Source organism: Microtus pennsylvanicus, chromosome 21 (assembly GCF_037038515.1).
Source record: "Microtus pennsylvanicus isolate mMicPen1 chromosome 21, mMicPen1.hap1, whole genome shotgun sequence".
Lineage (NCBI taxonomy): Eukaryota > Metazoa > Chordata > Mammalia > Rodentia > Cricetidae > Microtus > Microtus pennsylvanicus.
This window is the reverse complement of record NC_134599.1, coordinates 904495-1016329: the sequence shown is the minus strand read 5'-3', so window position 1 is coordinate 1016329 and position 111835 is coordinate 904495. Positions and strand designations below refer to the sequence as shown.

Here is a 111835-nt window from a genome sequence, read left to right as displayed (position 1 = left end):
ATAGAGGTGCATTTTTCTTGCCAGCTGCCTGGAGTCTTGGAACAAATATTAACTTCACCCAAACAGATGCGGGTGTTCATTTTATGGAAAAGATTAACTCGCCTTAGCACATAATCACAGAATTTGAAACTTTTACTTAAACCATTTTCCTCCTCAAATGAAAATAGTAATTTCTTTCTTTCTTTCTTCCTGGCTTTAAAAAAAAATTCTGAATTCTTTTTCTTTGGTTTTTCAAGACAGGGTTTCTCTGTCTAACAGCCCTGACTGTCCTGGAACTTGCTCTGTAGACCAGGCTGGCATTGAACTCACAGAGATCCATCCACCTCTGCCTCCTGAGTATTGGGATTAAAAGCCTGCACACCACTGCCTAGTGAATTTCTGAATTCTAAGCATCAAAAATTTTTATGTGAACAAATGACTTCTTTTTCTGCTAATCAATTTCTCTCCTAAATGTGACCAAAGAAATGTGTGTTAGGTGCCATCTGGCATGAGAACTTGTAGCCGTTTCCACACCTGTGGTGGTAACATAACGTGTGTTACTTGGAAGGGCAGTCTCTTTTAGAGGCAGAGTCTCCTGGAGCCAGGGGGGCAGAGAGTGCCTATATGTGGAAGGATGACCATCTGCTTCATCTCCCAAGTGCTGAAAGAACCAGCTTCAAGACACATAGCTTTATCAACTGGATGAAGATCTGCCAGCTCCGCAGTTCTAACTTTCTGCACTGTGTCTGTATTCTCAAACTTTTGTTTCAGCCTCTGAATCCCCTGTTTATGTCTCACCATGTCCATGGCAAGGCGTTCTCCTGCTGGCCACTGCTGTGGCTTCTGTGAGGCGACCACCAAGGTGCAAGCTTTCTCTAAGTCCAAGGTTCTGGCCAAGTCCCCATGACGCTTCCTAACAGGTCCAAGTCTCAAACCAAGCTCTGTGTGTTTAATTTATTCAGTGACACTTGCCATATCTACCTTAGTCTTGGATAGAACAAAGTTTCTTAACTTTAATTTTCTTTTGTGTTTCATATGCTTGGCAGATATTCCTATCAGAAAATGGTAAGTCTCTATAACCTCACCAGGAAAATCTCAGAAGCCAAAACTACCAAGAATTCCTGGAAGGCTTTGGAAATGACGGCACAGATGTCCTTAAAGGCTACATCATAACGGCAGCACATGCTTCTGCTGCCTCTGCCAGGGAAGATTGGTGGGCCTCTCCTGACAGCTTGTGAGCATCCCGGAGAGGCTGTGCCATCCTAGGGTCACTCAGTGGCCGTCATGTGTTTTGATTTTCCCCATGGATAGAGATAGCTTTTACTTTTTGTGCTTGCTCTGGAGTCTTAACACCTGGGCAGTATATAAGGATCTAGTGGATAAATATGCTACAGGTCAACAATGATTTAAAAACTCTGCCTTGGTAGAATTTTGTTGTTGTTTTCTAGACAGGGTGTCACTAGGCCACTATGGCTGGTCTGGAGCTTACTAGGCTGGCCTCAAACTCCCCTGACTCTGTCTCTCAAGTGCTGGAATTCAGCATCACCACCCCACCATCCAATACCCTTCCAGCCAAAAATACTCCTTCTTCTTCTTCTTCTTCTTCTTCTTCTTCTTCTTCTTCTTCTTCTTCTTCTTCTTCTTCTTCTTCTTCTTCTTCTTCTTCTTCTTCTTCTTCTTCTTCTTCTTCTTCTACCTCCCCCTCCTCCTCCTTTTCCTTCCACCTCCTCCTTCGTCCTTTTCCTCCTCCTCCTTTTTTTTGTGTGTGTGTGGGGGGGGGGTTCGAGACAGGGTTTTTCTGCAGCTTTGGAGCCTGTCCTGGAACTCACTCTGTAGACCAGGCTGGTCTGAACTCCCAGAGACGGCCTGACTCTGCCTCACGAGTACTGGGATTAAAGGAGTACGCCAGACATATAGGCGATCCCAAACCAGAGCCATCTGTGGTGACATGGCAATCCCAGTGCTCAGTAGGCTGAGACTAGCCTGTACTACATAGCAGATTGGAGGCCAAACAAAATTCTGTCTCCAAAAAAAAAACTTAAACCTTTAAATGATATTCTGCTTTAGTATGCAGTCATTCTAGCATTCCCTCTCATATTTAGCCCACATACTAGGTGGAAAGTCTCCGCGTCAGATCACTGCTAAAGCCTCTAAATGAATACCTGACGCGCGAGAGAAGGAAGGTCACTCAGAAGTCTGATAAGGAATCCAAGGGCAGGCAGACTGCCAAGTCAGACCCAGGGGAGATTGTGTGGTTGGCCACCTCCGTGTTCCAAGGACCACCTTTTTTGACTGAGCACAAACTGTTGGAGACCAAAATAAACCATATTCTGAGGCTCTTGTTTTAGATGCTTGACTTGGCTCTCTGCCCACTCTCTACGGCACACACGGAAGCTCAGACCCTGGGAAAGATCACCCAAACGCCGCCGTCCTCCAACTCCTTCCAGATCCCCTCAAGCCCTCCGGATTCCCAAAGAACCCACTCCACCCCCAGGGTGGCCTTGATCTCCCTAGCAGCCTCAGAGCCCATCATTTCTGCCCCAGAGACTTTATAGTAAACTTGCAAACCCTGAACACTCGTGGAAACCAGCCGTGTGCGCCTCACAGATTTTGTGAGTGTGGCAGAGATAACAGACCCAGGGCTCCAAAACCCATCCTATTTTCTAGTCCCCAAAAGGTAGCTTATAGGTTTCTATATTTATATTTTCAATAAATGTAAAAAATATTCTGTTTATACATTTAAACTAATTTTAATGTTGTGGATTCCAAACATCCTCCTGCCCAGCAACTTCTCCCTAGGCCGAGCCCACTGCTGGCTCCTGCAAGCCACGCCACGTCGGGCCGCGCTGGCCGTTGTGCTGCCCCTTGGCGGCCAGCACCGAGAATGCCTCGGAGGCCAGCGCCATACCTGGCTGCTGGCGGCCGCTCTAGGAAAGAGAGGGGGGCCTCTCGGTGGTGGTGGCGCGGGCCGTTTCCGCGCGCCCAGTCCGCGAGCCACGCCCAGGGGTGTCTGGTCCTCCGAAAGGCCAGCCGCAGCGTCGCCGACCAGTGCAGTGCTGTTTTCCTGCAACAATTCCTCAATGCCGGTGTCCTCGTTGCCCTGCACCCTCGAACCTGCTCGACACAGTTCTCTGGATCTTGTGCCGCCCCTTCGTTCCTTTTGCAGATCCCCGTGCAAACACAATTGTGGGTACACCAGGCAAGGTCTCCGGAATTTGCAACGCACAATAGATACGAGGTTTACCCCAACCGATGGCTCAAGCCAGTTGCGGCGGCGAAGAAAGCCAATAGCGAGGGAAAAGTAATTAATCAGTCCTTTAAGGTTTAATTTCAGCTTATTTCTATGTATCTCTGAGCGTGGATGCGTACACATGAGTGCAGTACCCACAAAGGCCAGAGGCACCCGATCCTCTGTGGTTGTGAGCTGCGTGATATGGGTGCTGGGACCTGAGCTCCAGTTCTCTGCAGGAGCAGCAAGCGCTTACAAGTCATCTCTCCAGTCATTCTGGCTTTTGTTTTTAACATTTTATTTTATTTTATGTGTATGAGTGTTTTACCTGCATGTATACATGTGCACCTCAGAGGTCAGAAGAAGGTGTTGGGTCCCTTGGCACTGGAGTTATGAAACGTCATATAAGTGCTGAAAACTGACCCCTGGTCCTCCAGACCTTCTTAGAGGAAGACCTTGCTACGTGGCCCTGGATGTCCTAGAACTTACTATGTAGATGACCTCCCCAGAGCTGGGTCACCACACCCACTGAGTCTCACATTTTGGAGGCCAGAAGATCAAGTTCAATCTGTGACAGATTGGTTCTTCCTGGATGTGTTAGTCTGAGTTCTTACTGTTGAAGACACGGTGCCTGTAGCCCAGAAGTCCCTCTTTTGGTGAGCTATCAGGAACTAATTGGACTTAAGACAACGTGTAACTTCATACTAAGTCCTGTCTGCATGTTAAAGAACACACCCTCCATTGACGTAATAGTTGGCAATTCCCATGTCTATGTGTGGGAAGAACCTTTGAGACAGATGTGGTGGGAGAGAGAGAGAGGTGTCAGACTTCTCTGCAAAACTCTCCTTGTGAGCCTGCCTGCTGCCATCCCTTTTCCTCTATAACCTCCTAGACACCAAGAGTTGAATCGACTATGGAGTTTATCTCCTACTTCTCCTATTCTAGGAAAATAATAAAAGTCTCAATGCTCCAACAATTCCTAACAGAAAAGGAACCCACTTTAGGTACAAAAACTAGAACCTGAAGCTGTGGGAAAATAATCTGCTTCCTGCCTGTCTCTTACCTTCTGATGGTTGCTCAGCAAACCTTGGCTTATCAACCCACCAGCTTCAGGCAGAAGCACTGCAGTACCTACCCGTGGGAGGTCCCTACAGACTTTATAGCCAGCAGGGAAAATATCCCCATTGTTGGGTCCTAACTACTCCATCACGGGAAGGGGTGAGAAGGTGCGGTGTCAACAGCAGATGTCAGGAGTCGGTGAAAGGAATGTGGCAGACTTGTTTATTTAGCAATGGGGAAAACCTTATATACCTTCCCAGCACCCAGGCATTCCGATCTGTTGGCATCCCATGGTTGCCCTCATTGGCTAGGCACAATCAGGACCTCTGGCAGCACCAGGCAGACCCCAGGCTGGCTCCTCTTGGGCTGGTAGGCTGTGATTTCCTACACCCAGTGACCACTGCTGGGCCCAGACCACTTGGTCTGACATCAGTTCATTCATTTCTGCCACATTTAAGCACAATTTGGGGGAAGTTGTCATTAACGACTCAGCCCGGTGAGTACAACAGAACTTAAGGTACGTTTACTCTGAAGCACTTTACAAAGAACACGTGACCCATCTGCAAGATGGGTTCTTGTTGACTTAGAATCAACAGTCAAGGGTCTAGGGAGAATGCCTGAGTTAAACATAATGCCTGTGGGAGTCAGGGTTTGGCCCGGCCCTGTGGCCCTAAGGTAACACAGAAGTCACGTTAAAGTTCAAATGACATTTCTCACAAGGATGAGGTTTAGGACCAAGAAGTAATGTTACAGGTTCTAGGGGGAAAGGGTTTGGAATAAATAAAACATCATTTCTGGAAGATACAGGTGGACCTTGGCTCATCAGAGAGCAAAGGATCAGCAGGTTGCAAGCTACATCCACTCCCAGCATTCCAGGAGGAAGGGTCTAAGCATCTCTTTCCTTTGAAGGATGCCTGTGAGAGTTGAACTTTCCTGGCTTCTCCTGTGCTTATCTGCGTGTGCACGTGTTTTAGCACCACCACCACCTGTAGCAGCCTGAGGAGTAAGATAGAGCCGAGATGATTGGCACACGTCAGAAAAGAATTTCGGGGCTGGTCTCAAAGGTGAACTCCTGTAAGTCGAGCCCTTGGGAGATGGAGGCCTTAGAACCAGGTTCAAAGTCACCCTCAGCTACATAGGTAGTAGCTTGTGTTTCATTAGACCCTGTCTCAAAACAAAACAAAATCTCAGGACAAGTCATGGTGAAAAAAATTTGGAGTTCTTGAAGAGTTTAATACAATTTGACCACAGATATTAAGAGAAAGCCAGGCAGTGGCGGTGCCCGCCTTTAATTCCAGCGTTTGGGAGGCACAGGCAGGCAGATCTCTGTAAGTTTGAGGTCAGCCTGGTCTACAGAATGAATTCCAGGACAACTAGGGCTGCACATAGAAACCCTGTCTCAAAGAACAAAACAAAACAAACAAAGGAGTAAGAGAGAGATAAACTGGGTATGGGCCAGGGCTGTAATCCCAGCACTTGAGAGATCAGAAATTCAAACTCATCCTTAGTTACACAGCTAATGTGAAATCAACCTGGACAACATGAGACCCTATATCCAAAAAAGAAGAGAAGGAGGAGGAGGAGAGGAGGAGGACGAGAAGGAGGAGGACGAGGAGGAGGAAGAGAGGAGGAGGAGGAGAACGAGGAGGAGGAGGAGGAAGAGAGGAGGAGGAGGAAGAGAGGAGGAGGAGGAGGAGGAGGAAGAGAGGAGGAGGAAGAAGAGAGGAGGAGGAGGAAGAGAGGAGGAGGAAGAGAGGAGGAGGAAGAGAGGAGGAGGAAGAGAGGAGGAGCTGGACAGACAGCTCAGTTGTTAAGAGCACCTTTTGCTCTTCAGGGGAATCAGACTTGATTCCTAACACTCAGAAAGTGGGGGGGGGGGTACATCAGATTCCCCCAGCACTGGAGTTCCTAACTACACACAGGAGCCTCTGTCCTCACTCCAGTCCTCTGCAAGAGCTCTTAAGTCATTATCTCTCCTGCCCCAAGGAATTATAAACGATACCTAGAACACAAGGAAGTCAGGAGATACCTAGAACACAAGGAAGTCAGGATATGTTTTGACTATAAACATACTTCATAATTTTTTGTTTTATTGTTTCTTTGTTTATTTATTTATTTATTGAGACAGAGTTTCTTTGTGTAGTTCTGGCTGTTCTGGAACTCACTCTGTAGACCAGGCTGGCCTTAAACTCACAGAGATCCGCCTGCCTCTGCTTCCCAACTGTTGGGATCAAAGGTGTGTGCCACCACCTGGCACACTGGGAGATTGTTAGAGCAAAAATGCTAGTGAACCGGCTCAGATTGCAGCCCTTAGCCTCCTCTCTGATGGCCCCATGTGTCGCAGCCTCCTCCCTGCTGACCCATCATCACGTCACAGCCTCCTCCCTGCTCTCCCTGCTGATCCATCACGTCACAGCCTCCTCCCTGCTGATCCATCACGTCACAGCCTCCTCCCTGCTGGCCTACCATCACGGCACAGCCTCCTCCCTGCTGACCCATCACGGCACAGCCTCCTCCCTGCTGACCCATCACGGCACAGCCTCCTCTACTGTCCTGTGGTGCTGTCCCAGCCTCTATCAATATTCTCCACCTCCCCAGCCACAGACATATTAGTCAACTTATCTTTGGGATCACATCCCCTACTCCCACCCCTGCCACTTTTTGGAAATGTCACTGTCTAGGGGAGTTCTTGGAACTGCTCAATTGAGGGTGACATCTTGCCTTGTCTTGTTCCGAGCTCTCAGCACTTACCACAGTTCTACCGAGGCGGCGCTGAATGACTACAGTTTGCTCACCTGGACTAGCAACCTCTCCTCAAGGGTGGGAACCAAGAAGGCTGCATCAAGTTTATTGAACTCAAGTTTATTGAAGCATTGCTGAGGTGCTTTCAGGGTGACATGGGAAGCCTGTTTCAACAGGACCAGTCGGAGAATGAATACCTACGTGAAGCCCCCTGGAGACGTCCATCAAGGAGCTCTCAGGCAGTGGCCTGCTCTCAGGACGCAGTGGGATATTATTTTAATTGGGCAAAGACGTGTAACATTGTTAATGCTGCAGAATATTACTTTAACTGTATAAAGGTATGCTGCTTTTGATTATGCTGCATTTGTTTAATTATGAAAGGATTGTTGCGTTTGTTTCACCTTGCGTGAAATGTTTCACCTTACGCCCCGAAATGACAGCTAACGTCTTTTCTTTTGCGGTTTATTGTTGAACCAGTAAAGTCAGTGAACCCAAGACAGAGAGAGAGAGAGAGAGAGGGAGAGAGGGAGAGAGAGAGCGCTAGCCAAAATGGAGCTAACCTAAGGCCAAGCATTCAGAACTAACGATAAACCTCTGTGTCGTGATTTGGAATCTGGTTGGTGGTTTAAGAGAAAAAGCCTGGTACATTTTGCTGTTCAAACATGGGCCCCATATTCCATGTAGGACCTGAGAAAGCTGAGGAAGAAGGGTATGACTCCTTTAAGAAACCCTGCTTTACAGCGGAGCATTTACACTGCATTGTTGATGCTAAATAGAAGCAAAAAGGTAAACAGGGAGCCTGTATTCCAGAGCTGGGGGTTTGAATGTGGGGGTTTCTCAATCAAACACTTCCAGACCAGGCTTGAGGCTCTCACAGACCTGAGAAGGGGGCTGAGCCAGCCACCAAAGCCATGGCGGAGGAGGAACCAGCTGCAGCTTAGCTTAGCAGTTTTTTTGCTCATGGAGACAAAGACTAGAGCTAGGCAGTAAAGCAGGTGAAGATAAAAAAAAAAAAAAGAAAGAAAAAAAAGAAAAAAAAAACACCTCTAAGTAGGTTCCAGTGTGTATAAAAATGTGCATAGGCTTAAGAAAGAAAAGAGAAAGGATATAGACAGTCATAGGAAAAATAGCTTAAGAATGATAAACATTTTAAATAGAGAAGTAATGTAATATGTAAAAAATAAGCCACATGTAGATGAGAAATACACGGGGGGGGGGCTGCTGTGTTACATTTCAGGGCTCTGAATGTTGGCGAGTGGAAGGCAGCTGCCAAGAGGTGGGATTACAACAGGGACTGCTGAATTAAACCAGCCTAGATGCTTTTTAAGAATGTCTTAGCTTGGGGCTGGAGAGATGGCTCAGTGGTTAAGAGTGCTGACTGTTCTTCGAGAGGACTGGGTTCAATTCCCAGCACCCACATGGCAGCTCACAACTGTCTAAAGATCCAGTTGCAGGGCATCTGACACCTTCACACCAATGCACATAAAATAAAGTTAAATAAACCATAAAAAAAATTAAAAAAAAAGAATGTCTTAGCTTTAAGATAGAACTTTAAAGTGTATTGCTCTAGGGAAGAGGTTATGCTTTTGCTTCCACAGGAAATGAAAGGCTGTGGATTCATTCAAGGTGGACAGTGATCAGGTTTGATGGGGGAAACCTGAACATCCTGGCTATGGACATAAAGAAATAAACCTCAAAAAATGACAAGACAAGTGACATATATTTTTACCAAAGATAAAAAAAAAACATGAAACAAAAAAAAAATCATCTTTGATTGGTTTGTATACAATGGACAGTCTACGCTTGCGTTAATGCAGACATGTTACCTTTGCAAGTTTGTGTTCTCAGAGCAAGGGGACCAGACACCAATGAAAGCAGGTGGCCCAGGTATCCAGCCTCTCAGAATGCCTCTTTTGCAGTTTCCTCGAAGTTCTGCATCCAGAACAGTCTCAAGGCTTCCACAGACTATTCTACCCAGAACTGCACGTAAGCCCTGTGCTTTCCCATTGCACAGAGATGGGACAACAAATATTACAATTAATTTTCCCAGGAGTTAGCCAGGCAGTAGTTTCCTGAATCAAAGTCAGGGCAACAGGCCTTACCGGCATAACTGTCCCTGATGGCACTCATGTTCCCTCTAGGAAAAGAAGGTTGTATAGCTTCTGAACGTCTGCAGCCACCATTGATGTCTGTCCTGAGGATGGACTCTCAGCTGGAAGGGTGGAGCAGGGATAAGCAGAAGCAAGCCACACTCCAGGGAGGTCTGAGGTTCAGACTCTGAAAACACCAAATCTCCTGAGGCCCGCTTTGGATGTCGCCACCATCCCTGAGGTGCTGGGCAATTTGGAACTTCTTTCAGACAGAGCTCAAAGGAATTTTCCAGTGGCTCTGGGAGTTTATGAGTATTCCTTCATTTTCCTTCCTTTTTTCTCTTTTCTGTTTATCGTGTGTGTGTGTGCACACACGCACACACACGCGCGTGCACACCAGAACACGTGTGGGGGTCAGAGGATGATACAGCGGAGCCCACCAGTAACCCCGCTTCCACTTTCTTTTCTATGTGTATTTGGGTATTCTGCCTGAATGTGTGTCCGTGTCAGATCCCTGGGGACTGGATTACAGACAGTGGTGAGCCACCATGTGGGTGCTAGGAATTAAACCTGGGTTCTCTTACTGCGGAGGCATCTGGCAGGCACTGGCATCTTTTGTTTTCAATTGTGAGACGGGCTCTCATGTAATCCAGGCTGACTTTAAATTCCCTGTGTAGCTAAGGATGACTGTAAACTCCTGATCCTTCTGCGGCAGCCTTTCGAGCGCTGGGACCACAGGCAGACACCACCATGCACGCCAGCAATCCGGCAGCTTTGATGATTTCAATGCAGGCATGCTGTGGATCGCTTGGCAGGCCACTTTATAATCAAGAGCTACTTATAGACACTCAGTGCTTTAGAGTGGCTGTGTGCTTGATTTCACTCCAGGGCACTCTAGCACCTGCAACGGCAGGACGGAAGCCGGCTATATTGTCAGAGGAGGACTGGGGTCAATGGTGGTCACAGGCTCGGCAGCCTCACGAGCATCTCAAGCAGAGCCTATCGTATCCAGCACCAAATGGCTGTTAACATGAAAGTTCGGAGAGATAGGACTTTGGTTTTTTTGTCTGTTTGCTTGAGACAGGATCCAACGCTGTAGCTGGCCTCAAGCTTGAGACAGGATCCGACGCTGTAGCTGGCCTCAAGCTTGTGGTGATCTCCTGCCCCAGTCTCCCAAATGCTGGGATTAAGTCATTACTCCCAGCTTCATTTGCATTTATTTCCAAAATTATTTTGCCTTAGCAGTCGGTGAAACTTGAAGCATGGGCATTTATGTCTTAGCCTGTGCAACCGTCTGTACACAAATACAAACATCAGAATAAACTAAACCCTGGGCGGCTAAGGGAGCACTTCCTGTTTAAGGGGGGGACAAGAATGGAGACTGTGGGAGAGCGGAAGACGTCTTAAGCTTCTCTGAGCAGCATTTTGCGACTTTAAATTCGGAGTTGCATGGAAGCATTGTTCTTACAAGGGCTAATTAGCTCAAGTGTTCCCCAAAAACTCAGTAGCCAGATATAGTGGTATAGCCTGTAATCCTGGCACTCGGAAGACGTAAAGGCCGGTTCAAGGCGAGCCTAGGCTACACAGTGTGTTCCAGGAAGCCAGGGCTACACAGATCCTGTTTGGAAAAAGCAAACACCAAACAACAAACTTGGGTGGGTAAATGAACCAACCGGAGGAGAATTTTTACTGCTTCTGATGTTCCTTTTGAGTGTAAGCTTTGTGAATCCTGAGTTCATGTTTTAAAAGTACAATTGAGCATGGGGGCACACACCTTTAATCCCAGCACGCGGGAGGCAGAAGCAGGTGGATCTCTGTGAGTTTGAGGCCAGATCTACATAGTAAGGAGTTCAGGACAGTCAGAGCTACATACTGAGACCGGTCTAAAAATAATTTTTTTTTTAATTTTCAAAAGAAAGTACAATTTAAAGTTGGATATGAGCTGGAGATATGCTCAGTGCCTAAGAGCACCGGCTGCTCTTGCAGGGGACCCAGGTTCTGTTCCCAGCACTCGCCACCAGCTCTGGGGATCCGATGTCCTCTCCTGATCCCCTCAGGCACGACACACGTATACACATGCAGGCAAAACACCTGTGCACTTAGAATGCATGTGTGTTTAAAAGGAACGCTGGGAAGCATTCACTGCCTCCTCCCCTTTTGTTTTCCTTTGGCTTTCTGTTCCTCTTTTCTTTTTCTTTTTTTCCCCCCACTATTTTGAGAAAGAATCTAAGTTCCCCAGGCAACTCGCTCAAGGCCCTGCAGAGCGAACTTGCATTCGCCTCACTTGGTCTCCCAGGTGGAACCACTGATGCCAAGCGTTGCTTTTACATTTTACCAGGCTGTGTGCTGCAGGGCTCGGGAGACTGGCATTAGTGTAGCATAACCAGTGGCAGAACCAACTGGGCATGGCTAGACATCTTCAGGAATACGGTGAGGTGACTCTGAGAAGAACATGGACATATGCAGGAGGTGACCAGAGGGACTCACGTCCATATGTGATGGGAGAGCCTGGGAGGCCAGAGTCCCATCACTACCTCACCATTACAGTGCACAGAATGCCAGCTCAGAATTTACAGACATGGGGGAAGCCCTGGGGGAAGCCCCTAAATCTAGATCATTCGGTTTCTGCTGAACCCAAAATATAGATTAAGTTATTTTATTTTGTATTATTTTATTTGAGACAGAGTCTGACCGTATAGCCCTGTCTGGCCTCAAACTCACTGACAACCACCTGTCTCTGCTTGTGAGTGCTGGTGTTGAAAGACTCTATTTTTTTATTTTTTATTTTTTTTTTTGGTTTTTCGAGACAGGGTTTCTCTGTGGCTTTGGAGCCTGTCCTGGAACTAGCTCTGTAGACCAGGCTGGTCTCGAACTCACAGAGATCCGCCTGCCTCTACCTCCCAAGTGCTGGGATTAAAGGCGTGCGCCACCACCGCCCGGCTGTTGAAAGACTCTAAATGCATTTGTAAGCCCCTCAACTCTAAGACATTTTTCTAAAACCTTACACTCACTCTGTCTTGGAAAAGGGGCAGCCGCCTACACACATGCTGGACTGCTCATCCCCCTGTGTCCTTGCAAACAATCTTCAAACATAACTCCACTTTGGGAATTGAGACAAAGACAACCCACAGTTGTTGACTCAGTTCCTGATGTATTGATTTAGTCACTAGAATAAGGTCAGGAAGACCACAGAGATGCTCTCCCTTATCACCTGACCACACAACTATTCTCCTGTCCTGGAATAGACCAATCACTGCTAGTAACCCTTTGAATAAGCCAATCCAATAAGTTGGAAAACAACCTACAGGTCCCCCCCCCCTTGTGTCTGTGGCCTTTTGCTTTAAAAGATGGGCTGTAACAGCTATCGGAGGTCCTTCATAACCCGAACCTGAAGGGCCCTGTCATGACAGAATAAAAATCCTCTTGCTTTTGCATCAATTGCGCCTGTGTGAGTGGTGTCTGGAGCAACTCCTCCCTGATGATTGGACTTCTAGTCGAACAGTGTGTGCCATCATACCTGGCTTCAGGTTGTTTTAATTATAAAAGGGTAAAGTTAACTATCATCTATCCCTCAGCTTGTGCCGGAAGACTTTGGCCTGAGCAGCAGGTCCCAGAGCTGAGGAAGCAGCGGCGATGAACTGGGCTTTAGAGTTTGTGGGTGTGAGACTATATTCCGGCCTCTAGAGAGGGACCAATATTTTGCAACAAGAATAATTCATATTAATTTTCCACAGCCTGAGAAAATGGTCTCAAGAGCATTTGATTCCATTTGTTCCGGTGGCAGCTTCACTAAGCTAGCTTCTGCTGGCTAATTTGGTTTCCCAGGTAACCTGAAGGGTATTCTGGCTTGTTATGCATCACTCCTTCAGAGTGTCATTAAGGAGGTTTTGAGAACACAGTCAAATCAGGTTCCTGTACAAGTTGAGAGGTCTGGGCTGCAAACCCCAGGTCCAAACTCCGTTCCTGAATGACTGCGTGGAAGATCAGGATTTCTGGGTCTTTTCCAAGCTAATTACTAGCACTCAGTGAGGGCTAAGGGCAGAGTGAATGCTAGAGCCGGCAGGACTGTGGTGAGGGAGCGAGGGCACTGCCAGAAACTCGGTGTTAATCCTGAGACTCACTTGTGAGCCACATTAGTGACAGCCGTCTTATACCCTAAGATTCTCACATGGAGGAGTCAATCCTGGAGATAGAGTTTGAAATATAGAGAGGTGTATGTTCAAATTAATTAAAGTGTTGTTTATAATATTTGAAAGTAATTAATTACTTGATACCTCTCTGTGTGTATATATGGGGGATATGTGCATCTGAGTACAGGTTCCACGGAGAGTGGAAACCAGAGGCTTTGGACCCTGGAGATGGAGTTACCGGTGGCCATGAGCCACATGATGTGGGTTCCAGTAGTTGAATTCAGTTCCTCTGCAAGATCAAGATGTGCTCTTAGCCTCTGAGCCATCTCTCTATCCCTAGACTATCACAGTCCCCAAACTGGGTGGTTTGAACAATGGAAATGTATTTCCTTTCATTTCAGAAAGATGCAGTCAGATCCTTCAGGGGATAATTGTGACGGAGGAGGTAAAGACAGAATACGCACATCTTTTATGCTGGTCTAAGAATTAATTTCTTGAGTCAGTCTACCAGATAAGAAAGGGCTCCATGCCTCCAGGAACAAAAGGGGAAAAAGTCACAGGGGGCACCTGGATTTGAACCAGGACCTCTTAAACTGCAGTCGACTGCTGTGCCCCTAAGCTATATGCCCCCAAATGTGGTAGCTTCTTGTAAAACTAGCTTCATGATCTATGACCTCTCCAGCTGTGCTCTGGTTGTGTTGTCTGCTGGGGACTACCCAAGCTGTTCTCCTGCCCACAAGGGTTAGATCTGCTCCCTTCCCTGGTGGTTCCCACATACTCACACCCAAGCACCCCCTCCCAAGAGCGTCCTCTCCTTCCCCACTGTCACACCACTGGATACAATGCTCTCTGGTCAGACTTTTTACTTCTTTTGCATCTCCCCGCCCCACCCCCCACACACTTTTTCTGGTTTCCTTTCACAGGGGCTAAGGCCTAGGCCATAGAGGAGGCTGTTGGGGGCTTAGCCAATGCCAGGAAAGGCATCTGGCCAACTAAGTTGCAGGCTCATATTTAGGGGAAAGTGGAGTGTGCAAGAGTAGGGGCAGATGTTAGCAGAACTGGAGGGCCGAGGATGGACATGGAGACACCTGCCTTAGTAAATGGTACACTAGTAAGCTGGGTGTGTGACACACACCTCTAACCCCAGCACTTGGGAGGTAGAAACAGGAGGACCAGGAGTTCAAGGTCATCCTTGGTGTCTTGGCTGGTTGCTTTTGTCAATTTGACACAAAGTAGAGTATCTGGAAAGAATCTCAACTGAGAAAACCTCCGTAAGATTGGCCTGTAGGCAAATGTGTGGGACATTTTCTTGACTGGTGGTTGATATGGGAGGGTGGGCCACTGTGGGGTGTTGTCCCAAGGCAGATGGTCCTGCAGTGTATTAGAAACCAAACCGAACAAGCCAGTAGGAAGCATTTCGTCATGGTTTCTCTTTCAGTTCCTGCTTCAGGTTCCTGCCTCGGCTTCCCTCAGTGGGCTACCATCCAGGATACATAAGCCATTGTATATTGGCTTATACATTGTGCAAATGTACCACATTTTCCTTATCCATTCTTCAGTCGAGGGGCATTTAGGTTGTTTTCAGGTCCTGGCTATGACAAACAATGCTGCTGTGAACATAGTTGAGCACATGTCCTTGTGGTACGACTGAGCATCCTTTGGGTATATACCCAACAGTGGTATTGCTGGTTTCAAGACCCTTTTAAAGAGAATATTTTGTATGAGTATGGGTGTTTTGTCTGCATGTATACCCATGCACCACTAATGTTCCTGGTGTCTATAGAAGCCAGAGAGAGTCTCAGAGCCCCTGGACCTGGGGATTGGAGTCATAGGTAAGGCACGAGAAGCCACGTGGGTGCTGGGAATCAAACCCAGGCCCATTTGGAAGTTTTAACCACTGAGCCATTTCTCCAGCCCATTGAAACTCTCTTAGCCATTTCTGAGCAACAAGGTTCAGAAGAAATGGCCCTCAGTCTATGACTGCCTAAAACTTATTATTATTTCAGTTTCACTGCTCCATGGGTGCCGACTTCAAAGCACTGGGCTAACATGATTCAGATAATTTTATTTCTATAGAAATTTGACAGATAACAGGTACCCGTCTTAAAAGGAATAGTACAGGGACATTGTAGCAGCATATTGGCAATCCTGGTTTGTATAATGGTTTCCAATTATAAACTCAAGCCTAGAGTTAACCACCTGCACCAACCAGATGATGACAGGGGTGAGACTTGTAAGCAAATATAGAAGAAACTAGATGCGTTAAAATAAGTCGAGAGTGAAGCGCTATAACGGAATAAAAGGTATAGTACAGCTTTCTTCTGAAACATACGTTTCTGCTATCTTACCCCAAGTGTCCGCCTCAGCTTTGCCAGCTTTCATAGCTTTTGAGGCAAGGTATTATTATTTTGTAATAGCTGGCCTGGAACTCAATAGGTAGAGCAGGCTGGCCTCGAACTCACAGAGATCTTCCTGCCTCCGCCTCTGGAGAGCTGGGACTAAAGGTGTATGCCACCACACCCAGTGCCTTTACAACACTTATCTGTCCACTTCTTAGTGAATGGATTTGGTAATTATCTAAGGCAGGTCAGGCGGTTTTGTTCAGGAACAAAAGGTCCCAGTCTTGTGTATTTTGTCCTGGAGGAAGATAATTAAATGGCTGTAGGCCAGACAAAGGGCTATGAAGAAACGAGGCCAAAGAAGGGAAAGAGGAAGGGCCAATGTAAGTAGTGAAGTCAAGCAGGGTTCCTCACACTGTAAACCTCAGGAGCTTCAGGCCAGCCTGGGCTACTGCAATGCAAGACATGGACTCAGCATATCTAAGTAACAAAAGAGCAGAAGGGGAATACAGTAGTTATTTTTGTGGTACTCTGGCAGAACATCTACAGAAGCAATCTAATGGAAGGATTTATCTTAGGTCACAGTATAAGAACATATGGTCCATCACGGTGAGGAAAGCCTGGGTTGGCCTTTGTGTGTGCAGTACTGCCTCGTTTCTGGGTAGATCAAGCAGAGAGGGAAAGGCTTTTCTTTCGTTACCAGCTCCACAGCTTCAGACATGGGACCTGTTCTCTCCACAGCTCTCCCAAACCCAACATCTTCAGACTAGTCAAACTCCAGCACCTTCGCACTGGACTAGAGTGTCGTTCCCGCCCTGTCCCTGAGCACTCCCACTTCCTGTCTTCAAACATTCAGTTCCTGTCACGTAAGACTTTTTTCTGAGGTCCAGGCTGGCTAGGACTTGTTAAGACAGCGTTTCAAGTTGTGAGGCTGGCCCTGGATTCCCTATGAAACCAAGGATGAACTTGATCATTTGGCCTCCACATGCCAACTGCTGGGATTATGGGTCTACACCATAGCTGCCAGTTTATATGGTACTGGGGATCAAATCCACAGCTTTGTGAATTCTAGGCAAACATTCTACCAGGCTCTAGTCCTAGCTCCCATAGCACTTTCCCAAAACACTTGTTCATTCTTTGAGATTAATGCAACCAGATGCAGGCCCTTTGTGAGGGAGGACCCCTGGTGTCCTCACCCTGACAGGTGTTTGGGAAGTGATGCTTCCCTGAGGAAGGCACTGCAGAACAGGCCTAGTTTCAAAGTCCTTGTCCCCCTAGTATGACAGAGCAGCTGGGGACTTGTGTTCTACGGAGGCATTTGCTCATCAAGGAGTACTTTCCATGCTAAGGGTGGGTTTTCTTGTTTGCTTTTTGAGACAGGGTTTCACTGTGTAAAGACTTAGCTGTTCTAGAGCTTGGTTTGTAGACCAGGTTGGCCTCAAACCCAGAGCTCAGCCTGCCTCTGCCTCTCCAGCGCTGGGACTAAAGGCGTGTATCACCATGCCCGGATACTATGGGACCTTTAAAATGGCACTGGGGTCGCTATGAGGGTCCACGCTGAGTGTGGGATGTGTGTCATGTAAAGGGCTCAAAAGGATGCAAAGTAAGTGAGGTGCCACTAGCACCTGGGGAGGGGGAGACATCTGCTCGAGATCTCCCCAGGATAGCCTGACACTTTGCTCACACTGAGAATACAGCTGCAGCTGGGATGCACTTAACTTGCATTGGTAAATCATAAGGACAGGGCTACAGATTTTTTTTTTTGCTTAGAGAAGTAGAAAATAAAGGTTATCTTATAATCAATAGACCTCAGGATTAATGCAAGTTAATATATAAATATGGAGGCGGGAAGTGAATAGTGTACGGGGCCACCTTATGGACAGCACTTACCACCCATTCCACAGCTTCTGTATTTACGTGCACGTGACAGACATGTACACGCTTCATGTGTGTGTGTCCATCGAGGCCAGAGCTGCAGGCAGTTGTACTTCCAATGGCCCAGACACAGTGCCCTTCAGCCACCCCACCCAAGCCTGACTCCATGGTGCTTTTGATCATTTTTTCTTTCAGAATTTCAACATGGACACACAGTTGAAAATAACTCACTGTTACCCAAATCTGGAGCTAAATAATATTACTGCAAAATAAACAAGCAAACTTTGGCAGGATCATCAGGACAAGGGGGAGAGTTTACAGTTCTTCCTAAATATTTATTTGTAGGTTTTAAGCGAATATGTGAAAACTACCTCCAGATGTAGACAGAGACCAGAGAGACAGCGAGCAGCACAGGTCTCTTGGCCATATCCTTCCAAAGCGGAGACGATGACACAGTTCCCTCCAGGAGCCCTCGGGAACACACATGCATTTATTCAAAACATGGGGCCACTGGCGAGACGTGGGGTATTTGCCAACTCTGTCCTTGAACTCCTACGGGATATTTTGTTTCTTTAAACAGGGACGTGACCTTGAACTTCTGACCCTTCAGCATTAACAGGAATGCTAGATCACAGGTAGGTGCCCTCACAGCCAGTTTAACTTGAAGTGGGGACTGAACCATGGTTCCATCATGCATGCCAGATGAACAATGGTAAGTCACATTCCCAGCCCTGCCCTCTGGAACTCTTGGAAACTAGTTTTGAATAGAGTTGCTCCGATGGAAGCAGAACAACTCAACTTTTTAAAATTGTAGCAATCCTAACTCGTCAGCAGCCCTTGCTGGGTGAAAAGCCCACGCTGCTGCCTGAACTGCTGAGATGGTGATATCAGGGAGCCACAGAGTCAGGGCCTCTGCCGCTGCTGGCAGATATACTCATGCTTCATTCTTCCTTCCTCTGTTTCTGCAACATTTCGGGACAGGAACCTTCGCAGCAGCAAGAATCTCAGGGGCACTTAGCACCGGCAGTCCATGGGAGAGAACCATCCCCTGGGAAGCCTACAGATGGCAGGTGCCACACATCTGACCCAAGAAGTGTCCCTTAGGAGAGGCAGCTTGGGTTCAAGGGGACCTAGAAGCCCTATGTTGCCTCATTAGGGACTCTCTGGGTGCTACCCTGCATTCTCCATTTTTACAGACAGACAGTTATGCAGAGATCCCACGAGACCTTCCTGACCATGGTCGCTGAGCTGCTGACCTCTGCCACAGGCCTTATGGTCCTGACTGGCCTTAGTGTCCTTGGATCTGGGGGCGATAGAAGGGTCACTGGAAAACTTTCCCCTAGCTGCACCCTTAAGGAGACTTGTAGGTGACTCAAAGCTTGGTGAGCTCTTCTCACCAGCCACGTAAGCAGAGGAGGCTGAGCGGGCATGACTGCCCTGGTGGCGCACCAGCCAGGAGCGACAGGTAAAGCTCTTGCCACACTGGCCGCAGGTAAAACGCTTCTCCTGAGAGTGGCTGCGCAGGTGCCGTAGGAAACTAGGTTTGTGCGTGAAGCAGGAGCCACACTGGGTGCACTGGAAAGCATGCTCACCAGAGTGCACACTCTGGTGCACTGTCAAATTGGCCAGGCGTGTGAAACGCTTGTCACATTGGGTGCATGGAAATGGTTTCTCACCCGTGTGTGTGCGCCGATGTTCCACCAGGGTGGACAGGCGCCCAAAACGACGGCCACACTGTGCACATGGGAAAGGCCGCTCTCCCGTGTGGGTGCGCTGGTGCTCCAGCAGTGTGGACAGGCGGCCAAACCGCTTTTCACACTCAGCGCATTTATAAGGCTTCTCCCCAGTGTGTGTGCGGTAGTGCGTGGTAAGTGTTGACTGGTGGACGAAGCTCTTGCCACACTGGACACAGGTGTAGGCACGCTGGGCAGTGGATGCACGACGGTTCCTGGTGAGAGTGACCTGCTGTGTGGCATTCTGGGGGCACTGGAGACTGGCAAAGGGTGGAGATCCATGGTGTGGGTGCGCATGCTGAGTGCTGAGCTCTTTGACAATGAAGTCCTGGCCATTCTCAGTGCCCTCAGTGGCTGGCACAGACTGACTCGGAGAGCCTCGGGGGAGGGAGGCCACCTCTCTCTCTCTGGAAACGGGGAGCAGGTCCCCACAGGTTCTCCTCTCAAAGTCCTCTTTGCTGGAGCTCCCTTCAGTTGCCCACGCTGGGTCTGGTAGCACGGACTCTCCTTCCAGGATCCTTTTCTTGTTAGCTAGCCAGGTTTCTGGTGGGGAGAGACAGAGATGAGTCATTCCTGCCATAGGCCTGGCGCTGGGCTGCCTGATCCCCCTGTTCTTTGGTATGGAAGGCCTGAGGTTCACATGACCCTGTCACTGAAGGCCCTCCCTCTGGTCCTAACCTACGTATCTCCCACTTGCCTTCTGCCAGAGGCCCACTCTGTACCTTCTGCATGTCATCCAAATGCCCTAACAGCTAAGTTGTGTACCTCTGCTTAAGGCCTCTTCTCATCGATACTTCAACAGCTCCCACGAGCAGCTCCCCAGCAGCCCCTGATATGTGCCACCAAGACCAAGAATGAGAAAGCCTACCACACCCTGGTTCTGATTCTGGTGCAGAGACAACAGGACAACACAGGATACTTGCTCGCTGCCACTTCCAGACATGAATACAGAAAGCCCCCTGGAGGTGTTCATAGACCCAGATATACAGCCTATCGCTGGGCTTCACCTGAGCACAGATAGGCACTGGTTGTCTCTCGCAGACTCTTCTCATATGCCTCTTCCTCTTGCTTGATCCAGGGGAGAACACTGTGGGGGGATTCCAGCTGGCCTGGTTCTAAGGAAAAGAAGCCCCGAGGGCATCAGATGTCACGACCTCTAGTGACCACAAGGAACTCCCAAAAGAATCACAGAGCCCAGGAAAGGCAGAATAAATAAGTGCTGGGATTTCTGGTAAGACTAAAATACAGTATGATAGGAGTCAGGAGAGCTGAGGGACAAGGCTTCTGAATGACCACGGCCAGCAGCCTTTCCTGTAGACCACACCACCCGTCTTCCTGTAGGGAAGAACAGCTCGAGTTTGCCTGAGCCCACAGATCCCTCCAGAATACAGACCACATTTTGAGAACACTTCAAGCAGATAAACAACAGGATTAAATAAAGGCTCAGACTTTTCCAGTCCCATGATCTCTGATGATTTACCCAACCTCTCTGAAGCTTACTTCATTTATGTATGCGAAAAGACAAAACCTACAAGAGATTTAAATGGATCAATATTTATAGTCTATAAGTATGAACTTTGTTAAATTGGAAATAAATGCATTGTACTAAGAGAAAGGGGCAATTCTTTCCCTCCTGCTAGTTTTTTGGGTCCCCCCCCCGCCCAAAGCAGGGTTTCTCTGTGGCTCTGACTATCCTGGAACTTGTTTTATAGACCAGGCTGGAAGAAAGGTGAGGTGTGCACGGTGCGCACCACTACCCCAGTTCCACCTGCTTTTGCCTCCCGAGTGCTGGAATGTGGGTTTTATCAGTCTCTGGCAGCCTAAGAAACACAGTACCCTAGGACAGGTGTCCTTCAAGGGTCAAGTGACCCCACTAGTCTGTTCCAATCTCTAAGATCCATATCCATAGCACAGCACATCATGCATGCTCTCCCCCAATGAATAAATGTTAAGAAACTTAAAAGAGGAAACCATTTCAAGCCACAACTATCTAGCTACCAATCACATACTTCAATATTGTTCTAAGTTTGGACCTGGAAATACAGGGTCAGCTTTCCATTATTCTGGTGGCACCTGTGGTCCAATCATACTAAGAAGATGCTCCCCAATCACAAGTACCCACCTCCCCTACACAGGCTGCTTCCATAATTTTAACCTAACAGCTGGAAAATTCCATTTTTAACATGAAGCACTTCAAGCTTTGGAAAACGAAGTCAACAGTAATATACCACCTGGGTAAAGCACTTGCTACCAAGTCTGATGACCTGAGTTGAATTCTTGGAGCCCACATATTAGAAGGAGAAAAGTGATTCCCACAAGTTATCTTCTAACTTACACACACATTGTGAGGTCTCTGAGTATGTACACCAATAATAAGAACAGCAGCTATGCTGGGAGGGGCTTGGGATGGGGGAGGTAGCCAATAAAGAGAGGCTTTAAAAAATATTGTACATATGTACATATGTATCTGTGCACACGAGTGCAGTGTGCTCAGAGGACAGAAGGTGTTATCCCCTGGAGCTCATAGATGCCTATATGGGTACAGGTGCTGGAATCATACTCAGAGCCTTTAGATAGCAGCATGTGCTCTTAGCTTCAGAGCACTCTCCAGTCCACGAGAAGTCTTTTAAATTGAGCCTGGTGGTGCACAACTGTAATCCCAGGACTTAGAAGGCAGAGGCAGAACGACAGATACAAGCTCAAGGCTGGTCTATGTAAGTTCTAGGCCAGCCAGATCTAATAGCAAGACCGTATCCAGAGAGAGAATGTCTGACCTCTGCACTACTGAGCAAAAACACATTCATACAAAAATGCACTTGCATAATCTAAAGGCCGGAGGCCCGTCAGCCCCTGCCAGGTGACCCTAACCAGCCTCTCAGACTCCAAGGTGTCCAAATCACTTAAACATGTTGAAACTGTAATGCTTACCAACTGAAGATCCTCAGAAATTTGGCAGGAAGAGCTGCCTCTGGAAAATAAAGCGAGCTTACACCAAATGACAGTGGAGAAGCTATTGGGGGAAGGAGTGACTGGTAAGACAGCAAGGACCATCCAAGGCTAGGCAGTCCTAAGTCCCCTGAGGACACCCATCCACAGCAAAGTTCTGGGCACCTCCAAGGACATACCAGCCAACACCCATTTCATGGGTCCTCAGTGAACCAACAAGTGCCACTAACTACTAAGCAAGCCCTTCCTGCTTATACTCCATTCTCAAGTGCTATTGGCTGATTTCTGTATCCTGGCACTGTACCCTCTCTGTGGTATCCCCACCCATGCAGGGACCCCCAAAACACTTTTAACCTCAGTGCAACTTGCCAACCAGTCAGTGTGTTCTTTCTTAATTTAGCTCCCTTCAAATGAGGGCTTTTCTCCTCAAATATAGTAAAAATCTAAAAACAAGGGAATGGGCAGACCTGGGTTTGGTTCCCAGCACCTACATGGGGATGCTCACCACTGATTCTTAGCTCCATTTCTGGGGGGTCTAACATCACATGTGTACAGTGCCACCACAGGCACATGCAGACACACATACCTCCAACATGGAATGGTACCTATTCCCCTTTCAGCAGGAGTGGTCTCTTCTTCTACTGTTTCTTTCATTTGAACTAAGGATTTCTTCACCTTTCAAAAAGCCAGGGTGGTTCACACCTAGAATTCCAGTACTCCAGAGGCTGAGGTAGGAGGCCCAAATTCAAGGTCAGCCAGAGTCACCCAGTAACTTCCAGGCCAGTCTGGGTTAGAGTAAGATCCTATCAGGAAAAAAGGCTGGAGTGGGAGGGGGCTTCCCATAGCATTCACAAGGTTCAATCTCTAGCAGCAGGAAAGCAAAGGAAAGCAAACAGCTTTGTGATCTGCACTCCACCTTAGTGCTGTTACCGAGGAGAATGAAAACTGAGCTCTCACTCTCGCTGTTTGTCACTCTAGAGTGTGCCAAGCACCGCGTGGAAGGGAAACAGCAAACTAAGACTCCTTCCCTAAAGAGAACACACCTTGGTGGAAGCAGGGTAAAGAGCTGGGTCACGGCCATAGACAGGGCATCAGAAGTCTGACGGAGGTGATAAACTATCTGCCTCACTTTTGACCCTTTCCCACAGTTCCTGGACTGACAGCAAAATTCAGTGGTGGAATAAGAATAAGTATAGTTACAAACTAAGTCCTAGAGGGACAAACAAAGCAGGGGAGGCCTCCACTCCACAGAAATGAACTGAGAGGAACTGGACAGTGAGGAGCAGATTCTAATCTGTGTGTCTCCACTGATGTCTTGGATAAGCAATTTAACCTTCCTGCAAGCTCCAAGATGATGCAAGAGCTGGGGATGTAGCTACAAAATTCCAGATCTAATCAAGTATCATATAAAAACACACTTCTGAACACGAGGCTGGAGGACCTAGTGTTTACTGCGAGCCCTCAATTCTCAGACCTGAGATATCTTCACAAAGCATGCCCATGGGGCTGGAGATGGCCCAGTGGTTATGAGCACTGAACACTCTTCCGGAGGACTAAGGTTCAGTTCTGAGCACATACATGGCAGCTCACAACCATCTACAGCTCCAGTTCCAGGTAATCTGGCCTCTGCAGGCACCAGGCATGCATAAGATACATAGACAGACACACGCAGGCAAAACCACCCATACATACAAAATAGAAACATGTCTACACTTAATTCTAAAGATGGGAATTAAAGATATCTTCTAAAGCCTCTAAGACCAATCTGCTCTGGCTCTCAGATCCAAAGGTCTCAACACACCGAGGAAAAGAATGAAACACATTTGGAAGCCTCGGGGACGTCTCTTACCCAGAGCACCCAGCACCTCACGGCTCTCTTTTGCTACGTCCTTGCAGAGCTCTTTCTGCCAGTCTTCCGGGCCGCCTTCCTGTTGCTCAGGGAAACACTCAGCCACCTCTTCAGTAGTTATAGAAACCTGGAGGAATACAAATCCCCACACCCTTTCAGAGAACAGCCAGAAACGGCTCCAAAATTATGGGCACCACTGACCAAATGCTAGCCTCTGCCCACATTTCCACAGAAAAGTGTCTTCCCAGCTCCTGTGCACACCTGCATCTTCAGTTGGAAGCTGAATGGAGATGCTTTCTTAGATTTCCTCTTTCGAAAGTCATCCTGGGGCCTTCCTTCTAGCCCACCTCCATTCCTCTGTGTCAGCTGTCTATACAGAACACTTTCTACCAGAGATCCCCCCAGTGGCCACACCACGCTGAGACGCAGATCAGTGCCTCATCCAGCCATCGTCAGAGAAGCATATTCCTGTAATAGGTGAGAACTAGCAAAGACCCACAACTAGACAACGTGCAGAGCGAGAAACTTTGGAGCATTCAGTCCTAAATGGAGTATCTTCATCAGCCCTCCCCTCACGGCTCAGGGATCTATGTGGAAAAGGAGGAAGAAAGACTGTGGGAGTAAGAGGCAGCAGTGTCCTCCAGACACAGCCAGGCTGATGTCCATGTGAACTGGCAGATACGGAGGGAAGTCCCACCCCTAACTAAGAAGCTATCTGCAGTTAATAGCTGACAGCAAAGGAATGAGCAGTTTTTCAGTGGCATCTCACTGGGTATATTTAACCACACTTCATGGCAGATCCAGTAGTTAGACAACATAAAACAAATTAAATGGTATTTTTATTGACTTTGCTTAATTTTGCTTTGTTTAGACATGCTTTTGTCTTATTAGTCTTTTGTTTGTATATTTTGGTATCTGCCTTTTTTTATTTGCGCGTGTGTGTGTGTGTTTTCAAGACAGGGTTTCTCTGCGTAGTTTTCAGAGATTCACCTGCCTCTGCCTCCCAAATGCTGGGATTAAAGATGTGCACCACCACTGCCCAGCTGTTTTGGTGTGGGGTTTTTGTTGTTGTTGTTGTTCTTTAAAAGAGAGAAAAGAATGTAAATTTGGGTGGGTAAGGAGATAGGAAGGCTCTGGGAGGAATTAGGGGGAGGGGAAAACATGATCAAAATATATTGTATGAAAACAATTTTTTTTCTTTCTTTCATTTTCTTTTTTTTCCCCTCTGAGACAAGGTTTCTCTGTGTAGTCCTGGCTATCCTGGCACTCTGCAGACCAGCCTTGTCTTGAACTCTAAGATCCACCTGCCCCTGCCTCTGAGTGTTGGGATTAAAGGTGTGTGCCATCAACTGAAAACAATTCTTTTCAATTAAAAAAAAAAAAGGTGGGGGGAACCATTCTGGGATAACTGCTGTTGCTCAAACATGTCCTTCCCAACAACTCACTCTACTGCCTAAGCAGACAACTTGCCAGTGTCACACCCTCCTGACATTTTAAAAAGCTCTTAAGGTTCACTGTAGTTGACTGGAGGCCTCCCTTTACTCTATGAATACCTTGGGGGCTTCATCCTTGTTGCTAGCGGGCAGCCTCAGGACCCAGGAGTTCCGGGTTTGCATCTGGCTCTCCAGGTTCTCCAGCCGCCGCTGCAGCAGCCCGTACTCCTGCAGCAGGGTTCCCAGCACGGCCCACTTGCTCTCCAGCTGGCTGCTGAGCTCCATGGCTGTCTTCTCGAAGTCAGCCAGCCTCTTCTCAGCTGACCCTGTTCGTATTTCCAGGCTTTGAAGATGGACAGCCTGGGACTCTGTTTTCTTCTCCACCGCCTGAACAGCAGCCAGGATGGCTAAAAGGGAGATTTCCGCAGACTGGATCTGGGCCTGTTGTTGGAGGTCAGTCCCCACATGCCAGTCCTGTGACCAGAGACAAGGAGATGGGTTGGCTTCCAGAAGAAGGCCAAGAATTGTTCTCAGTACAGTAAGATCAGGATCTTCTGGAATGGGTTCAGACTCCAGTCAAAGACAACAGACACCAGACCCTACAGAACCTTCATGGGAAGAATACTGAACCTAGAGTCACTGCAATGGAAAATTAAATAGTGAGCATTCAAATGTATACCAGATTTAATCTTGCTCTGTCGCAGAATATTTATTTAACTATGCAAAGATGTAATGAATTTATTTTACAACGAAAAGATATGATATATGTTACATTTGTTTAGTTTGTCAAATATTGAACTATGTTAAGATGTGTTGCTTGCCTGCTTAAGGCACCTGATTGGTCAATAGCAAGGGAGGAGGTATGGGGAGGGCTTCTGGGCAGGGAGAGTAAGTAGGAGGAATTTTGGCTCAGGGGCCAGCCAGATACAGAAGCAGGAAAGTAGGGCAGACAGAATGAAAGAAAGGTAAAAAAGCCCGAGGCAAAACGTAGCCGAACAGAACCAGGTTAAGTTCAGTTAAAAGAGCTAGTGGGATAAGCCTAAACTACGGCCCAGCATTCATAACTAATAAGTCTCCGTGTCTTTATTTGGGAGCTGGCTGGCAACCCAAAGAAAACCCCAACCCTACTACTCTACTTTTACTAACCACCTTTTTGTCCTCTGGAGACACAGCCCAACAAGACCACAAAACCTGCATACCCAATGGCAATCTCAGCTCCTCCTCTCCCCCACACAGGGTTTCTCAATGTCCCTGGCTGTCCTGGAACTCACTCAGTAGACCAAGCTGGTCTTGAACTCAGAGATCTGCCTGCCTCTGCCTCCTGAATGCTGGGATTAAAGGTGTGCACCACCACAGCCCAGTCCCCTCACCTCCTCTCACAGCAGCTTCCCCCACAGTGAGGCCCTGCAGTTCTCACCTCAGTGATTCTAATGCTGTGTGAATTCCTGACCTGCCCGAGATACTAGGTGTCTTAGTTAGGGTTTCTGCTGCAGCGATGAAACACCACGACCAAAAGCAACTTGACTAGAAAATGATTTCCTTTGCTTACACTTCCACATCGCTGTCTATCACTGAAATCAGGGCAGGAACCTGGAGGCAGGAGTTAAAGCAGAGGCCATCGAGAAGTGTTGTTTAGTGGCTGGTTCCTCATGGTTTTCTCAGCCTAATTTCTAATAGAACTCAGGACCACCAGCCCAGATGTGGCCCACCCACAATAGGCTGGGCCTTCCCACACCAAACACTAGCTAAGAAAATGCCCTTCAGGCTTGTCTACAGCCCAACCTTTTGGAGATATTTTCTCAGTTGAGGTTCCCCCCTCTCAGACGACTCCTGCTTGTGTTAAGTTGGACACAAAGTCTCTGTGCCTGAGGTACCTCATCAACCAGCCCCTGAATAGTCACCACACTGGAAGGCTTGATCTTAGCTTAGGGGCCAGAGAAAGCTGAAGGCAAGCATCATAGTCAAAAGGAAATAACCCCGAAAATACTCTGTCTAAAGGAGCTGGACAGTGAGTGCTTCATGTATAACAAAATAATGAGACAAAGAGCAAGGAGCTCCTCTGTGGGGATAGCAGGTCTCTTCCAGAACTGGATTCTGTGCAGGTTGGGGCTAAGATACACTATTCCCTCTAAGGCTCTGTATTCTCAATTACAAGGACATCATGACTTTCTCTCTCTTAGGTGGTCAAGAATAAGCTACAGGTATGAAACAGCTCTCAGGTTGCATGGCATTACCTTATACTGTATTACTAATAAACACAAAGGTTCCAGACCACTGACCAGAATTTTTATATATTATAAACCAAAGACTGAAATTAATCAACTTTTGTGACACTAAACTTTCTCCAAGACATCTTCCATAAAAAGACACAGCAAAGTGCCCCACACAGTTGGATACTTGTCACTGACACCTTTCCTCCCTTCTTTTACAGCACCATGGTGCCATCCTGGGTTCTGACCACTGACCAGTAATAAGCTATGGCTGGGAGGAGTCTTCACAGATAAGGGTCAAATATCTTCGTTTCTCTGTGACCCTTGCCACAAATCTGGCACCCAGAAGTGTCTCTGAAGTTACTGCAAAGCTATTGCTAGCAGATGACCTCTACCTTCAGAGACAGTATCTCAGCAGTTCATTCGCACGAGTTGGAAGCCAATAGGTCAAGCCTGAGCTTAAAACACACCTAACCAACATCTTCTATAACGATGACTCCCCCCTACCAACTACAATAGCAAATCTTCCTGGGGGTTATTGGGAAATAGCAGGTGAGGGTGTATGCATCCACCCTGAATGTAATCGAGTTCAGGCCTGAAAACCATGGAACCCCCGTAAGGACAAGATTATGGCTCCCAGGACCAAAAGGGCTAGCTGGAGGGGCCTTAGCTCAGGAATAGATCTGAGATGGCCAATAATGGTGGAGAGATCCCGGAAAAGGAGTCCCGTGGAGTTAAAACGTCCACAGCCGGTGTATCGGGCCCAGACATTTCCTGGTTAAGCTCAATTGGCTTATATTATGAATGATCAAAATCCGGACAAGAGACAAGGCATAGGAGTCCTAGTCTTCCTCCCTGAGACTCTACCGAGATCAATCCAATTTCAGGAGGTGATGTGTTCCAGGCAAATTCAGAGACCGTTTCGCATCCCCACAAGGTCTGTGCCGACCGCCCTTACCGGAGCAGCAGCCGCCTCGGTCATGGCTGCGCGCGATCCTGCCTCGTCTCAGAGTTGCCGCTGCGATATTCCCTACCGACGGTCCTTTTTGCCCACACGCAACAGACTCGGACGACCGTCCGGGGCAAATAGCCTCGGGACAGAAAGTACAGAGACGAGAGCTAGCGGTGTCTGGGCTGCTCCTCCACTGCTCCCGCGGCTGGATCGCAGGCCCCACCCTCCGCAAGCAGGCTTCTCATTGGCTAGCCATGGAGGTCCCGCCTCCTGGCCGCACAGAGCCCAGACTCCATTTAGCCGAAGCACCAGCCCGCAGCGTGCGGGCGCGTTGTCTCCACCCCGCAGGTGTGAGCGCCAGGTGTCTGGCTCCCTTCTAAAAGCTCCACCTGCGTCGAGGAGCCAAGCGAACCACTGCGATCATCAGCTCAGACTACCCAGTACAAACTAGGCCACAAGCACGTAGTTATTCAAACGTGTTTATAGAGCACCAATTAGGCTAAGATTGCCACCATCATAGTTCTTAGAGCCATATGGGCCACCCATTTCTTTGTTTTAAAAAGGCAAGTAAATCCTAGCTTTCTGGAGGTAGAGGCAGGAAAATCACTCAAGCCCAAGGTCAACCAAGGTTACACAGCACCCACTTTCCCGACCCCTAGCATTTGTTTTGTGCTTTAAACGTCGAATACTTGTTTCCAGGGAGCATTTAGCATTAGAAAAGAGGCCCAGGAACCTCAGCCCAGCACCTCCAGAACAGCAGGGATGAGCTTTTGCAGTTGAGGATTATGCTTGAAATAGAGATACTGTACACATCCTGTCTGAGCGCTTACTGACAGCTGTTATCTTGCTTGAGGGGCTTAGACAACAGTTGGGTGAGCAGGCGTGGAGGATCCAGAACTGCCAACTGCTTGTCTACTTATCCCTGGCGCAGGAATGATGGCAGAGCTACCCTCTCCTCATCTGTTCAGGGCTTCTGAGAGGCAAGGGTCTGAATGGCATCAGAAAATAGCACAGCCAGATGATGGTACCTAGGAGCCCTCCTGATTATGCTCAGGTGTTTGAGTGCCAAACAAGAGAGCAAACTACCAGGAGAGATGGGACCTACCAGGCTGTGTGGGCTGCACCCAACATGGCGTGGCAAAGAGGCAAAATGAACCAGCCATCCCCAAGACGTTGTGGTTTGAGACTGTCACCTCAAACCCCTGGGCTTCAGCTGGTGCTTTTGAAAGGCCTCTCAAGTACCAGCTTGGCTGGAAAGTCTTTCTAGAAACTGAAGGAACTGCCACTTGGAAAAAGAAAGAGTTTTTCCTGAAGGAGTCTGTCTGGGGAAAAAGGGCACAAAATCAACAAAGAGAAAAGAGACCCAGACTTAAAAGGATGGACAAAATAGGCATTTGTCTAGCACCTCCTGACACAGACTACTCTACGGTGACATCTGGGCTGTTCTGTGAGACAAAGAACATGAGGCTCAAGAGGGTGGAAGGATTCCCTAGCTTCATCCCAGAGTTCCCCCAGGCAGGGGCTTCCTGGGCTTGCTCTAGTTTCCATCAGGCATTTTTGCAGGTCACAAAGGGTCACACTACCAACCCTGAGACCTGAGGAGTGGCTCATTCCTAGCTTCCATTTCCCTCACAACTCCTAGTAAAGGATGCAACTGCCACACGAGGGGAAGGCAGGAGAGTGAGAATCACCCTGAGCATTCAACACACCTGAGCCCTCTGCTTTCAGAACAGCAGCCAAGCCAAGCCACCAAAACAAGTCTACACTAAGCAGGCCCTCCCACCCTGTCAGCACCAAATGGAGGAGGTAGCACAAAGTTCCTGCCCCTCAGCAGCTTTGGATCTCCAAGAAAAACATTCTCAAAGCAACAAAGTAAAAATAATTTAAAAAAATGAGAAATGCAAATTTCCAGGGCCTTCTCTTAGCCATCTGTGAACTCTTTTTTTCTCAAGTAGACTGCAGATTTTCATCCATGCAAACCTTCTCCCCAAGGTCTCTCTTGTCCCATCCTGGAAGAGACAAAACTTTCTATTCCTACTGACTGCAGTACCAGCCAAAGGTGATTCTTTCCAGAGTCAGGAATGTCCAAAAGAGAGGAATCAGGAGATGGAGGCACCTATCACACACCTACAGTCACCAAAAGGGTGACTTCTTTGTATTTGAGTGGAAAACAAAACAATAAAACTCTCCAAAGCCATTCCAGAATGAAGGACCAATGTCAGGTCAGGAACAAGGGAAAGGCCTGAGAGGGTAGATCCCACCAGGGTACTCAGGAGAGCCTGAGGGTGCCATGGCAGGCTCCTCTGGTCAGCCTTTCTCTTCAGGGCTGGGCTCCCAAGTGGACAGACAAAATGAGGAAACACAGGATAGCCTGGCCTCATGAGTGGGTGTGCATGTGGACAGTCAGGTGGTGGTTCCTGTTGAAGGCCCGGAGACACTTGGGGCACTGATAGGGACGTTCACCAGTGTGGATGCGCTGGTGACGGAAGAGGTCTGAGGGCCGGCGGAAGGCCTTGCCACAGTAGGGACAGGTAGGCCAGCCCTGCTTGATGCCTGTGTGCTGACGCTGGTGCAGTATCAGGGTCTTCCGTCGCTGGAAGGAGAGCAGGCATTCACTACAGTGGTAAACCTTAGCTGTTGACCTTTGTCTCAGGAAAGCACTGCTTATCAGGGAAAGGTGCCTTGTGGGCTTCTGAGGTACCCAGCCGATGATAGGACCAGGCACCGCCACCTCCCCTGGTTCCAGAGTGGAGTGGCTTTCCCCTGACCCAACAGGCAAATCACTGCAAACCTCCCTGTGTTCCTCCTCTTCTACATGGGTCCGCTGATGGATTGTCAGATTAATTTTCAAGCGGAAGCTCTCCCCACAGTCAGGGCATAAGAATGCCCGCTGTCGTTGTCGTTGTCGTCGAGGAAGGGTACAGGGTGGCTCCTTCCTAGCCTCTGCGGCCTGGGGTTCCCTAATCAGTACCCTAGGCACTCCCTGGTCATGAAGCCGTCTGGAGCTTCTAGTCCTGGGCCTTTTGTGGGACTGGCTCATGGACTGGCTCAGTGACTCCAGAAGCTGCTGCTCAGATTCATCCTCGGCCTGTGCTTCTGTCTTGATGGTCACAGCACCACCACCTGGTAAAGGAATCATGACTGGTTTCCAAGAGAATCACACAGCTCCCCTCACCATTTGATCCAGGTCCTGTTCCAGGTTCAGGCCTCTTCTCCCTTGCCCAGTTTCTATGAGTGTCCTCAGAGCAGGTCAGGGGGTCCTACTCACAGACACCATGGGCAGGCAGGTCTGCCTCGTGGATTATTCACCTTTGTTTGCTGTGTTGTGCTCATTCTTAGAAGATGAGCTAAGAAGAGCAGAGAAGGGAGAAAGTTACAGAAGCCAAGAGGAGCCAGGAACCCTATGGAGTCCAGGATTTGACTTTGGAAGATGGATGGGTGGGACTATAGTGGGGAGACACTTCAGCCATGGCAACGGTGCTACCAAGACCCTAAGTGTTGTGATGATACTAGTTACAATAGAGATGCACAAGGAGCCCATGGGCCCCAACTGCTTCCAGACCATGATTAAGAGGCCTTGTGGCTGTAATCCCAGCACTCAGGAAGCTGAGATGGGAGAATTGCCACAAATATAAGACAAGCCTTGGCTAAACTGTGGTTTTAAAGCCAGTCAGCTATATTCACCCCCAGAGAAAGAGAGAGAGAGAGAGAGAGAGAGAGAGAGAGAGAGAGAGAGAGAGAGAGACAGAGACAGAGAGAGAGAGAGAGAGACAGAGAGAAAGTGCCTCTATGGCCTAGGAGAGGGGATGGGAGTGACTTGCCTGTGTGTCACTCATCCCAAATAAATCCACTGGAGCCTCTACTGTCCTATCAGCCTGTGACTCCTATAAGGGCCCAGTGCAGGTCTCACCTGATGCAAGGGTGGAACTGAGACAGTAAAAGTGAAGGGACAGGGGCTGGAGAGATGGCTCAGTGGTTAAGAGCATTGCCTGCTCTTCCAAAGGTCCTGAGTTCAAATCCCAGCAATGGGATTACAGATGGCTCACAACCATCTGTAATAAGGTCTGGTGCCCTCTTCTGGTCTTCGGCATACATACAGATAGACTATTGTATACATAATAAATAATAAATAAATATTAAAAAAAGAAAAAAAAAGTGAAGGGACAGAGCCATGAATAGTGGTCCTCAGGTGCAGAAAGCAAAGGTCTTGTCATTGAGCCCTATCAGAAAAACATGGACTTCAGGCGCAGCCCCTACATTTAAACCATAGGTCAAATGTCACAGCTGCGAATCTAGACAGGCCAGCTCGCAGGGTTCCTGTGTGCTAGAGCACCACATGAACAGCCTTCCTGCCACTAGCAAACCATGGCCTAAGACACGCAGCGTGTCCTCTAGCAGGACTTTCCATTAGGCCTGTAGACCACAGGCTGACTGCTACTCACAAATGTCCCTCTGGGCTGCTATGAGGCTCTGCCACAGCCACAAGTGTCTCCTGCCACTCACCTGGTCCCACAGAAGGCAGGCTGTCTGTGGGAGGGGAGGGTGGACATTCTCCCTCTGCAGATTCTCCCTCCTGTTTGATGGGTAAAGTGCTGGTGCTGGCTGGAGTCCCTGTGAGAGAGAGAATCAGATGAGGGCATTCCTGACACAAGTACCACAGGAGACATGGCCATTTCCCCAGCAGGTCCTGGACATGCTTAAGGGCCTGCGAGGAAGAAATCTTCAGGCGTCCATCTGGAGGGCTTCTGAGGTAGGAACAGAGCTAGTAAGGCCACAAGCCCAGTCACATGTAGGCCAAGGCTCACAACCTCTCTCTCCATATGCTACCTTCATCAGCCTCAAAATAACAGAAGGTTTGGAAAGGCCCGAGGACAGAGTCCCAGGTATGTGATGGTCAGGGACACTACCCTCCTACCTGAGGTCTCATGTTACAAATTCTATGCAAAAGCTCGAGCTTAGGGGCTGGAGAGATGGCTCAGTGGTTAAGAGCATTGCCTGCTCTTCCAAAGGTCCTGAGTTCAATTCCCAGCAACCACATGGTGGCTCACAACCATCTGTAAAGAGGTCTGGTGCCCTCTTCCAGCCTGCAGGCCTACACACAGACAGAATATTGTATACATAATAAGTAAATAAAATAAATATTTTTTTTAAAAAAAAGCTTGAGCTTACACACTGACTGGGAGGAACACAGAGAAGGAAGAAGTCATGTGCTATGGGGGAAATGCAGAGAAAGCACTATAAGGAAGGTGACAAGAATCGGGAATGAGGCCAGCATCAAGAAGGAAGAAGAGAAGAGAAGCTAAGCACAGCTGAGAGCATGAGGATCGGTGCCCTCTAGGTAAGTCTCAGAAAAGGACCAGCAAGAACTGCCTGTAAACAGAGCGGACACAGGATCCTGGGTGAGTGACAAAAGTCAGCGTGCTCAACAGGTCTTCAGAACACTGAGAAACTACAGCATGTCAACCTAGCGCCACGCTGGAGTTAGGACACCAACCGCCATGTTGGCATTGCCACTGTAGAAGATCCAGTAGGTCCCATTCACACTCCTCCCCTTACTCCTGTCAGACAGGTATGTCCAGGCCCCCACAGTGCTCTTCAGACATCTGAGCACTGAAGAGACTAAAGCTACCTCTCCAAGGCCCATCTAAGAGGATGAGTCTTTGCAGCAGAGTTCAGCATTTGCTTGTTTCCTATGCTGAGAGCGCCTGTGTTGCTGCCCACTTGTCCTCACTTACCAGTGTCTGTCTCAGGTAGAATAACTCTTGCTTCCTCTTGCTGCGGCTGCTGTTGCTGCTTAGGTGCCTGCCTTTCTTTTGGTTCCTCTAGGTCAGGGCTGGCTGGACTTGGGGCATGCTCTGGACTCAGAGGAATTCCTAGAAACACAAACCAACATCACTGAGAACAATTCCGCGGTCTCCGAGGCAGGCGGCCAGTGACACAAGGGCCACACTGAATGCAGAGTTTCAGATCCTGGGTTTGGATGTGAAAACACAGCGGCTACGCCCACTGCCCTCGCAGCTCTACTCTTGAACCTGGCTATCCACTCACATAGTGGCTGATAATGGGATGGAACTTCAACACCATAGGTCTAATGTCCTCTTCTGGACTCTGTGGGCACTTCATGTACATGGTATACATATATATAGAAGGTAAAACATCCATACACAAACAGTAAAATAAATGTAAACGTAAGCCGGGCGGTGGTGGCGCACGCCTTTAATCCCAGCACTCAGGAGGCAGAGGTAGGCGGATCTCTGTGAGTTTGAGGCCAGCCTAGTCTACAAGAGCTAGTTCCAGGGCAGGAACCAAAAAAAAAAAAAAAAAAAAAAAAAACTACGGAGAAACCCTATCTCAAAAAACGCAAAAAAACATTAAATAAAAAATAAATGTAAATGTAAATAATAAATTTTTTAAAACCTGGGTACTTAATGATGTTTTTCCCCCCAAACTACCTTCTGTAGTGCCAGGGAGTCCACTGGTACAGCAGAAAAGACACCCCGAAGACATCATCTTTGGAGCTCTGATGTTCTTAAATATTTTTTTAAAGGGATTTTTTGTTTGCTTGCTTGTGTGTTGGTGTTTTGCCTGCATGTATGTCTGTGTCGGGATGTCAGATCCCCTCGAACTGGAGTTACAGACAGTTATGAGCTGCCATGTGGGTGCTGTTTTCTCTAGAAGAGCAGTAGGGCACTTAACAGCTGTGCCACCTCTCCAGCCCCCTAAATACTCTTTCAGGACAACTCCACCTCCACACCTATCCTCTTCATACCCTTGGATCCGCGCATGGTGTTTGCTGTGGCAAGCCTCCCAGAAGAGTCTCCTACAACCTGGCTGTGACTGTGGTTATTAGAGGCTCCAAAATGAGCCTAAGCAGCCTCTCACAGAACAGAGCTGGGGGAGGAGAGTTCTGCTTTTCTTTTCCTCTTGCTTTTGTCTTGTTTTGAAGACAGGGTCTTACTATATGGCTCTGGCTGGCCTGGAACACAACAAGTAGATTGGTCTGACTTTGAACTCATAGAGCTACACTTCCCTCTGACTCCTGATTGCTGGGCACCAGCCTTCTTTCCTTCTTAAAAAAAAAAAAATTACTAATGAGAGAGTGTGTATGACAGAGAGACAGACAAACAGATGAGGGGGGAGGTATGTAGGTCAGAAAGCAACCTTCAGCAGTTGGTTTTCTTCCACTGCAGGTTCTGGGGATGGAGCTTATATTATCAGATTCATACACAGCAAGTACCTTTCACCACACTGGTGAGGACCTTTTACCACTGCTGAGCCATCTCACCTGTCCGTCTGTGTTTGTTTCCTGAGACAGGGTCTCAAATGTATTCCAGGGTGGTCTTGAACTCACTATGTGGCTTCTGATATGCCAGCATCTACATCCCTAGTGGTGGGATTATAAGCACGTAGCACCATACGAAACTTTTCTGGTGCTAGGGATCAAACCAGGGCTTCATGTAGGCTAGATAAAACACTGTACCAAGTGAGATACATACTTCATACTTTCTTTCTTCTCTCCTGTCTTTCAGGACCAAAACAAAACAAAACAAAGCAAAATAAAAAACCAAATTATTATGAAAAAGATATACTATGAGCAAAAGGGTTGATGGTTAAGGGGTGACGGAGTCTGTCTGATATGAAATCAGCCAAAGGTTCCTACCATGGACCCACATGTGCTGAGGACAGCTGGAAACAGACATATCTGGATGAGAATACACAATCACAGAAAGAAGAGGCTCTATCTCTACAAGTTTGAACTCACCGGTGTGGGTTTTCATGAACACAGGGTGCAGGGAACAAGGCCAATGTGTGAGACACACAAAGCAACCTAAGCAGGGCCTCCACAACTTCTCTTCCAGGGGAACTGAGAACCCAGATAGAGTCACGAGAAGTGGATCTGTAACGGACAATACTGCTCCCGAGTCTCTTTCACATTCCAGGGAGCTGAGCTGGACACCAGTGGGTCACACCGCTCACAGACATTATACACGCAACAGTCACTAGGTCTTGAAATTGTTATTTCCATAACAAACCCAGAGACAGCTGCTTCAGCTAGGTGTGGTGCTCATACCTTCAACCCAAGCACTCAGGAGGCTGAGGCAGGATGATTGCTATGAGTTAAAGGCCAGCCTGGGCTACATATTAAATTACAAGCCAATTTGGGCTATGGTGTGAGACCCTGACTGAAAAGCAAATAAGGCCAGCAAGATCGCTCAGCAGGTAAAAGCCCTTTGTTGCCAAGCCTGTAGTTCCATCCCTGGGACTCACATGGTGGCAGGAGAAAACTAACTCTTTTAAATATTTTCCTGACCTGCATACATACAAAGATACATAAAATAACTTTTTTTTTAAAAAAGCAAATAACAGCAACAAGAAGCCAGTGTGGTGTCACACGCCTGCAATGCCAGCACTTGGAAAGCCGAGGCAGAAGGACAGCCAAGGTAGCCACAAAATGAGCCCCAAGCAAGCCTGGGGTACAGAATGAGACCCTGTCTCAAAAAGCAATACAGACTAGAGAAGCTAAATAAGAAGGTGAACCCAAAGAAAACATATAGGCATCCTCCTGAATATTAACCTTCATCAGGTGATGAAAGGAGACAGAGACCCACATTGGAGCACTGGACTGAAATCTCAAGGTCCAAATCAGGAGCAGAAGGAGAGAGAGCACGAGCAAGGAACTCAGGACCGCGAGGGGTGCACCCACACACTGAGACAATGGTGATGTTCTATCGGGAACTCACCAAGGCCAGCTGGCCTGGGTCTGAAAAAGCATGGGATAAAACCGGACTCGCTGAACATAGCGGACAATAAGGACTACTGAGAACTCAAGAACAATGGCAATGGGTTTTTGATCCCACTGCACGTACTGACTTTGTGGGAGCCTAGGCAGTTTGGATGCTCACCTTACTAGACCTGGATGGAGGTGGGTGGTCCTTGGACTTCCCACAGGGCAGGGAACCCTGATTGCTCTTTGGGCTGACGAGGGAGGGGGACTTGATTGGGGAGGGGGAGGGAAATGGGAGGTGGTGGCGGGGAGGAGGCAGAAATCTTTAATAAATAAATAAATAAATAAATAATAATAATAATTAAAAAAGCAATACAGAATATCTATAAGGGCCAGTGAGATGCCTTAGCAGGTAAAGGCATTTACTGCCTAGCCTGATGACCTCAGTTCCTTCTTGGGACTCATGTAGTAGTGGAAGGAGAGAACCAACTCCGGAAAGTTTTCCTCTGACTTCCACACGTGGGCACTGTGATACATACCTGTATCTCTCCATACACACAGGTAAGTCAGGTGTGGAGGCACACTTCCGCAGTCCCAGCACTTAGGGAGGGAGACCAGGAGTCAAAGACCATCTTTTGATGACATACTGAGTTTGAGGCCAACCTGAGCTACATGGGACCTTGTCACAAAACACAAAACAGCAACAACAAAAAGACAGCTGCTTCACTGGCAGATGGTAGAATAGAGTTGCTGAAGTCATATATTTGGCTCCTTATAGGAACTATAAACAGAAACCATACAAAGCACCACAAGACACTGGTTCAGAAGCCCAGACAGAGAAAGGGAGATATGGAAGAATATGAACCCCTGGCTGTTAAAGTGCCACAGCACACTGGGTTTCTTTATTGTTATCTGGAGTCCTGAGTGTTAGATACTTTCCTCTTATGGAATTAACAGGTATCTAAGTGCATGACTGTCAGTGGGAAAAGGGGGAACACAGATTTCTTCTAATTTAACCCTACCCATAAATAAGAAAAAAAGGGGGAGGGCAGAAACCAGCACTTATATAGAAACTCATAACTATAACCCCAATATCAGGGATCCCAAAACCCTCTTCCAGTATCTTTGGGCACCAGACATGCATGTGTTATACAGATATACATGCAGGCAACACACCCATACACATAAATAATATTAAAAAATAAATGCTGGGCAGTGGTGGCGCATGCCTTTAATCCCAGCATCCAGGAGGCAGAGGCAGGCAGAGGTGAGTTTGAGGCCAGCTTGGTCTAAAGAGTGAGTGCCAGGACAGTCAGGACTGTTACACAGGGAAACCCTGTCTCAAAAAACCAAAATAACAAAGAGGGAACTACAAAGGGAGTTCTGGGACAGCTAGGGCTATTACACAGAGAAACCCTGTCTTGATGGATGAATGAATGAATGAATGAATGAATGAATGAATGAATAGGTTTTGGCAATAGTTGCACAAATCTGTGACTATATTAAAAAACCACAGAAATTAGATTAGCTGGGCATGAAGACTGGCATGTAATTTTAACATTTGGGAGGAGGAAGCAAGACAACCAGTTCAAGGTCATCCTTAGCCACGTACCAAGTTTGAGACTAATGCTTGTTACAGGCCTTAATAAACAAACAAAAAAATCCTCCCAGCATGACGCCACAAAGAATAGTAAATGACATATGTAAACATCTATGTATATATGCATATTTGTGGCACCGAGGTTGACCAAAAGGGCTGCACACATTAGGCAAAAGCTCTGACATGAAGCTGTAGCCCCTGGCTTACTTTCACTTTTTAAAATGTTTATTCAACATCTTAAGTCTTTTTAAATTTTTACTTATTATTTATTATTGGTGTAAGAGTGTGTGTGAGCGCGAGTACAGCCATACCATCACATGAGAACGATGTGCACAGGTAGAGAACTACTTTTTGGGAGTGAGTTCTCACTTTTCAACACGGGTTCTGAAAATTAAACTTGGGCCATCACACCTTTAAGCAAACCCTTTTACCTGCTAAGTAATCTTACCAGCCCTAATTTCATTTTTTGTTGTTGTTTTTGGTTTTGGTTTTTTGAGACAGGGTTTCTCTGAGTAGCCTTTGCTGTCCTGGACCTCACTTGGTAAAACAGGTTGTCCTTGAACTCAGAGATTCTCCTGCCTCTGCCTCCCAGGTGCAGGAATTAAAGGTGTGCACCACCACTACAACCACTTTTTAATTTTGAGACAAGATCTCATTAAGTTGCCCAGGCGGGCCCTGAACTCACTCTGTAGACTAAGCAGGCTTTGATCTACCAGTCTCCTGTCCTCCAGAACAGCGTGGATTACAGACCTGTTCTATAGGCCAAATTTTATTTGGTAGAGGTTATTTTTTGTCTTTTTTGGGACAGTGTCATACACCCCTATGTTAGCCTTAAACTCAAACTCCTGATTCTTCCTGGCTATTTGACTTTTTAGAGATTACAATCCTCCACCTCAGTCCCTGAGGTGTTAGGGTTATATTTTAATAGGCAAATTTGATGGTACATAAGTTTCACCTCAGTAAAAACTGTTGAAAATATGGGAGGACTTTATGGGGGTTTTCATAAAATTAAAAGACGTAAACCCAGTGCAGCATTTGAACTTTGAGTTATTAAAATTAGGATCTAAATTCCTACTGAAAATAAGGACCAGATATTAGATGATTTTCTGTGTATGATGATATTGTGGTTAAGTCTAGAAAAAGGGAGATGGGTGGTAAAATCTCCATCACTGAATTTTTTTTTGCTTTGTTTGTTTTTGTTGTTTTGGAACAGCGTCTCACCCTGTAGCCAGGTTTGCCTAGAATTCACTGCTGAAGATCAGTGATGACCATTTGGTGGTCACTGTCCTATTCTTCTTTGGGTTATGTCTAAATATTTTATTTATTTATTTCATTGCCTACCATGGTAGCAGAGGCCTTTAATTTCAGCACTTGAGAGGCAGAGACAGATAGCTCTCTGAGTTCAAGGCCAGCCTGGTCTACACAATGAGTTCCAGGACTATATAATAGCAAGACCTCATTTTAAAAAATCAAAAATTAGTAAATAAACATGTGTATATGTGTGTGTTTTGCCTGTGTATATGTACACTGCATGCATGCCTCCTGCCCAGAAGAGAACACCAGATTCCCTAGAACTACAGTTACAGACAACTATGTTGTCATGTGGGTGCTAGGAACTGAACCCAGGTCCTCTGCAAGAGCAGTGAGTGTTCTTAACCACTGAGCCCATTCTGGGTGACGGGCCTGTGCTCCCTTTCCAGCCCCAAGATGGCCCAGTGTACCCGGGAAGGTAGTGTGCTGTTCACTTTGCCCAGGTGCTCCCAATATTGCCAATACTTACCAGTGTTAGGTTTCCTTGGGCATGTTGCCTCCTCCTCACTCCCCTTCTGGCCCCAGGGGCCTGAAGGACAAGGCTCTTCTCCCCTCTCTATCCAGGTGAGGATGTTGGGTTTGGAGATGGCACAATCTGCATACAGAATGGGGAGGGGATAGGGAAAGGTCTCAGTCTCCCTGCCTAAAGGAAAGGCAAGGCTGCAGGCAGCCCTCCTTAGATGGAAGCCGAGGTGTTCCCTTGCAGCATTACCCAGGGAGACCAGCGTCTCATAGTTGTCCCTCATCACGTGCTTGTAGAGCTCCTTCTGCCAGTCCTCCAGCTTGTCCCACTCCAACTCAGAGAAATACACAGCCACGTCATCAAAGGTCATAGGCACCTGAAACCAGTGTCACACTTGTTCACCCACACATTTTACGGGCATGGCTCCCCAGGTTCCCCAGCTCAGGACATCCAAAGGCTACCTTGGGGACCTCGCCCTTGCTGCCAGGGGGTAGCCGCAAGATCAAGAAGTTCCTGTTGCGCATGAGGTTCTCCATGTCCTCCAGCCTCCGCTGCAGCAGCCCGTACTCCTGCAGCAGGGTTCCCAGCATGTCCCACTTGCCCTCCAGCTGGTTGCTGAACTCCACAGCTGTCTTCTCACAGTCAGCCAGCTTCTTCTCAGCTGTCCCTGCGCGTCCTTCCAACGTCAGCAGGCGGGCCAGGCAAGAATCCACTTTCTTCTCCAAGGCCTGCACGGCTGCCACCACAGTCCACAGTGTGATTTCTGTGGAGTAGAGGTATGAGCTCTTCTCTGCATCTGGCTGGGGTTAAGAAGAGGGATGGGAGGCCTCTTATTACACATCAGCTTGTACCTCTGAGAAATCTGCTCAAGAAAACAAAAGGATCATATAATCAAAATATCCGCATCTTAAACCAGGCAAGATGGTACGTCTACAATCCCAACATTTACAAACTGAGGCAGGGAGATAGCCTCAAGTTCAAGGGCAGCCTGATCTAGACACTTCCAGGCTAGCCTAAAGAGTTGAGACCAGCCAGGTGTGGAGGCACACTCTTTAATCCCAGCTCTTGGGAATCAAAAGCAGGTGGATCTCTGTGAGTTCAAGGCCTGGTGTGGTCTGCCTGGCAAATTCCATACCACCTAGAACTGCACAGTATACCAAACACTGTCTTAATGTAAACCTGCAGCTTTACATTTAAAGCTTCACCCAACCTGAAATAAAAATAAAATAATTAGAAAGAAAAAACTTATATCTGTTTCAAACATGTTCACACTTTTCCTGTCATTATTTCCTCCATGATGCAATGATTAGCCTTTCTATTGTACTGGAAATCTAGATATGACGTACCATATTCTGGAGTCTATGAGTGTATTATATGTGAACACTGCATTATTTTATGTCAGGGACTTGAGCATCTCTTGTCCACTGGGTGAGAGCTGTAGTTGTTGCAATAATGTGATAGGCAGTGTTGAGATCTATCCTGTTAGCAAGTTTAGGGGATATTAGGTGCTGCAAGACAGGTGAGGGATAGGGCAGGTGGAATGATCTGGAAGCCGTCATCTGGACAGGTATGGGAAGGCCTTCCAGCCCCCACTCCCATAAAGCCCATTTTCTCTTCCTTGTAGGCAGGGAACCGAGAAGGACACATGGCAAACTAAAGGGAAGGAGAGATTCCCTTCAAAAAGTTTCCAGGAAACTAAGGTTTCAGACACTTGTCTGAGATGTATTGGTAATAATAGATAATACTTACAGAGAGATTTTTTTTTACAGGCAAAAGTTTTAGCATGTTCTCTGACATGGCCACACTACCCTTCTAAAACTGCTTTAAACTTACAGTGATTCTCAACCTTCCTGGTGCTGCGACCCTTTAATACAGTTCCTCATGTTGAGGTGACCAGCAACCATAAAATCATTTTGTTGCTACTTCGTAACTGTAATTTTGCTATTGCCACGAACTGTAAATATTTGATATGCAACGCCAAGGGGTTGCGACCTACAAGTTGAGAACAACTGAAGTAATCTTTAAAGAAACAAATGAAAAAGGTCACAAAATTCAGAAATCTGTTGCTAACAGGGTTCAGTCAAATTGTTTCCTAAGTAAAAGTAGAGTTGCTAGGTATTTTAACGGAGGTCTCATTCTAGTTAGCCTGAGACCTAAGCTCGGCCTCTACCTGCCCCTCTGCAACCTCAGCCTTGCGGATGCGGTGGGGTACGCCACACCAGGCCCTCCTCGGCCGAAGGCCTCAGAAGAAACAACGGGCAGGGGCTCTCAGCTGTGTCATCTGCAGGGTTCTTCGAGGCCTTCAGCAGGTATCTGAGCGCCCGGCCTAGCCGGGTTCCGGGGGCCTGGTCGCGGTCACCGGTGTTAGGGCGCAGCCCCACCGGGCCTGGTGTTTGGGCCGCCCGCCGCTGGGCGCAGGCCCGTGGCCTCGGTCTCCACCAGGCCGGTGTCTCCATGACGCCCGCGGGCTGGGGGGGACGGGCAGGGTAGGGAGGGAGCGCTCCGGGCCTGGTGTGCCGAGACCCTCGCACGCGGCGGCCACCGGGCCGGGGCGCTTACCCGGGCGGGCGCCGCTTCAGCCATGGCTACCGTGTCCTCGCTGGGGTGCGATCCTCCGCCGACAGGTCGGACCACGCGCGGGCTGAGGTTCTCCGCCGACAGGTTGAGCCAAGCGCACGCTGCGCGTCGGTAACGAGCAGGAGCGGCCCAGCGTCGGAACTGCTTACCTGGCGGCCCCCGAGCCACGTGCCCCGCTGGCCCTTTAAGGGAGCCGCGGGGAAGGCCGCGGCCGGGCGCGCACAACGCCCCCTGCCGTCCGAAGGGGGCGCATCCGGGAGCGCTCCACCCCGCGGCCGCGAGCCTGCGACGCCGAGCCTGGCTCGGGACGCCTAGCCGCTGGCCTCGACGGGAATTCCGGGAAGACGCCCGGGAGGGAAACGCTCAGAAAATTCCCAGACTTCACGCTCGGGCGGAACACCCTCATCCCAAGGTTTTTCAGAGTCCCTTTTCTAGGGTCTGTAACCTAGAGAGGAGAACCTAGGAGAAAAGATAAAGGTTCCTAAACCCTTCTTCTGGTTTTTCAGAACAATTGGGAATCCCTAAGGGGAAAAGTGCGTTTAAAAAAAAAAAAAAAAGCAAGCCCGAGACTGGGACCTACCTCAGTGGTAGTGGTAGAGCGCTTGCCTGGCTTGCGCCACAACCCAAGGGAGGTGCTTCCGGAGTATCCTTCTCTCACGCACCCACATTTGAGGTTCTTAGCCTCTGGGATTTATGACTGCCACCTGCACAGCCCGGGCAGAGCCCCTTCTTCCAGCCCTCTCTGCCACATCCAGCCTGGGCTAGCAGGGCATCCTGGCTGATTGATGATCCGGCTCTTCCAGCCAGGGGAATTCAAATGACACAATGGACCGAACAACAGCTACTGTGTTCATGTGTACGGCTCTCTAACCAGTTCATGTCCTGAGCTCTCCTGAATAAACTATTCCATTTAAGACCAATATCCTTCTCGAACTAGAAACCCTTACTTGGGAAGCCCAGAATTAACCTTGGAATATAAAGTAAAACCTGCTTTTCTTGGTTTCCTGAATTTTTCACTCATGCTATGGTCTTTATCCAATAAGCCAATGAACTTGCCGCTGGCATTTTTAAAAAAAAAAATATTTTGGGGTTTGTTTTGGTGTCTATATGTATTTAAAATATCTTTAAAATAATTCTAAAATCAGTTCTGAGGCTGGCAGATGACTGACCTACACACACTGTAAATAAAACCTTTTTTAAAAATTAGTTGCAGCCAGGCAATGGTGGCACACACCTTTAATCCCAGCACTCGGGAAGGCGGATGGATCTCTGTGAGTTCAAGTCCAGCCTGGTTTACAAGAGCTAGTTCCAGGACAGGCTCCAAAGCTACAGAAAAACCCTGTCTCGAAAAACAAAACAAAAATTAGTTGCGTGCTGGGCATGGTTGTACACACCTTTAATCCCACCACTTGAGAAACCCTGTCTTGAAAAACCAAACCAAGCAAACATCATATTCCTTGTAACCTCAGCACTTGGGAATCTGGGGCAGGGAATGAGAGCACCAGGTCTTCTTAGATTACATAGCGAAACCCTGTCTCAAAACTCCATCCTTTTTATCAGTTTGGGAGTGCACACTGTAATACTGTGTTAGTCTAGGGAAGTCTGTAAACAGGTCCAGTGTCAGAAACTATATTTTAACATAAAACCAACCACAGCCAATGTGTTCTGCTCACTGATGTATCCTGAATGTTAAAACTGCCTACATAACAAGTTCCCATCATTTATTTGCTCTCAAAAGAAATGGATGAGGAAAAGTAAGATGGTTTAAGGGAGGAAAGGTGTTTGCTGCCAAGTCTGTCACTGGAGTCTGATCACATGGTAGGAGAGAACTCTTAAGTTGTCTTCTGAACTCACCTGTGTGCCATGGCATACGTGTGTTGATGTAGGCAAATTTTTCTGTCCCACCGACCAGCTCCCAAATCACAACATGGACACTTATTAATTATTAAAGCTCAGGGCTGGAGAGATGGCTCAGTGGTTAAGAGCACTGGCTGCTCTTCCAGAGGTCCTGAGTTCAATTCCCAGAAACCATATGGGGGCTCACAACCATCTGTAATGAGAAATGGCGCCCTCTTCTGGCGCGTGGGAATATATACAGGCAGAATGATGTATACATCATAAAATAAATCTTTAAAAAAAATTATAAAAGCTCAGCCAATAGCTTAGACTTGTTTCTAATTAGCTCTTAAAACTTAGATTAAACCATTTCTTTTAATCTATGTTCCTTTATGTGGCTCAGTTATCTTTATTTTGTAATGCCCATGTGGCTTTCTCTGCGTCTGGCTGGTGACTCTGCCTTCTTCTTCCCAGGATTTTCTCTGCCCCCCAAATCCTACCTAGCTATTGGCCATTTAGCTCATTAAACTAATCAAGTGACATATTTTCAATGTGAAGGACTATTCCACAACATGCTCACACATACAAGTATAAAAACAGATGAGGCAAGCTCTCTCAAAAGCTTAGACATCAAAAAGGCAAGAGGCTGATTCAGGACAGGAATAACGCAACTGCAGCCCAACTGGCGTGGCATGTAAGAAAGGCTGTAGCAGCCTTCAGCACTAGAGTTTGCTTTGGATCCGCGCTGGGAACGCCACTGTAAGACCCAAGAAAGCCTATGTCCAACAGCTCCACCATGTCATGTGGTGGTGAGACTAGCTGGGCTAACTAGGGCCAGGTGTGAGCACTATGTTTACTGAGCGAATAGGAAGGAGAGGCATACCAGCTTAGTTGGGCATGTGACGTTGCGGCCCTAGGTATTATGTGCAACTTAACCAGTTCACTTTCCAGAACCTTCTTCTCCATGCTTCCCAGAGCAGCCTTTCAATATGTGACAGTTGAAATGGGCAAGTAAGTTGTGTCATTTAAAACAGCGCCTACGGAGCCTGGTATGCTGGCTCCCACCTGAAATAACAGCATTCAGGAGGCTGAAGGTGGGAGCATGGCTGGGAAGTCAAGTAGGCTACATAGCAAGTTCCCTAACAGCTGGGGGGGGGGGAAAGAACACTTTCTGAATCTGACCCTTGGAAACTCCTATCAGTTGTCCTCTGACCACCACACAGAGAGACATGCATGCACCCATACACATGTAAATGTTAGAGATCTAAAATAAAAAACAATGCCTACTGGAGGTTACATAATGTTGTGTGTTCTGAAAGTGGGGGTGCACACCTTTAGTCCCAGCGCTGGGAAAGCAGAGACAGGTGAAACTCTGAGTTCAAGGCTAGCCTAGTCTACAAAGTGAGTTCCAGGACAACCAGGGCTACACAGAAACCCCGTCTTAAAAAAACAAAAAGTATGTTTTGTGTACACATGGACCCATGAGGAGCTTTCTCCAATGCCCCGCTTTGTATAAACACCTGTGTTCCCCCACTCAGCTTTGATTCAGACACCTCCGTGTCCTCTTCCTGTTCTTGTGTGCTGAACAAAACTACATGCCATAAACTATATGCCCCAAGTTACTAATTTTGTTTTGAATGAAGATTCAGTTTCTGTCTTTTGCATACAGGTCTCCAATGAAGGGTATTGCCAGTATTAACAGCACAAATGAAGGTTAACTCTAGACTAGGAACTGCTGTTCGGGTGGGGAAACAGGAATCTGAACTTTTTTTAAAATCTATTATATGTACATTATATATATATGAAATTATCTATTATACATTAAGACAATTTGCTGCTGTAATGCAAAACCATGGTGGATTGGAGGTGCTATTGAGTTTTCTCCAATGTGAAGGAGATCCTTCTGTTTAATTCAAAGTCCTACACAAGCTCAACTGGGGAGGAGGGAGTCTTTGCCTCTGCCAGCCCCTCCCATCTTCAGAAACTATGTGCCTTTTAAAACAAGTTCCTTCATGTGTTGTATCTGTCCCTGAACGAGGAGGGATCTCTGAGGCCTTCTTTTTTGACCTGGCCTTAAAAAAAAAAAAAATCCTATGGCTGAGCATGGATAGCACAGGCCTTTAATCTTTAATCCCCATACCCTGGAAGCAAAGGCAAGCAGATCTCTGAGTTCCAGGCCAGCCATTGTAGGGTTAAGACATTGTATCCGCACAGAATAAGTGCAGTGCAGATATCAAGGAATGTTTGCCACTTTGATGATAAACTTGCAGAACCAAGGTTCCAGCGTAGTACAGGAGGTAGGAGGGGGATTAACTGGTTTGATGGGATGATTGGTATTTGTGACTTACTGTTTTTAGAAAATTATGTTGGTACTGTTTCTTGTATATTGACATACTGAATATTGAATGTGAGTGTTCCTACCTCTACTTTGGTATAAGAGTATGCTTATATTGTATGGATACATCTATCATATCACAATGTACATTTCTACCTCCTGTACTACGCTGGAACCCTGGCTCTGCAAGTTTATCATTAAAGTGGTAAATATTCTTTGATATCTGCATTGCACCCATTTTGCGCGGATACAATGTCTTAACCCTACAAGCCATCTTACCATAGAGTAAGTTCCAGAACTGCTGAGGCTATTACAAACAAATAAACAAAAATCCTATTGTATTTCTAATGGAATTTTCACGAGTTTTGTAATTTTGTAACTATCCAAGCTCCACTTCCTAAACTTTCAGTACTTTTAATAAAAATTTTAAACTGAAGGCATTATTTAGGTGTTGTTAGTAGACGTTCTACCCAATGCACACTCAGCCATCTCTGAGAAGATGACACTGACCATCATACCTACAGCATCTCTTGGGTTCTGAAGCTTAGCCCTCTGCTGACTTTGACTTCCTGGCTTTTCCTTCGTCTCTTCTCACCTCCTGCTGTCCTGTGTAGTGAGATTTGGTGGGATAAAGTATGCTTTTGTCCCTACCCCCTGTAACATATGGATTTCAAGTTTTACTATTGCAATAAAAGTGCTGTATGCTGGCATTAAAAGGAAATGTTGCTCAGCATGGTGGTACTTGAGAAATAGTGATGGGAAGATCAGGAGTTCAAGCACGGCTTCAGCCTCACAGGAAGTTCAGAGCCAACTTGGGCCATATGAAACCCCACCTCAAAAAATAAAATATTCTTTAATGTAAATTCCGCCAGGCAGTGTTAGTAGACACCTTTAATTCCAGCACTTGGGAGGCGGAAGCAGAAGGCAGATCTGAGTTTGAGGACACCCTGTTGTACAGAGAGGGTACCAGAATAGCCAGGGCTATACTGTCTTGAAAAACAGAAACACAACAAAAATGTCTCAACCCAGAGGTGTAGGATGGAGTCTGAGCTGTACTACCTTCAAGCTCCTAGCAAGTACTTCTGGGAACAGGGAAACAGAACCTAACCTTTACATTAAAGTGTAAAACTGTAGCAGCAACAGTATCCCTGGTCCAGTGTCTGAGCTCTGAGGCATGATGGTCATAGGGTCAGGCTAGGTTTCCTGGTGAGGAACCTCTCCTCATTTGACTCCTGGTGACAAGTCTCGATAAACAGAAAACATCCCATGTTTTCTTTTTTTTAAATACAAGTAACAAGATTTATTCCAGACATAGTAAAACATCCAAGGATACATTCACATGTGACCAAGGAACCCACTCTCACCTCCCTCCCCAAATGACAGTGGGGCAGGTACTCAACACTCCTGAGACAAGCGTCTGTGCTTTTTCTCCACTTCTGGGAGAGACACTGGAGGTCTAATCTGAACCTCAAGTGACACCTGGTGTAGGTCTGCCTTCTACTCCTGCCCCCAGAACTGCAGAAACACAGCAAAGCCAGGGGCAAAAAGGGGTAGAGTATGAGACACCAAACTCCCAGAACTGAGCTCTCAGCTTCTTCAAAGAAGTCTTTACTCCCAGCAGGGGCTTCAGGGGCTTCTTCTTGGCCCACCTGAGAAAACTAGCCCCATCTGAGTGCACTCTGCAACCCACCAAGGGAACCCAGCAGTGTGTCTTGGCTCTCTGGCCTATTTTAAGTGTGGGTGGGCTAAAAGAGCCCATAAACTATTCCCTCCTGGAGGGTAGGCTCAGTTCCCATGTTAGGAACAATGTCTACAACTCTTGAAATTTATAAAACAAGTTTTGAGCTATATTTTAAAAAAATCAACAAGAATCTAACTCCAAAAAGAGGTCTTTAGAACAACCTAAGCAGTTCGTTTAAATTATTTATACTAGTTTTTAACAAGGAGGCTAAAAAAGGAAGGGAAGTAGAGGGTAATACTTCCCGGAACTCTCCACATACCTCTGTGGCCCCATTCAACTGTGGGAAGACGTGTGAAATGCTAGGGTGGGCCCTGGAACTGGTCCCCAGTTCCTGCGGTGTGACAGTGCACCAGAAAGGAGAAAACCAAGGACCTGAAAGGCTAAAGAAACAGTAAACCCAGCAGCAGGGCCAAGATGGCAGAGGCTGGGGCACAGATCCCTCCTGTGTCTCAGACTAGCCTTTGTGCTTAGCCAAGGGGGGGGCAAAGAATAAACAATTTTCCTCAGGAAGAAGTCAGCCTAACTTTGTAGTGTCTCTGCGGGGGTCTCACGCCACCCCCCTCCACCCCCAGACGGTGAGGGGCTGGCAACCTTAAAGCAGGCCATTGGGCCTTCCATTCTCTGGAGCCAGCCCACCCCGCTCCCGCTGGTGAATTTTCTGGTGCTGCAGCAGGTGCTGCTTCTGGACAAAGCTCTTCTCACACTCGGGGCAGCTGTAGGGCCGCTCGCCAGTGTGGATGCGCTGGTGCCGCACCAGGTCAGACGGGTGGCTGAAACTCTTGCCACAGTACCCACAGATGAGAGAACTCCGACTTTTCCTCCACGGGATGTGGCCAGGCAGAGCGACTAGGCTGTTGGGTGAGAATCTCTCCTGGATATGAGGGCTGGCGCTGGGGCCCTCCTGCTGGTGGCAGCGCTGGTGGGTCGCCAGGCTGACCTTGCAGCTGAAGCTCCTGTGGCACACATCACACTGATGCAGCTTCGACTTTTTGGCCTGTGGTTTCAGTCGTGGCCTGGGCCTGAGGCTCTCCTCTGGTTCTGTGGCCGAGTAAGACTCTCTGCCCACGTGGCTCTGCATATGTGCAGTCAGCTGCTGCTTGTAGCGGAAGCTGATCTGGCATTCAGAACACTTGTATGGGCTGCTGTCCCTTTTCACCTTCAGGCTCTGTCCACACTCCTGACCCAATTGTACCTGCCTCTGAGTCTTCTGTTTTCGGGGGCAGTCCAATTTTCTACCAGGGGCAGGGTTTCTACTGCCCTCAACAGACTCAGGGTTAGAGTCCCCAGGGCCTGATTCCAAGAGGGCAGAATCTCCTGGACTATTCCAGAACACAGCCTGCTCCACGCCAAAGAAAGCCTGCTGCTCAGCAGCACTGGAAAACATGCTGGGCAGACCTGCAGGGTCCTCCTGCTTGTACAGCACCTCCTGTTTAACCATGGCCCTATCTGCTGCAAGGAAAAAGACCAACAAAAGATTATACTCCAGTACTTTTGGTGTGTCCAGAACCAAATGCTTGGGGACTTCAGGAAGACTCAAAACAAAGCTTCTGAGGATGATTGAATTAGGGCAATCCGGAGGAGGATCTCAGCATCTTACTCTTAGACAACAATGTTATTATAGTTCTCCAAACTTATCTATAAGCTGGTGCTTAAACTCTATGAAAAATGACAAAATACACTGTAACCACTTGGTCCAAAAGTGTTAAAATAACAAATTTGAAGCTGGGTCTGGTGATACAGGCCTTTACATAACCTCAGCTACTCAGAAAGATGAGTCAAGAGAGTCACAAGTTAACAGATTGCTTAGGCTGCACGACAAGTTCAAGACCAGTGTGGGCAACTAAGTGAGACCCTATCTAAATTTTGTTTTGTTTTTTGAAAACATGGTTTCTCTGTGTAACAACTCTGGCTGTCCTGGAACTCGCTCTGTAGACCAGACTGACCTCAAACTCCCTATATCAAAATTTTAAAAAGATTTTTTTAAAAGGGGCTGAAGATAAAGCCTAGCCGCAGATGCTTGCCTAGCATGTGTAAGGCCCTGCGTTTAACACTAAACTAATCGTTTGAAAACCACACAACTAGGAGCAGAGGAATGACTTAGTGGTTAAGAGCAGCAGCTGTTCCTACAGAGGACTCAAGTCCAACTCCCAGTACCTACATGGTGGCCACAACCATCAGTAACTCCAGTTTCAAGAGATTTGATACCTTCTACACTTCAACCATGAAGTACACAGGCAAACAGAAAAAACACCATGCACATAAACTAGTAAAATAATATTATTTTATTCTTCCTGGATGTTCTGTTTAAACACCTCTCCTCATTTCTTTTTCCCTTGGTCCTGTGACTTGTTGCCCACCCTCCACCGCTCACTCTGACCACAGCCTACTATGTATATTACTTATAGGGCATGAAAAAGCATGCTATGCAGTCTGCAATACTCCAAAGACTGACAGGGGTTAAGAACCATCTAGAACAGGGCTAGTCAAAGTATGGTGGCTCACACTGTAATCCTACTCAAGAGGCAGAATCAGGAGGATCATGAGTTCAAAGCCAGCCTGAGCTACATAGTAAGTCCAGGCTATTGTGGACTACGTATTAAGACTTGCCTCAAAAACAGACAGAGGCCAGAGAGATGGCCTGCTGAACAAGAGCACTTGTTCCCAACACCCACACCGGGTAGCTCACAATCCTACCCCATCTTCTGCGCTCCGTGGATACCCCACACATCACACAGTCACACACACGCACATATATAAATAAAAATGAAAAAAATAAAATAAAAATGAAAAAAAACCTTTAAAAACAAATAAGCTGGGTGCTGGAAGCTCCTAGGATCAGGAAGGCAGATGCAGGTAAATCTCTGAGTTTGAGGCCAGCCTGGTCTACAAAGGAGTTCCAGGACAGCCAGGGCTACACAGAGAAACCCTACCAAAATAAATAAATAAATTAATTAATAATAAAATAAAATAAGAAACACAACAAAAACAACAAAACCGAACAGGAGTCCACAACCTGCACATGCCAGATGAAATTATAGGTACTATTTGGCAGTTCAGCTGTGGGCACGCTCCCTATCAGCTATCGGAACCCGAAGGGTAGGGATGGAGAAAGAAGACAGACCAACACTCTAGAACTACTCACCCAGGTGGGTACCTTCTTCTACCAAGTCACCCACCATCTCTGCACCCAATTCCACTTCTTCTTCTGGCTGGCCAAGGACCTCTGGGTTGGAAAAGATACAGTGTGAGTCCACCAGAGTAAAACTTGCAGCACGCTGGTCAGACGCCACTGAACAAACGACCAATGCTAGGGAATCAATACTAACAGTTAAAAAGACCCAGATAAGGCTACTGCCATTTCTCCCCTGGCCAATGGAAATTTCAAGATGTCATTATTTTTAATGACTGGGTAATACCAGTCCGTTGTGTAAATGTACCACACTTTTTTGTTGTTGTTGTTTTGTTCTTGTTTTTCGAGACAGGGTTTCTCTGTGGTTTTGGAGCCTGTCCTGGAACTAGCTCTTGTAGACCAGACTGGTCTCGAACTCACAGAGATCCGCCTGCCTCTGCCTCCCGAGTGTTGGGATTAAAGGCGTGCGCCACCACCGCCCGGCTGTACCACACTTTCTTTATCCATTCTTTAGTTGAGGAACATCTTGATTGTTTCTAGTTTCTGGCTATTATGAATAAAGCTGCTATGAACAGAGCTGTGCAAGTGTCCTTGTGGTATGATGGAGCATCCTTTGGGTATAGGCCCAAGAGTAGTACAGCTGGGTCTTGAGGTAGATCAATTCCCAATTTTCTGAGAAACCGCCATATTGATTTCCAAAGTGTCTAAGTTTGCACTCCTACCAGCAATGGAGGCATGTTCTCCTTGCTTTGCATCCTTGCCAGCATGAGCTGACCCTAAGTTCTGCTGTTCCTTCATTAGGGTGACTAGCTCATGTGCCAGTGTCCACATAGCACCATCACCTCTGCCCATACAGCTCAAGTTTTTCCAAGGATTCCTTCCACAGTGCCTAATTTCATCCCCCTGGCCTTCTTGCTGAGGCAATTCCAGGTAAGGCAGGCTCTGTGGCACAGGAAAACAGCCTCAAGAGAGTATATAGCCCATTTGGGGTAACATGGTCACCTCTTTGACCCACTTTGACTTTTCTCACCCTCATGGATCTGGTCCAGTCAGTGGCCTCCTTGGTATTTCTCCAAGGACCCACATTTAAAAAGCATCTATCTAACAAGAAAAGAATACATTTGTTATACAGCATGTATTAGTAATATATTATACAAAATACTTCCAGTCTACCAAACAAACACGGAGACCGCAGTGGTTGGTAATGATGCTGGCTAATTAATTGCCAAGAAAATGGGTTTTGTCAGCCTATACTGCATATCTCAATACAAGTGGAGACCAGAAAGAAACCAGTGGAATTTAACTGTGTAAAGATATGCTACATTTGTTTAACTATGTAAAGATGTTGGAGGAGGACACTTGTTGGTTCCTGGCTGCTCAGCCCCAAAATAATCACACAGAAACTGTATTATTTAAATCACTGCTTGGCCCATTAATTCTAGCTTCTTATTTGCTAATTCTTACGTCTTAATTTAACCCATCTCCATTAATCTGTGCATCACCATGAGGTAGTGGCCTTCAGCACATCTGTCTCTTGTGGCTCCATGGTTTTTCTCTAACCCTGCCCTTCTTTCTCCCAGCATTCAGTTTAGTTTTCCCCACCTAGCTCTGTTCTACCCTATCAGGCCAAGCCAGTTTCTTTATTAAGCAGTATTTACAGCATTCAGAGGGCAATCCCACATCACCTCCCCCTTCATAAAGATGTGTTATATTTGACTATGTTGCATTTGTTTAATTATGTAAAGATGTGCTGCTGTTTCACCTTGCCTGCCTAAGGCACCTGACTGGTCTAATAAAAAGCTGAATGGCTAATAGAAAGGCAGGAGAGAGATAGGTGGGGTTGGTGGGCAGACAGAATAAGTAGGAGGAAGAATCTAGGTTCAGCTCAAGAGAACAAAGAGAGAGGAGGAGAGGAGAGAGGGAAGAAGAGAGGACGGATGCCCAGGACAAGTTAGGCAGCTGCCAACCAGATATGGAAAAAGCAGTGAAAGCAGGCCATACAGAAAGAAGGTAAAAGCCTTGAGGCAAAACACAGATGAAAACACAAGTTAAATTAAGTTGTAAGAGCTAGTGGGATGCTGGGCAGTGGTGGTGCACAACTTTAATCCCAGCACTCGGGAGGCAGAGGCAGGCGGATCTCTATGAGTTTGAGACCAGCCTGGTCTACAAGAGCTAGTTCCAGGACAGGCTCTAAAGCTACAGAGAAACCCTTGGGGGGGAGGGGGAAGAGCTAGTGGGACAAGCATAAGATAAGGACAAGCATTCAAAACTGCTAGTAAATTTCTATGTCATGATTTGGGAGTTGGTTGGTGGTCCAAAAGAAAACCTGTTACAGCCGCTTTAAGGAGTCAGTTGTCTCCTTCCATCGTGGAATTGAATGCAGGTTATCAGGCTTTATAGCAAGCACTTCTACCCACTAAGCCACCTCAGCAAGACCAGCCTGATCTCCAGAATGAGTTCCAGGACAGCCAGGGCTAAATAGAGGGTTTTTTTCCTCTCAAATAAATAAATAAATAAATAAATAAATAACAAAACAAAAGTTTATTATATTTGTGGTGGTTTGAAGGAGAATGGCCCCATAGAGTCATATGCTTGAAAACTTTGTTGCCAATTGGTGGAACTTGTTTGGTAAAAGTTGGGTGTAGCCTTGTTAGAGGAGGCAAGTTGGTGGGGGGAAGAGGAACAGGGCTTTAAGGTGTCAAAAGACTGAAGCCAGCTTGAGTTAGTTTTCCCTGCATCTTGCTTGCAATTCAAGGTAGGAGCTCTCAGGGCTGTTTCAGTCGCTTGCTACCTCTTATCTCTGCTTGGCCATCAAAGACTCGAACTAACCCTCTGAAACCATAAGCCCCAAATAAACTTTTTTCCTACAAGTTGCCTTGGTCAGTGTCTTACACAGAAACAGCAAAGTAACTAATACTTCATAGCTATGTAGAAAATGCCTATATTATACTTCAGCAATAATATCATAAATAACTTCAAGAAGCAATTGGGTTACCACAGAGAAGAAATAGAAAAGGCTCAACCCAGAGACCTTCTCAAGTCTCTGCAGGTGAGAGGATCTGGAGACTCATTCCTCCTCCCAGCACAGAAGCAGAGGGCAAGAGCCAGGCAGAGTCCTGGGTGCAATCAGGAGGGAGAAAACTGCCACTCACTCAGAGAGACCAGAGTCTCATAGTTGCTCTCCATGACATTCCTGTAGAGCTCCTTCTGCCAGTCCTCCAGGTTCTCCCACTCCTGTTCCGAGAAACAGACCTCATCATTCTCAAGGGATTCGGACACCTGCAATTGAAAGCCACAAGAAATAAGCACTTTGACTCATATCATGAGTGCGAGCCAGTGACTTAACATCTTGACTAATCTAGGCTGAGCTCCCCTTCTTTCCTAACTTTTAAACTTAGAGATTCTACCTTGGGGGTCTCCCCTTTGCTGCCTGGGGGAAGCCGCAGGACCCAGAAGTTCCTGTTGCGCAGCAGGTTCTCCACGTTCTCCAGCCGCCGCTGCAGCAGCCCGTACTCCTGCAGCAGGGTTCCCAGCACAGCCCACTTGCCCTCCAGCTGGTTGCTGAACTCTACAGCTGTCTTCTCAAAGTCAGCCAGCTTCTTCTCGGCTGTCCCTGCTCGTCCCTCAAGACTCTGTAGCCGGGCAGCCTGGGATTCCATCTTCTTCTCCACAGCCTGAATAGCGGCCACCACTGTCCAAAGTGAGATTTCTGTGGTCTGAAAATATGGGTTTTTCTCTGTTGTTTGTGAAGGTTGTGTGGTGGGAGCTAACGGTGTGGAACGCCGTTTCCTCTTGTGCTGTAGGATTGAGGATATGAGGCCAGTGAGACAAGGTCACTTCCAAATACCAAATAAAGAAAGCAAGACCAAGACCAGACTCCTAGCTAGCTTCCTTAAAACAAACAAATCCAAACATACTTTTTATTCTGATACTGTGCTGGTTAGTTTTATATGAACTTGACATAAGCTGGAGTCACTGGAGAGGAGGGAGCCTATATTGAGAAAACGCCTAAGTAAGATCAGGGTGTAGGGTATTTTCCTAATTAGTGACTGGTATAGAAAGGCCCAGTCCACTGCAGGTGGGGCCACACCTGGGCAGGTGATCCTGGGTTCTATAAGAAAGCAGGCTGAACAAGCCATGGAGAGCAGGCCAGGGAGTGAGCAGCACCCCTCCATGGTCTCTGCTTCAATTTCTGCCTCCAGGCTCCTGCCCTGACTTCCTTCAGTGACGAACAATGTTATAGAAGTATAAGCCAAATAAGCCCTATTCCTCCCCAACGTGCTTTTTGGTTAAGGTGTTTCATCACAGCAATAGAAATCTTAAGAAAGATACTGAAAATTTCATGTGGGGCCGGGTATGCAGCTCTGTTGATATCATGCTCACCTAGCACGCACAAAGCCCTGATCTCGATCTGAAGCACCACCACATAAACCAGGCTGTATGCCTGTAATCCCTGTACTTGAAAAGGAGGCAGTAGAGTTAAAAATTCAAGGTTATCCACTACACAGCAAGTTCAAGGCCAGCATAGGCTACAAGAAGCCCAGTCTCTCAAACAAACATAAAAATTATAACAAAAAGGAGGGTAGAAAGAAAAAATTACATATATTGCATATCTACATATAATTTTGAAAAATATCAGAAAAATAGATAAAATATCATCATAAAGTTAAGCTTTTCCCTCAAATTGTCCTCTGCCCTCCACACTCATGTGTGCACACGTATCCAGACACACACACACACACACACAGAATAAATAAATAAGTGTAAAGAACAATTTTTAAAGCCATTCTTGGGCTGGTGAGATTGCTCAGCAGTAAAGGCCAAAAGTTTGGTCTCTGGGATCTACATGGTAGAAGCACAGAACTGACTCCCGGAGCCGGCATCTGACAACCAACCACATGGTGAAATGGCACACTCACTACCCACGAAATAACAAACAGAAACAGGCCAGGCCTGTTGGCACATGCCTTTAATCACAGCACAGGGGGATCTTCGTGAGTTTAAGTCTATCCTGGTCTACATAGCGAGTCCCAAGTCAGCCAGTAAGACTCACTGAAGTACTGGGGCTGGAGAGATGGCTCAGCGGTTAAGAGCACTGCCTGCTCTTCCAAAAGTCCTGAGTTCAATTCCCAGCAACCACATGGTGGCTCACAACCATCTGTAATGAGGTCTGGCGCCCTCTTCTGGCCTGCAGGCATACAAGCAGACAGAATACTGTATAAATAAATAAAAAAAACAAAATATTCAATACTAGGCTGGGCGGTGGTGGCGTACCCCTTTAATATAAAATATTCAATACTAGTCTGGGCGGTGGTGGCGTTCCCCTTTAATATAAAATATTCAATACTAGGCTGGGCGGTGGTGGCATACCCCTTTAATATAAAATATTCAATACTAGGCTGGGCGGTGGTGGCGTACCCCTTTAATCCCAGCACTCTTTTCCCTTTCAGTCTGTTTCTGCCATCTTTTGTTCACTTCTATGGGTTAATTTTTCTGTCACTTTATCAGTATTGTGACCTTATTAATTCTAGCTGCACAGTAATTATTGGCACGTACTAAGACAAATCCCATCTCTATTTCACAGTAGTATCTTGGCTTCTTTTGGCACTGATATTCTACAAACATCAAGAGTTTCACAAAGGTATCTTCAGAGACTGTGTTTGGAAATGTATCAAATTCTACAGAAAAGTTTGAGAAACAACATTTTTAGGAAAAAAATGTTTGATTCATATACAGAATATTTTACTGCATTTGAAGGAATTTTTAGCATGTTCAATATTTTAACATATTCCCTAACTTTCTATTACAGACAACTCTTGCTATGCATCAACCCATCCCAAAATTTAGTGACTTAAAGACACATCTACTTTGCTCACAAATCTGAAATCAAAGCAGAGAAAGCCTCATGTCTATGCTCCCTCTCTGTGAGTGGGGCAGTCACAGGCAAGCAGATACGTGAAGAACCCTAAATACATGCAGAGGTAGATGGATCCAACTCTTCAACAGCCCCCAACCCAAAGTCTAAGACCACATCTAACCCTAAGTCAGACTTGGGTGAACATACTTCCAGTTCTAATAGGTGTCTTTTCCTTTGTATTTTTTATTTTATGAATGTTCGGTCTGCATGTACATATATATGGGCATCACATATGTGGCTGGACCAGTGAAGGAAAGAAGAGAACATTATTAGATCCTCTAGAACTGGAGTTTCTGATGGTTTTGAGTCACCATATAGGTGCTGGGAACTGAACTCCGCAAGAGTAACAAGTGCTCTAGACCATGGAGCCATCTTTCCAGGCCCTCCCTCCCTTCCTTATTTTATCTATACTGTATCATTATACAAAGATATTACATGCTGGTGAAAAAATGGATAAAATAGCAAGGCAATGGTGGTGCACACCTTTAATCCCAGCACTTGGGAGACAGAGCAGGCAGATCCCTGTGAGTTTGAAGCCAGCCTGGCCTACAGTCACGGCTACACACACACACACACACACACACAAAAAACCTGTCTTGAATAATAAATAAGTAAATAAATATAAATAAAATCAAAATTAAATAAATATTAATAATGATTTGAACATATGCCTTTCCCCAGTTCTCTACCCTATTCCCATTTGGGGGAAAGTTTTCCCTTTTTTGAGACAAGATCTTCTATATAGCTCTGGCTGGCCTGGAACACATAATACAGATCAGACAGGCATAGAACTCATAGATATCCACCTGTTTCTACCTCCCAAATGCTGGGATTAAAGGCGTGAGTCATCATGATCAACTAAACTAAAAAAATTAAAAAACTCATTTTCTTGGTCATGCTAGCTGCACTTCAAGGCTCGACGCTGTCCATGTAACCAGACTATGGCAAGAGTGCTGCTGGGGGGGCCACATCCTCACGACTTCTTTCTGCTAGGTAAAATACTAGATTGTATTTGAGTATTCTAAATAATGGTGAATCTTGTCAATTTTCAAATATATCTAAAGCTATGTAATTAGCCTTAAACTAGTTTAAAGATGTCATTTCAAGATAGAAATTTTAATCTTTTTTATTATTAGTGCAGGAGGATTTCCGATCTCTGGCAGTGATACACTTCTGTTTCTTTTAATTAGTATTATTAGTAACACTAGTTCTTTTAAGTAGTCAAACTGCTCTCATATCCTTTTATACTTAATTAACTACTTGTATTGACTTACCTTTTGGATTTTTCCAAAATGAAGGTTGAATTTTTCCTATCCTTATAATCTTTGCTTTAATTCAATTATATTTATTGTAACTGACTTTTTTTAGTTTTAGCAATTATGAAAAGTGTATTTACAAAGATCAATGATTTCTGATCTCTTCTTCCTAAGTTCTACATCAATGCTGTCGTGTAGTTTAATTATTTGTCATTAATTGCTCAATAAGTTACTGTCTTATTCAGTCAGGCACTTAATCCCAGCATTTGAGAGGCAAAGCCAAGGGGATCTCTTTGAGTTCAAGGCCAGCCTGGTCTACATATCAAATTCCTAAAGAGACACAGCTAACCTGACCAAAAAAGAAAGTTTACTGTTTGCCCCAGTGTTGCCCTCAAGTCCCATCTTTAGTTTTTTTCCCTATAGTCTCTTGATTTCATAAATTTTATCAAATACAATTGCTCAGCAAATGCTCTCAAAATGGGCTTCACAACTCTGTTCATATTTTAAGAGTTCATGCTTTCTACTTTTGGGTTATAAATTTTATTATGCTTTTCTTAAATTATCACATAAAATGATGGGTTTATGATTTATTACACATTTCAAATATCATTTACATAGCGTTTTCTTCCTTAGTATTTTTATTTTCAGTTGTTATTATCGGACATGAATTTGGCTTAGCAGTAGAGAATCCTCACCTGAAGAGAGATGTCTGAGAATACAAACATGTTCAAGAACAGTTTAAATAAACTCTACAATGTCAAAACTGTAAGTTCAAGTCTAGCTGGGATTTTGGTGGACCTTTATTGCTTTGTCTCAGAGAGGTCTGCTGGTGAGGCACAGCTAGGAGTGGAGTCTACTGGTCCTCCCGCTCCACGCCAGTGCTCATCTCGTCGACAGAAAAACCCTTAAAGGAGCCAGATGCAGATGCCGCCAACACTAGTTTCCCAGGTCAGCGTTAACTCCTTGAAAGCAAACCCTGATAAATCTTTCAGTGCGCTCCAAAGTAGTTCTTACCCATTTCCTAGATAAACCACAGCCAATTCTAGGCAAGGCAAAGTTTTCAACACAAATTTCCTTTGTTTTTTCTTTCACAAAGAGATATCTCAGGATCCCAAAGTTTCTGAACCCAAAATGCTGCAGTAACACAAGGGTGATCCTCCTGACACTATCTAGGAGTCTGGGGATGAGACAGCATAGGGGTCTGGACCGGGTTTGTCTTCTCTGCCAGTTAGAGAACTAAAACCAAGAAAAATCTTAAGCTCCACAAGTAGCATCAGAAAATTTTCAAACGCTACTGACAGAATCCGCAGTTGAAGAAAAGTATTGATTGGGGGACAAGGAAACGTGTACAACAGACACGCAGAGAAAAGGACCCTCTGCAAAGCAGAGGGGACCCAGGAAACTGTTGTTTATTTGTTTGTTTGTTTTTGAGGCTGGAACTCTTAAAGCCTCTCAAGTTTTCCTCCTCTAACTTAGGGTCGTTCCATTTGAAGATGGTTGATTGGCCCAGAACTGTTGAGCAGTCCATCAGAAGCGATGGGAGACAAATCCTATAAAGCCTTTGATTTAGGCTTCCAGGCTTATCTCAAGTAGGGAGGGTGAGGAAGATTTTGGAAATTTGCCATCTTTAATTATCTAACCATGGCCCCCTCTCCCTGTTTGTCTAGCAGGGAGTCTGTCTAACTAGCACTAGGGTTGCAGAGGCAATTCAAAGCTAGCGTGGTCTACAGGTCAAGACCTTATTTTGAAAGATTAAAAATAAATTAGACAAGAAAAAGGCTTGTGCTTGTAATCGCTGCACTTGGGAGTCAGAGGTGAGAGTTTAAGGTCATCTCGGATAGGCTAGGCTGAGGCGCACGTGACTGTGACCCAAAACACAACCACCACCAATCAAAAGCGAGCATAATGGCTCACACCTGTAATCCTACCACTGGGGAGACCGAGTAGGAAAGACTGTCACCAGCTCCAGATCAGCCTGTACAACAAAAAGCCAGTTAAGTTCCATTTATCCTGCCCTTTGCCTAAGTTAACCGCTACTGTGTCAAAGTATAAGAAGACCGGAGCCATAAAAAAAATTAGAAATTTCTTTAACAACGAATCCAACATTATCAATTCAAGTTAAGGAGACAAAGGCCTAGAGAGATGAGCACAGGCTGCCGAAGGGGGTGAGGGCTGAGATATTCCTCAAACCAATTTTCAGTGTCTTCCCATTCCCTGAATAGCTGGAAGAGGGGGGAAGCAGATAATACTGCGCACCTACAGCTCTGTAAGTACACCTGTCCCCAAGGAGAGGTGGCCCCGCCTGGTTTCAACCTGTAGCTGCAAACTCAGTACAGAAATCTACGACAGAACATAGCATCCGGACCAAAACCCACTGGTCGGAGAGAAGCCCTAAGTCCCGGAGTCTCCCGCAGCTGAGCTCAAAGGCAACGAGCGGTTTTAAACCGCGCCATCACTCCAACTCAGAAAACGAGTCCCTAGTTGGCACGAAGCAGGGAAATATGTGGGCGCAATCACAAACAATTCAACAAGCTTCGCAGAAGTTTCTATGGGAAGACGCAGAGGGCCAAGGCTCCGAGCCCTGCGCAGAAAGCTCCGAGGGAGCGAGCAGGCGGAGGCTGAGGGTCTTCGGGAGGGAGGGCGGCAGCCGCCGGCGCCAACGGCCGCGGAGGGAACCAAGCCCGCGACCGAGCTCCGCAAGCCCCGCCCCTGCCAGGGCGCTGTCTCCCCCGGCGCCCTCGCCGCCCGGCCGGCGCGCCTTACCCGAGCAGGCGCCGACTCCGCCATGGTCGCAGTCGCCCCACAATACCGACTGGCGGGAAAGTGCTCCGGCTGTGTGCCACTCCGCCAAACGCCCGGACTTCGGGAAGCCGCCGCCGCCGCTGCCGCCACCCCCGCCGTGTTGATACAAGGTGCATTCTGGGAACGTCCCCCCGCCTCCCCGAGCCAAGAAGAGCTGCAGCCGCTGCTCCGGCCGCGCGCTGTTTCTATTGCGCCACAGTGCGCCGGGACGGTGAACAGCAGCAGCTCGGAACCCCAGTCTTTTGAGTGCGGAGTATAAACGCAAGCGCTCGCATTTTTTGAATTTAAGGTAAGCCCTGCACACCGCGAAATACTTTAAGAGAGTCAGATATGTGAAAGTTAAAAAAAAAATACGTGGGAAGGACAGGGACTAGTAGAAAGGGTAATGGGGTGGGGGTGGATGCGATTGCAATACGTTCTGTACATGAACAGTAATTGTTAAAAATAAAAATAATTTTTTATAAAAATAATTTTTAAATGAGTAAATTCCACACTTTTCTCTGAAGGAAGAACTTGAAGAAAAGGTGTTCTCAAAGGTAAGTGATTTCATCCCAAACACTCACAGTTTACTTGGCTTTTTAGAAATTAGAAATCCAGACAGCTCAGAGATGAAGAGTACTGGCTGCTCTTTCTGAGGTCCTGCATTTAATTCCCAGCAACCACATGGTGGCTCACAGCCATCTGTAATGAGATCTGGTGCCCTCTTCTGGCATACATATTATATATATATATATTTAAAAAAAGGGAACTAGAGGTAATCAGGTGTGTTGCAGAATTCAAGGTAGCCTTAATCACAAATAATTAACCTAGTCCTCACCCCATGCGAGTGTTAGAGACAGCATGTTGTGTATTCTGGCTTGGAAACATCTGGCCGAATTATCATCACTCTGGAGTTTTTGAGGCCAACCTCAGCTATATAGCGAGTTTCAGAAATACCAAAAGAGACATTGACTCCAAACAAATCCCCCAACATCTGGCCGAATTAACCGCAGAACTCCGCCAGACATAAGTCATTGTCCCAAGCATGTAGTCAGTTTGAATCCCAGAAGCAGCAGAATGTTGAAGGATAAGGGCAGTTGTCCATAAGTGTGAAGCAGAAGTAGGAGCCAGACGGAGCCTCTCAAGCAATTCAATGGCAGCAATAAGGACTTCTTCCTACTACTTTGCAGAACCAGAACTGGGACAGCAATACTAAAGCATGTATTGACCAGGACTGCTTAATCATGCATGCCTTCTTGCCCTTCGTTCTGATTCTATATAATCCAAAACATCTCAAAAATAGATTTAAGATCTCTGAACCCCTAATTCTCTTCTCTGCTTGTCACCTTATCTCTTTAAAAATCTACTTATTTGTGTGTGTGTGTGTGTGTGTTACACACCTTTAATCTCAACACTCGGGAGGCAGAGGCAGGTGGATCTCTGTGAGTTCCAGACCAGCCATAGCTACATAGTGAAACCCAGCCTCAAATATTTAATTATTTTTTTAAGGCACAAAGCCTGGAGAGCTACCTGGTTCAGTTCCCCAGAACCCACATGGTGGCTCACAGCCACCTGTAACTCCTGTTCTTAGGATCTGACACCCTCTCGTGGCCTCCGAGGGCTTCTACATACATGTGGCACACATATACTCATGCAGGCACACAAATATACACATAAAAATAAGTAACTATTTAGGTGGTGTGGTGTGTGCTCCCTCTGTACTTGCTACCTTTATCTTCCCACTGAGAATGTGAAGCAATCCATGTAAAGTGTTGGTGGACTCTGTATGCCTGGCATGGAGCAAGCACTCAGTAACAAAATTTCTGGCTTCTGTATTTGCAAGTGTGAGCGCTACACGCAGAGCCAAGAGTGATGCTGGCATTATCTATAACAGAAAAATCTTTGCAACACAAACAAAAATTCATTTTCTTTTTCTGAAGAATGGTTTATTGACTATACCGCAAGAGGGCAGCCACCTGGGAAGTAACTATGATCATCTACAATCACAAATAGCACTTTGGTTGTGGTAGTGTTGGTGGCCTTGAACTCTTAATCCTACTGCCTTAGCCTCTTGAGGGTCAGGATCACAGGTATGTACCATAAAATAATTCAATTTTAAGTTTAAAACAATGTTTTAAAAATATCTCTAGCCCATAAATTTTCTATTTTGTGTATGGTTTGTACCATATATACAATATACATAACACATATATGTAAGCATATGTATGTAGCTATACCTATGCCTAGACTTTTTTTTCTTTAATTTTGAGACAGCATCTCTCTACATAGCCCTGGCTATCCTGTAGACCAGGCTGGCCTTGAATTTACAGAGATCCACCTCCTTTTTCTTCCTGAGTGTTTGGATTAAAGATGTACATCACCATTCCCAGCATAGCCTTTGAGCAGGGGGGGGGGGTTGTTTCAACATAGGGTTCCTTGTAGCCTTGGCTGTCCTGGAACTCGCTCTATAGACCAGGCTGGCCTTAAACTCAGAGTTCTGCCTGCCTCTGCCTCCTGAGTGCTGGGACTGAAGGCATGCATCACCACTGCCCAGCCTACATTTTTTTTTTAAACCTGTCCCGTTCAGTCACCCCTGCTAGCTTGCTAGTCTCCACAGAACAAGGGCCATGCTTTTCCAGGTCAGTAAAAATATTAGACTGAACATACCTTGGCTCAAGGTACCTCCATTGCTATGTGGCTATGTGTATGCTGGGGAACCTGTTTCTATCATAGCCCGGCATAGCTCTCTTCCCCTGGCACAGGATTTCCCTCCCTGTAGGAACGACTCCTCGCAGGTGTTGCTTGCTGCTGTTGTTTTCCTTTATTTCTTTTCCCAACCCCAGAACTGAGGATCATTCACATCTTTTAAAAGTGTCCCCCTCCCCCATGAGCTATATCTCACCTTTTTTTCCCTTTCATTGTTTTAGATTTTTGAGACAGGGTTTTTCTGTAGCCCTGGCTACTCCCTCCCGAGTCCTGGGATTAAAGGCCTGAGCCACCGCGGCCCTGCTTCTTCTTCTTCTTCTTTTTTTTTTTTGAAACATATTATCACTATATTGCCCAGGCTGGCCTTGAACTCAATGGCCTTAGGGTGGCCTTGAATTTCGATTCTTCTCCGTCAGACTCAGACGTGGCTGGGATCACAGACTTTGGCCCCCACACATCCCTAGTGGCCATCTTCCTAGGTCTGGTCAGTGACTAAAGGGCTAGCACTTGACTCAGCTGGGCCCCATTCTAGCCTCCAGGCAACAGTCATTGAGGCAGGATGGGTTTGTGCCACGAACTGGACCAAGGAAAGCTCTTCCTCTCTCTAGGGACAAAGTAAAACCACACCAGCTCAGAAAGTCTTAGCTCTCATTTTTTGAGGAAGCTGCTTTGGAAGCAGAGATCCGAGGTGATTTTCTCTGTATCCTAGGTTGGTTCAACTGCACCTCTGAGTCTATGAATGTTGTGGTTTTTTTGCTCTTTTGGGGGGCCTGCCACCAAGCTCCCAAATAAATCACACGGAAGCTTTGTCTTATTTATAATCACCTGGCTTTAGCTTGGCTTGTTTCTTGCCAATTTTTCTTAAATTATCCAGACTACCATTTGCCTCTTGGCTTTTTTCTTTTCTTCTGTATACCTTACTTTTGCTCTTACTCCAGGACTAGCTGGGTGGGTGGCCTCCTCACCTTGTTCTCATTGCTTTCTCCTTGTCCTCATCTCTCCTTCTATTTATTCTCTCTACCTGCCAGTCTCGTCTATCCCTTCTCCTGCCTTACTATTGGCCGTTCAGCTCTTTATTAGACCATCAGGTGTTTTAGACAGGCAAAGTGACACAGCTTCTTAGAATTAAACAAATGCAACATAAACAAAAGTCACACAGCTTAAAATAATAGTCTACAACAGTGAATGATTCCAGATTCTTTCCAGAAGTTTCTACATTCTGGAGGGGGTGTCAGCCAGCTTCTGTTGATCATAATTACAAGTATTTGAACTAACAAAAGTATTATGGGGGAACATGGGGATGGTTCAGCAGTATAGAGCACTGGTTCGCTCGGTGGTGGTGGTGGCGCACACCTTTAATCCCAGCACTTGGGAGACAGAGACGGCTGGATCTCTGTGAGTTCGAGGCCAGCCTGGTCTACAAGAGCTAAGTTCCAGGACAAAACAAAACACACACACACACACACACAGAGCACTGGTTCTTCTTCGAGAGGACTGGGACATCCACACGGTTGCTCACAACAGTCACTCTAGTTCCAAGGGACCTACTCTGTTCTGGCTTCTTCTGTGGGCTCCAGGCACATAGTGATGCACAGACATATATGCAGGTGAAACACCTACACACTTGTATTGTTTTTTAACTAAGGACAATAGGAAGCTGGGGACTCTCCCTGAGCTGAAGTAAACAAGCATCTACCCCCTCTTTAGAGAGCACAGACAACAAACCAAAGTAGGATTCCAGCTTTGGGAACCTATGTCTTTATGGAACTTATTTACAGAGCACGGCGGGGGTTATTTACAGGGCTATGGGTGACCCTGAAACAGCTGCCCCACTGGAAAGTCACACTCCAGCGTGGACAACAGTTCCTTACAGCTGTGTGGATGGAGTCTCCAGTCAGTCAGCCTACACTCTGACGTGCTCTGGTCTTCCCTCCTGAGAACTGAGGCCACAGGCAGTTAGAGAAAAACTGTAGTCCAAAGGCCAGGAGGAGCGGGAGGGAGCTGCTGGGGTCTCACACCCCTGGGAGGAGCCGGAGGGGGCTGCTGGGGTCTCACACCCCCTGGGAGGAGCCGGGAGGGTGCTGCTGGGGTCTCACACCCCTGGGAGGAGCCAGAGGGAGCTGCTGGGATCTCACACCCCTGGGAGGAGCCGGAGGGAGCTGCTGGGGTCTCACACCCCTGGGAGGAGCCGGAGGGGGCTGCTGGGGTCTCACACCCCTGGGAGGAGCCGGAGGGGGCTGCTGGGGTCTCACACCCCCTGCTTTTTTTCTATGGGGGAATGGCAATGGCCAACAAGCCAGATCTGGTTTCTCGTAAGCGGTCACAGCTGTTCTGATGAAGATGATGACTTACACTTTGGGGAGGGGGCAGTGCTCCACAACACTGGGATGCCAGACACCTTGTCTCAATTTTTTTTTTTAAAGAACTATTTAGTGAAGCTGGGCATAGTGGTGTGTATGTGTTGTAAACCCAGCAGGGATGGGGGTGAGATGTTGAGGCAAGATTTTTCTTCTCTGTTTTGAAACAGAATCTTGCTAGATAGCCTAGGACAGACCCAGTGTCAGTCATCCTTCTGCCTCAGCTCTCTCAGTACTAAGATACATACCTATATCACCATGCCTGGCTTAAAGAAAAATATTGAGGGGGCTAGAGAGATGGCTCAGCGGTTTAAGAGCATTGCCTGCTCTTCCAAAAGTCCTGAGTTCGATTCCCGGCAACCACGTGGTGGCTCACAACCATCTGTAATGAGGTCTGGTGCCCTCTTCTGGCCTGCAGGTGTACACGTAGAAAGAATATTGTATACATAATAAATAAATATTAAAAAAAAGAAAGATATTGATTTTCACATCAACTTGGATACATACCCCACCTTTAAAAAGTATTATAGTCTTCTTTTTTTAATTTTTTTTTATTTTTTGGTTTTTTGAGACTGGCTTTGGAGCCTGTCCTGGAACTAGCTCTGTAGACCAGGCTGGTCTCGAACTCACAGAGATCCGCCTGCCTCTGCCTCCTGAGTGCTGGGATTAAAGGCGTGCGCCACCACCGCCCGGCTATTATAGTCTTCTGTGATCAAACCAAATGCAAGGGCTCAGAAGGTCCTATCCTGTTCTTGTGCAAGGAGATATTTCTAGAAGGCTCTGCTCAAAATCAAAGAAAGATAAAGCCTGGAGTGACAGGGAACTTTATCAAGGAGAGAACAGGACTGGAGCATAATTTTCCTGACCCAGGACCTCATAAGAACATGGATGTAAATAAATGGGGTATAATCTGCTCATGCTGAAGACACAGGCCTGGCTCAGCAAAGGTGAAATGTGGGCAGTGAAGGACAGACCAGCGAGAGCACTGCCAGAAAGGTGAAATGTGTGCATTGTTTCCATAGGTGCAGTGCGGAGAAAGAAATGCTCAGGGCTGGTGGGGCTGGTGAAACGGCTCAGTGGGTAAAGGCTGAGTTCCTCCCTTGGAACCCAGGTAAAAGTGAGAGGAGACAACTGAGTCAACCATGTTGTCCCCTGACCTCCACAGTGTACAATGGAACACACACCCCCCATAATAATAAATTAAAGAAAACAGGCCTGGTGACACACACACACACACACACCTATATGATCCCAGCACTTGGTAGGCAGAAGCAGGCCATCCTCAGTTACATAGTGAGTTTGCAGCAAGGCCTTGTGTACAAAGCAATCAATCAAACAAAAAACACCTCCAATAAAACAACTTGGCAATCAATCAATAGAGATCTGGTAAAATAAATAAATAAATCAGGTTCACCACTCCACGTAGAACATGCAGCATGGGAGCAGCGGGCCATGGGAGCAGCCTGTTTTTAACACTAGGGTGCAGAGGGACGGAGGTTTCTGAATTCAAAGACAGCCTGGTCTGTGAGGTGAATTCCAGGCCAACTGGGGCTATATGGTTAAATCCTGATTTTAAAAAGAGCAACCACAAAAAGAAAGACATTTCCTGTGTCTATTGCAATAATTTCTCAGACACCTGACAAAAGGAAAAAAGTGATATGAAGGGTAAAGCAGCAAGCATATCTACCAAATTAACATTATGGGGAGTATTTTTTCAGACAGGGTTTCTCTGTTAAACAGTCCTCACTGGCCTTGGAACTCACTTTGTAGACCGGGATGGCCTTGAACTCACGGAGATCTGTCTGTCTTTGCCTTTGGAGTGCTGGGATTAAAAGCGTGCACCACCGTCACCCAACTGGGAGTAGTTTCTAAAACTCCTAACTTGGATGCTTCCTCACAGGGGGCGAAATGTGTATGTGACAAGATTTTGTTTTGCTTTAGTTTCCAGAGTAGCTGGGACTACAGTTGTGACTGCCCTGCTAGATTTTTTCCCCCTACATATCCCCTTTTTACATTGTTTACTTTGAATATATTAACACAAAATCTCCAAAATTCTGTTCATTGACTGATGGTTTGGAAAAAATGATACACAATTCCTCTTAAGGAGCAACTAATATTTTGTTTAACCAGCTTTTTATTGGCCATTCAAATCGTGGGAAAAGAGGCCACAGGAAATGGCTTGGAAAACAGAAGGCGAGCAAAGATTGAACAAAATTGTAGAATAAAAAATTAAGATTTGGGGATTTCCCAAGGATATCCTGGAGAGAAGGGCTGAGGAGAACCCAGAATAGAAGCAAGCTTCCCCCTAGTGAGACAGGAAAAATGCAGGATGGAGAAAGATCATCAGGATGGTAGGCTCCGAGACATTGGTGATAAGAATGATGCAGTCTTTTCAGAACAGAGACAGAAGCCGGGTGTAGTGGCTTTAATATCAGTGCTTGGGAGGTGGTGGCAGGTGGATCTCTTTGACTTCGAGGCTAGCCTGATCTATATAGTGAGTTCCAGGACAGCCAGAGCTACATAGTGAGACCTTGTCACAAATAAACAACAACAAAAGAACAGAGACAGTTGGGGGACTCGGGATAATTTTAGGTCACTTGCTGCAGGCGCTCTCTCCGAGGCTCTGACTTGGAAAGTATAAAGGCCTATTACATTTAAGTGATTTAAGTGTCTTATGGGGGAAAACGGTGCAGAGTCAGGGGGATACCAGCCCTGGGCCCACAGTTTTTCCTGTAGAGTTCTTTATAACATTAAAGGCCAACAGGCCCAGGTTGATTAGTCAGGACTGGTGTGACTTTTTCACCCACTTTCCCCTTACTCTCTCCACCAATGTCCAATACCCAGGGACTATATCTCAAACAAACAAACAAACAAACAAAAAACCAATATGACACTAAAATAAGATATTTTTGTTTGGAGTTGGTGATATAGCTCAGTCGATAGTCTTTGTCTTGTACACATAAAGCCTCAGGCTCATACTCAGCAATGTTGAAAACCTCTGTGGTGGCACAAGCCTGTAATCCCAGCACTCAGAAGGCAGAGGCAGGAGGATCAGAAAGTAAAGGTTATCCTTGGCTACATAGGAAGTTGCAGGCCACTCTGAACTGCATGAGACCATCTCAGGAAGGAAAAAAAAAAAAAGGAAGGAAGGAAAGGCTTGGAGGCAATATAGTAGAAGGTTGCTTATCTAACATCTAGGAAGACCTGGGTTCAAATTTAGCATCAACCACCCCACCAAAAAAGGGGGGAAGCACTTGTGAAGACATGAGGATCTATATTCAAATCCTCAGCACCACACAAAAAGCCAGGTATAGCAGGGCGGTGGTGGCACACACCTTTAATTTCAGCACTCAGGAGGCAGAGGCAGGCGGATCTCTGTGAGTTTGAGACCAGCTTGGTCTATAGCTCTAGAACTGGCTCCATAGCTACTGAGAAACCCTGTCTCAAAAAAGCAAACAAACAAAAAAGTGAAGTATACCTGTAGCGCCAGTGTGCTGTGGGCAGCGGGGGAGGAACAGAAGGAACACTAGGGCTTGCTTGCTACCAGCTTAGCTCCAGGTCCAGCAAGAAACCCGCTCTCAAGGGAATAGGCAGAGAGGGCAAGAACAGGACCCAACAACCTCTGCTCATGTACATGAGAGCATCACACACAAAATATGTTTGCTCAGAAATTAAAAATCCATTTCAATTTTAAAAGGAACATTTACCTGTATTTTTTGTCATTTTCAGTGGTCTCTGGCTTATCCCGGCTTCTCAGAACTTCCATTGAATCCTTTCTGACTTCCTTTGACGGTTAATGATGCTCTTCTAACAAGTTCTACAGGGGTGCACCACTGATGGTCAGCTATGGGACAGCTGAGTACTCCGTCTTCATGGCCTGCACTAGGCCTCACCATCTAACTATACTTCCGATAAGTTTGTACCTCTACCCTGGACACATCAGCCTCACAATCCCTGTCTCCCTGCCTTCCTTCCCTTTTGCCCCATGCAGCTTATGCTTCAAGCCCGACCTCTCCAGGAGTTGCACCTGCTGCTTCATGTACCACGAGCTCAGCACGTCTTACATAGGCCGTCTACAAGCACTACTAACTCCCACCTAGGATTGCCCATTTCTTCTTCATGTAGGTCAGCCTCCTAACCCCTGTCACATGTAAATCATCCCCCAACACAGTGCCTGTCCTGACTGACACAGGCTAAAATGTCAAAATGGGTAATTCAATGAATAACCATGCAAAGGCCGGCATGCTGGAAGTTACTACCTTTGGTCAGTTCTGAGAGCAGAGCTTATTGTCCCCAGAAACCCACTGGAGCATGTTCCAGGAACCCACAGGTAGGCACTGTGGGCGTTGGTGCTCACTGGCTATGTATGGCTTCTCTAGACCAGTGTTCTCCAGCATTCTGTGCCATGCCACTGTGGCAAGCCTACGGGAGATCAAGCATGTGTTTCCCACGTCTATCCTCACGTAGCTACACGGTTTCATTCTCATACATGTCCTCTCTCTCCTACATTTCAAGCCTAACAAGAATTGGGTCTTACCCATGGTCACTCCATGTTTAATAATGATCAATCTATCTTCAATCTTATCCTCGAAACACTTTTTCTTTAGAATGACACAACTCACAAAATGTGAAGGGACCAGGTCAAGCTTGGTGGCGCACGCCTTTAATTCCAGCACTCAAGAGACAGAGGCATGCAGATCTCTGTGAGTTCCAGGTCAGACTGGTCTACATAGCAAGTTCTAGGCCAGGCAGGATGTCATAGTGAGACACTGTCTTTAAAAACAAAAACAAAAAAAGTGTTCCACAGGGTGCATGCCTTTAATCCCAGCAGCTGGGAGGCAGAGACAGACAGGTGTCTATATGTGAGGCCAGTCTGGTCTACAGAGCAAGTTCCAGGATGGCCAAGGCTACGCAGAGACCTTGTATCAAAAAACAAAACAACAAACATAAAAACCAAAAAGATCAAAGAGTTAAGGGACTCAGGTCGTGCCCAGTGTCATACAACAGTTCTCTAGAGGGCAGACATGACTACCATGGAGCTGAGTTGTGGTAGCCTACGGGAGACCTTGGTCCACAGTCACAATAAAACAAACAAAATACAACCACTGGGTCTATGGTAATGGCAGGGAGGCTGTTAATGTCCCTTGTGGAAGGAGGGGGAAGGGTGACAGCTGACCTCACCAGAGGACCCAGTCAGCCCCCCCCCCGGCCGCCCCAGTTGTATATAATTGTAGACATGCTAGTATATGAGGTAGCAGACTGAGGGTGGAACTCTGCAGTGCGCTACTGCCTGAGTTGTCCAAGCTTCTGCAAGCACACTCACCAAGCTGCACTGGGTGGAATCCATCTTTGGTTTGTTGGAGTGAATACTACTTATATGGCTCCCCAGGCCCCTCCTTGTCTGTCTCCCTGTACTCTTGAGCAGCAGCCTTTGCAAGGCTCTGTACGTAGAAGGGTGTAGTGACTGGACAAAGAAATGATGCGATCCGTGAGTCAGCTGTTTGGACAATGAGCACAGGTCCAGAAGAGTCCAGAAGTTCTGAGCGCTAGGTGTTTTAATCTTCCTGGCTCCCCACACCCCTCTCACTATTTGAGACTATTAGCTCACACACACACACACACACACACACACACACACACACACACACCACATGGCTGGAGAGATGGGTTCTTGCTGTTCTCACAGAAGACCTGGATTTGGTTCCTAGCACCCACATCAGGAGAATGTCGTGGAGGGCTCCAGAGCCTTGGCTGTCAACAGCTCCATCACCATACTTCTTTGGGAATCAGCTTCTTGGAGGTAAAATAAAGGAACTCAAGCTATGTGTCAAATGTTTTAAACTTATGTCTCAGTCGCTATTACCCCTCCCACACACACTTTCAGCAGTCAAAAATATTTGGATCTTACTTTCCTTGATTTAGATTATGAATTATTGTCTTTGTATGCTTTTGAAAAGGAGTAGATTGTCCCCCCAAACAATCCCTGAACTGGAGGGTCCCCTCCTACTCTGCTAGAACTCCACTGAGCCCTCCCTTGTACTCATCAAGGTAACTTGTTTTCCTAAGATCAGCCCCCTTCAAAGAGCTGAGTGAAGAAGTTCCAGCTTATTGGGTTGCAGTTCATTGAGGTCTGCTGGAGGGTGCCATGCTGGAGAACACTCCAGCTTTGGGAACATGCAGTCTGCAATCTGGATACCTTTTATTTAATTTCAAGAATTCCCTTTGCACGGCAAAAAGGGGTCTGAGGAAAGCAGAGCAGCGCGGATGATGAGCAGGACAGAAGCAGAGCGCTCACAAAGGTGGTGCCACGAAATGCCGGCCACCCACCACGCTCCCTGGCTGGGAAAGAAACAGGATCCACAAGAGGAGCGGGAAAGCCATTTTAGACACAAACAAGGGTCCAGGGGCATGCCACCCCACCCCAGTGCCTGGCCATGCAAGATGCTGAAATGGAGACTGGCCCACCAGGCTGCGGTGCTGGGAGCCGCGGAGCGATGCACCAACATGAAAGGGAGTCCTTTGGCGCTTCCCAAGGCGCCGGCAGGGTCAGAGCATAGTAGGTCTGTGTCCATGTCCATGAGCACAATCAGTTAACAGATAGCACCAACTGGGATGCCCAGGGCAGGAGAGAGCTGAGGCTCTAGCACCCACTTGCCCAGCCCTCCTGGGCAGTCTCATTCCTTGGTGGCTACTCTGGCAGCTGGTCTTTCCTCACCCTGTGCCCTGGGAAACTGGAGTAAACCATCAGGGTGAGGTCTGACCCAGGGCACCAGCTGCCTCTGGAGGGTCTGGCCTTAACTGTGCAGTGAAAAGCTGCTGCTGCACCTGACTGAATGATCAGAGTTGGGAAAGACAGGCTGGGGGACCAGGATGCTAGGGCCCACGTTCAGGCCAAGAGCCTAACCGAGAACAAGCCTAGCCATTTTACAGCCAATAGGTTCCCCATTCCCAGTAACCCCAGGAGTTGGCCCCTGTTGCTTCTGAGGGGATTTGGAGAATCTGGGGAGGGAAGGGAGAGAGGAGAGAGACCAGGAAGGCCAGGTGAGAGCGGTCTGAGACCGACAGAGGTAGGCAGTGTGTGCGGTGGGGACACTGCACTGGGCTGGAGCCCGGGTGCGGCTTGGCCGCCATGTTCTCATGCGGTCTTGCTAAACAGCTATCTCACCTGTGTCTCACTTTCCTCAGTTACCACATCAGGAAAACCCTACCCCACCCATCTCGAAGGGATAAGCTAAGGGTGTAAATAGTTAACGGATAGAAAACACTTCTTAAAAAAGTATAAAGCGCTGTCAGAGCGCGAGGCAGTGTTGTCATGAGAATGTTACCCTTAGCGCATCCCTCAGTTTCCAATACGTCTTTGCTTTCTTCTTCAGGGCGTCTCCTCACCTTAGGATGAATAGTATTTCCTTATTTCAGAAAGGTTTTGAGACTCCCTGGTCACTTTCCCTGATCAGATCTGTGGCCCGGTGGCCAGTGGGCAGACTAGGAAGTCCGAGGCATGTCCAAACGATTTCTGCTGCCTTGCTGTCCCTTTGGAACCTTCCCTGGCCACTGGGTCCACCCTATGAGATGAACTGAACTGTCCACGAGAGTTGGACAGTACTGGGGTACCCCGGTCCACCCCTTGGAATACCCTGTCTGGAGTGCAATTCCTGTGCCGATTTCCAGCAGGAGGTGGGGAGAGGGCGGGGAGGTGGGGCAGGAGGTTTGGTCCTCAGGAACCCTGGCCTGCCCCAACTCCAGTCTGGTCCTCCCCGCCCCCCAGCCCAACCCTAGTCTCGTTCTGGCGGCACCTGGAGCGGCCGTGGGGCCCCCAGGCCCGGGCCGTTGTGCACGCGCAGGTGGTCCTTGAGTGACTCCTTGTAGCGGAAGCTCTTGCCGCACTCGCCACACGTGTAGGGCCGCTCGCCCGTGTGGATGCGCTGGTGCTTTAGCAGGTTCTGCTTGCGGATGAAGCTCTTGCCACAAAGCGCGCACTGGAAGGGCCTCTCGCCAGTGTGCAGCCGCTGGTGGTTCTGCAGGTGCTCCTTGCGGCTGTAGGTCTTCTCGCATTCGGAGCATTTGTAAGGCCGCTCGCCACGGTGCGTCATCTGGTGGCGGATGAGGCCGGAGTGACAGTTGAAGCTCTTCTCGCACTCGGCGCACTCGTAGGGCCGTTCCTTGGTGTGGCTGCGGTGGTGGATGATGAGGCTCTTGCGCACGCCGAAGGTCTTGCCACACTCCAGGCAAGAGTAGGGCTTGCTGCGCGCGCCATGAGCCAGGAGGCTTCGCCGCAGGCCGCCCGGGCAGCAGCTGCCGCAACCACTGCCCGCACCCGCGCCTGCATCGGTACCGCTGCCACTACCCGCACCAGTGCTGCCGCCACCACCGCCGCCACTGCCGCCGCCACCTCCCGCGCTGCCTTCCCCACCCGGCTGAGTCTCGCCTCCGGTACTACGCTCCCCCGGGAGCGCGGGGAAGCCGTCCTCCAGTAGGTTGCGGTTCCCGGGACCGCCAGGGTTCTCTGGCACCGCCAAGGCGGGCAAGCTCTGCTGGTGAGGTTGGGATTGAGGCTGCGCAGAAGCAGAAGCGGGGGGTGGGTTCTTCACCAGCAGCAGACTGTCACCTAGAAGTGGGGAGAGAAACAGAAGTGACACGCTGGTAGTGCTCTTCTTCAGGATCCCAGTGTCCCAGAGTGGGACTTGATCCTCTGGGCCTCAGGTTCTCTAATAAAATGATATCAAATGCTCACCAAAGCCCTTGCGCTTTGGAATTAGGGATAGGAAAGCCCTCCAGATCTCTTCTGCTACCCAGAAGTCAACTTACTTCAAAGGTAGTCTGTTCAGGGGTCTAGAGCACCAGCTCTTCCTCGAGATCTGGGTTGGATTCCCAGCATCCACAACGCAGTTCTAGTTCTAGGGAATCTGATGCCCTCTTCTGGCCTCCATGGGCACCAGGCACAGCCAGGGAGCATAGATATAGACATGCTTGTAGGCACACACACAAATATAGACTAAACTGGGTATAGTGACACATGCCTTTAATCCCAGCACTCTGCGGATCTCTGAGTTCGAGGCCAACCTGGTCTACAGAGCAAGTTCCAGGACAATGTTATTTATCTTTGGAGATTGTCTGAAGGTGAAGGAGAGAATTTTCCCTAGGTGAAAACCCATCTAGAGTCTTACCAAAATGGAACACAGTGAGCTCAGGCTTAAACCTCAGAACGATGTGCAGTTAGGGCCTGAAAAGAAGTTGAGTGGCCAGGACGGTGTGAGTCCTATCAGGACCTAAGATAGCCTGGCCTCTAGCAAAACTGTGATGGCATTTCACATGTCTCACCAGGAAACTGCTTCTGCCCAGGCAATAGTGCCTTTCCTTTGCACCCTGAGCTCACCACTGTCTGGGTACCAGTGTGTGTGTGTGAGCGTGTGCATATGTGTGGCAGGGGAGCAGCGGGCAGAGTCCAGACTCTCTGTGTCAGAACCATGACCTCAATTCCCTATATTTAGGAGTCTTCTTATGCCTCCTCCTCCATCATAATGTTATGTCCTCCCCCGAAGAGGAGCTGAGGAGCCTGACCCCCATTCAGAGGCAGCCTGTGGGAGTAGAGCTAAATGGAGGCCACTTCTCAAGTCACAACGGCCACGTTTCTACCCTATCCTTGAGACTCTTTGGGACCTGAAGCCAGTTCTTAAATACCACCTTACACAGACCCGGCTGCCCTCCCTCTGGCCTAGTCAACCTTGACCAATATTTCTAGAGGAATGGCCAGGAACAAAGCCAAATTCATTCTCACCTGTACTCTGGATGCTCAAATGCATTATCCTGGCTCCAAAGCATTTTGTGAGATTGGCTCTGGCCCCTGTAGCAGCTACACATGGGTTTTTGCTGCTGCTCCACCAAAGCCTGTGACTTCACTGCTTTCACATGTTCATTCATTCCCAGAGATGCTTCCCGGGGAACCCACCTGTACTACCTTACTCTGACAATCCTTGAATCTGAGCATGACCAGCGTCCACTGTCTCCCTCTCCAGCATGCTCTGCAGCCCAGCCTTCGTTTATTTTTGCCTGGCCAATTCAACACTCAAGGTCTAGCAATACAATCACTGGATGGCGAACACTCTGGTGGCTTCTGATTCCTCCACAGTTCAGTTGCCTAGAGAACCCCAACCCTCCTGCTTCTCTCAAGCACATGCATGTTGCTGCAGGAAACTGTCCCCCTGTCCTGAGGGCCCCGGCTCTTGCCCTCAGTAACTTCTGCTTTCCACTGTGCCATTGTCGTATCCCAGGCTCCATCCTCCTCCAGCTGAGTCTCCTTGTGCATGGCATAAGAGCTTTAAGTTTCCAGTTACTGCTGGGCACTGGTTCAGATACAAGCAAGAGATGAGATCTGGTAATCAGGTGTGAGAACTCTGCTCTGGGAGACTTCTGGAAGGTTCCTTAGTCCTTAGAGCGTTTTTTCTCAACCTTCCTAACGCTGTGACCCTTTAATACAATTTCTTAAGTTGTGGTGACACCTAACCATAAAATTATTTTCATTGCTACCTCATTACTATAATTTTGCTACTGTTAAAAATCATAATATAAATATCTGTGTTTTCTAATGGTCTTAGGTGACCCCTGTGAAAGGGTCATTCCACTCCCTAAAAGGTGTGGTGACCCACAAGTTGAGAAACTTTGCCTTAGAGTTTATAGGAAAAAAAATGGACTTTCCTCTGCCCACCAAGTCTGTAGGTGATGCCTGGGAGAGCTGATGTGATGTTGACATCAGCCCACGGTTGGTGCCACACCAAGGTAGCCACTGAACAAGGTAGAAAGAACCTAGTTCCTCAAAACATAGCTGGGTTCTCAAATCAAGTAAGCCTGACCTTAAACTGCCTGCTGTAGTTACATAGAAGAATAAACTTCTTTATCCCTCAAGGTAGTTGAAATCAGACTCTAAAGGAGTAAAGAGTCTAGGTATTGGAGCGGGAGAGATGACTCAGTGGTTAAGAGTACTTGCTGCCCTTCCAGGGGACCAGTGTTAGGTTTTCAGCACCCACAAGGCAGCTTACAACCATCTGTAACTCCAGTTCCAAGGAACCTGATGCCCTCTTCTGACCTGTTGGGTATGCACACACATGTGCACAGGCACACACACACACACACACACATACACTGCTCCCCCAGCCTTAGCACCTAAAGGCCCCTTGGCTTTGTTCTTGCACTTCCCTCTAGTCTGTTATTCCAGACAGATCCGCGTCTCCCCTTTTTTTTGGGGGGGGGGGGTCTAGAGCATATCCAGCTATCCCTTTCCCAGGAGGCTTTTCCTGGTTCTCTTGCCCTTAGCCCTATTGCTTGCTCCCATCTTCCTGTTTTCCCCATCTGGACCCTCAGAGCACTGGCCACCCTCTACCTTTGCTTGATGTGATTGCTTTTTGGCTTGTTTATTGTCCTTCCCTTCCTACAAAGGAAAAGGTCTTCCGACCCTGTCTGTCCTGTGTACTTTCAACACTGCATAGCCCTGAATAGGCACTAGTAAATTATTGTTAAATAAACAGAAACTAGAAAAGATGGGACTCATTGTTTTGATCCAAGGCAGTGGTTAACATGGAAATTTCAAGAAAGTGCCTTCAAAACACTGGGAATCTGAGTAGAGGGTACCTAGCTCAGCCTCCTCTGAAAGCCATCATGTAGCCAATGGACTCTAAAATCCTATCCTGACCTGCCTAACAGAGTCTCACGCACAGCAGTTTTTAGTGAACTGGATTTCCAATCTTCCCCTACAGTCTCAATTCACATTTATCAGTATATAAAATAAGGAGCCTCTTTCACTAACATACCATGTCCAGTTGGGCTGAATGGCCTTGAGTCCAGCAAGGACACCCTGTGTACCACTCCCACTTGTGCCCGGCCGAGGGCTTGGGAAGGAGGCTGGTCAGCCAGTACATATTTCTGCATTTCATCCTCTGCCTCTATCCCGGCAATCCCTTTCCAGAAGGTTCTTACACATAATACCATAATACACATAATACCACATCTTTCAAACATCTATCTAGTTCTTCCTGGAAATCACTGTACTAAGGCTACCATTAAAAAAAAAAAAAGGATTGTCATCTATGGGGCTGAAGAGATGCCCCAGTGGTTAAGAACACTTGTTCTTGCAGAGGACCCAGGTTCAATTCCAAGCACCCACATGGTGGCTCACCACTGTCTATAACTCCAGTTCTAGGGATCCAATGACCTCTTCTGACCTCCACATTTAAATGGTTCATAGACATACATGTGAACAATACTATACACATAAACTAAAATAAATAAATCTAAAGGTTTTAAAGATCTTATTTTAATTATATTTGTCGGTGTGGGGCTATGTACATGGGTGCAGTGCTCACAGAGGCTAGGGGTCACAGAGCCTCTGGAAGTGGAGTTGCAAGGGATTGGGAGCCACCTGCTGGGGGAGGGTGCTGGCAACCAAACAAAGAGTAGTATGTTCTCTTAACTACTGAGCTGCCTCTCCAGTCCAAAAGATTTGGAAGATCTAGGCTTTTGTTTTTGTTTTGTTTTAATGATTATTATGTGTCTGTTGTCCTAGAACCATCTAAAACCTTACAGAACCACAGATGGAATGCTGGTTTCAAATTCTTGTCTTAATAAGCAGGAGGCAGATTCTCTTCAGCAGAAAAAAGAGAGGTCTTGCAAAAAGGCTATAGTAACAGATAGCGGAAACATTTCTAGATCCTTATACTGCTGTAATTCTGGGCATTGCCTCCCAAATTCTAGGGCTCAAAGACATCCCCCAAATAAAATACCCTGACCCAAAATGCCCTATGAATTATCATATTCAAACTAAAGTAGGAAATAGGCCTTTGTAAAGCCTAGCCTTTGTAAAGTTCCCTGGGGGCTTTCCCAAATCTGTTGCTACACCTGCACAAACCCAAGGAAAGGCTCCTCTGGGCACATGTGCTCCTAGCCACCTGGAGAAACAGGAGTGTAGGACCATGGACAAGGGCTGAGCAAACTTCCTGGCAATGCCTGGTGAGCTAGGTCCTATGCCTTCAAAGCTAGACCTAGAGGTCCAGGAATGTGCCTCTGTTGTTAGAGTGCCTACCCTAATATGTTTAAAGCATTGGGTTTGATTTTCAGAACGACATAAAACCGGGTCTGTGGTCATAGGCTTACAGTCCCAGCACTCAGAGGTGGAAACAGGCGTCCAAGGCCACCCTTGGCTACATAAAGAATTCAAGACCAACCTGGGCTATATGAATAATTTTTGCCCAAAACACCCTAAAACATAAAATTAAAGTAAATTAAAAATGCCAAATCTAGAAATGGCTGCTATTATCATTTCTTCCAGCGCCAGCGGTCAATCTTCTGGTTCTCCTCCACACACACTCCCGTCCAGGGATGATTCCTCCAGACTTTAAAAAATCACCCTAGAAGGGAATAGGCTGAGGCAAGCAACTCTACTGCAGGCTTCAACTGCTCTGGACCTAACACCCAAGGTATCTAGAAGAGGCACACATTACTCACTTGGGCCAGAGTCTAGTCCAAGCTCCCCTTCCATTGAGTCACGCGGGCCCCATGGGTACGGCTGCTCTTCCTGCTTGATCCAGGACAAAATGTCATGTGCTGAGATGAGAGATTCTGTTGTCAGAAAAAAAGGCAACCTTAAGACTTCATTTAGTTTCACCGAGCACCTACTATCCACTGACCAGAGAGACCACGGGGCCAGGCTATGCTGGAGAAAAGCTCAGCTTCGAAGGCCCACAGCACCACAGCTGGCTGGTCTGACTAACAGTGCAAAGGCAGCAGTCAGGGCCACTGACAAGCCCATGGAAAAACCTGAGGACTCTGAGGGGACTCTGCTTCCGCCTGCTGGGTCCTCTCACCAGACTCCTAGGCTGAATTTCTCATCCTCTCTCCAGATATGTAGGGTAGGATGAGACCTCCCAGCTCTACAAATTCATATATAAACCCATGCCCAGCCCAGGGGGTGAGTTTCCCTGAACAGCTGGAACACCCCCAGAGTTTTCATGGGAGTTATCATACAAATGAAATTCCAGAAAGGGACTGGAGAGATGGCCCTGAGATTGACAGCACTCGCTGCTCTTGCAGAGGACCCAAGTTCATTCCACCTACATCAGCAGCTCACAACCTTCTATACTTGAGCCCCAGGGAATCTGGCCTCTGTAGGCACCCACATACAAATAATTAAAAATAAAATACGTCCTAAAAAAAAAAGAAAGAAAAAGAAATTCCAGAAAATATAAATTACTTGCTCTTTGACACACACAAATACACATGGCTTTTAGAAGCCTTTTGGTTTTGAATCTTCAAAAAGCAATGCCAAAGTAATTTTTGTATCAGTTCCATTGACACAATGAATATTAAATTTAATAATTCACTGTGACATCTTTCTCACCTGAATTGGGATCTGTGGGAATATCTCTCTCTGCCAAATCTTGCTGGTCCCACACACACTGCGGTTCCTCTTGCTTAATCCGGGACAAGAGGTCCTGGGCAGAGATGGGGGAGTCTACTCGGGAGAACACAGGCGACAAGGCGTTAGAGAAGGGGAATTCTCACCAGTCTGTGTTTTCAGTGAGTAGGATTTCATGCAATTGTTTGTTTTCCTTAAAAGTTAAGGATAAGAATAAATAAATTATCCCACTTAACTAAAGGTTCCAGCCACTCTGGCCGTAATGAATGGAGCTGTGGCTGAAGTCCAGGGGATGTCACAGGGACAGAATGTCCCCAGACACTTAACTAGCCAGGATGAGGTCTCCGCTCTGGAGCTATGGCCTCCACAGAAGAAGGGACCTCATGAAGGCATGTCCCAGGAAAACAGCCCTCCCAAGGAGGCCTCTTATCAGTATCTGAACGGAACTTTGCTAAGACAAAACATCTTTTATTCATAGGCTACTAAACGAGTATACAATACCAGTAATCCCCACACTCGGGAAGGGGAGGCAGGAGGATCAGAAGTTCAGGTCACCCCTGATTACATAGAAAGTTCGAGGCTAGCTACATGAGTCTCTCTATCAAAATTTTTTCTCTTTTTTTGTAATCAAACCCAATTTATCCTTTATTTATCACCTTCTTATCTCTTTTTTTCTTTTTTTAAAATATTTGTTTATTTATTTATTGTGTATACAATAGTCTGTCTGCATGTATGCCTGCAGGCCAGAAGAGGGCATCAGATCTCATTACAGATGGTTGTGGGCCACCATGTGGTTGCCGGGAATTGAACTCAGGACCTTTAGAAGAGCAGGCAGTGCTCCTAACCACTGAGCCATTTCTCCAGCCCCACCTTCTTATCTCTTAATGGTTTCTAGAGACTTGATGCTTTAAGGAATTCATCTGACAACCAGTGGAGGCACAGCTGCTACCCTTTGGCCGCCATCACTTGCCTGCGTGTCTCAGGCTTTCCTGGAGGAGGGATGAGGTTGGAGCAAATGGCAGCTACCTTCAGTGTCCACATGGCAATACCACTCAGGTATCGGTCAAACATCATTCCGGATGTTATTATGAAGGGATTTTTAGGTGAGATTAACACTGAAGCCGGTAGATTGAATAAAGCAGATGATCCACTATAATGGGGATGGGCCTCATCCAACCTGGGGAAGGTCTTAACTGAAAAAGATGACCAACCCAAGGAAGAAGGGATTCTGTCAGCAGACAGTCTTTCCCGGGTCCCATCCTGCTGGCCTTCTTGCTAGCAAATTTTGGATCTGTCAGACACTATAATCACAATAGCCAGTTTGTTAAAACAAATCCCTCTAAATGTATCCATGTACATGCTCACATTGCACACACACAAACCATTGGTTCCATCTCTCTGGAGAACTGGGCCTCATGCACACACCTGCCATAACAGATTCTCATCTAAGTACAGCTCAGCTAAAACACCATGGAGGAGCAGCTCCCCATGGGCATGCAGCAACGGGGTATCTGGCGTGGAAGTGGCAGCCCATAAATATTTGTGTAATGTAGCTCTGTGGTCCAGGAACAGGTCTTACTGGCTTTGATATTCTGCCACCCAGAGAGCCCAATAAAATGCTTGTACTAAGCTGTTTTTATAAGGAACAGAGGGACGATCCAAAACTTACTAGACAAAGGACAGAGAGAAAAAAAACAGAACAGGCAAAGCTGAATGTAGTTATAAACCCTCAATGCTGAGCACTATGTTTATGCCTCTGTAGACGCCTTCTCAGTCCAGTTCTGCGTTCACAGCTCTTCCTTTGCTAGTCGAGCCCTCTGGGGGTTACAGACCCCTCCTGGGCCAAGTGGCTATTTGGCTCACTTACCAGTGATGGATTCTGTTGGGATGGCTCTTTCTTCCAGACCCCTCTGGCCCCGAACACACAGGGCTTCCTCTCGCTTCACCTGGGAGGACATGTCCTGTGCAGGCACCAGGGGCTCTGTTCCTGGGGAGAGAGGACCATACTTCTTAGAATCTTTTTCAGTTTATTGGTCACCAGGGTGTTCTGTGGTCAGAATCATGGTTGTCAGCCCTCCAGGGGACAGCACAAGCGTCTTGGATCCTTACTTACAGGGTATGTGGGACCCTGAGGAGCAGACAGTTCCAGGAGCAGAGAAGTGAGAATATTCAAGAAAAAGGGATAAGAAAAAGGATATGATGGCTCATGGCTGCAATTCCATCAGTCAAGAGGCTGAGGCAGGAGAATCACCATGAGTTGGAGGACAGTTTGAACTACATAATGAGTTCTAATCCAGGTTGGGCTCAGAGTAAGACCATGTCCCAACAGCAGCAAAAAGTCTGAGGAGCCACAGACAGGCATTGAAGATGGTGGGCGTTACCTTATAACTGTAGGGGCTAGGCAGAACTCGGAACATGTTTGTGCAGAGTCATTTGCCCCTGGTTTGGGTTTTTTTTTTTGTTGTTGTTGCTTGTTGTTTGTTTGTCTGTTTTTTACTATAGTGTCCAGATACAAACAAATTGCTCTATGAAGTAATCAGGCTGAGCATAAGAAGAACCAAATCCTGATGCTGGGTGAATAAAACAGTATACTTCAGCATAAAAGTCAACAGCCTATGTTCTTCACAGAATCCCACTTTGTGACCAACAGGACTTTTTTTTTTTTTTTTTTTTTGAGCTTTCTGGGACAATGTAATAGCTCTTGTGCTCTAGGCGGAAGACAGTTCAGGTAACAGGAAAGACTATGGAAGAATCTGAAGAGAGTGATCCTGGTTTCAGCTCCACCACCACCTTGCTCCGTGAGCCACTTCACCTCTCTGGGTTTCTCTGCCCAGTTCACCTAAAGTAGGTGGAGTGGTTCTGGTTCTGTTTTGTGACCCATGATGATTTGATAACTCAGTGAAACTGCTGAGGTCACAGGGGCCCAAAATGTAAAAACCTGCCATACAATATTAGAAACTGTAACCACAGCTGCAAAAGGTGCTTGAAGACTGGAAAAGGCCACTAAAATGAAACATCCATCCTGTGAAATCCAGAGACAGAGGCGGGCCTACCTGCAAGAAAGGGAAGTGGGGAAAGGCTAATGAGTATGCGGATTCTCAATCTGCATGTGTCCCTGCAGGCCAGAAGAGGGCACCAGATCTCATTACAGATGGCTGTGAGACACCATGTGGTTGCTGGGAATTGAACTCAGGGCCTCTGGAAGAGCAGCCAGGGCTCTTAACCATGGAGCCATCTCTCTAGCCCCAAGTTAATAATTTAAAAGGAAGAATTTTATGACCAATAAACTATAACAAAACTAAAGATCAGGGAGGGGAAAGAACAGTGCTGGGAATTTCCATGAAAATATTGTTTAAAAACAGTGGTGGGGGTCAAGAGCCAACGGGTGAGAGTTCATACATCAACAGAGGCAACAGTACAGTGTCACTCTGTGCCCAACATTGTTCAAGAAGCAGAGGCACCTGGGGAAGACCTCCAGGGCAGAACTAGGGCTAGACCCTAGTGTCTTCCATCCCAGAAAAAGCTGCCAAAAGTGATATTCTTAGGACTAATGGTTCCTTTATGAGTGAGGGGAAAGACTTGGGGCAAGTGGGGAGGTGTGTGTATATCAAAGCAGAAATGGGCTGAGATGCGGATTATACTCATGCAGTGAGCAAGCGGCCAGGCAGGACCACACTTCTGCTGCGGCCTTCTTTCCACCTCCTCTGAGAGTCTCCCAAGTCTAAGACCTCATGTACCCCATCAAGGTGTCTCAGCTCAAGCCCTTCCTTACTTTGATGGGGGAGACTCTTCTGTTTTGTGTTGATTTCATTGGTTAATAAAGAAACTGCCTTGGCCCTGATAGGACAGAAAATTAGGTAGGCGGAGTAGACAGAACAGAATGCTGGGAGAAAAAAGCTGAGTCAGTCAGTCGCCATGATTCTTCCACTCCTGGTAAGCCAGCTCGTGGTGCTACACAGAATATTAGAAATGGGTTAGATCAATATGTAAGAGCTAGCCAATAAGAGGTTAAAAATAATGGGCCAAGCAGTGTTAAAAAGGATTCAGTTTCTGTGTAATTATTTCGGGGCATAAGCTAGCCAGGCAGCGGTGAGCCGGGGCGGCAGGAATGCAGCCCACCACTCCGCTCCTCGCAACAGAGTGGCGCCCAACATGGTAACAAACTCCACGTAAAACCTGAGAGAGCTTAATTTTAAACAGAGAAAAAACAAAGTTTAACGCAGATTTTTGCTGTTTGTTGGTGGCGTGCCGTAGAGAGATTTCCTGATTCAGCAACAGCAGCAGAAAAAAAGCTGCGTCATTTTAAAGCGTGGCTTCCTGGGGTTGTGCCGCCAGTGCAAACTCTGGCTTTAAAGCATTCAATGGCTTTTATTGGACTGGATGTTTATGTTCCTGCTTGGGATCCGAATGCAGATGGCTCAGCACTCCCTGCCTGCACCTGGGCTGACAGCAGAATCAGGCTTAGGCAGGCGGAAGAGCATGGAGGATTCCTGCCGCCATATAGAGACGTGGTTTCAGACTGCGCAGTGCTCTGCATGTCAGGTTTGGCTGTAACTTGGATGAAAAGGGTTTCTGTGCTGCACGCTCAGTCCCAGAGTTAAACTGCTGAGTGCGGCTCCAGTGTGGACTTGCTGTGTGCCTGGAACTGTGCGCCGCAGCTCAGGGGCACCAAATGGATCTGAGGGAGGAGCAGCTGCTCCATGCTGAACTGTGCTGACGTCAGGCAGGAACTGCCGTAATTACCATAACAACAGCGCAGTTAAGGTTAGACTGGCAGTAAACAGGCAGTACTGTATTACCCCTACATGGTGCAACTTAAGTTTTTAAGAAGTGCTTAGCATTTTAAGAACTGCTCCTGGATAGTAAAAAAAATTACAGATTCACGATAGGACAGATTCAGACATAGGCTTGGAAGAGAGAAGAAAAAAAAATAGAGAGAATAAGGTTAAATTCTTTAAAGAGACAGAGTACAGAAAGTTATAGATTAAAAGAAATAAAGAAAAATAAGCCACGTAAAAATGGAAAAATCACGGAGAGTCTGGATTCTTTGTATTATTGTGTTTTCTTTAAAATTTTTGACTGTGAAGGAGCTAAGTACAGAGAGACATTTCATTATATGGGCTGCCAAGTGGAACCAGAACGGATATCATGAGGGTACGACTTCAGAATTTGGGTCTAAGGATATGATGCTTTGGAAAGGGTCTTCTTTTGTTGTCACAGAGGATGTGACCCTGTGGATTACTTCTATCCCAATGGTATGATAGACCACGGCCTCCTGAAAGGTTGCTATGAACACCCTCAAAAAATTACTTCGCTCAACTGCCAACTGAGATAAACCTGGCACACAGGTTACACCCTAAACGATCTGATTAACAGCGCCCCCATTCAGCAGGAAGCAGTTTGGAGAGAAAAAACTTGCGCACATGTTCCCAAATATTGCTTATAAATGTTCTTTTACATTTAAAGGAGAATATGATATAGATATGAATAATTTGCATTGGTATGGATTTTAAGGTCAATTTTGTTATATGTATATGTATTTCTGATCTTGATTAAGGTATTGTGATTGTATAGTTCATTTAAAAATGTAATGTATAATTAAGAAATATAGGTTGTTAATGGATAATCATCAATAATAGTAAAGCTTTTAGTCATGTTAGTTAGATTTTCTAGATACATAGAGATATATTTCAGTTAGATAGGCATTCTTCATATCTTTCAAAGACTACAGAATATGGCATTTTAAATGTTTTAATAACTTAGGACTTTTCATGACAATGAGACACTCTGCTCCTGGCAGTACCAATCTACTTCAAGAGGAAGATGGGCATCGAAGAGGCTCCTTATGGAGTTGGATAGCCATTTGGGCAAGAAACTGCTCTTGCCTGGACTATTGCATAAACTGGACACAGAGATCCCACAGAGAGAGGACTGCTGAACTTGCCTAAAGGTGAGATGGTCTTTTTGGGGTTCCTGATTGATGAAAGAGTCTGCGAGACATTCTGCAGGACACAGCAGATAGTGACTAAACTGTCTTTGGAATTTCCTGCTTCATGGAAATGTCTGCTGGATACTATGGGCCTGTAGGCCAAAGATGGATGCCCCAACGGTACAGAGGAACTTTGGGTGACTGTACAGGCAGCGAGATGTCTCTGTCATTTCTAGAGTTTTAGAAGTTGCTTATTTCTTGTTTGCTTAGGTAATATTATATATCCTTCTGGAGTCTTTGATGGAGTTGAAGAATGGTTAGTTATAGTTATAGTTTTCCTTAGTTATGATAAAAGATAAAATAGATATAAATATTGTAACTGTAATTCTTGCTTTATAACTGTTTTGTTATATGTAATTTTACTATGTTAAAGTTAAAGCCTTCCTTTTTTTGTTTAAACAGAAAAAGGGGAAGTGATGTGGGAGTGTCATATCAATCTGTTGATTTCATTGGTTAAGTAATAAACAAACTGCTTGGCCTCATAGCTTAGAACATAGATGGGTGTAGTAAACAGAACAGAATGCTGGGAGGAAGAGGAAGTGAGGTAAGACGCCTCAGAGAGAGACGCCATGCTCCTCTCTCCTGGGCAGACAGACGCGATTCAGCTCCGACCCAGGATGGACGTAGGCTAGAATCTTCCCGGTAAGCGCACCTTGGGGTGCTACACACAGATGATTAGAAATGGGCTAAATTAATATGTGAGAATTAGCCTAGAAGAGGCTAGATAGAAATGGGCCAAGCAGTGTTTAAACAGAAAAAGGGGAAATTATAGGGGAGAGTCTTCTGTTTTGTGTTGATTTCACTGGTTAATAAAGAAACTGCCTTGGCCCTGATAGGACAGAAAATTAGGTAGGCGGAGTAGACAGAACAGAATGCTGGGAGAAAGAAGCCAAGTCAGGCAGTCACCATGATTTTCGCACTCCAGACAGATGCAGGTTAAGATCTTTCCTGGTAAGCCAGCTCGTGGTGCTACACAGAATATTAGATCAATATGTGAGAATTAGCCAATAAGAGGCTGGAACTAACGGGCTAGGCAGTGTTTAAAAGAATACAGTTTGTGTGTTGTTATTTCCGGTGTAAAGCTAGCCGGGTGGCGGGACACAGCCCACTGCTGCTCCTTCCTACATTACTTGGCTTTTATTTTTTGAGATAGAGTCCCACTGTGTGACCCTTGCTGGTCTGGAATTCTCTACAAATACCAGGCTGGCCTTATACCCACAGAAATCACCTTGTCTCTAATGCCAAGTGTGAGGATTAAGGGTGTGTACCACACCTAGTCTCTTCCCCTAGCTCACCTATAGGTTCAGAGCCATCGAAGTTCATCCGATAAGTACGGTGGTTTTAGGCCCTGAGGGCATGTCTTGTGGCAGAAGTGGCTCCTGGGAGCATTAAGAGCTTGTCTCTCCTGAGACACACAGTTTGTACTCCATGTGTGAGTGCAGGGTGCCCAAGCTCTCCTCTTCTGTGCCTCCCTGTTCCCACCCATAGCTCAACAGCCATTACCTGTGTCTGCAGCCGCTGGGATTTCTCTCTCTTCAGGGTGATGCTGCTCCCATACACAAGGCTCTTCCCTAGGTTCTGCCTGGACTGGAGCATCTGGCTTGGACACTGGGCCATCTGTGTCTGTGAGATGGAGAGAAAGGGAAAGAAGGGTTGTACGGAGCTGACTAGTGAATGCAGCCTGAGGTGGTGGAGCAGGGCTCTCCGTTGCCAGTGTTACTCAGAATGGTCGTCATTATGTAAGGAAGGAAACAAATGTGAAACAAGCCAACAGGATCCCCGGCTTCCAAGGCAGAAAGAACTGGTTTCCAAAAGTCAAGATCACACTACCCACAGCTGACCCCAGGCTGTTACGAGGCAATACAAGGGGATAGAAACTTGATATTTTATGGTATTTTAGATTAACAGTAGTGTCATATACTCTACCACAGTGACAGGCTCAGCTGCCACCTATCATAAAAAGTTCCACGTTCCTTTCCATTATGTTCCTTTGCATCCTGGAGCCCTCAGCAGAGAGCGCTCGCCAGTGGAGGGGAGGTAGCCTTACCCAGGGACATCAGGGTTTTGTAGTTCTCCTTCACCAGATTGCTGTAGAGCTCCTTCTGCCATTCATCCAAGTTCTTCCATTCATCCTCAGAGAAGTAGACAGCAATGTCGACGAAAGTCACTGGGACCTAGGCCAACAAGGGGTCCAGTCAGCAGCGTGCTGCTGTCCCTCACCCCACTCTCCTGGGACCACAGAGCCAGCCCATCTCAGGCTTGGCCTCTGTTCCCAGCACCCCAATTTCTATATCCCAGGTCACATCTGTCCATCAAGAGGTTCAGAATTCCCTGGAGCTGTCCTTCCTAGCTATCCAATAGCAATGGCGTTATTGCTACCCTTTTCCTTCTTCTTCTTTTTTTTGTTGTTGTTTGTTTTTTGTTTTTTGGTTTTTTTTTTTTTGGTTTTTCGAGACATGGTTTCTCTGTAGCTTTGGAGCCTGTCCTACAACTAGCTCTTGTAGACCAGACTGGCCTTGAACTCACAGAGATCCACCTGCTTCTGCCTCCCGAGTGCTGGGATTAAAGGCATGCCCTACCACCTCCCGGCCTTCTTTTTTGTAAACATTTTATTTATTTCCTGTGTATTGTACAAATGTGTGTAGAAACATCTATGCAATGGTACAGCAGAGGTCAGAGAACAACTTGCAGGAACTGGTTCTCAAATTCTACCAGGATCCAGACGGTCAGACTTAGTAGCATGAACCCTTTCCTGATGAGCCATTTCTTGGCTTTCTCTTTTCTTTTTTATTAAGCACTTAGTCCTGCCCTTTGCCATTTCAGACAACTAGACACTGAAGGCAAAGCCACAGTCAGTGTGCTTGTTTAGGAGTTCAGGGTACAGGGATATGAGAGATGCCGAATGTGGGAATCAGGAAGCCAAGAGCTGTAAAACTGCACGACAAAACCTGTATTTCAGGTCGGGTCACCTGTGTGTTACACAGTTAATTTTTTTCAAGATTTATTTTTATTTTATGTGTATGAGTGTTTTGTCTACATGAAAATGTCTGTGTATCATATTCGCAGAGGCCAGAAGAGGGGCTAGAGTCTCTGGAACTGGAGTTACAGTGGTTGTAAGCTTCAATTTGGGTGCTGGGAATCAAACCTGAGTCCCTTATAGGAACAGTCAGTGATCTTAACCACTGAGTCATTTTCCCAGCCCCCAAAAGTGAAATTTTGTCACAAAAATGGACAATGCAAGGCATGTGCCTCAGCACCAGGATCCTGAGCCGTCTCTACGAGGAAGTTCTGCTATGGTTGTGGCTGCCACCAGTCACTGCCCGCCAAGGTTTTCTCATCTTCTGTGGAGAGCTGCTTCATTCTGACCAGGAGCCTCATCCATACCCATTTCAGCCTCTCCAGCACCACCTCGCTCTGAACCAAGTCGTTTCACTTCCATTAACTAATTCCTGAACTTCCCTCTCTGATCACACAGGCTTCCTTCCTGCCCCTCTCACATCCCTAGTGAACCAGCATCTGATCCAGGCCCCTCGTCTACACACCTGCCTGCATGTTCAGGGCCAAAGCTGGCCTTGTGGGCCGTTGGTGTGAATGATAAAGAGTGGGCAGGGCCAGGTGCAAAGCTACTGGTGCAAGGTCTGTCAGTCCACAAGCCAGGCGCATAAAACTGCAAAGGGACCTATGCAAGTGTGATATATACACAACTGTGCAGTGGCCACGTGCCTACCCATCGACAGCTCCCTGTCCATCATCAGGATTAGAACCAGAGCTCCTACCAGACTTGGGCAAATCCCCAATCTGGAAAAGCATGCAACCCCTTTCTTCATTTTATTTCCCCGTTGCTAGATGAAACTACAGAATTCTGCAATCAACATCTGCCACAAGTTCACACCAGCTGCCCCTCGGCTGCCTTGGAAGCCTTTGTTGGCCTCTTATTGACACCAGAAGTTTACCACAAACCTCACTCCCCAGCCCCATCTGGCTTCCCTGCACTTTCTCCTACCTCTCTCTGACCCCAGGCTGGTGTTAGGGGGTCCTCTTCTCTGCCCCTTTCTTCTTGCTAAGTCAAACCTGCCATATTCATTCTGTATTTCTCCGCCTCCTCCCATCTGTAAAAGTCAATCCAAATAATACTGATGGTCCACATCTCCAGTTTCTCTCTCTCTCATTGGTTCTTTCTCCTGAGCGTCATCTCAACCTAGGAAACCTTCATTCTCTCAGACTAGGGTGAGGACACTGACCACCAAGCATGGTGACCTGAGTCCAATTCTCAAAACACACACGATGGAAGGAGAGAACTTACTCCTGCCTCTACACCTGTGTTATGGTGTGTGTACGTACACACACCCACACACACTAAATATCCAGCTGGGCAGTCGTGGTGCCCACCTCTAATTCCAGCACTCAGGTGGCAGAGGCGGGCGGATCCCTGCAATCTCCGTTCACTCTGCCTGGCTCCCGTATCCTAGTTAAAGTCTGTTTTTCCCTTTTCAAAATCCATATACATTTTAGCTTCCTAAAATCTGACATCTATTCTCTAAAACAAAACCATATCCTGAAAATTCACCAATGACTTGCTGCTAAAATCTCCCTTTGATAAGACAGACTCTGGTGTTGGAAGTCCTTCTGTTTATGTGTTGCTTTTAGTGGTTAATGAATAAAGAATCTATTTCAGCCAGTGGCTTAGCAGAGTAGAGCTAGGCAAGGAAAACTAAACTGAATGCTGGGAGAAAGAAGGCAGAGTCAGTGAGATGCAATGGAGCTGTCAGAGGGGAAACACGTGAGCTGCTAGCTGGAACCTTGCCGATAGGCCAAGAGCCTTGTGGTAAAAAAAAAATAATGGAAATGAATTAATTCTAGATATAAGAGCCAGATAGCAATACGCTTAAGTGATTGGCCAAGCAGTGATTTAAATAATATAGTTTCGCTCTTCCTGTAAGTGGCTAGAGGTGACCCATGAAGATGGTTCGCTACTCTCTTGACCCAAAAAACCCTAAAAATCATGAAAATCAAGAGGATCAAACCTTCGGGTTCACTTTAAGAACACCCATGAAATGGCCCAGGCCATCAAGGGTATGCATATCCGAAAAGCCACCAAGTATCTGAAAGATGTCACTTTGAAGAAGCAGTATGTGCCATTCCGACGGTACAATGGTGGAGTCAGTAGGTGTACCCATGCCAAACAGTGGGGCTGGACACAGGTTCAGTGGCCAAAAAAGAGTGTGGAATTTTTGCTGCACATGCTTAAAAACGCAGAGAGCAATGCTGAACTGAAGGGTTTAGATGTGGACTCTCTGGTCATTGAGCACATCCAGGTGAACCTAAGATGCGCCGACGAACTTACAGAGCTCACGGCCGGATTAACCCATACATGAGCTCCTACCCCTGCCACATCAGATGATCCTCACTGAAAAGGAACAGATTGTTCCAAAGCCAGAAGAGGAGGCTGCACAGAAGAAAAAGATATCCCAGAAGAAACTGAAGAAACAAAAACTTCTGGCATGGGAATAAATTCAACATGAAATAAATGCAGATAAAAGTATATATATAGTTTCTGCATGATTATTTTGGGAGTCCGGGCAGCAGGGAAACAAACAAGTGGGCTCTTACAACAAGACCCCCTTTCTAGAGCTTGTTTGGTTCCTGTGACTGTGCTGCCTGTTATTCAGCTGGCTGCTCATGTCCTCTTTGCTGTTTCTTCTTCATCTCCAGAGATGAACCTCTGCTATTATCTTTTTCTGTTTCTTCTCCTTTCTCTTGGTAATGTCATTGTTTTTATTGCAACTGTTACCTCTTTAAGGAAGGCTTAAGCTTTCTTTGTCACCTTCAAGTTCCATAGCCTTCTAAGTCACCTGTAAGCATCTAGCACTAAATATATCCAAGGTGTGTTCACCATCTTCTGCAGTATAGCAGCCTCTTCATTTTATTTTACCATTTTCTTGGAGAATCAAAACTTCAGAATAATTTCTATACAGTTGGAAACAGGCATCACTCTTTAAAGGCTTCGTGGTGACATAATATAGAAATCTAAGCCACAGTCTGAGATAGAAATGAGCCTGCAGAGGAGCTGCAGACAGGAAAGCCTACCCATGAATTAGCTAGGAATCCATCAGTAGACACAATAGGGCTAAAGGATCGGAGAGATTATATCCTTCCTAGACCTAACAGATAACAAAAATGCATCTTGGACACCCAAGGACACACAGTGAGCCATTAACTGTAGTACACAACATTCACGAACACTCTAAGTTTGTAGTGATTCCTTTTGTGCATATGTGTTCATGTTTGTGTGCGCAGGTATGTGTGTATGCCTGGGTATTCACTTCCTTTGAGACAGGCTTTCAATGGCTTTGGCTGGCCATCGAGCCCAAGGGATCTATGTCGACACCTCCCCAGCGTGTAATTACAAGCACACGCCAACATGCCTGGCTATTTTTCATGGATTCTGGGAGTCAAACTCAGGTCCTTGGGCTTGTATGGCAAGCATGTTACTGACTGAGCTGTCTCCCTAGCCCAGTAAACATTTTTTTCAGTCCCTTCAGGTTAGACGAGCCTAATTCTCTACCTCTTGAATGCAGGCAGAACTTGGTAACTCTCTTATAGCAAATGAAGTGACACTGTATAGCACAGACTCCACAACACCCATCCTAGTCTCTCTTTGTATCCCTCATTCTAGGAAATAGGGAGGTAGCGTCTATGTTGTAAGTAGGATCAAGGAGTCTTGGAGGGGCCAAACAACCAGGTAAGGGAGTTGAAGTCAACCTTCAAATGACAGCACTACCAGTCAAAAGTCACACTGAAACCTCACAGGACTGACTGGGCAGAACCACCCAAGCTGTCCCCAGTTCCTCACTCACAGAAACTATCAGGTGATATCCATTTTTAGGCTACCATTTTGGGGTCATTTGCTGCCTGTCAACAAGTAAGTAACAATGACTACATAGTGTTTTGCCATAAACAAAAATCAATGACTTCTTGTAACTCCAAAAAGCAATTACAATGTTATCTTCATGTTATAAATGACAACAATGAAGCTCAAAGGGACCAACTAGGACTTTGCATTACTACTGACACTTCTTTAAGGAGAAACTGAAAAGGTTCAGAGGCAACAAATATACTTGGCCAATAGTAGGAAAGTCAGAAGGTGGCACAGTCAAGATGCAAACCCAAGCCTGCTTAAAAAAAAAATCATTTCCACTATCATGCAATGGTGCATGGCAATGCAAGGCTCCTACCCCTGCATAGAACATGTGGCAGCAGGTAAGGGTACTGCACATCTTAAGGCACACAGTAGAGACAAAAGCAAAGGGAAGCAGATGACTAGAGGCTGATCATGCTGCTCAAGCAACATATACAAAATCACAGTTGCTGCAAGATCCACTCAGGGCTACTACAGCTCAGTTTCTTGCAGCCTAGACACACGGATGTCTGGCAGCTCTCCTCGTAGAGTCAACAAACTGGGTGTCCCTACTAAGACGTGGTCCCTTCCTAGGAGTTCTGAGTTCTTTAGTGAAAGACTAAGTAAATGAGTTTCACATACCATCTCTACGCTGGTTGCCACTATAAACACAAGGTACAGCTATGAACCAATAATTTACATTCTGATTAGGGGAAGCTATCCAAAAGGAAAAAAAAAGTAAATATTCAAGATTCAGGAATCACCTGGTACTGTTGCTTATTTCTTCCTGCGGACAGGGCCTTGTTATGTAGCCCAGGCTGGCTTTGAACTCAATGTCCCAGACTGGCTACAAACTCAAAATCTTCCTGCTTACCAAACGCTGGTATTCCAGACATGTGCTACCACACTCAGTGTGGGGCTTGATTCCTTAGTAATAAGGTGATCATGGGAGGGCACATGGATTAAAGAACAGCTAAGCAAACCCCATGGAAGTGGGGGACTGAGTAGAGAAGCAGCCGGATAATCAGGGAAGGTGCTTCTGGGAGGAATGCCCCTGAAGAAGGCGGCAAAGCTGCATGTCTGTTCAGAAGAGATGGGAAGCCAGGGGCTGATGTGATGACTCGATGTGCAGAGACACCTGCTACCAACCCTGACAACCTATGTTCCATCCCTGGGACCCACATAGAAGGTCAGAATCCACTCCAACAGGTTGTCCTCTGATCTCCACAGACATGCTGTGGTACATTCCCCTCAAACACCTAAATAAAATACACTTAAAAAAAAAACAAAGCTTGCATGCAAACTACATTTTAAAAAGAAGAAAAAGATGAGAAGCCAACAGATGGGTACAGGTATGACACTTTTTTTTTTTTTAAAGACAGGGTCCCTGACCTGTGGGAAGTCCAAGGACCACCCACCTGCATCCAGGTCTAGTAAGGTGAGCATCCAAACTGCCTAGGCTCCCCCAAAGCCAGTACTTGCAGTAGGATCAAAAACCCATTGCTATTGTTCTTGAGTTCTCAGTAGTCCTCATTGTCCGCTATGTTCAGTAAGTCCGGTTTTATCCCATGCTTTTTCAGACCCAGGCCAGCGGGCCTTAGTGGGTTCCCGATATTTTATATTTATATTTTATATTTATTTGCTATATAGCCTTGATGATCTTCAAATTCAGATCCTCCTGCTTTCACCTCCCTTTCATAAGTACTGTGATTACAGGCGTGTGCTACCATGCCAAAGTTTATGAGGTGCTAGGGATCAGTTCGTGCATGTTAGGCAAGCGTTCTACCAAATGAGCCACATCTCCAGCCCATGAATGAGGTATGTGAATGGGATCACTGGGGCTATTCTTTTAGGTATACATTGTAGCATGGAACCTAAACAAGGACGGAGAACAGGAGTAGGTCAAGAGGTTGAAATAATGAAAAGGTAGATGAGACTGGCTGGAAGCAGGTGATGGGGCTGGTCAGACTGCGGGAGTGTACCAGAGGTGGAACATGAGAAAGACAGCAGCTAAGATCCCAAGACTTCGATCTGAATGACGGAAAGGATGGATCTGTCAAAGATGAGGGTGACTTTGGACAAAACAGGCTTCAGGCCAAAGACCCATAGTTCAGTCTGGTCGTATTAAATCCAGGATGCGAAGGTAACAGGAAGAAATGTGCACCTGACCTCCAAGAAAAAAAATAGGGGTGGGGTAGGTGGGAAAGGGCACATATGGGAGTCATAAGCAAACAAACTGCAGTTTAAACTATGGGTCTGGATGACGTTATGAGCAGAGGGTGCAAAAGGGGCACAGATGCTAAGGCTGCGCAGGACCACTCCACAAACATCCAGAAGGTGAAAGGAGAAAGCAAAGCCAGCAAGGCAGACTGAGGAGCAGCATCTCATGAGAAGAGAGAGAGGCATCCGAGAAAACACTAAGGAAGGAGCAGCCATCTGCTGCTGGTGACGGAATTAAGAGGATGGCAGCAGAGGCCAGACTAATGGTCTTATAGGCAGACATAATGAAGACCTTAGGAAGACCGATAGGAGAGAAGATGGGATGAAAAGTCTGACTGGAGTTAGTTGCAGAGAGAGTTATCGAGTTACCAGTTTATCAGAATACCGAGAATAGATGAACCTGTTCAATGAGAATAAAGGATCCAGACAGCTAGTTCCTCCGCTACATAGAGAACAATGAAGGCTAAGAAATGAAGGAAGTGAGCCTACAGATTTCAAAAAGTTCTAGGCCAGAAAAATATGTCTCACACCAGGTGGTGGCACACCCCTTTAATCCCAGAACTCAAGAGGCAGAGGCAGGTGGATCTCTGTGAGTTCAAGGCCAGCTTGGTCTATAGAGCAAGTTCCAGGAAAGTCAGAGCTGTTACAAAGAGCAACCCTGTCTTAAAGAAAGCAAAAGAAAAAAAAGAAAGGAAGGAAGGAAGAAAGGAGGAAAGAAAGAAACAAGGAAGAAAAGGAAAAAAAAATGTATGCCTCACAAGCCTGATGGCCTAAGTTCAACCCCAGAACCCACGGTACAAAGAGTGACCCCAAGTCCTGAAAACTATCACCCAACCATGTCTGACTTTTTACATTTTGATTCAAACAAGAAAATGGAGAAAAAGAATCAATTGAAAATCTGAACATTACGGTGGAAAAGATGGAGCTTGGGTAATGTGGAACTTGTCATAGATAGACTGGTCTCAAACTCAGAGATTTGCTTGCCTCTGCCCCATAGGGGCTGGGATTAAATGCCATCACGATGTCTGATATAAATAAAATTACTGATGCCTATGATTAGCTTCAGAATAAAACAAGAGTTGGGGAATTAGTAGAAAAAAAAGATCAGTCAGGAGTTTGATTGTTGAGGCTCACGATGGGCACTCAGGGGTTCAATATCCTACCTACTTTGGTATGGATCTGAAGAGCCTGGAATAGAAAGGTAGGGAGGTATTGGATGTAACAAATATAGACAGCTCTTCAAGGCATTTTATCTGTACTGATGGTGAGAATGAGGTAGAGGGAAGTGTGGAGTCCAAAGAGGACTACAATGGTCACACGGTGGTGTGGAGGGTCTAGGAGAGAGGAGACAGCTGATGATGTACAGGAAAGAGCAGGGGTGGACATAGGGCCACAGAGACAGGTGGAGGCAGAACCCACATGCACCAAGACGGCAGACCAAGGGATGAACTTTTCTACTTCTATTTATGGAAACATCTCTTTTGTTTGTTTGCTACATCTATTTGCATGCACGTGCCTGTAAGAGGACAACCTGTGGGAGTCAATTCTCACCTTCTATGGTCTAGGTCCCCTGGATCAAACTTAAATCATCAGGCTTGACTACAAGTGCCTTTACCAAGCCATTGCCAGCACTGTTTTGCTTTGTATTTTTATTTATTTATTTTTCAGTGTGTGTGTGTGTTCCATAAATGAATGCTGATAACTGCGAAGGTTATTGGATCTCCACTGGATCACCAGGAACTGGAGTTATAGATAGTTGTGAGCCACTTGATGTGGGTGCTGGGAATTGAATCCAAATCCTCTGGAAGAGCAGCCAGTGCTCTTAACCATTGAGCCATTTCTCCAGCCTTGTTTTTGCTTTATTGAGACAGGGTCTCACTCTACAGTCCTGGACTGGCCTGAAACTCACTATCTAGATCAAACTGCCTTCGAACACATGGAATCCTACTGCCTCATCTCTTCTAGTGCTTAGATTCCTGGTGTGAGCCACTATATCCAGCTTTGGAAGACTCCATTTTCTCAGAGAAATAGACAACAGGGCCGTCAACTTGAGAATGCAGTATTAATGGACCAGGATGGTGGAAAAGGGAATAGAATAGAATTCTAAATTCTATTTTTTGTTTTGTTTTTGTTTTTTCGAGACAGGGTTTCTCTGTGGCTTTCGAGCCTGTCCTGGAACTAGCTCTCTAGACCAGGCTGGTCTAGAACTCACAGAGATCCGCCTGCCTCTGCCTCCCGAGTGCTGGGATTAAAGGCGTGTGCCACCATCGCCCGGCAAGAATTCTAAATTCTAGAAGGGCCCTTCTGAAATCAGTGATCATAACTCAAAAATGACTCTAGGCAGCATGACTTTCTCCCATCCAGACAAACGTGTACATTGTCAAATGAATAAAACCAAGCAGTAAGACCCACAATTCTACAGACAGCTGAACAACTCAGGGAAGCAAGATCAAAGCCTCTAAGATAAGTGTATGGGGTTGTGGGGAATAGGACCAGCTCTGCTGGGGCACAACTCAGGACCAAGTGAAGGGCATAGGACAGGCTTCACATGGCCATTGAGACAGCATGGGACCAGTGAAATCTGCACCGCTTGACAAGATGAGATCAAGGGTTTGTTCACCTGTGTGGATCCTCACCTCTAGCTCTGCCCCTGTCTCACAACATACCTTGGGGGCCTCCCCCTTGCTGCCAGGGGGCAGTCGCAGGACCCAGAAGTTCCTGTTGCGAAGCAGGTTCTCCAGGTTCTCCAGCCGTCGCTGCAGCAGCCCATACTCCTGCAGCAGGGTCCCCAGCACGGCCCACTTGCTCTCCATGTGGTTACCAAACTCCACGGCTGTCTTCTCGCAATCAGCGAGCTTCTTCTCGGCTGTTCCTGTGCGTCCCTCCAGGTTCAGCAGCTGGCTAGCCTGGGCATCCACCTTCCTCTCTACGGCCTGAATGGCAGCCACCACGGTCCAGAGTGAGATCTCTGCTGTGGGCAACTGGGGTTCGCGCATCATTCGGTCAGGAAAGACAGGGGCCCTGTCTGGGAAGGGGGGGAACTGGAAAGGCATTGGTCGCCTGGCATCCATGTCCCATTCTTGAGCCTGTGTACAAGGGTAGAAAGTGACAGCTCAGGGTAAGAACGTGTGTGAGAGAGAAGGTGGCCTAAAATGGGATAACCAACCAAGTGCTATGCAGAATCTTTCTTCTACCCAGCATCCACCTCTGGCTGAGCTCATTAATGTCATCAGTGATAGCTAGAGCAACCACCCATCCATCCAACTAACCACTCTTCCATTTCCTCTTATGAGAGCCAGACTGCTTACAAGTTCACCTGTCTTGGCCAATGGCAAGTCTAGGTGACGGCCCCCTGCCTACTGTGTCACAGACCTTTTCTCTGCCTAGAACAGCTGCTTTCTTCATGGGCAACGCCGAATGACAAACTTCCCATTTGGCTCTCATTCTTTGTTTCAAGGTAGGAATTTCCACGTAACTTGTCTGAAGTTAATCTTCGGAGCAATCTCTTTTGCAGGTTAGGGCAAGAATGATTATCTCTGCTTTACAGATGACGAAATTAGGGAACAAAGAAGCAGCTGGTCATTCTTCAGCACCGCCCTGCACTGCCAACCGGCATGGTTCTAGGTGCCACAGGTTAACACAAACACTTTGCAAACATGCAGCCTCTGCTAGTCCTGCTAGGCCTACCAACCAGCCAGAGGAGACAAGGACCTAGGCTAGGCGGCAGACCAAAAGTTGTTGAGTTCCATACAGAGCCACCTTTTCATAACTATGCAAAATGTAAATAGATTTACTAGGCAGTATCACTTATTAGACAGGAAGAGGGGCATTCTTCACCTCCATGAGGGCCACAAGGGAAAGCTCTATGCTTCCTCTCTGCTTCCTGAGAAAGGGGCTCCCTGTCGCCCAGAGTCGTCTCCTGTATTTTTCAGGAGGTCCAGGCTGGGATTTGAGCCCTATGGCAGAGGAAGGAGCGCGGACGCTGGTCAGGGTGTGATGGATGACAACACAGGCTGATAACTGACTCTTGTTCCCACACAGGACAGGCAGAAATGTCCCTTTCTCTCTCTCTGTTCTCCCTGCTTCTGCTCTTGGAAAAAGTGGAACCCTACAGCTGTGAGGTGAGCCTTTGACAATCATGCAAACTATTTTCTCAAATTCAGAGAAGCTGTGACCGCCCCCACAGCTCAGAGGACCACCCCACAGTGTCTAAGAATTCCTCTCTGACACGGGAGAGAGAACAACTGGGCCCTAGCAATACCAGCCCCTGCCGGATCCTGGTGGCTGGACTACCATCAGTGCCATCCACTGGGGCCTTGTCAGAGAAAAGAGTGGCAGAGGAAGTTTAGGAAGTCAGGGGCTGTTGCACCTCACCAGGTTTGAAGATCTACTGCCGAACCTTCTGCTCAATAACAACACAGAGACTCCAGACTGACTTGTCAAGTCCTAACTCCTGGCTGAGAATCAGATGGGAACACGGGAGCCTTCTGCGGAGTCCAGTCCCGGGGCAACTCTAAGCCTTCCCTCTGAGACAGTGATCCGCAGCCACTCTGAACCCTCTTCCCCTTGCGATTTATACCCAAGGCTGTGCCGGCTAAGTCCTAGGCACCCTGAGATCACTTACGGAACGTAAAGAAACAGCTGGAGCCTTCTCTCTCACCCCCAGGACCCCAAGACAACGCTCAGGGATGCGGTTTGGGCGTAGTCAGTTGTCTTAAGCTGCTCGGGCGATTCCAATATGCAACCAAGTTTGCTAACCCAAGACGACAAAGTCCCCTCCCAGACCCTTCCCAGGCTCACCCCTTGTATAGAGAAAAAGTGGGCTGCTCCTTATACTCGGAGAAAGACAGCAATAAAATAGCTTTACACCCTTTTATTAAGCTGACTACAGTGTAAACATGGTTGAACTGTTCCCTCTTTGGGCCAGGAAAAGGCCTGCCGCAAACCCAGGCGGATCGGACGCCAAGAGGAACCCCGGTCCCCGCTCAGGGAAGCGGCCACGGCCGCGCCAGGTCCGGGGCAGCCCGGCCCTGCTTCCTGCAACCCGTGGGCCCTGGGCCCGGGCAGCACCGACCCGGGCAGCATCGGCCCGGGCAGCTGCACCGTGGCGGCGCGGAAGGCCCTGGGCGCTCGGGGCCTGCGCCGGGCCCGCTCCGGCGGCCGTTCGGGACCGCGGCAGCCGCGAGGCTCCCCGAGGCCCGGCCCCGCCCCGCCCCCACGGCAGCGGTGCGGCCATGGCGCCCGCGGGCGCTGCACCCACCTGCATGGGCGGCATTCCCTCGGCCATTTCCGCGCGCAGCGCCGGCTCCTGGTGGCAGACCTCCTCCGGGGGCAGAGCCTGGGCCCAGCTCCAGCTCCCGCTGTCCAGCCCCAGGCCCTGGATGCCCAGCTGCTGAGGCTGCGGCCGTGTTGACACAAACTGCATCCTGGGAGTGCTGTTCCCCGCTCGGGCCGGCCAGGGAGAAGAAGAACGTTTTCCAGGCGCCTTCCCCCTTGCCGGGGCCGGACAGCTCCATCTACAGCCCGTAGGAGCAAACAGTCCCCTTCGGTGGCGCTCCCCGCCCTTCGCAGCCAGCGCGCCAGCCAATGGCCTGGGAGCTCCTGCCCGCCTGCAGGGCTGGCCGGGGCCACTCCAAGCTGGGGGCCACCGCCGCCCCCAAAAGACGAGATGTGGTGGCGAACCCGGCCTCTAGGTCTGAGGTGGCCGGACTTCATGTCCCAAGCCATGCTGGGGCCTGGACCCTAGACTTGATTTCTATTGCTTCTACGAATGCATTGGACATCCCAGGAGAGAATGGTGCCTCACCCTTGTGAAAATTTTACTGAAATATTTGCTGAACACCTACTGTGTGTCAGATTCTGCTTAGGCAGAGGGTGGTTTTTGTAGTTGCATACCCAGGTTTAAACATCACTACTGGCTGTGATTTTTAACATTTACTGTCTCCAAGTTTCCCATGTTCTATATAAACAAGGGTGTGGGGGGGGGGGGTACATTAGTCTTAATTTAATGTTGAAAACTTAGGAACTAATGTCAGGCACACAGCAGGCTCTAACCCTTTTGCCAGACGTGCACACTTTTAATCCCAGCTCTTGAGAGATAAAATCAGGTAGATCTCTGAGTTTATAGCCAGAGATAGCTCAGTAGTTAAGAGCACTGGCTGCTCTTCCAAAAGTCCCAAGTTCAATTCCCAGCAACCACATGGTGGCTCACAACCATCTGCTATGAGATCCGGTGCCCTCTTGAGGAAGAGACCTGGTCAGTTGTCCTCAACAACTTAGATCATGAAACCAAGTATGGACAAGTTCAACAGAACGGCCATATACGGGCTGCCTATGCATGCTTCAGCATTACCAGGGCATAAACTTCATTTCAAATTTCAGTCTCAGATCTCAGAGTTCATGGCCAACCGGGTCTTTTTAGTTCCAGGCCAGTATTTTTTTTTTTAAAAAAAAAGGTAATTACCCCCCCCCCAAAGATAAGTCCATAAGTCCCTAAAGTTATCTACAGCATACTATCCACTTTGTCTTCCTAAATGACCAGTCCTTATCTTGCCTGGGGAGAGCTTATCACCTTAAGGAAAGTCAGACGTGATGGAAGCCGTGAGTTTTACTACACTTAAAACAGACAAGAGTGTGAGGCTGTGTGGAGGGGTGAGGTGCCAGCGGGGCTGTCTTCAGAAGGACAGTTATCAAGTGCTTTGTTAGGCATGCTTCCAGAATATGGAAATGGATATTTCATAGACTTATTATTCTCAAGGAGTTTAGGGGCTAGTGAAGATCACAGTTCCAGAAGTCAGTGATTTCTTTCCATTTCCTGGATACAGTTTGTGCGCACGCAAGCAAGTGCACATATCCCATTGTAAATATCATGTCCACTGTTATTAGAGGAACCAGGCAAGCCCAGCCTGGAAGCTCCAGGCAAATGTTTCTGCCAGCAGTCCGCATCTTAGAAGACATATTCTGACCTATGGGATGTGAACTCTATTTCCTCTTTCCTAGAGATGGAAGACTAGGTTATTCCTGAGTGCTGAGGTTCTCTCCTCAGGATTAAACCAATATGATTTCCTGTCTTAAGTGTGTAGCAACCAGTCATAGCAATGTCCCTTTTTATACAGCAAGACACCACCATCTAATTCCGTTTGATTTTTCCTTGCAGGTAGACTTTCACACAGCTATTTATACCTTTGCCTTATGGCAAAGTTTCTGCTTAGGCTAGAGGTACAGGCCTCTTTTTTTGTTTGTTTGTTTGTTTTTGTTTTTCGAGACAGGGTTTCTCTGCTGTCTTGGAACTAGCTCTTGTAGTCCAGGTTGGCCTCGAACTCACAGAGACCCGCCTGCCTCTACCTCCCGAGTGGTGGGTTTAAAGGCGTGCGCCACCACCGCCTGGCTCAGTTCACATTTTTTTAAAAATATTTATTTATTTATTATGTGTACAGCATTCCTTTCATGTGTGCCCGCAAGCCAGAAAGGGGCATCAGGTCTCATTATAGATGGCTGTGAGCCACCATGTGGTTGCTGGGAATTGAACTCAGGACTTCTGGAAGAGCAGTCAGTGCTCTTAACCACTGAGCCATCTCTCCAGCCCCCTCAATTCACATTTTTATATGTACAAAATACTCAAACAGGTTCGTATGTGCAGGTTCAACATTTCTTCATTATTTTATAACTACCAAGCCTACCAACTATGGGGCATAAACCCCTGCAATCAATACAAGCTGAAGGGTGTGGGGCAGAAGAAGCACTTCTGGAAGGAAAACAAGGGCGGGCATGAGGGAGGAGCTACTGGAGCTGCACTGGTAAGGGACCCTATGACAGATGCTCCAATGACTGAGGAGGCCAAGATATCCCAGGCTGCAAGACAGCCTGCTCTGGGAGTGTTTAGTTGTTTGTTAGAGCAGTCTCCAGCAATCACTGGTTAACTATGAGCTCCCTGAAAAGCAAAATGGGCAACGGGTTAAAGTATCATAGTTAATGTACACTTTTTACAAGAGATAGACTTAGGCCTGGCCCTTGATCTGCCAGATGGAGATTAACTGATTAATTCTCTTCAAGAATTCTATAGATACTGCTCTGGATAGAGGACAAGAGAGGGGACTCAAAAGTTTCAGAACATTTATCTACCATTTCCTCCAATATTAATATAAATGGGGGGCATTCTTGTCTATCTTAATATTGAAAAATTATAAACTAATGTCTGGCACCTAGAAGGCACTCAGCAAAGGTAGTGACTCCACCCCTTTGCCAATATGGTGGTACATGCCTTTAATCTCAGCATTCTAGAGGCAGAGGCAGGTAGAGTTTTATTTAAAAAAGGAAACAACCAGGCTTACTCTCAGCTTAAGTAAAGAGGATAATAGGTTTCTATCTACTAAATTAGGTCCCGCCCCTAATTTAACAAGCAGGCTTTCTACGTGATATTGAAAAATCTATCATCTCAGCACTCTGAAAGCTGGAACAGGAAGATTAAGAGTTCAAGGCCAGCCCGGGCTGCCTTGGGTCAGTCTCAAAAATAAATAAACCAACCAAATAAACAATCCAAAAAATGCTATGGACTACCAAGGTGGCCAGTGGGATTGGGAAACAAGGGTGGCCCAAGAGACTTGAGCTTTCCTCCCTGCTGGCATGTGCTTGGCTATAGACCTGCCTCTGTGACAAAAATATGATTTACCACTATGGAGTCACAGACGCTTTATTATTCTCTAACCCTCACTCTCTGCTCTAGGAAAGCAGGCCAACTTAGGCCATTTCCAGTTCAATAACTAACTTTCTCATTCATGATCTAATCCTCACAGATACTCTGGAAGCACTTGAGTGAACTTGAAAAAAACAAAACCCATTCTCTGTTAGAGCAATGAAATCATGCCAGAGTGGGCCTTGGCTTTTAAGTATCTCCTAAGTCCCCCAGGTCATTCTCATATGCATCCAAGAACAAACTAGTGCAATAGTCATTTGTACATCTCCTTGCCCTCACCTCACAAGATCATATGAGAAAATGAAAATCCTGAATCCTACTGGCTAATAACATAAGTATGAATTAATTGTTTTTTAACTATGTTTATACTGTTTATTCACTGAGGTTGGCTGGTAGATATTGCATTTCTTATGCTATTTTTAATTATTTAAAATTATAAACTTGAAGCCAAAACCTGATTGGCATATATTAAATCATGTACATCCTGAATTTTGAATTCTGCCTGATTAAACAAAACCAATTCTCCAGAAATGTGTCTGCTATCTTCCTGACTTGTCATTCTCCATATATTTATTTATATTTGTGAATATTTTGTATGAGGGATACGATATGGTAATAAAGGCCTGCAATCTCAGAGCTTGGAATGTGAAGACAGAAAGATCAGGAATTCAAGGCCATCCTTGGTTATATGTCAAGTTCAAGACCATGCTGGGCTACATGAGACTATGTCTTTTAAAAAAGTTTTCTTGTAGCCGGGCGATGGTGGCGCACGCCTTTAATCCCAGCACTTGGGAGGCAGAGGCAGGCGGATCTCTGTGAGTTCGAGACCAGCCTGGTCTACAGAGCTAGTTCCGGGATAGGCTCCAAAGCCACAGAGAAACCCTGTCTTGAAAAAACAAAACAAAAAAAAAAAACCCCAAACAAACAAAAAGTTTTCTTGCTGGGTAGTGGTGGCACACACCTTTAATCCTAATACCCTGGAGGCAGAGGCAGGTGGAATCTCTGAGTTCAAAGCCAGTCTGGTCTACAGAGCCAGTGCCAGGACTACCCAGAGAAACCTTGTCTTGGAACAAACAAGTTTCTTGCAAAAGTCGCAGCACGGGCGCTATTGGATGCTGGGAACAAAACTCTGGTCCCCTGTAAGAGCAGCAAGTGCTCTTAACTCCTAAACTCAAGCCCTACAACAATTTCAAGGTTTTGTTATAAATAAATAAACAAATACTGTTTTACTAATGAGCACAAACTCACATAGTTCAGTGAGGTTTTATCAAGCCCTTTATTTGGAATGTAACTTCAGAACTTCAGAATCACTGTGTTCTGAGGCTGTTCTGATGAGACTGTATTTTTCTGCCTTCCTTGTGTGGTCTTAGGCATGATATGGAGGGTACATTTAATTGACCAAGTTGACCAAATCCATCCTATGTCTGTGACTGTGGTCAGTTCTATAACATGAAGAAGAGGCTGGGGATGTAGCTCAGTTGGTAGAGTGCTTGCCTAACATGCACAAAGTTCTGGATTTGATCCCTAGCTCCATAAAACCAAGAAGAGGAAGGAGGATCAGAGGTTAAAAGAAATCTAGGCTACATACGAGGTTTGTAGATGTCCTGGGATACATGAAACCCTGTCTCAAAAAAGTGAAAAGAAAAAGGAAGTAGTGTAGAGAGCAGGGACTGAAGAGCAGGCATGGTGGTAAACCCTTCTCCAGGGAAGCTGAGGCAATGGGTTCCACTGAGAGACTTTTGTCTTCAATAAACACGCACACAAAACAGGAGCAGGGTCAGAGCAGGGTAACACCTCTCCTTTCCTTGACTTCAAGTGACAAATGACTCCTTTCACAAGACAAACAGCATCTTCCAGGTATTTTGAGCAAAGACACTATGCATTGGAATTATGATAGTATTTGTAAGACAGAAGTAGTTGAAGAAACCTCAATAGGTATTAAACAGAACCCTCCCACCCTGCAACACTGAACTGCTATATTCTTCATTCCTGAGCACATTTCCAAGGTTCACAGATACTGGTGCACGGGCCAGAGGAATTGTACTGCTGGGTTAAGATGAGCATGGGAAGAACTGGGCCAGATTTCCCAATTATAGAATCTAAACAAAGAAAAACTGAGAAATATTTAAAAGAACACTTAAATGTTTTTTTAAGATAGGGAATTTTTTTTTCTTTTTTGGTTTTTCGAGACAGGGTTTCCTCTATAGCTTTGGAGCCTGTCCTGGAGCCAGTCCTGTAGATCAGGCTGGTCTCGAACTCACAGAGATCCGCCTGCCTCTGCCTCCCAAGTGCTGGGATTAAGGCATGCGCCACCACTGCCCGGCAGATAGGGATTTTTTGTGTAGCCTTGGCTGTCCTCGAATTAGCCCTGCTGACCAGGTTAGCCTTGAACTCAGAGACCCACCTACCCGTTTCCAGAGTGCTGGCATTAAAGGTTTGCGCCACCACCACCCTAAAATTCTTTGTTTTAAAACAGTGGTTTAGAGCACTTGTTGCACTTGCAGAGGACCCAGGTTCGATTCCCAGCACCCACACAGTGGCTTGCAATCATTCATAATTCCAATTTTAGGAAATGTGGCACTCTCTTCTGACCTCTGCGGGAACAAGGCGTGCACATAATGTACATACATACATGTAGGCAAAACACTGACAGATAAAATAAAATCTAAAGAAATGTTTTAAAAGAGAAGGATGAGGAAAAAGAAGAAAAATTGAGAGAGAATCAGAGCCATATGGGGTTGTGGCATTAGGAACTTATGTGGTGGTATGTATAGAAAATAATCAGTAAGAGTTCATACTAAATTTATGAAAAAAGATGGTAGCAAAAGGCTGAGCCAGCCAGGAGTCTTGTACTTCTGTAGAGCAGCCTTTTTTTTAAATGTTTGTTTTTATGTGTATTAGTGTTTGGCCTACATGTGCATACACACACACACACACACACACACACACACACACACACACACCACATGCATGTTTGGTGTCTGCAGAGTGCAGAAGCCAGAAGAGGGCATGAGATCCCTTGAAACTGGAGTTAAAATTATAGCCACCATGGGGGTGCTGGGAACCGAATACAAGTCCTCTGAAAAAGCACCCAGTGCTCTTACACAGTTATCTCTCTGGGGCCTTCTTGTCCTCCCCTCTTTTTCAAAAACAGGGTTTTCCTATGTAGCCTAGACTGACCTTGAATTCTCAGCAATCTTTCTGCCCCAGATTCCCAAGTGCTGGAGTAACAGGTGTGAGCCATCACACCTGGCCAAACCTTGGTTCTTCTTTTTTTCTTTTTTCTTTTTTGGTTTTTCGAGACAGGGTTTCTCTGTGGCTTTGGAGCCTGTCCTGGAACTAGCTCTTGTAGACCAGGCTGGTCTCAAACTCACAGAGATCAGCCTACCTCTGCCTCCCGAGTGCTGGGATTAAAGGCGTGCGCCACCATCGCCCGGCCAAACCTTGGTTCTTAACACTTGCCACTTCTAGTTCGGCCTGGCTTTGTGACCACCTTTTTCAGGTTGGTTCTGTGAAATGTTACGTTGTGAGTTCTTAAGCTCTAACACTACTGAGATACAAAACATATTACAATACCTTATAGAGAAACAAAGTCTTCAGAAGATAATATATTACTTGAGGCTTGAATCTAGGTCTGCCATGAGAAGCTCTGCTTCTAGTCATTAATACTGTACTAAGATGATGAGCATTAAGTCCCTACACACTCCTTAACCCCACCCGCAATCATTCTGACCTTGTGTGGAGACCAGAGGACTTTGGGAGTCATTGTTCAGGAGCCACTGACTTTGTTCTTTGAGACAGGGTCTCTCAGTGACCTGCGGCTTACCAATGAGGCTAGGCTGACAAGAAGCCAGGCAAGACCTCCCCAGTGCTAGGATTCAAGCATTGATTCTAGCTTTTTCACGAGTTCTAGGGATTAGACTCAGGTACTCATGCTTGTATAGCAAGCACTTTATTGAGTTATCACCCCAGTGCCTAATTTTGAACTAATTATCCTCTTTATAGAAACCTGAACCTTGCCAAATAACAGCCTGTTGTATTCACCCCATATGATAAGAGACTGCCCCTTTGCTACAGAGAACCAGAGTGAGCTGAGCAGTCCAAAATATCCATCTAATGGTGCATGACTTTAATCCCAAGAATTTGGGAGGCAGAGGCAGGAGGATCTCTGAGTTTAAGGTCAGCTTGATCTACAGAGCAAGTTCCAGGACAGCCAAGGCTACATAGAGAAACCCTGTCTCAAAAAACCAATGTGTGTGTGTGTGTGTGTGTGTATCTATCCAAATAGATATGTATATGTATCTATTAATGTCAGGTTCTCATCTGAAAATGCCTCATTGCTACTCAGGCAACTGCAGAAAGTGTTTTTGTTATCTAAGGAGCTAAGGCATAAGAAGAGGGAAGGGATAACCTGTCCCTCTCAAGAAATATGACATAAAATTGGGATTTCCAACCCACTGAAATGAAAGGAACTTAGGTACTTTTTTTTTTTTCAGTGAGACTTTTTGAGACTGAGATAGTATTTGTCTCATAGGCCATGGGGACCGGCTGAGATAGCTATAGATGCCATCTCAAGAGAAGATTTTGTAGAGTTTATTAATGACAGAAATGATGTAGAGCATGGCTCTCCCTGGAGATAATGACTACGGTGTTTTCATTATCAAATGCCAAATAGGAAGGGATCAATCATCTTCTACGTTCTAAACAATTAACCAACTTACATTTATTTCTTATCTGTGACTGAAGCAGAGGCTCATCCAGTGCTGACAAAAAAACCCCAAAAACCTCTAGTAAGTAAAGAGATCTTGTTAGAGCCAACTCCTGGATGAGCTCTGAGGAAGAGCTGCGCCATCATCCAGGGGACACTTTTGGGGTTTCCTCTTCCCTACAGTCACGAGCTGTCACATGAGCACTAGATCTCTTTAGTTGTAGAGTTAAATGTACAATTTCTCTCAAGACACCAGGTAGACAGAGATTCTACTTGCTGAAAAGTTGTTGGACTTTACATTTTCCAATGAGCTACATTTGAATCGTTGACAAATGAGTTCTACTAGAGAGGAGACTGGTGAATGGAAAGAATTGACTATACAGTATCTGAAGTTGCCGGTAGTGGTGCACACCTTTAATCCCAGCACTTGGGAGGCAGAGACAGGCAGATCTCTGTGAGTTCTAGGCCAGTCTGGTCTGCAGAATGAAGTCCAGGACAGTCAGGACTGTTACACAGAGAAGCTTTGTCTCGAAAAACAAAAAAAACAATAGTTGAAGATCCTACTTTGAGCCAGATTAAGGATTGGGATTGATTCCACATGCTTCCAATGTTTGGCTGGTATTGGAACGCTATTCTCTTTTGGCTAGTTTAGATCCCTGCTGGCTACAGCGCCTAACAGAACAGGCACTGGGGTCCACTGGCAGCACTCTGGTACACAGACCTCCCATTGGCTTTTGTGTCCTCGGTAAATCTGCTGAGTTCAGACGAACTTTAGATGTTGTCTAGCCCCCACAGCAATTTCAGTAAGCATCTCCTCTTCAGCTCTAGCAAACACTTCCCTCACCCTGAGAATGCCTTGATTCCTTCTTTTTCAGGTGCAAACCACATAGTCAGGCCACTAGTGAGTCATTAATGAAGCTGGAACCTGATTAGGGGATTTCAGGATTTCCGAGTTTTCCTGTGGGATGGTACAGATTCTGGCTCTTTTTCCCAATAGACCACAGTACTGCCATCATCTGTCTTGTCTATCCCTGGGAGATTTTCACTGCCTACAGGCTGAAAGTTATGACAGCAAACCAGGTTTCACACACACTTATGTCTCCTGGGACCCTTGGTATTATTGTCACAAAACAATGTTTTATATATGTGATTATTCTGAAGAGCAGCATGTTCAGGCAGAACTTTGCCAGGAGTACAGTACCTAGGTAAACACCATTCCCTACTGTGGTTGTAGGGCCTAGTAACAAGGAGAAAGCATTCCCTTCCTTATCCAGAAAGTATTCTGTCTGAACAGCTCTAGATCTCATTCTAGACATCATAGAAGACTCTGGGGGAATGAGGGGTGTGGTAATAAACAGCTTCCTGTCCCAAATACGTGGTTTCTACATTCTCCATCTTCTACTTTAGGACCCACTAAGAGCAAAACAACAAGACAAGCTGATTTCCACCAAGTTTCTACATGAGTTTCTCTGCTTTGGTTTTCTTGCCTTATTTGGCTTTGTCTGGACAGAAGCCAAATGAAGAACAGAATTTTGGCAGAGGAGAACTTTATCATAAGATTCTTCTTTCTTTGTAAAAGTTTCTAGAGGTTCACTGTAATGGTCTGTCCTGTCCACTTTTGAGGCA

At 46.7% G+C, this 111835-nt stretch overlaps 4 protein-coding genes across 7 annotated transcripts; all 4 read right to left on the bottom strand.

Moving 5' to 3' along the window:
- Positions 1 to 15279: 15279 nt before the first annotated feature.
- On the bottom strand, positions 15280 to 28800 carry LOC142839098 (uncharacterized). Of its 2 annotated transcripts, XM_075954960.1 has the most exons (5): positions 28573 to 28800; positions 25525 to 25878; positions 23972 to 24098; positions 20184 to 20291; positions 15280 to 19719 (listed from the first exon to the last, which is right to left on the bottom strand). In XM_075954960.1, the coding sequence occupies exons 1-5, from the start codon at positions 28594 to 28596 to the stop codon at positions 18614 to 18616; spliced, it is 1719 nt and encodes a 572-aa protein (XP_075811075.1). In that variant the 5' UTR covers positions 28597 to 28800; the 3' UTR covers positions 15280 to 18613. The 2 variants fall into 2 exon arrangements, with proteins under 2 accessions (XP_075811075.1, XP_075811076.1); XM_075954961.1 differs by lacking the exon at positions 20184 to 20291 and having other exon boundaries at positions 17753 to 19719.
- Positions 28801 to 29030: 230 nt separating this feature from the next.
- On the bottom strand, positions 29031 to 43508 carry Znf783 (zinc finger protein 783). 2 transcript variants are annotated; one of them, XM_075954963.1, is made up of 7 exons: positions 43225 to 43508; positions 41127 to 41465; positions 40915 to 41041; positions 40672 to 40797; positions 34302 to 34439; positions 33070 to 33177; positions 29031 to 31689 (listed from the first exon to the last, which is right to left on the bottom strand). In XM_075954963.1, exons 1-7 carry the CDS (start codon positions 43246 to 43248, stop codon positions 30944 to 30946), a joined length of 1608 nt encoding a protein of 535 aa, XP_075811078.1. In that variant the 5' UTR covers positions 43249 to 43508; the 3' UTR covers positions 29031 to 30943. The 2 variants fall into 2 exon arrangements, with proteins under 2 accessions (XP_075811078.1, XP_075811077.1); XM_075954962.1 differs by having other exon boundaries at positions 41127 to 41428; positions 43225 to 43449.
- Positions 43509 to 48695: 5187 nt separating this feature from the next.
- LOC142839225 (zinc finger protein 212-like) lies at positions 48696 to 62360 on the bottom strand. Of its 2 annotated transcripts, none has more exons than XM_075955203.1 (5): positions 62221 to 62360; positions 55692 to 56081; positions 55437 to 55563; positions 52297 to 52377; positions 48696 to 50603 (listed from the first exon to the last, which is right to left on the bottom strand). In XM_075955203.1, exons 1-5 carry the CDS (start codon positions 62242 to 62244, stop codon positions 49747 to 49749), a joined length of 1479 nt encoding a protein of 492 aa, XP_075811318.1. In that variant the 5' UTR covers positions 62245 to 62360; the 3' UTR covers positions 48696 to 49746. The 2 variants fall into 2 exon arrangements, with proteins under 2 accessions (XP_075811318.1, XP_075811319.1); XM_075955204.1 differs by having other exon boundaries at positions 49620 to 50600.
- A 9584-nt stretch (positions 62361 to 71944) lies between these two features.
- On the bottom strand, positions 71945 to 102339 carry LOC142839160 (zinc finger protein 282-like). Its single transcript, XM_075955086.1, has 8 exons — positions 102070 to 102339; positions 99476 to 99895; positions 89739 to 89865; positions 89195 to 89314; positions 83570 to 83689; positions 81685 to 81798; positions 80793 to 80906; positions 71945 to 75906 (listed from the first exon to the last, which is right to left on the bottom strand). Exons 1-8 carry the CDS (start codon positions 102232 to 102234, stop codon positions 75074 to 75076), a joined length of 2013 nt encoding a protein of 670 aa, XP_075811201.1. The 5' UTR covers positions 102235 to 102339; the 3' UTR covers positions 71945 to 75073.
- Between the last annotated feature and the right edge of the window lie 9496 nt (positions 102340 to 111835).

What these genes read in the sequence shown, in the direction of transcription:
- LOC142839098 (XM_075954960.1), bottom strand. Translation starts at nt 28,596, where the DNA reads ATGACCGAGGCGGCTGCTGCTCCG. An exon ending in ACAAGGATGAAGCCCCCAAG is followed by an intron (nt 24,099 to 25,524) that starts GTATTCATAGAG and finishes GTATTCCTCCAG; the next exon opens with GTTTCTATAACTACTGAAGA. An exon ending in CAGTGCCTATCTGTGCTCAG is followed by an intron (nt 19,720 to 20,183) that starts GTGAAGCCCAGC and finishes TCTCCCCACCAG; the next exon opens with AAACCTGGCTAGCTAACAAG.
- Znf783 (XM_075954963.1), bottom strand. Translation starts at nt 43,248, where the DNA reads ATGGCTGAAGCGGCGCCCGCCCGG. An exon ending in GCAAGGGCGAGGTCCCCAAG is followed by an intron (nt 41,042 to 41,126) that starts GTAGCCTTTGGA and finishes CACTGGTTTCAG; the next exon opens with GTGCCTATGACCTTTGATGA. An exon ending in CCTGCCTTCTGTGGGACCAG is followed by an intron (nt 31,690 to 33,069) that starts GTGAGTGGCAGG and finishes TTCCTTTACCAG; the next exon opens with GTGGTGGTGCTGTGACCATC.
- LOC142839225 (XM_075955203.1), bottom strand. Translation starts at nt 62,244, where the DNA reads ATGGCGGAGTCGGCGCCTGCTCGG. An exon ending in TGAGACTCTGGTCTCTCTGA is followed by an intron (nt 52,378 to 55,436) that starts GTGAGTGGCAGT and finishes TTTCCAACCCAG; the next exon opens with AGGTCCTTGGCCAGCCAGAA. An exon ending in AGAAGAAGGTACCCACCTGG is followed by an intron (nt 50,604 to 52,296) that starts GTGAGTAGTTCT and finishes TTTTCCTTGCAG; the next exon opens with CAGATAGGGCCATGGTTAAA.
- LOC142839160 (XM_075955086.1), bottom strand. Translation starts at nt 102,234, where the DNA reads ATGCAGTTTGTGTCAACACGGCCGCAGCCTCAGCAGCTGGGCATCCAG. An exon ending in CCCAGCGGCTGCAGACACAG is followed by an intron (nt 83,690 to 89,194) that starts GTAATGGCTGTT and finishes CTCTCTCCCCAG; the next exon opens with GAACAGAGCCCCTGGTGCCT. An exon ending in TGGACTAGACTCTGGCCCAA is followed by an intron (nt 75,907 to 80,792) that starts GTGAGTAATGTG and finishes CCCCACTTCTAG; the next exon opens with GTGACAGTCTGCTGCTGGTG.